Below are 130,834 nucleotides of genomic sequence, written 5' to 3' on the forward strand. Positions count from 1 at the left end.
TATATTGGCATCAGATCAGTGCTGCCTCTCTGTCATCCCATCTTGGCCTAGAAGCAATCTCTTCGAGATGTGACATGCACAGCCTCCCCCTAATGCAATTCCAGTGTGCTTTCCCAGTTCCTGACATTGCTTGACTCATACTGTGACATTCTGACTGTCTTTGACTCACCTATTGCCAATACTTACCAATCTTTTGACTTTGCTTACTGATTCTTTGCTTTTTGGCTTGCTAATCCTTACCAATGCTTACCAATGCTTTCCAAGATGATTACCCATTGCTTACATTCCTTACTCATCAGTTACCAATCACTTACCAAGTGTTTGCACCTTGTTTTCCATAGGCAACACCCCTTTACTGTATGTAAATCACTGTACTTAGATGGCAAAAAAGAGGACATCAGAGAGAGCCCCTCTTGCTCGCATTTTATCATCACTCAGTAATTCATTCAGCAGCTTCAATAGTTGAGACTTTATTAAGGGTCTAACTATCATCTACTTCACTTATCCTTGTCTATCATCAATATACTTTGCTCCAAGCCCTCCCTGAGCTCAGTGCAGCTTAGGACATTGAATTAAGTTGTCATCCATCCTTCTGTAGGCTGACAGCAGTCTACCCTATCACATTCTCTCACATTCCTGCTCCTTCTTCATCAGGAGCACCCCCAACCCTCAGCACTTGTCTTTGAGTGTTGTAGCTCACAAAAAACCCTCCCAAAGAACAGGTTCCACCATCTAGGCACTGGATAGGCACACCACCACTTGCTCTTTTTGTCTTTTGTGTTGGTTTTGGTTGGTTTTCACCACTGAACCACACTTTGACTCACACCAGGCAGATGACCAACCAGACCCATGAGATGGTTTATGTGATGGGGGCAGGGTAGAAGTGTACAAAGTTGGATAGGGCCCAGAAGAAAATGTGCATCTCTCCTTACCAGTCCTACTGATGCTCCCTGAAGACATGCCCAGCCCCTTCATTGGGAAGAGAGGGTATGCTGGGATGCTGGCTGATGGTGTGCCCACCCCCTGAGTCAGGACCACAATGGGTGCTGAGATGCTGGGCAATGCAGATGGAATTGGTGGATCAGGGTGTGAAGGGTTGGGAAAAAATGTGGGAAATCCAGCCATGAAGTCAATATACAAGGGATCAGGAGCTGGCTTCATGCCACCAATGTTACTGTTGGAAGGCTTGTCAAACATCAGTAGACCACTTTGTGAGCTGGTAGTCCTAGGGAATCTGTCCAGTGCTGGACAGCTCTGGACAGCTCTGGCCAGAAACAGTGATTTACTGATGAAGTTACCTGGCCATGTTTGTTGATCTTCATCCTTGAGCCAATTTGGGGGCCAGTTGGATGAGGGGGCCTCCAATGGTGCATATGCATTAGCACCTTGTGCCCCTCCTGATGGGGTGATCTGTGGCATCTTCACATGAAATGGCCATCCCACATTTTTATAGGGCAGGATATGTTGTCCACTCTGATGTATTCAGGTTAGATGAACTGATACACTCAATGATAGGGGACAACATACATTGGTTGCAATGTAGCTATTCCATACATTCTCTTCAGCTGGTGTGATGATATTGGCACCAAAATGTTCATCCCATGAGCCAGACCCAGAGCATTGAATGAAGCCTTTGATGGAATTATAGATCCCTTTCAACTAATAACAATATCAGTCAAGGCTATCAGTGTGAGGAGGATGTGCTTACCCATTGCCATTTATTTTGAATCTGCTGAGCAGTTCTTGTGGGGGGCAAGTTAGGTGGAGTGATCACAGCAGTGGCACTAGAAAATACACTGGATTTGAAGTTGCCTGTATCACCTTGTTCCAACCAGTGTTCAATGAGGTAGTTGAGGAGAGCATGAGTCTCTGAATCAGTCCACTTGTGACTACTCATCGTTTCTGGCTCCTGATCTGATTCTAAAAGAACAAGGAGTCCAGCAACATGTACAATGCAAAGTGTAGCAGAAGTGATACAAGCAATAATGGGTTTGAGGTCATCATATCAACAAGAGATCATTGTTGTATAGTTGGAAGGAAGGTTGAAACTCCACCTTGTAGTTCATGGAGCATCCCAGGCATGTTAACCAACACATGTGTCAGCAATGGGTTGTACACCAGTTTCTGAACTGGCTCTTATTGGATGGACTCTTGGAAGGAGTTTATCATAGAACTTCAAACCGCCTTTGAACCTCATGACCCAGTGGCTGATGCTGAAAGCCAGCTAGACCACCTTCAGATGAAAGACAATCACCAGGTCAACAAGTATGTGGTCAAGTTCAACCAGTTGGCTTCCCAGGTCTGGGGATACAGTGATGGCACCCTGCACCACTTCTTCTACACCAGTCTCCCCAACCATATCAAAGATGAGGTCTGCTGGGTTGGCAAACCAAGAACCCTGCATGAACTTCACCACTTGGCTCAGGAGATTGATGCATGCTACTGGGAACACTGTCACACACCAAAGGTGTTTGGTGAGGTGGACATGGATAGAGCTGATGAATGGAGATGGACATGTCATTTTCAAATGGCTGCTATTCAATCAATTCCCATCCAAATCACTTGATTCATGGACCAATAGAAAGCCAAGAGTAAGTACCTTATTTCATACACTCATGGTTTAGGGCTAGGGTTAGGGGTTATTGCATTTAGTCACAAAAAGCAAACTATACTACTCAAGTATAGTACCCACAACAGTAAGTAACAAAACGATAAAACAAATAAAATAGAAATTAATACCCAATCCCATAGTAAGGAGATCTCTCTCCTTACACTGGACATAGTCTTTGATGAATGTCCTGAGGCCAGGCCAGGTATACTCATGCCAGATGAGCTCTAGTGTGCAGTTCTGGCTGAAATGGCTGGACAGGGGATGGTCATGCTTGAGCTGCAAGACCCTAAGGCAGAGATCATTTGAGTCCAGCACATAGATCCTTCCATCGAGATGATGCCAGTGTCATCTACAGACCACCAGGGATCAGACATGCCAGACAGGCAGACTTATGAGACCAGGGTGTCCAGCAGTGCAGTTAGGATGTCATTGTGTAGTTTCTCTATGTCCATTAGCATGACTGCTTGTAAGACCAGGTACTCAAGATATGTTGCACAGAGGGAGACCACTAGTTGCTCCTCAGTGAAGACTGGTCTCAGGTTCTGCAGGTTCACTTGGGCATAGCTACTATCCCCCTCTTTGGGGTAGATGTCCCATCATCTAGTTATGGCATTGGGCTTAGCCCTGAGTTTACCAGGTCTGAACCTGATGATCATGTTAAACTGCAAGAGGAACTCTGACCAGTGAGCTTGGCAGAGGGTGAGTACTTTAGAAGTAGAGAAGTACTTGAGGTTCTTGTGATCAGTGACAATGTCAACCAGTGAGGCCAAGCCCTCAAGATAGTGGTGCCAGGTCTGGAATGCCTCAAAGATTGCAAGCAATTCCTTATCATGAGTGTCATAATTCAATTCCAGGGCAGTCAGAGTCTGGGAGTAGAAGGAAACCAGATGTATCTGGCTGTTGCTGCAAGTAATAGAAAGGAAGCCAGCAATGGCATAGTCTGATGCATTGGTGTCAATGGTAATGGGGACCCTGGGAATGAAATGGGTTAAGACAAGTGCAGCCATGAAGGTGGCCTTGAGGTTGTTGAATGACCAGCAGCATTCCTCAGAGAAGTTCCAAGGAGCACCCTTGTGGGTAAGCTGGGTCAGTGGTATGATGATGTCTGGGTAGTTGAAATAAACCAGTGGTAGAAATTAGTAAGCTGAGGCAAGATTGTATGTCCTTGACCTTGCAAGGATCAGGCAAATCACAGATGGTCTGGACCTTTTCCTTCAACATTATGAGGCTGGCAGGGGAAAGATTGAAGCTGAGATATTCAACTGAGTCTGAGTGGAACTCACATTTCTCTGGCTTTGCATAAAGGCTGTGAAGCCAAAGCTGGCAGAGCACTTCTCAGACATGCTGCTTGTGGGACTCCTTATCTCCAGAGTAGATTAGGATGTCATCTAGGTAGATGACCTTGCATACATCCAACATATCAGCAAAGATCACATTGATGAAGTGTTGGAAGGCAGCCAGGGTGTTGGTGAGGCCAAAGGGCATTACTAACCACTTGTAAGACCCATACCAAGTCCAAAATGTGGTCTTCCATTCATTGCCCAGGGCAATCCAGATGAGATGGTAGGCATGCCAGAGATCAATCTTTGTATAGATCTTGGCTTGGCTTGGTGAGTCCAAGAGGTCAGAGATGAGCAGTAGTGGGTAGCAGTCCTTCTTAGTTATTTTGTTCAAGCTGCAGAACTCTACACAAAGCCAGAGGGAGCCATCCTTCTTCATGAAGAGGACCAGTGCAGCATAGGGGGAGGAAGTCAGTCAAATGAATCTGGTGGTGAGGGTTTTGTTGATGAAAGTCCAGAGAGCTTGGAGCTCAACTGGGGACAGCAGATAGATGGTGCTGAGAGGTGGGGTTGTTCCTTCTTCAAGCTCTATTTTCAGGTCATACTCCTGGTGAGGTGGGAGTGCCTTGGCCTTGCTGAAGACATCAGCAAAGTCATGGTACTCCTCCAGGACATTGGGTAAGGCTGGGGGAGATGAAGCTGAGGCCAATTGGGCTTGGGCTGAGTCTGAGGGGTGGAGCTGAAGTTGGAATTGGATAGACCCTTCAAGTTTGCAGGTGCACATGAAGGTGGCTGTGTTGATTAGGGAGACAAGAGGCCCCTTCAGGGGGGTGTGAGCCAGGGAGTCAGTGACTGGTACAGATGGCACAAGGCTGGGCTGGTCACTGGGACCAAGGTTAGGAAGACCAGTGGAGACTGGGCTTACAGGGGGTGTTGACAGGGTTGGCATTCCTTGTGCAGGAGTCTGGAATGTTAGACTGCTCAGTACCCAATCAATCAATGGATTGTAGTGGGTGAGCTAGTCATGTTTGAGGACTATCTTACACTTGGAATCCAATGGGGCTAAAAACAAGGTTACTGGGATGACATTGCTGGACACAAAGCAGATATTGACATCTACTGCTTGGGTTATGGTAAAGGTGGACATTCCATTGAAGAGCTGGAGTTGGATTGGTGAGACTGAGTACAGGATAAAAGAGTGTTGATTAGAAAAATGATTATCTATGAACCAATAAGTGGAACCAGAGTCCACTAAAGTATGAAGCTGAGGTAAATCTGGATTTTCTATAGTGATATATGGAGTCAAGAGTTCAGACTGGAAAGAGTGGATGTGTTGAGACAAGCCTCCAAGTTTGCACAACTGGAGTCAGCACAGCTCCTGGTTTGTGTGGAGTCCTGGGAACTGCTACCTATTTTTTTGTCTCAGGGGTAGAACCTGAGCCTGAGGCCAGTGTGGCCTTGGTGATAGCTGTGGCATGAGCCTTGGCCTTTCCAGTCTTCTTGGAGCACTTCTCAGTGAAGTGACCAGGGCCTCTGCAGAACATGCAGAGGTTGCCCTCAATGTGACACTTGTGTTCTTCCAGGGTGAGCTTCCTGTCCTTGCTGAGGTTGCTAGGCTTGGGCTTAGATGAGTTGTTGTTACTATTGTTGCCCAGCTTTGATGAAGCTGGCTTGGAAGAGGAGCCAGAGTTATTGTTACTGCTACTGGGCTTGGACTTGTCCTGACCAGTCTTGGACTGGTTGCTGTTGCTGGAACTGGTGGTCTTGTTATTGGATGAGGAGGAGCCTTGGTGTTTGTTGGCTCATTGGACTTCTTCCTTGTGCTCCAAATATTGTGCATCTATCTCCTGCACTAGGTGTCAGAGCTCATGGAGAGTCTTGGGTTTTCCAACCTGACAGACCTCATCCTTGATCCAATCTGGGAGTCTGGCATAGAAATGACAGTGCAGTACACCATCTCCATAGCCCCAAACTTGTGAAGCAAGCCAGTTGAAATCAACTACATACTTATTGATGTACTGGTTGTCTTTCATGTGCAGGTGATCTAACTGATTCTTGGTGTCAGTGACCAGGTTGTGAAGGCTGAAGGTGGTTTGTAACTCTAGGATGAACTCCCTCCAGGAGTCCATCCAGAGAGACCAATCATTGGGGTCCTTGACCCCAAGCAAGTCCAGTTCAAACCATTCTAAGGCCATGCCTTTGAGGTAGGATTGGGAAAAGATGACTTTAGTGTGGTTGGTCCTGAAGGCCCAAGGCCAGTCTTGGAAGTTAAGCTTGCACTGAATTAGGAAAGTGTGAAGCTTCTTGGGGTCAGTACCATCAAAGGTGTTGGGCTTGTGCAGTTTGGTCCTACTTGAGGACTCAGGACTGGCACAGGCATTGTGAGCCAGTAGTTTTATGGCCTCTGCAAGGTTGTCCAGGACTGTAATCATGGACTCAGCATCCAGATATGGGAAGTCCAGTTTGTCTCCAGATCGTTCTCATCTGGATTGTCATTACCAGGCCCATCATCACTGGGCCATTGCCAGGGCCATCATCATCAGGATTGTTATTGTCACCATCATCCAGCCCATCATCCCTGGGATCATCATCAGGGATGGGGGTGGCAGGGTGACATTGAGTGGGAGTGTTGGAAGTCCAGGCTGAAAAGCCCCTGAAAGGACTGATGGGGTTGGGAGAGCACCTAGTGGTACCTAAGGAAACTAGTGCTGCCTCACAGCAAGTCCCACTGGCTAAAGCTGATTCAGGGTTGGTGGCAGTGCAGTGCAGGGAATAAGTACTCCCTACTAAGGGGATTTAATTATTTTATCTTTTCTACTGTATTTTTGCTTTGATTTACATTAGTGATACTTCACCTACCTGTGTGGCGCATTTTTGCGCACTAGTGTAGGTCTAGAGTACAAATACTAAAAAAAGAAGAACCAGACTACAAGACTGAAACTGCAAAATTGAAGACTGTGAATGAAAGACAGTGAGAAGCCCTCATTGAGGCACTCTCAGATGACCTCCAGACACCATTACTCACTCCCTTTACTGCTCCATTCATTCTTCCCAACCCAAATCCACTCTTTCACCTCTTTTCTCAATTCCAAGCACTGAGTTCCTCTGGGCTGAACTGACCCTTTTTATCTACCCCAGGAGTTCCCTGCAGTCTCCTACTTCATTCTTTACCTAACCTACAGCAGCCATGGGGAGGTTGGAAATGAGTTTTAGTAGCCATGATATAATATTAGACCCACACAAGTGGCAAGTCTGAAATACTGTCAAGTTCATGATGTCCAGGTTGAGACTAGACTAGAGACTGAAGTGGGTGCAAGGCTGAAGGGTCAGAAACAGGTAGAGAGCAGAGGTACAGAGGTGGATTGGTTGGACTTAGTGACTGAAGATGCAGCACTATTCCCTTGCATGGGTTTCAGTCTGAGTCTGAGGTCAAGGTGGGGTTATCAGGGTAAACTTGGTTGATTTCAGACTAAGGGAGTACAGGCCAAGTATCTAAGAGCTTATATGCTAGAAGTAACTATAGTATGGAGACTGGTAATGCCAGTCTCACAAAGGTTGCTAAGACAATTGGTAAGACCACTTTTGGACATACTATATTGGCATCAGATCAGCACCACCTCTCTGTCATCCCACCTTGGCCTAGAGGTGATCTTTTTGAGATGTGACATGCACAGCCTCCCCATAATGTGATTCCAGTGTGCTTTCCCAGTTTCTGACATTACTTGACTCATATTTTGAAATTCTGACTGTCCTTGACTCACCTATTGCCAATACTTACCAATCTTTGGATCTTGCTTACTGATTCTTTGCTTTTTGGGTTACTTATACTTACCAATGCTCACCAATGCTTTCTAAGATGATTACCCACTGCTTACATTCCTTACTTATCAGTTACTGATCACTTACCAAGTGTTTACACCTTGTTTTCCATAGGCAATGCCCCTGTACTGTATATAAGTCACTGTACTTAGATAGCAAAAGGAGAAGAGATCAGAGAGGGCCCCTCTTGCTCACATTTTATCATCTCTCAGTAAATTCATTCATCAGCTTTGTTAGTTGAGACTTTATTAAGGGTCTAACCATTGTCTACCTCACCTATTGACATCTATCATCAATTATCCATGCATCCAGACCTTCCTGGGCTCAGATTAGCTTGGGACATCAAATTAAGTCATCATCCATCCTTCTGTAGGCTTACAGCAGTCTACCCCATTGCATCCTCTCACATTCCTGCTCCCTCTTTGTCAGGAGCACCCCCAACCATCAGCACTTGTCTTTGAGTGTTGTAACTTGCAAAAACCCCACTCAAATGGAAGGTTCTACCATCTAGGTACCACATAGGCACACCACCACTCACTTTTGTTGTCTTTTGTGTTGGTTTTGGTTGGTTTTCACCACTGAACCACACTTTGACTCACACTGTCCTTCCTGAACCCTTGTGGCTTGAGAGGGGGGTGAGCTCCACAGTTCATTACCTCACTCTGCCTAATTTTTCCATTTCTGCTCAAAAATGTGAACTAAAAATACAAAAAATAACCAAAATCAATTGTCAGTCTGTAGCTCACCTGTCTGAGGAGTCTGTAAAAGGAGCTACATGGCCTGAATCAAATAAACCTCATCAGGAACCCTATGCTCACCCATCTGAGGAATCTACAAAAGGAGCTAGGGGTATCTATACAATCTCTGTGGACCTGTTTGATTGCATCAAGAATGATATATCAAATGATTCAACAGGCCCAGAGCCATCAGACAACATACAGGTGCAACCAGATGGAACCAAAACATTTGGAACAAGCCACTTGTATATTCCTCCATCACAATGCCAACACTGAATGTGATCCTATCATGACCACCCAAGTGCTGGTCACCCTGGCCAGAAGGCAATGTTCACCAAAGTGAAAAAAGAAGTATGGTGGGAAGGCATGGGAAGGGACATCAAGAACTACCTGGCAGGTTGTCTGGTGTAGGGAGTCATATACTCCCTGAGGATGGAACATGAATCGGTTACTAAATTCCACAAGCCTCTGCAACAGACCTGTTTTGGGATTTTTTCCTGCTTGTGACCTCATGTTTTCTCCCAACCCCAGTCACCTTCAGAGTGTGTCCCAACCTTCAGCATGTTGCCCAGTCATCAATAAAGCTGATCTGGAAATTCTGCATTCACCCAGAGTCATCTGGAGTTCAGTAGCCACACTGCCTAACCATGTCATCACTCATTTGTGCCAGAGGCCTCTAAAAAACTCCAGTTATCCCTATCACCCTAAATTCCACAAGCTGGACTTCATGCCAGTATGCTCTGCCCTCCTGCACTTCCCCCTCCCATCAGCTCCACCTCTCACTTGTACACATACCCTAGTTCTGTTGGAAGATACCCCTTACTGTTGACCTGTTTTTACTCTTATCTACTACCTGCTGGACTATTTCATGTGCATCTGCAATTCACTGATGTCTGTCATCCTTTCCTTTATTTTCCAGGTTTTTTTTGTTTTTCCACCCTGCCTTACTCCAACTCATACCTACTTCCCTTGTACTATATAATTCCACCATAATGTCAGAAATAAACCACCCACCTTTAGAGTTGCTATCTGTGTGTGTTCTGTGAGTTTGAGAAGTTCTCAGAGTCTAAGTGTGTATTTTGAGTTTACAGTGTCTACAGCATCCCCAGTGATCCTCATGTCTCTTGCACCTCCCAACCCTGCACACCTTTTTCCATATCCCTCTCACCTCAAATACACTCTTCTTGCCACATTTCAGCTTCTTGGAATTTCATATACCCATCTTGCTAACCTCACATGTACTCCCCACCCCTTCTATGGTAACCCTCGACTTCTCCTTCCACACAGCACCCCTTGAAACAATCCTAGGGAATTCTCCCTTCAGCCTTCCTCTAGTCACATGCTTCTCAGAAGACATGTCACACACTGGTGTGCTGGATGATGAAAGTGATCACTCACCTGCCCATTCCACCTGTCACCCCACATGACATCCCCAACTCCCCTTTCCCCTTCCAGCAGATCTCAATGGATCTCATCACAGATCTTCCCATGTTGGAGCCCAAGAAGTATGACTTAATACTGATGGTTGTCAATCAGGGCCTGACTAAGGGCACAATGTTTATCCCATGCCACAAGATGATAGACTCCATTGGGATCACTAAACTATTTCACTGTTCCATCTATTCTCATTATGTCATCCCTAATCAGTGGGTCTGAGGAGCTTCAGAGGGGGGTGATGTTACCACTTGAGCATGCCCCTTTCCATTTCTGGTCACACAACACCTATGTCATCACATACCTCATGTTCCAGGTCATCACATTAGTCTCAGTCATGGTCTGGGGGGCCATCTGGATCTCAGAGCATCCATATAGGGGAAGGTTGGCTGATGGACTGGAAGGGCTGCATGGTGCTGCACCCTGATTGTCATCTTGTACATTTCCTTTGTCCTGTTTCTTGTTTATCCTTATACAGTATATTTGCTGTGTTTCACCTGTCCATCATTCCACTGCCCCCTTGTTGCACTTTGATTGCATAGCCAGTTTGGGCCTCACTGACTCTTACTGAGTCATTTCTATTTCATTGCTTAGTGTCTGCAGTGGATTACTATCTACAGGTTTATTGTACACCCTCTTCTTATGCCCTCTTCTGGAGGGTATATAGGTAGACAGTATGGTACCCTGTACATTAGTTTTTTGCTACCTTGCAAATCCCCATAAGCTGTGTCCTCTTCCTGTCTCCTCAGTGTTGGAAGGATTTCCCTCCAGCAGGAAACTATCAAAGTCAACACTTCAGGTAACCATTTTTCATAAGCATTTAGGCTGAATAGTTTCTCCAAACCATCCAGCCTAATAGCCTCCCAGACCAAGGTCTGCCCAGGGACATCTGGTCATGTCCCAGGGCTCTGCAGATTTTTAGCCCTGGGACAGATGGGATTTCCCACATAGCCATCCATTCAACTGCAATTATTTGGGATGTCCCAAGACTGCCTTGGGTGACTGGGGTCCCTACTCCTGAAAGTGCAGTTTATACATCTGGGAAACAGCTACATGACACAGCTGTTAACAGCTCTTCTGCACTTGAGCAAGCTCTCTCATTGGCCAACAAGTGTCTTAGTGAGTCTTATGACAAGTCACTTCCAAACAGAGGCAGGTATAACCTGCTCACTCCCTCAGGTAGTTTTGCAGATGTATTAGCATTGAAATAGCTGCAGAAATCCTAGCCCCCTTGCTCCTCTGACAGATTTAATCCACAAAGTATCCTTTGACCTATACACCCCCTCCCATCCCACCATGCATAGTAGTATACAATAGTACTTTTCATGTACATCTTTGCAATATGATTCTGCTGTATTGGGACATCTTACTAGTTGCAAGGGAGATGACCCACCTGGGCCTCCACATTTGCCTTGAAAATTGCAATAATAAATTCAATCAATTTGTGTCTATACCTCATGCAATTTGTACTGTATGAAGGAAGAAGTGAATGGTTTTTGAACACTTGTGTGACAAGCCAATATCTCAAAGTCCCCCACATAGAACATGCAGTTGGTCACCTTTGCAACACCATCTGCAGAGGGCAGAATGTTCCAGATGAGCCTCTGAGGTCATCATGGGGCATTGTGCTGGTCTGCAAAGGTAACTTAGGAGGATGTGCCATCATAGCCCTCTGAGGCTGGGATGGGACATCCCACTGACTTTCATAAGGGGACTTGGGATGTCCCACAGCAGCCTCCAAGGCTGCCTTGGGACATCCCACCCTCCCCTTTGCCAACCAGTGGGATGTCCAACAACAGCCTCTAAGGCTACATTGGGACATCCCACTGTTCCCTCTGCCAAGCAGTGGGATGTCCCACAACAGCCTCTAAGGCTATTGTTGGGATGTCCCACCCTCCCCTTTGCCAAGCAGTGGGATGTCCCACAACAGCCTCCAAGCCTACATTGGGACATCCCACCCTCCCCACTGCCAACCAGTGGGATGTCCCCCAACAGCCTCCAAGCCTACATTGGGACATCCCACCCTCCCCACTGCCAACCAGTGGGATGTCCCCCAACAGCCTCTAAGCCTACATTGGGACATCCCACCCTCCCCTTTGCCAACCAGTGGGATGTCCCACAACAGCCTCTAAGGCTACATTGGGACATCCCACCCTCCCCTCTGGCAACCAGAGGGATGTCCCAACACAGCCTCTAAGGTGTTGAAGTAGTAATCTGCACTAATCCTACAAGCACCATAGAAAATCCAATGCAAGGTAGCTCCATGGTCAGAGCAGCTGCTTGACACTGAGAGGGTCCTGGCTCAATGCCAGCTCTGGTCACATTTTCATCAGGTTATGAGCTGCAGCTGGAACCCATGCATGCTCAGTACAATGGGTCATGCAGCATCCTTGGTAAGTCCAGATCATGTGAGTTACATGGACACAAGGTGGCTGATAGTAAGGCCTCCTGGAAACACAGTAGTAAATCCTGATCCATCACATGACACAAGGTCAAAAGGCAATCAGACCATTTGCATGACCCTAGGGGGTGTGCACTGTTTTTACACTCCAAAAGTGGCCAGATGAAGGGACCACATTGGAGATGGTGCATTCTGTGCATTAACTTCATGGAGATATGTTCCCACAGTGCTAGTATAAGCCCCCAAGCTACTGACACTAGTACCCAGACCATATGGCTCACTGGTTGCAGCACCTGGTAAACACCTAGGAGGTCACTGGTTCAATCTTAGGACTGGTCACATTTTCCTCATAAGGCTACTTTGGGACATCCCTCCCCCCCTCTGGCAACCAGTGGGATGTCCCACAACAGCCTCTAAAGCTACATTGGAACATCCCTCTCCCCCTCTGGCAAGTAGTGGGATGTCCCACAATTGGCTCTAAGGCTACATTGGGACATCCCTCCCCCCCTCTGGCAAGCAGTGGGATGTCCCATGACAGCCTCTAAAGCTACATTGGGACATCCCTCCCCCCCTCTGGCAACCAGTGGGATGTCCCACAACAGCCTCTAAGGCTACATTGGGACATCCCTCCCCCCCTCTGGAAACCAGTGGGATGTCCCACAACAGCCTCTGAGCAAGTGGGGAATGGTGCATTGCTCTTCACATAGTCTTGTTCCCATGTCACTGGTTTACCCCCATGCTACTGATATTAGTACCTGGACAATATATATTTGCTCAACTGTTAGAGCACTGGTTATCACCTAAGAGGTTGCTTCAATCCCAGCTCTGGTCACATTTCCATCATAAGGCTACATTGGGACATCCCACTTCCCCCTCTGGCAGCTGGGGGTAGTGTTGCTGTGGCTCAGGGAGCTGTCCTCAGCCAAGGGCCATACCACATCTATATTGTTGAGTATTAAAATAATTATTGTGGATTTGGCATGTGGCAACACAAGGCTACATGTGGTAATAGTTGTCATAGTGACTAAGCTGCTTGTTGTTGAGCAGGTCAGCCTTTGGAGCTGAGCCACAGCAACACTAGCCAAGGCTATGTCCCAGAACACCCTCTTTGGTTATATTGACATTCCACCCCACTCTCCAGCAGCCAGTGGGATATCCCACAACAGCCTCTTAGGCTAAGTTGGGACATCCCACTGTCCCCCTTCTGAGACTGGTGTGGGGCATCCCACCCTCCCCTTTGTCACCCAGTGGGATGTCCCACAATACCCTCTAAGGCTACATTGGGACATCCCACCCCCCTTCTGGAAAGCAGTGGGATGTCCCACCCTCCCCTTAGGCAAGCAGTGGGATGTCCCACAACAGCCTCTAAGGCTACATTGGGACATCCCTCCCCCCTTCTGGCAAGCAGTGGGATGTCCCACAACAGCCCCTAAGGCTACATTGGGACATCCCACCCCATCTCTGTCAAGCAGTGGGATGTCCCACAACAACCTCTAAGGCTACATTGGGACATCCCACCCCATCTCTGTCAAGCAGTGGGATGTCCCACAACAACCTCTAAGGCTACATTGGGACATCCCACCTACCCCTTTGCCAACCAGTGGGATATTCTACATTTTACCCATGCATATGTCTTGCAAACATGATGCTCAAAAAAAATTCTATTTAAACACACCAAATAGATTATAATATGCCTCTATCACCCTTATCTGTATTGAACTCTTTTACTTGGAGATGATGGTGGATCCATATCCAGTAGGTTATTCTCCCATTCTTCTCCCCAACCGAATTCTTCCAATGGCATATCACTTTGTTGGTGATATTCATCTGCCAGGGCAAATTCTTCAGCAACACATAGCAACTCATCATCCATCACTTCATCCTCATCCTCTTCACCCTCTGACTCCAATCCATCAAACCTCTCCTCATTATCACTATCAATATATATAACATGACTACCCTGCATTATGCTGTGCAGTTCTTCATCACTTGCACCCCAGTTCTCATTAGGTGTTCCAGGATAGCCTCTAAGTTGCCTCTTCCACAAGATGCACAGACCTGCTAGTCTCAATGCTCTGCAGTCAAGTTCATATGCAAGATCAACATCTGTGATGTGTGTTAGTCATGGTAATGCAATGACACATGTCTCTTACCAGCACTCTGTCTCGTTTTCTGCACACAACCCCACTCTTCAGAAAACCACTCTGTCAAAGCTCTTCTTTCCTGCAACAGGCACCTTTCCTCTTCTTCACAATGCCTCAGCTCAAGGAGTGATCTGATCCCTGAGTGCACTTTTTCATCAGCTAACCATGGGGGTAGTAACCCATCTGAATCATCCCCAAGGCCAATATCCTGCCAAATATCATCATCCACATCCAGTTTGAACAAAGAGTCCCTTGGGATCAGGAGTGGGGCTATTGACCCCTGAGGAGCTTTTCCCTTGTGTATGAGGCCTACAATTTGCAGACACAGATTATTGTAGCTACTGGCAAGCTTGGCTATTCCTGGTTCTCATCACTTCACAGATGCTTCTGTGTGGTTTTGAAGTCTTTGTTCTTCAAGGCAAGTCAAATACAAGGGTATTCATGAATGATGACCTCTTACCACTGAGAGTCTTCTGATATGAGCATTCCAGTCTTTCCAACTCAAACTTTTGTTGGCACAGACAATCTCTGATACATTTCTTGATTGCTAATGCATGCATGCAAAGCTATGGAACATGGTCTCAATTAGATGAAACCATGTAGAAAATACACTGCCACTAACTTGAAGATAAGCACTCTTTTGGATACTAGCAAGATTTGAATGCCCAACTATGCTTAGGGTTGCCCTCTGGTTCTGCAAAGCTTCTTTAAAACACTTAACCTTTTGATGACACTCTGCAATTTGGATATTCAAGCTTGTCATGTCAGCAACCCCATGGAGAAGATCTTTCTCCAGCACTTCTAGCTTGGCCTCATAATTTGCCAATGATTTCTGAGTTTCCATGATTTGCAATATCATATTCTCAGCAGCTGTAGAGCTGTGACCTAATTTAATGGTGAGCAGGAGTCATTATTTATATCAGCAGCTTATGAGGAGCTGGCTTTGTCTGTGCAGAGACTTGAGCAACCCATTCAGCTTGAAGAGTTGGGATATCAACTCCACATCTCCTTAGGCCTCTGTTTGCAGCAGCCTTCTTTTCTTGGCAATGATTCCAGCAATGCAAAAGCCACTGGTCCAAACCAGTGAGACTCTTCATGTCCAGGTGGCACACCTGGAAGTCAATAACAAGGAGGCATTGATGATACTGAATAATATGTTAGCTTGAAACAGATGTGGCATACTGCACACATACCCCAGAAACATGAAGAGATGGTATCAGCCCTTTGATTGAACTCCAAAAATGCTCACATCCCTCTCCATCAGATAGCCCAAATCCTTCACATTTTCAGGGGTGATAGATAAGCTGACATGCCCATTGATGACCAAAGGCATGAAATACTGAGATGGCAAAAGAAATATGTGGCAGAAATGACTTGAGAAAACCCCACTTCCTGCAGCTCTGTTCCAGTTGACACCCTATGTCATATAACAGCCCAATATGAAAATTATCTGGGAGATGGCCAAAAAGAGATTTGATGAGGGCAAGTGCATAATGTTGCCTCTCCCCAGCTGAAGTCATATTTGCAAGGTAAATGACACAGTCATGACAACAGAGTAAGGCCACGACACCAGTATCTGAAAAGATCTGGGTACTTGCCTACACTGCCATCAGACCAATGGAGTCAGAATAAATGATTAAGACTCACTTTCTGGCACCTCTCATCAGCTGCAGTAAAGGACTCATTACAACCCTTCAGCACTGACATTGTTATCCTCATTCCCTCTTCAAACTCATCCTCCCCATCACCAAGATAATTCTTTTTCAAAGCCTGTCCACTTCTCCTTTGGGTTGAAGACTTTGACTTTTGCAACTCATTAACCTCATGCTCCATAGCACAAATATCTTCTTGTGAAAGAAAGACTGTAGCTGTAGGGTTTACTGGACCATCCGGATGCCCATTTCTGCACTTCTGAGTAAAACAAGCATCAATGCAAACAATTGCATCAACATCAGAAAAGCTAGAACAAAGGAAATTTTAGCAGTTGACAAAACTATATCCACCAAGTGACATACCCATGTTCACTATTATTGCTCTGCAAGCTCTGGCCACCAAAGCATAGAGGACAATGCTGTCATAGGTATTCTGATGGCCTCATCTTTGAACTGAGGACATCATTGTCTGGGGAACTTGGTAATGGGATTGCAGAGGGGATGTTTGATGGTGGACTAGCAGATTCTTGCAGTTGTTGTTGGACATATTCATCAAGGGATGTTTCCAGAATACAATACCAGTGATATGCATTACTGAACCTCCAGTGTATACCCTCCTGCAAGTATCATCAGCAATGATCCATGACTGAGAAGAACAACCAAAGTATGCATTAATAATATAGCAACATCACCACAAACAATACCAACAAACATCCTACCCTATCAATATAACACTACAGCAGTCCCAAGAAACAGAACATGTCACACATGCATGCACTTATAACCATGAAATAGTCATGCATCAGATTAAGATATACTACCTACATAGCAGAGTCATCTGTACTACAGTCACTATGGCAGTAATGTGTGTTTTACAAAGTGGAAAAAATGGGGTAACGATACAAAACATGACAATTCCATACCTTTGTGTCCACCTCATAACCCATAACTGCAAGGTATGCCTCAAGAGACTCACACCATGCTGAAGTGTTTGGAGGTATGTGCATGAAGAGTTGTTGGACAAAGCTGAGAAGCTGCAGGCTAACAGCAAGTGTTGGCCCCAGTGGGGCACAGGGGAAGTAGCCCATCCAAAGGAGTTGGAGGGCTGCAGGTGCACAAGGACAGACAGCCAGATCAACTGATTGCAGAGCTGCCATGAATGCATCTAAGCAGAGGAAAATGATAAAGAACACAGAAATCTTGCCATTGAAATCAATGCAAATGACTCTCAGTTTTTGAGTCTGATGACAACCACATGTTGGCAGTTCATATTCAACTGGATTCTGGAAGTCATTGGATAGTCATTGATATGCAAGGTACAGCTGAAGGAGGGAAGGGATGACAGTGTGCAACCACCACTGCCACTGCTTCATTTTTTTTTTGGGCATTCCTAGACAGTGACAAGAGTGGGTCTTGGCTAATATATAGCCCATCAGTTAAGCAGTGAAAGCAGCATCATGGGAGAGGCCACATTCACTACCCACAGAAGACTCTAATGGGCAAGCAGCATCAGATGTGTGGGTCAGAGGAATCACTGGGGTGTTGTGTGAAAGTGCAATGGCCAGGTAAGGTGAGCAAGCACTCAACAAGAAGGTAAAGCCCCACAGTTCTGGGAACATGGCATGAAGGTTCAGCAGTCTGATGGTCAACAAGGACCATGAGATCATCCACATGGAGCAAGTCAGGAATCTGGTTTGTCAGGGCAGTAACTCGTACAGAGGGACCATGCCTAGTAAGCTGTTTCAGTCGACAAAAAGACACCTATGAAATTTGGTCAGATACATAAACTGTCTAGGTGAGTTAGTGGTAGATGATGATCCTGCAACACCAAGTTACAGGACTGTGACCAGGACACTGAATCCTGGTTGCTGGAAGGCAACCCCAAGATGCCACCAGCATGTCTCCAATAGTTAGCCTCCAGCATAGAAAAGTGAATTGACCTTCACACATGACTAGTGAGGGTGATGGGGAAAGAGATGGAGCAAGTGTGTGACAAACAAAATGAGATTGCAATTGTGGCATGCTACAAATATCATTCAGGAAATGTACAGAGTAAAAATGGTATTGGGGAATGATGAAGGAGGTTGCCAACTATTTGAACCAGGTGGTGCAGTTGGAATAAGGTGGGGAAGAAGGGGTGGATGACCAAAAGTATCAAAGAATGACTGTACATAAAATATAGCCAACTTCTTTTCCATTGCCCAGACATGCAATGATGATGCTAATGGCATCATTGGCTCTGCCAAGTCCAAGGGGCATCCTGGCCATACAGCAAGTAATGCTCAGAGCTTCTCTATGTACTCCCATTTTGATTGAAAGTCAGATGAGCCAAGGCCTTGATTTTGCTGAGGGAAAGGCTCAGCACACATGGTGAGTTCCGAATCACCAGGGAAAATCTGTGTAGAGTTCAGAAACAGCACATTCCTGGTGAGGTAAAATTGTACATACCTGCTGGACATGATTGAGCCACTCTGAATCCTGATTCAACCACAAGCTAGGCATCATCACAGCCAAGAGCAACCAACTTGAACTGGAAGTTGTGTTCATATAAATCCCATAAAGTCTTGCTTTTCATCATCTGATCAATGGTAGTGAGGTCTGCAAGGGAAATTGAAATATCCTGGAATTGTACATGGCTAGGTATGTCATGTTGGAGGCTGACAAGCTCAGGACTGAAGAGGGTGGCAGATTCACATAGTTGGCCACTGGAAAATGTGGATGAAATCTGCTTGGGAATTGTGTTCAGGAAATCCCACCAGGACTGAGGGATAACAGGAGATGCATCCAAGGCAGAAAGATGAGTGATCCAACCTGCTCAAGAGACTAGCCAATTCCTCAGGTACCTCTGCTGGCGATCAGAGGACTCACCCCTTGCAAACAGACTTGGGCTGGGAAAGAAGTAAGCTACCTTGGGCACATTGGGACTAACCCTTTTTGCATCCTTATTCATGTCCTTCAGGGCAGTGTGCCATGCAGAAATAGCAGGGGGAATAGCTGGATCACTGAGGTCTTCCCACAGTTTGGGATTCAGAATGACTGATGGCTTGGCTCCTCTCGAGCCTGCAGGGGGATCTGAGCAAAATGTTAAACACACTGAGACAAAATGAATAGGATATATACATGGCTGATTATGTTGTTGAGCCCTGCCCATCCTAGCAGCTCCCATACTTGAACTTGCACCACTGGAACTTGCAGCATTGGAAGCCATGGGACCCATGCTTGTGGGAGTCGAGGCCACACCACTGCTGGTGTGCATTGGTTCCAGCCAGGGAGCCACAAATTGCTCAAGCCCAATCACCAGGCCTTGTCAAGTGTGCCTGTGGCATGATTCACCAGGGTGGTACCAGGTGCTGTGCCATTTCAGCATCTGCCTGACCTCAAAAACCTCAGGATCCATGACTATGTCATGAGGGCACATAATCTTGATGGTCTTCAACATTTGCATGTCCAGGGGTACACAATCAGGTTTCCAGACCATCCAGACAGGCACACATATTTCAAAAAGGTGCTGGCAAATGTTGGGGTCTGTTGTGAATGCCCTGATCCAGCAGTCAAATGAATCAACAAAAGTGCCCATAGCAGGGTCAAGGTCTGTGTCGAGATATTCTAGCATGCCAAAGATGTCTAGGAGGAGGTGTTGACAAAAAGTGACCAATATGACTGTGTCTCGAAATGTAAATGGGAGTTGCTAGAGAAAATTTTAATTAACAAAATCTGAACCAGAAAAAAATCATACCTTCAGATGCAGGAGACATCGCTGACATGACCCCAGCCATGAATTGGGTGTCAGAGGACCTTCATAGTGGGGGTGCTTCTTTAGCCAATCTTGCAAATGTTTGTCTAGTTGATTATAAATGGTCTCCATTGAGTTCCACTTGTCAGCATGAATCCTGCCAACTTTGAAGGCAGACCCTCTTTCCAGCACAAAATCCTCCACTGACTGGGTAATGTTCCACCACAGCCACTTCCACATTGGGTCATCTCCATAGGCCACTTTCTGGGGGACACACAGACTCCATGTGTAGCATTCTGTGAACAACTGTGGCCATTGAAAACAGTCTATATGGCTGAACTGTCCATCATGCAGGGGTGTGATTGTTTCTCCATCAAAGATGAAGGGTTGGGGAACATAGACAGCATTTGGCAATGTGATCCAGTGGTCATCACACTTTGCTAGGATGTGTGCATTGAATGCACCCCATCTCCCTGAAAATAATGATAATCAATTTAAGCTGAGTTAGGGACAGCAAGAATGCACTGTTGCCAGGGTGGTTGCACAATGATAATTCATAAGGGTGAATGCTAGCTACATTCATCCTGGAGGCTCTGTGTATTCAGGTATATGGATGCCTTTCCAAACACCATCACTAGATCTCTGCCTTTGTCTTAACATCCACCCTGTATGCTAGTCAGTCAGTACTTACTTAAATTGACAGAGATGACAACAAGGGGAGAAAAAAATGAATCATGCAGCATTAAGGCCAGTGTAACTGAAATGAAACGAGAATGTTGCCCTCAATAGGCCCAAAGCCCATTGAGAACTTGTGAGGCACCAAACCCCAGAGCACTTGGCAGACAAACACTCCAAATGTTTGGCTCTGAGTACAGCATAAGTTGACCAGATGTTTGAAAGAAAAGTATGAATGAAAGAGAATAAAAACTTACTTTCAAAAAACATCTTCTTGACAAAGAGGTGACAATGATTGGTGTATTGACTCTGCACACATATAGACTATGTTAACACCTGAATTTTGATGAAGAAATGCCCCAGAAACTGTGAGGATAACTCTTGATAGGCCCCAAGCCTATCAAGAACTTGCAGGCACCAAACCCCCAAGACCTGACAGACAAACACTCCAAATGTTCATGGAAAGAGCGACCAGGCCATCTGGAAAAGTAAGATGGAAAAGACAGAGGGAAACTTACCTTGCACTGAATTGGTTTATATGGAGGGGTGTCAGCAACTTGAAGTAGTAGGTAGCACCTACTAGTAGTAGTGAGAAATATTATGGGTACTACTGTGCATGTGACCTGCACCACAAATGAATGCAATGCCTGACTTACAGCATGCTCAAGGAAGACACTGAGTCTAGGCTCTAAATTGTCAAATAATCAGGTGATTAGATATAAGTTTTGTGTTCCATATTTCATTCCTCAATGTTCCAGACTGCCTATTGTAATATTCACAGGAGACATGTTCATGCATTACAGTAATAACATGTTGATAAGCTACTTATAGCAAGTCCTAGTTACAAGTACTAGTGTGCCATTGCTACTTTGTTAATAGATTTGGCCACTTTTACTGATGTGACTAAAGTTTCAATGAATGACAGAATTTTAACATGTCATTTCACAATTGCACAATTGTCACATCATCACAGCCAAAACAAACATTCACACCACCCACAGCTAGTACTTAGTGACACTCTCATCTTCTGTACACTGTCCACATGGTATTGGGGGAATGCTCAGTGTGTTCCTCTACCATATGTCAGGGGCTTGGTGCCCTTGACAGCCTTGAAGGCTTGGAGCCTTCAAGGGCAGTCTTGGTGTCCAGTGGATCTGATGATCAATTGCACAACAACAGTCAAGACTGACCCTCATCTTTCAGTGATGTTAATGAAGGTTTTGCAGGTCAGTGCTTTTGACTTAAGTTATGTGTCATTATGCTTCGCAGTCTACTGACCCATTTACCAGCACATACTACATGTACTAGGTCCATTGTTCTCCCCACCTCTGGCTGCACTCCATCATTCTGCCTGGCCAGTATATGCCTTCTATAGTGATGCCCTTGTCTCCCCACTCATCTACCCTTGGTATGGATTCAGTGATCAATTGCATAGACAATAGTGCAGTTCTCCCCTTGCCTTTTAGTCCCAAAGATTCGAGTTAGCAACACATCCATTCATATCTATCCCTGCCAATCAAATACATGGCATGTTCCTCTATGGTATCAGAGACTTGGTGCAATGTTACCTTCAAGGGCAGTGATTCTGATTGTCGATCTCAAGTTCTCCTTTCTACTACAAATTTTCTCCAGGTTGCCTCATGATCAACCATGCAAAGTTCTAATGCAGGTATGTGGTTATCTTTTCAGTGTATCTTATCCATCAATTTCTGCTACTTCCTCCAGAGTATTATGAAGAGTTACATCACATCTAAGTGCACGATTCATCATGGTCAAACTTCTGGTTTTCCCACAATGGCTTCCAACAAATGGGGAAAGGGAACAAGATAGCCTTCTACTGGAGATCTGCCATCATACTTACAATTCTCTGTGCATTCACTCTCCAGCCTTTCCTTCCCATTCCCTGACACACCATGTCCAAAATACCTTTGCCCAGTACTGGATTGGATATAAGCTCTAGCAACCTTAGTATGTGTTTTTCTGACTAACTCCTGATGACTAACACATTTTGGCACAGGCACCCTAATTACTCTGATTGGAAACCTTGAATTGAATGCAGCAGATGCTGAAATGCTAGCAAGTGCTTTGTTACTAACATCTCATGCTGAATGTGAGTATGTTCTTGAGTGACATTTCTGGACTGATCATATTGCAGCCTTCATAGGGTCATCCAGCTTGCAACCCACATACCCCATGGTGGCATTATGCCCATTGAGTCTGGGGGTTTCAGGATTGTTGTCCCATGAAGAGTATACACCTGCCACCTTATCCCCCTCGACCCCCATTTATGCAGAATTTCCTGCACCACCAGTATTGATACATCTAATGCCACCTAACTCGACTGATCCCTCCACTATTCTTGTCTGTGGCCACCCAGATTGTGAAGCAAGGGTTCCATATCTAGTGGATGACTGCATGCATATTCCCACTGGAATTTTTTTTACCATATCCATGCAAAGACTAACAGCTATTGTATTATCTGTTGGCAAGTATTTCTTGTGGCAGTCTCCAATTAATTACTATGAAGTATAAATCCTGAGGCTGTGTATTGTGTATGGCAGCCTGACTGTGAGGCAAGTCACAACTCAGCACTTTCCATCCTTTGTAAATTTCTACCATTCAAGCTCTATGACTTAGCAGCAGAATGCTTGGAGCATCTCTCTGCTAAATGTCATGGGCTTGGTGCCCTTGACAGCCCCTGAAGGCTTGGAGCCTTCAAGGGTGGTCTTGGTGTCAATCTGGTGATCAATTGCATGGATGACAATGACCCTCATCACTCAGTACCAGAGATTTGCTTCAGCAACAACTTCACCCAAAGGTCATCATACCTCCAACATTCAGTCTACATTATATGCTCAATTTGGCTATCAATTACATGAAAGGGACTGTGTCTATTGGACTGTGTCGACCCTGCTCTTGTCAGTGACCACCCTTAGGGGCTTGAACAATTCATTTTCTGTCTAGTAAGCCCATTCCTTTCTCTATTGCTGGACACTGATGAACTTTTGTGGTTTTTCAGTCCTGAGGAAACCCACTTTCTGGGTTGCACAGACAGAATACTGCCATTCTGGCTTTTGATTGGAATTCCACCCATATGTTTCCATTTTAATAGGTGTGTCATCCTCACTATGCATTACAACCACTTCTTTCCTGCATGGTTTTCCTTTGTCCCCCTTACATCACATCCTCTTTTCATGGTTTCATATGTCCTTGCTGATGCTATATCCAGAACTTTGCATGCTGAGACAACATGTTCTAGACAGATTTTTTTTCCCATGTGGTTCATCTTGGCTTGACATGCTCTGACCTTAAATACTCACCTTGCCTCCCCCCATTTCTCAACACCCCCATACAACCATGCCCTGCTCTGCTGATATCCTGGAGCCTTCAAGGGACTCCGTTGCTGACTTGAACACTTGAATTCTTCACAACTGAAGGATACCATACTCACAAAATGCCCTGGTTTCCAAACAAGTAAAAAAATGTGGTGCTGTTGTCTCTAATGATGGAGTGCAACACTCAGAGGTATGTCTTGTAGTATATTTTTCATCCATTACTCTAACATCATTTTCTGCTCATGGCAATCTACTCCAAAGGATATGATTGGCAAACCAAAACTGCAGTGTGCAGTCCAGCCTCCTGAAGGCTGGGAAGAGCACATGTTTGGCCTGAGAGATAGAAGATGCTCCTTGACACCTTGTCCTTCCATCATGAACACCCCAATGCTCCCTTCCCCTTCCCTGTTCCTGGACGACCAAATCTGTGTTGAGGACTCTGCAATGGAGGAGGTGGAGGAGAATCCTGACAACAACAAAAATGAGGATGACCAGCCTTCCAGTAATGAGAACAAGGATGATCAGCTGTCCAGTAGTGAGAATGAGGATGACCTGCCATCCAGTAGTGAGAAAGAGGATGACCAGCTGCCTGGTAGCAATGACAATGACAAGGGTTCCAATTACAATGAGAATGAGAATGATGACAAGGAGATGGAGAGCTCGAGTGACTCTCATGGTAGGTTTTTCCATTTTGTATCCCTCATTCTCTCACATTTTTTTCAGATAATTCTCATTTCTTTTGATTTCAGGGTTTGGTGCCTCTCTGGTCATGCAATGGTGGGCTTATTACCCACTGGTGTTTCAAAGCTTGGTGCTTTGGATACTCATGACCATTTCCTGCTGCCCATCATTCCCTTGGTTGTTATATAGATAAAGAATTGTGATCCTGTTCTGTTACCATCTATATATGCATCTGCCTCATGTTGACATGTTGACTCCTAGATGATGATGATGCATGTGCTCACAATGCTCAGACCATTTCTTGTGCCCAGTCCCCACTTCCCCTGTCCTCACCACCTGCATATGAGTCTGATGACTCTGCCCATCCTGTAGGGGACATTGTCCATCCTTGCCAAGAAGGTGGCCTGATCTATACTAGACTTCAGAAGAAGGGCAAAGGTAGGGCTATAGATGCCAAGGACATTGATGCTGCAAACCACAGTGACCATGACACCCAACTCCCAAACCTCAAGAAGCCAGGGAATCTGTCCACAGCAGCATTAGATGAAATATGTGCTTTTGTGAAGGACATCAAGATGATGGTGGAAGAACTTGGCTGATGGCATGGGCAGTCTGCATGTGACATACTTGTTGCTGCAGGATTTAGTGTTAAGGCTTCTCATACCAAAATTAATGAGGCCAACCTCTTCCACTTGTGGTATTGGACCATGCAGCCCAAACCAGATGGTGGTATGGCTTTCCTCCCTCTCACATCTACTGTTCTAACATCCTGACCAGCCAATTGAAATTCAATCAACAATTTGATTATGAAGGAGTACAACACCCTCATGATAGGCATCCCCAAGGATGACTTTGCAGCAAGGAGGGAAAAGTTAAAATCTGTCTATGAGTGGAGTGAGAGCTCCTCCACCATACCAACTAAGCAATCTGTCAAATCTATTGCAGCTAGAGTGGACAATGCAAAGGCACAATTTTCTGGATTGGTATGTGGTTGCAACTGTTCAGCCATCAATTCTGATCATTCCACAGGTGGAGGTGTGGTCCAATCTCAAGGATATTGAGATAGTTGGAGTGGTAATGTATATTGGACAGGACCCTGCAGGACATCAAACTTCTGGCATATTTGGAGGCTCCAAGACAATAAGAAACTTGATCAATGAAAATGGCATTGATGTCTGGTCACTCATGGATAAGTATACCATGATTTTCAAGTAAGTTTATTTCTTGCATGTTTCATTCAACCTCATTGGATTGTTGTAGGTGTCTCAGGAATGGTGACAGTGCAGATGCCAGGGTGGCTGGCACCAGTTCCATTGGAGATGTGGGTTCTGTGCTGGAACTATGTTGCTGTACAAAGGAGACTCTGAGAGACTGCAACCACAGAGTATCCAGAAGCATGATGAAGGAGAAGATGTTGGCCACATTGAGAGATCTGCACAGTAAGTTATTCTTGTGCTGTACATGCATTTATCTTGATCCTTTGCTCAGTCACACATGGCATTGAAGTTGGTGATCCCCAGAAAGTTTCCTGGCACCAGCTTCTCAAGTTTTTGTGGAAGAGCCACCTCACTATTGTCAACTGGCCCCATGGTGTATCTCCACCAAGCCCTGGTTTTGAGTACAAGAAACTTAAGGCTGGCCCTCTTCATCAACTTGTAGTACCTTACCTTCAGAGAAAACTGGGTCTTTTGTATGATGGGCAAACCAATGATGAGGAAGAACAAGATAGTCTGGATGATGTGCTGGAAATTGAGATTGAGTGCTGGAATGAAGGTATTCCCTATTTTATTCATCCAGTTGGATGCTGACCCTTTGAAGGGTGAGATTGTGCTTGTCAAAGCTACCAATGGTACTGTTTTGCAGCAGATCTCAGATGATCCAGAGTGGCAGAAGTCCCTCAAGGAAACAGATCACCAGCAGCAAGGCACAGAAGTCCTTTGACAGCCACAACCCCAACTGCAGCAACAACTCCCTTTTCCCTCTCAGAAGTGACCCCACATGGAGGCATCAAATTGCAATACTATTGGTCCCCAGGTAAGTTCTGCTCTTTACTCAATATCCAGTATCTGCTGACATTTGCAAGGCTTTACAGTCTGACCATCAAACTGTGCCATGTGATCAACACCAGGATGTGCGCCCCATTGCACAAGATTCACGTCGTGATCCATCCACAATTCCAAGCAATGTGCACACTTGAGAGCCTGGCCCATCTGAGCCTCCTGCACTGGCTCCACAATATGGGGTAGGGTTTGGTTCCTATGGTCTGATAACAAGACTAATAAAGCATCATATAGGATCTACATTGGGATAATCTTCCAAGCCATCCTCACATGTGAGAGGCTGGCCTAGCCCAGCAGTCTTTTCCCAGACAACAAGTGAGTATCCAGGTCTCTGACCTTCAGTAACAAGACTAAGGAAAAATTATGTAGGATTCTTGGGGTGACCATATGAACTATCATGATCCTGGCCCATCTAATATCCCATATCATGTGAGTAATTCAATTTTGCAGAGGTTTCACTGTCAACTTGCATTCTCTCTAGGCATTACCTTCTGGCTACCACAATCAATTTCCTCCATCTTGCCAAGGATTCCATCACATTCCATCTCGAACCAACCATCCTTACTACAACAGTCCATATACCAATGACTACTACCCTCCAACCCAGCAGGTGAACCTCATTGGGTTAACAGGGGTAATGCTGCACAATATGAGGACAACTTCACTGAGGAGTATATAAATGAAGATTACTACTAGTGTAGTTTTTGCTTCCCCTACAACATATTTGTCATGTGCTGCTTGTATATTGATGTCGCTGGTGATGATGTTACCATCAGATTCAGGGGACAAGTCTGTGGCTCTCCACTCAGTCCTGTGCCTTTCCTATCACTTTTTGCACTACTCATTCCCCTTGCCAAGACCTCTCTGGGGGGGCCTCTTTTGTCTGATTCCATGGAGCTGCTATTGAGATATCACTGTTTTTGTGTTTAGAGGGCAGTGAGACAGTTTCATGTGTAGCTCAGCATCTGATGGTCCAGTCATGGTGGCTCCTTTTTTTCTGTGTTTATCTACGAGTACCCAACCACCTTCCTGAGGCCCATGTTGATCACCCCAGCCATTGTCCTGAGGTCATCACCTGCTTGTTTGCTTGCCCAGAGTTACCCCTATCATCTTGGGGCTGTATCTCAGTGGTTTCTCTGACATGTCTCTTGCTTTTTTGCAGACTCACACTACTAGATGATGACTCCCTGGAGATGTCTAGATCATTGTGGAAAACTTGCTGTGTGTGCATGAGCCCTATCTTAGGTACTTGAGGCACACAAATGTCATGTGACTATCATGTGACTACTGCAGCCACATCACATGATTGAAAGTGATGTGATCTGCTCTTGTGCATGTCCCTAGTCACATGATTCATGGTCATGTGACCTTGTACCAAGCAGAAATAGGGGGTGGGATAGGGGTGTCATGCATGGCATAATTAAGGCATCTTGCATGACTAGTTTACTGTAATTACAATACTACCATGAAAGAACATGACTGCATGGCCAGTAAACTACACTAGAAGAGTGCGACCTAGTGAAGAACACCATCACGCACTTATATTCAGACTTGAAAATAAAATTACATAAAAAATAAAAAAAGTGCAAGGGTTAGCAATTGGCCAGCAGCTCCAAAGGTGGGAACACACACTGGCTGAGGGCAAAAAGTAGTAACTCAAATATCAGCAACTGACTGGAAGTTCAAAATGCCAGAGCACACATGTCCCACAGGCATGCTATAACAGCAAAGAGTCAGCAACTAGCCAACACCCAAAATACATGGCCACCTACTGACTGAAGGCAAGGAACAGTGGCATGGTGGTCAGCAGATGGTGTGCAAATCAGGAATCACAACATACCAGCTGTAGTTGTCAAAATCACCAACATCAGCATGGTTGAAACACAGGAATATATATGTGTCCCACACACCACTTGCTTTGCCAAAAAATTGTGAATGAGACTATTTTCCTCCATCATTAGTTTATCATCACTGGGTTGTGATGTGTTCCCCTGCATTTTCTTTCCCTTTTCATCTGTGGTGCTTATAACCTGAAATTGTCACTGGCAGTGGTAGCTTCCAGTCCATCATAAGCCCCTGCCATGCTGTAGAAGGAAACTAGATACCATGTCATGGCCCAACCATTTTTAAATGCATTCAAGACTGTGGCCATGTCAACCTCCAACTTGTTCCCAGTTCCACAGCAGCATTGACACCTTGCAGAAAACATCCTGACAACTTCTTCCATAATAACCCTCATGACAATCTTAGTCCCTGGCTGAATAGCTGTCCAAGCATCACATTCCCTTATCAGTTTGGTTATATTCATGCCATTGTTGATCATGAAATCATATTGACCCCTGTTAATATACCACTGTTGGATCTGAGCTTCATCTGGCTGACATTGGTTGAGAATGCTGGGCAGGAAAGGCAACCAGTCACTATAATAAATACAGTAAGCTTCATGCATCAACACTCATGCAGCAATAACAAACATTGAAGGAGTTACACTGATCAAGTAACATGTTGTGTTCCCGTCCTGTTGCATCGACCACTATAGCACAACCAGAGGTCATAGCTAGTGGCAATGACTGTCCCCTCTCAAGTATCATCAAAATATGCTCTACTCCTTGAGTTTCTGTTAGATGGCTCTTTCCAGTGTAATGAGATGGTGCACACCAGCTTGAGTGTCCATTTGGGATGAGAACTGGACCAAAGAGAGAATAGGTCAAAAATGAATGGATGAAACTATTACTGCAAGTCAGCAACATTACCCAGTAAATATAAAGATAGCTGTGAATCTCATTCAAACATCCAGCTATCTCCACCACAAGCAAGGGGGATCTGACCATGATATGACTTCACATTCCTGACAGTTTGTTCACACTTTCTTCCAACTTCCTGATGTGATTGGATGTTAAAAGACCCTACATATATTTTTCTGAGCAACATACCACTTCAACATATGTCACCCTGCTGTTTCACTGGGAGTCCAAGCAGTTGGGGCATTGATCAAATGGCAGCTGAGATCATACAACAGACAAGTGAGAGCACTCAAGCCAGCTTTGTTCTGGGCATGTTGCTATAACACCATGAGTCAGAATCAAGTTTGATGATTGAAAGATGGAATAAATTCACATCTATATCTTTAAGAACAGCCAGAAATCCACTGATCGCAGCCTTCAGCCCAGCACCAGTGATTGGGATTAAGCCCATGACTTCCTGTACCACAGGTAAAGTTATCTGCATGGTGTCAGAGGCATTATGAATAGAAAAGGCATGAGAAGTCTTGGAGGAAATGGCAACCATTGAAAGTTGCTGATTTAGGACAGGGGAGATCTGGCACAAATTCAAGGCAAGTATTCATGCAGAGATATCAAACAAGCCTCCAGTGACAGAGTAATCATGTGGCACCCTGGTGGATTTGTTTCTCCTCCATGCAATCCACCTATGAACAGCAACAATCTTGCCTGTCTTCTTGCCAAACATTTCACAGAGACAAAGAGCACAGGAGAGACCAGATGTAACAGTGGGAGAGGTAGGAAAATGAGGACAAGCATGCTACAGTACTCTACACCCCACAGGGCCATGAGGCAGCAGACTGTATGTGCACAGCCAAAAACTGCATGATGATGCAGATGGACCATCAAACAAGGGGCATCTCATGTGCTTGAATGATGGGAAATTTGTGCAGGGAGTTGGTTGTAAAGTGCAATATCAATTGCAGTGCATAAAGTCACTTAGCTCCACAACTAAACAAAAGCACTCATGTAAGTGAGTTTTGCTTGGATCTGGTCTATGGATTTGAAGTTTGCTGTATCTTCAGAATCATCATCTGTTTATGTCAAGATATCACCTTGTTTACAAGGTCACTCCAACCCAAAAATGAGACACTTTTTTTGACATCTGCACATCTGCCTGTCAATTGACTCCACACAGCAAAACCCACTGGTTGTGACTGCAGCCCTGGCATGGTAAACAAGGTGCCTGCCAGCAGTGCCAGCCATGTTCTAGTTGATATTTCCCATGTGTAAGATGAAATTTCCTCTCTTGGCACAAGCAACACGTAGATCACGTGATATACCCCAACGCGTACACAACGCCAAACAACTCCGCGATGATGGAAGACGAGGGAGCACCCACATTCGCTTGAACGATGCGGTTAACCTCAACCAACATACCCCTACACGCACGCATACGCGCCAATCCACTCATATAGACGATGAAAGTCCACGTCAAACACTGGAGCGCAGTAGCGCAGTGGCGATGGAATACCGGGAACAACAACGATGCAGCAGCTGACGACGAGGGTGATGTATGTGGGATCTGTCGAATCCCGTATGAGGGATGTTGTCCGGCGTGTAAAATGCCTGGAGATGATTGTCCACTCAGTACGTGTCTTCTCTTCATCGGTGCAATAGATATCCCTGTGGTTATTGAAAGTTTAGAATGAACAGTATGGGGACAGTGTAGTCACGTCTTTCACATGCATTGTCTACTTAAATGGCTCGGAACGCCCGCATCGAAACAGCAATGTCCGATGGACCGTCGACCATGGGGTACGTCCCATATCGTTCTGTTACTTTCTCTCGAGTCATAATCCCCGCATCACTCGACAGTCACCGCGGAACGAAAAGTAAATAACAATGTCGGGAACGCAGCATGTTGACGCGCGCGCGCATCGCTGTATCATAGAGAGCTCTTCTTGTCGTTAGGGTAGACACCATCATTGATCTGTATTGATACATGGTCATTCGGCTGTTTCGTCGAGGAAGCAGAAGAAATCATTAAGAACGAAGTTTATGGCCGTTCGGTTATTCCCCAAGTAAAGTCCTAACAATTTTTCCATGGGTCCCTATGATGGGGCATGGATGCATCCATAGTCTGGATAATACACGTCTTCAATGGATTATGATCACGCCGCACAGCGCTAAGACTAATCTGATATCTGTACAGTAGTGATACAGGGCTGGATAACCAAGAACCTCCTAACCAGATCTGGTCATACCTACTCGGCGCCGGAAAGACACGAGAGGAGAGTATGTATGTAGACAAAATCGAACGATCTGAGAACGGTCTAAAGTACACTGTATAGGCGCCGACAAGCAGACAACGCGTAAACAGGGAGAAACAGAGACGGGAAATCTCTTGACAAACCACGCTGGAATAAATAGTAAGACTGCAAGTGGGGGGACACGTACACTTAGGACCTAGGGATCGTCTAGGTTGACCTAGATTGTAACAAACAAAGGAAGCCTGAAAGTCGGGAGAGAAAGAAAGATTGCATATCTACTTGTATATTGAGACACGACCGAATGGACAAGGACAGAATTGTCATGATATATCGTGGCATATTATCTTGATTTCACGGTTGTTGCTATTTTTCTTTTTCGGCCTTGGGAATGGGCTAGCCAATTACTGTTCGTAACCGCCGGGGCCCTGAAGAGAGGCCATCCAGATACGGGTTTTGTATAACCTTGGAAACGAGACAGTAAGCGAGCGTGCACCACAGCAACAACGGTAATGCGCGACGGCGGTAGCGCACCTGAACAGTTCCCGGACGAGCTCTCGGAAGTCGATGCGCTTTTCTGCGATGAAATAGAATGTCAATTTTCGCCGATCCCTGTGTTTCGTTTCCTCGTCAGCAAATTTGCCAGACGGTTTCAAGAACTCGTGCGCCACGAACCACTGATATTCTGCATCTATGACCTCCATTGGTAACTTCTTCTGTCTGACTTTGGTCTGACAAAGCTGCAGTGCCTTTAATTCGTCTTGCGCCTTATTAACCAATTGTCTACAAAAAAAGCCCACGGATCAGAAAACCTGAAGTCAATAACCGGGAGATAGAAGACCGCACTGTCTATCATGAGGCTGGGCCTTTCCATAGATCATCTTTGGGTTTATCTCCTTCTTTGAACCTTGCTGACCGCCAGGGCTCAGCGGACCACCATCCCCGAATGTGACCCGTTCCCTCTGCTCGCGTTCAAACGCCTCCACTTCCTTGAGAGTAATGGAATCGTTGACGACAGTACCCATATCCTTTCCTCGATCCGCCTCCACAATGACCAGATCACCCACCCGAATATCGAGACTGAGGTCGGTCAGGTAGAAAAGATCGGTACGACCGGCTTTGAATTCGACGATGTAGAGTGGCCACGAGGCTGGGACTGATGAGAGCGGAACGCCTTTGCCGAGATCATTCAGATTCGGGACAGGTGCGTCGGATGTGCGACGTTGCATTTGCTGCGGGTAAAATGGACCCTGTTGGGGCTGGATCGGACGACCCGTCGTGGGTGAGAGTGGGGACGGCATGGAACCCTGTGAGTTGGTGCGGTTATAAGACGGGGCATCGTTGTTCCCCTGAGGAAGATATTGGATGCCCTTTCCGGGGATAAAACGAGCTGTGAGGGATGACTGCTGTTGCTGCTGCTGGTGCTGATGAGAGCCATGACCGTTGCCACCAACGAGGTATTGGGCGTCTATCAGCTGTTGTTCCAACTGGCTGCGGGGGGGACTAGCACCGGCAGACAACCCGCTATCACTAGGAGATCCGAAGCGCTGACGGGATGCGAAAGAGGTACCAGTTGGGATATTCAGGTTGATGTGCTGATAGGGGGATATACGATCTGATGACAGAGGGCTTCTCGACAGGGGGGCGTAAATGGGAAGCGATGATGGCTGACTCGGGGGATGAGCGGAGGACGAAGGCCCAGGCCCGTCCTTGGAAAGACTAAGCGAGCCCAGGTCATCCGCGAGATCGTCGTCAGAGAACATCAAGCCGCCACGGCCGAAAGGGCCGTGGAACACATTTGAACGTGCTGCTGCGGCTGACTCGTCCTGGGTGTCGTGGCCGGGGGCGTTGAACCCGACAACGGTGGGCCGTCTCGGCTGGACGACGCTGACACTATGACGTCTGCTCGTCGTGCCACTACCGCCACCCCCGTGCTCGTCCTTGGGCGGGTTCATACCTGCCCATAGTTCGCGGAGGGCGGAGCCGTTGTCCAAAAGGATCTGGCTGACGTCTCTAACGAACGGACTCATGTTGGAAGGGTCGATGGTATTGTGTCTGTAGCCATTATTGCCGCTGTTGCCGTTCCCGGACGACGAGTCGAAATGGGTGGTTCCCAGGGGCGATCTGGCAATGGTCCCAAGCGACCCATACCGGCTAGACCCAGGTGGTTTTATGTCCGCATAGCGAGATGGAATGTTAAGTGGGTTACTGGGAGACTCTGAGGTTGGGGAAGAAGACCAGAAATGTTGCTGTGTGCTAGACTGAAATGGACTGGAAATCGGACGGGTTGTCGTAGCCAGCGACTGAGACCTGCTACGAGTCAGATCCGCAGACGAGGGAAACGGACGGCCGCGAGGCACTGGGGTCGATGACTGGGCGTACGGCCCTGGATTGTCGTAGGTGTCTTCTTCGAGGTCTTCGTCATCCTCGAAGGTGGAAGAGAACCTGGATGAGCCCCGCAGGGTTGAAGGGAACTGTGGGTTTGAGAAGGACGCTGAACGGATGGGCACGGACGAGGGCAGCCCCGGGGCAGCGCGACCACCGCCTGCTGGGCTGTTGCTGAAGGCGTGCATCCGATGGTATGAGCAGGGGAAAAAGAAAACTTGGGTTTGTGTTGGGTTGTTATGTGTTTGATTTGTTAGACCGACACTTGCCTGCTACTTCCGAGTCATCCGTACAAAGTCGGGACACAGGTGGTTATTTACGTGGTATCCTAATCGTAACAGTAGCAAGCTCATATCGGACAACAAAACGTTTTGCCAAGATCCGTCCTGGGGGGGAAGGGCGCTGCCGAGACGCTCGTCAATGTCAAATTCATTCCCCACTCCATTTTCAAAAACTGAAGAAAAACCTTGTCCAGTGTTCACCTTGCGTCATACGTCAAAAACTACCGCCATCGCGTTGAAGGCAGTGTTGCCAGGCCACACCCTAATTGGCACCTCGCATTCCACCGTCTCCACCTTCACCTCCTTCCACCCTCGCTCTTTATCTTCCTCCTTTGGTTCCGGCCACCCCCCTTCTTCTTCACCTTCGCCTTCCTCTTCTTCGTCTACTTCTTCCTCATCACCATCATGATATCGTCGCTCGCCACTGCCAAGCAAAGACGACACCAGATACTGTGTCCACGTTGCCGGCCCCGTTTCACTTTCCCCTTTTGTCCGCTCCATCGGGGCAATCGATTCCGAGGCCCTGTACGGAACGCCCCACTCCCCCGCTCGACCATCTCGGAACAAGGTGCTTGAATCGTGACCCGTTGCTCTCAACCTCCATACTTTCACTCGCCACCCCAACCAACAGACACAGCTTGACCCGCCACGAAAGTCCTCCCATACCCTGTTGCTCCTCCCCAATTTGGACCTGAAACGCCGGACTCGCATCTGAGGGTATATCCAGCGAAAAAGTTGTTCGCAGCGTCGATGCCACGAATGACGAATGGTGTTCCGCGTGTACCCGCCTCATGTGCCGCACGTTTCCAGCAGTCGATATGGGCCCGGGTAATCTTTCTTGGGCTTCTAGCAAAGCCGACAACTGGGGGCAAGCCAAACATCACTTAAACAAACGCCAACCCTGAGGGGAAAACAAGTTCCGCGCCATTTACTCACCGATAACACTCTCGCCCGACTCCGCAATTCATTCAATTCCACCACACCCATCACGGTCTCGCCAAGTCGATATGCCGATTTAGGAAAAGTCAGTACGGCAACTTTGACCCCGTCCTTGTTGACATCATAAGAAACTGGGGAGACGCATCAATTATGAAGGCACACCACCCCGGCGTAATGTGTGTATTATTGTCACTTACCCTTCCTTGGGTTCCGCGTTAAGATCTCCACAGCCTCCCTGCACCCTGTCAGAGAGCCATTCTCGGACTCAATCTCACGCTCGGGGTCACCTGCCTCGACGGATCTGGGAGTGGCGTCACTAGTACAGCCTGCATCGAGGGTCCCCAGCAGCCGGCGCCCGTACTCCCGTATTTCATCTAGAGGGCGCGAGCTAACTTTCGCTATAAATCATCATCACGCCACCTGAGTGAAATCTTATTTTGTGAATCAATGATGCGTACTTGGTAGCGGTGCTGAACCCTTGTTCGTCCCACTCACATCCTTGAGTGGGCCATCCACGACCTTCGGCGCGAACTCGGCGGTCGTGCGTTGTCTCGTGACTGGCCACAGCAAGTTATAAGGCCTCGGAGTCGCACTCACTTCACGAAACGTAATTAGTTAGTCGTTCAAGCTCAGTACACAGCAACCCGAAACTCGCACCAGCAACATGATTATAAACACGGATCGGAACTTTCATAACGCGACTGACACTGTTTGCTCCTGTGGGACCCAGACTGCTCGACGACTGCATCGCAGAAGTGCTCGCACGACATGTGCCAATGATGAGTTCGTAAGAGAACTTGAGCGACCTGCCTCGGAACGTCGGTGGCAGATTTGCAGGCAACATAAGCGAGTACGTGTCTCGGAATGGCAAGTCAGCACCACACGCGTTCTCTCTTTCTTTGGCGAAATTCGGTGCTCACAGGTTCGTGATTCTCCTGGAGCGAGGGATAGATCGACGGCGAGCATCGCAGGCTGGACTTCAAATGTTGGCAATGGCATCTCGGGATCGACATTTTCCTCTTCCGTGTCGTTGAAGCCGTTCGTCGAAGGACTGGAAGACACAGTACTAGGCGTCGCTGACGTGACTGAAGTCGTACGCGGTCTTCCTGATCTCCACGGTGAAGAAGATTGCAGAGGGGACGATGGGGCAGAAGACGAACTTGTTGGCGAAAGCAGCGAAAACAATCCGCTCGCAAGCGATAACGTCCGCCCTTGTCGTTTGTTGCGTTCCTGTATGCGGTGTCGGGACGTGATATCCATACTACCGCCGCCAACAACAGGACGTTTGAGCAGTCGCATGCGGAGCGCAGTCAGTGCTTTGGCATGCTCCGGCGACATCGTTACACCTGGGAGAGGTGTGACCGAAAGAGTGCCCAGAAGCTGTGCATATGAATAGAGGATAAGTTCAGTGTTGTAGTTTGGGAGGACGGCATTGCGAGGTGGAGGTGTGCCGTGACCTAGGGAGGATCGTCCCGGGGATTGTATAGGTGGTGGTCGAAGGTGTGGTTGTGGCTGAGATTCTCGTTTCGGTGCAGGAGACTTTCGGATGGGTTCGTTGATAGGGGGAGATTTGGGGGACGGCGTGCCGGGGTAAGGTGTCACTGGAGACTCTGCGATCGGGTCGAGGGCTAGTGAGAACGTCGAAGTCGACGTGGATGAACTCGCCAGGTCAGGTGGAGGGGGTGGAGGGGGTACTTCACAGAACCGGGTCTGCCCATCGGCAAGGGACTGTTTGCGTGCATGTGGATGGTGTGGGGGGAGCTGAAAGTCGGACGTGCGAGGCAAAGATGGGGTTGGCGTGGTACCTAGGGCAACTAGATCATCAAACGTGTACATGAAGAGATCTGAGAGACGCCCACCAACTGCCACGTCTGAGAACTCGTTGTACGCTCTGACATACTGGGACTCTCGGTTCTGGCCTACCAACAGATCGAGGGCCGGGGCAGGAATGTCCACCGACAACGAGCGCGATTTCTCAAGAAGACTTCGTCTCTTCTGTTCCAGCACATCCTGGCACCCTCCTCCTTTGATGTTATTACTACTTTTGTTACAAAGGTCTTGTTGTCCGATAAGTCTCTTCCGCGTGGGCAGGTCATGGCTATTGTTCGGCGTGCGGGCGATGGCGGTAGCAGTAGTCGGGGGAATACCCGTGGATGGTCTGGGGATACCAGGGGACGTAGGGGGTCTCGCCAGTGGGGCAGAGCTGATGGAATGGGAACCCCGTCTGTGCGTATTACTACTACTGCTACTTCTCGCCCTGGGCGACTCTGGCGTGCGCGTGTTCGTGAATGTAATCGTCACCGTGAACGGCTCGCCCGCGAAGTAGGACGCCTGAGATGGGGTTACTTGTACGCGGATTGCAGAGTCGAGAGTGTCGGTCGCTGTCGTCGTCATGGACACATCTTGCACTGCAGACATCGTCGACGAGGAACGTGGAGTATTAAACCAAACCCTGGGAGAAGTTATTGTATGTATACAACATAAAAAGAACCTGAGAAAGGCGGCGACGAGGAGGACGGGAAGAGTCCGCCGTTCTCACCGTCGAGCTGTGAGTTCACTCGTAGTCCACATCCAAAACAGTTTCATGGGATTCATTTTACCATTGGGGGGGCCATCAATGGCTTCCGACCCTTCCTCGACAGCAGCTTCTAAACCCGATCTCTAGAGTGCCTGCTGGAGTTGTGAACCAGCATACTTGCATGCATGGAATTGAGAATGAAATACTAATCAGTGTCAGTCGTCGACTTCAATTATGTATTGTATAGCATACGACGTTCACAAATTCACCCTTTTTCCCCGTCGACACAACGCTTGCAAACGAACTTAGGTACCAATGATATGTATTAGGTTGGGTGGATATACTTTGGGCAGTGAAATATCTCGGTTGTGCCAACACTCGTTTGTTGCAACATCCTTCCCATTGTATGCCAGCATACACCTTGAGGGAACCGCCACCATCATCGTTTGCATGTCGTGAGACAAGATCACTGCACTGGTATGTGAGACATGCTGCATTCCTTTCAGATAGGTTTTGTATTCCAAACTTCATAGGGGTATATATCCATGTGGCTGATGTGGTCTGCATGCATGCCTTACCTTGATGGCCTCATTTTTGTACTATGTACATAAGGCCTAAGGAGCCTACCAGACTGAAGACAATCTGTGCTCAGGTCATTCACAGCATGTCCCCAAGTGCCTATGATAACTGGCAGCAACCCTCCTCTTCATTGAACTAGTGCATCAGGAAATTCACACATTACTATTTTCATACCATTTATGTCTTATTTGTGCTATTTGCACTGAAATAGTCAAAAAAGACAGAATAGTCATTTTAGTAGGTTTATTTACTATCTGCACTATTATTTGTACTATCTTTTGACTATCTTTCAACTATCTATGATATTTCCCCCACTATTTCTACTATCCAACTTCTCATCAACTGCAGCTTTCTTAGTACTTATTTTCACTATTCTGGTTTTTTGTTCAGCTCACAGGTAGGGAATAGAAATCAATATATTCAGGATAAAGTGCAGCATGAAACAATTAAAGGAGAGTAGCCATACAATGATCCAAAACACTATTGACAAGTTGAGAATGGTGGCAATAGTGACAGTCATCCTGCTAGTCTGACAGTCACCAATAATAAGCTCACACTGACCATGACCAAGTGGTACCATAGCATCAATTGGCCTGAGACCAGTCACCATAGGTTGGGTTGACTGAGTGATGGGGAAGAATACCAAGTGCCTCCAGGGAAGCATGACAATGCTCAGTAGCCTAGATGGGGCCCTTGCTGTGGATGGGTTACCCAATGCATCTGTTATGCCAATGACTGCATAACAGTCATGAATCAACTGAGAGGGAGGCACATGACAGTGAAGTCAACAGGATAGACATGGAGACTCCTATAGTGACAGAACACTATACTTCTCCATCCAAAGTTGCACAGGGAAGCCCTCTGAGGTGTGACCAAAGAGCTAAGGGCAGATGCAGAGTAGATTCAAGATGGGGAGTCTGTACAATACATGCAGGACTTATGTATGGCAGACTGTGCACCAAACAGTATGAGCTGGTAAACAGTAAGTACTCATACTCTGAGAAGTAAATCCCTCAGTTGCAAGTCAGACTGAGTCACTGCACAGCAGTCATGACCATCAGAGAACAGCTTTGGGACAAGAAGTGGAAGGGACCAAAGGGGATGTATGTGTAAACAGGACACAGGAAACTGGCTGGCACCACCAGCAGGCCACAGGCCCCAATAGGCCACTCTGAAGGCTTGCCCAGCCTGACCTAAATGGGGCTTGGCCTCAGGGCCTGAGCCCAAGCTGAGCACAACACTACTCCTGATACAACTACAAGTTTGAATCCCTAGATACTAGGAAACTTCAACTTGCCACTAAGGAGCAAAAGATGGCAAAGCTAGCAAGCTGGTGAGGCCTCTGATTTTGGATGTCCCTGCCCTTCAAAATGTTCTCATTGAGTATCTTTCATGCTGAGATGGATTTTACTCCTGCAATGGCCAAGGATTGTGAGGCCAATGATACTGCTGCCAGACTTGCCAATGTCAAGAGGAAAGTAGCCAAGATGGAATATGTCTCAACCTCTGAGGTTGAGGGTGGTGGCATCAATGATAAATATGGCAATGTGGACAATGCCATCTGTGTTTTGGGGCACAAGAATGTCATGACCGAGTAGTACAGTGAGGGACAAAAGTGTTGCAATGTTGGTGAGGTGTGACTTGCTGCCAATGTAGGTTGGGCTATTCTGCACAGATAATCATGATACCTATACCATTAGAGGATAGGGCTGTTGGGGATGGCAGGCACCTTGTTTATGGACACATCATTGAATCCCATAATTTATGGCTAGCAATCAATATTTGTACCAGTCTAACATTTCCATTGCAGTGCCATTGGAGGTCACTGCCCCTTTCTCACCATGTTGGTGTCGCCACCCATGCTCTAAATGCACCCTGTCTGCCATCCTCGCCTTGACTCCATCCCCTGTTATATGCAAACAAATCTTCGACAACATGCTATTATTCCTCAGAGCTTTTGGTGGCCATCTTCTAAGTTTCCTCACTTTTGATGAAATGCTGATGGGAGAGAAGATCCCTTCAGATAATGAGTGCATGCACAGCAATGTCAGTATTGGGTACTCACATGTCATTGTTGAACATGAACTGAATAGCCATCCAGAAAGGCAGGATATGTGCTGCATACATACCCACCCAGTAACCACATGACATTGATGACCCCCAAGCACTTGAGGATGTCAGTGGGCTTCACAACATCATGACAGAGATCAGACATTTGAAGCCATAGACAGCTGCTGTTGGTCAAATTGTGGGGCATACACCTGCAACTGTAAGGCAAATGATGATACTCTTTGCAGCTGCCAAACTCGAAACCACATGTTCTGTATTTCTGCAGGGCTGCCATGGTTTTGAAGCCAATTGAGCCATAATAAATGGGGTTGATTAGCAGTGCTGTGGAATTGAAACAGCAGGGAGATAGGCAGTTGATGTCTTGGAGATAATGACATCAATGTAATGAGTGCCATTTGCATATGTGAGAGTACTGCAAATGGTGGACATGTCATAAGGACTGGCATTGACAACTCAACATCTGAGTGAATATCTGTGACAAGAGGACCAAAGGCTTGTGGCTCTCGATCATAAGACAATGTTAGACTGGGAAAGAGCCAAAGTGACATAGATTGCACTTGCACCAAACTAGAGTACAAAGATACATGCCTTCAATTCACTGCCACCATCAATTGGTCTCTGTCTGCATGTAAACCCTTTGGCTTGGAGTTTGAACAAATGAATGGGGACAGTCTAGGCATGCAACTGTACATGGGCACATGCCTTCAATTCAATGCCACCATTGATTGAGCTTTGTCTGTGAGTTAACCACCTTTTCATTTGAGCTTGTTACAATCATACATAAATGCAAGTACATAAATGTGCACCAACAAATCTTCACCTGCATGATTTGAATCAGACTTTGTAAAGAGGAATGTTCATGGATGTCGAAAAATGAGCAACAAATTTTGAGGTGCAGTGACTTGTAAACAAGGTGATTGGAAAGGGGTGACTCTAAGCTTTCCAGAGCACTAAGGTTCAGTCCAAACAAAGCAATACATGACAAGATACACCCTATTCTTTCCAAAAAGTGCATTGCAATGCTTTTGTCCTTCAATTTCCAATGTATAGTATTAGTCCACTCCTAGTACTTGGTATACCCTCCCTTAGTTTTAAACACTGCCTCAACCCTCCTAGGCATGCTTTCAATCAACTCCTGACACACCTCTGGCTTAATTGCCTCCCATTCCTCTTCCACTCTCTCCCAAAGCTCCAACATTCCCATGGGTGCTGTCTCATACTCTGCCAGCCTTCTCTTGAGGTGACTCCACAGATGTTCAATAGGATTGAGGTCAGGACACTGGGCTGGCCACTGCATGACCTTGATCCCATGGTCTGTAAACCACTTTTTGGCCCATTTGTTGGTGTGTTTGGGGTAATTATCCTGCTGGAAGATGATCTCATCAGCAGTTTACCCCACCACTCCAGGCTATTCCAGAATTCATCCTCCAAAATTTGAGTGTAGAGGTCAGTATCCATCCTCCCCTCAATCTTGGATGCATATCCAGTGCCATTCCAGCTCATACACCTCCACACCATCAAGTTTCCCCCCCAAACTTGACTGTACCCTGTACCATCCTCTCACTAAGCCCCTCCCCTGCCTTTTTCCAAGCCCACTTCTTCCCATATGACCCCAGGTGATTAATCTTAGTCTCATCTGACCATATAACCTGTTTCCAATCCTCCAGAGTCCAGTCTTTATGTGCAACAGTGAAGTCCATCCTTGCCTTCTTGTGCTGAGCCTTGAGGAAAGGTTGTTTCACCTTCACTACTGACTTGAACCCCATTTTCTTTAGCCCCCTAGACACAGCCTTAGCTGAGAGTGATGTCTTGAGAGTATCTGGAGGACTTTCTTGACTCCCACAGCAGTTTCTGCCTTTCCAGAGCTGATTAGGCAAACAGCATGGTGTAGATCAGTGGGGGTAAGCTTAGCTGGACATCCACCAACAGCCTTGACTGAGTCAGGACAGTGTTTAGAGTGGACCCTGGACACTGTGGAGTAGTGGACTCCAGTAGCAGAGGAGATTTGCCTGATGGAATGTCCATCCTCAAGCATATAGACAATAGAGCAGATTTGGTCCTGAGAGAGGGACTTCATGGTAATGGTTTATCCAGGAAATGTCAAATTTGTGCTCGATTGGGAAGAAATGAAAAATTTCAAACCCAGCATAAAAGTTTTCCTACATTCCTTGCATGGAAACACTATGAAAAGGCCACTTCATACTATTTCAGTTGTCAGGGACAAAAGTGTTGCAATGCACTTTTTGGAAAGAATAGGGTATATCTTGGCATGTGTTGCCTTGTTTGGACTGAACCTTAGTGCTCTGGAAAGGTTAGAGTCACCCCTTTCCAATGGTATATGTATCATGATTATCTGTACAGAATAGCCTGAGCTACATTGGCAGCAAGTCACACCTCACAAACATTGCAACACTTTTGTCCCTCACTGTATGTGCTAACCACCTTTCCCCATGTTTCTTCATCTTTTATCTTCTTTCAGTTGCATGTCACAGTTACAAAGGGCATTCCAAAGAAGATCAGGGTATGAGCTTGTGACTCTATGTCCAGCTTATCAGCCATGTCTACTAGCAAGAGATCTATTGTAGCAAGTGATTTGTCAAGTCTAGTGCAGACTGTCCCTGCATCAGTGTATTTCAACAATTCAGATCTCCCCTTGGATCTGCATAAGCATCAGAAGTGGAAGAGGGAACTTATTCCAATGCTAATCTTATGGGCTGGAAACCAAGAGGATGCATTCAACATTGCCAAGCAAGACATTTTCAGGGCTCTACAGGAGATTATGCTTGTCATATACCCCATACTCAAGAACACAGCAAGTAGCATTCTTCCCAGACCACCCATGGTTTCTGTCATAAGTCTATCTCATTCTGACTTCATCTGTAGCTGACTGTGTTTGCCATAGATGCCTCAACACTTGTGTGATTGGAGGCATGGCTTTGTCTCTGCAGCCATTGCACAACTCATAGCTTTCTTCCTCAATCCTCAAGCCCATTGCCCACCAACACTGCAAACTATTACTTGATCATTTCACATTCTTATATGAAGACCTCAACATGACTGTTCCTGAGAAGGTGTCGCAAATTTATTTGGTCCATTGTCATGTGCCCCCATTGTAAGCAGCATGTAATGGACCACTTGCCATTATAATGGTCAAGTTTGGCTAGATTATAGCAAATATGTGATATTTTATCTAAGATATAGTGCAAATGTGTAAAATATTATGTACAAATACCCATTTTTGGCAATCGTTCAATGACACATGGGTGGCATTGGCATGGCTTATAACGGAAGTGTGAACAGCCACCCTTAACATGTATTATAAGGTTCTTATCATGTGCCCAAGAAATTTGTGACAGGCCCTCCACTCCACTTTTGTGCAACAGCTGCTGCTGAGCAGCCATTTGGTTGCAACCAAAGGATATGGTCAACTCCCTGCTCTTGACACTTCATCTTTGGCAAAGTATGGTGTTGCTGGTGCTCTTGGACTTTGTGCTGCTGCAGTAATGTTTACCAAGTTATTGTCATAGCTGCATTATTGATTAGTTTTTTTAGCTCTCATGTGGCTTAAACCTCATTAGATCTGGAGATGTCAAGCTAAAGTCCCCCATCAATGTTGAAGATGGTATTGCCACAGTGGCAATGAGGTTTGTGTGGACCCCCATCAAATACAGCATGGCTTCAGGCAAGGATAGCAAGACTGCATGTGCATTTTCAGACCAGAATTGGGGAGCCCCAATGAGGAAGTTCACTGGGGTCACCAAAAGAAGATCTATTGCTCAGCTTCACTTGCAATTGGGCAGGAACTTGACCCCAAGCTGTTGAGTGATGCAGGATCTGACAATGAGTATGCACTTATCTGTATGTTTTCATTCCCTACTGGTTATATGATCAACTGACTCCACAACAGGATTTCTAATAGATCTCCCCAACTGCTATTCCTAGTCCATCTATGTTTTCAATCCCTTGATTTTACTGCCTGTGTAATTTACCTCACTGCTACTTAGCATGCACTTAGCAGATATTAATTGCAATTTGTTGCTACTTATCTGCTTGATGGAACAGAACCAACCTTAGGGCCCAAACAGTAGCAGAATTTCTACTTCCTTATGCAAAACATATACCACCCAAGCCTGTGTCGAGTTCAGCAGACTTCTGAGCTGATAATCATGGACTATCTGTGACTGTGGTGTTTACTGATCAGGTGATGACTCACAGTTACCCACATGTACAAAGTATAATATGCCACCTTGATGAACCAACCTTTATCACAGGCTAGACCATTCCACATCCCCAACCCACTGCTCACATCAGCTTCACAGCAAGATGGAAAGTAGGGTTATGAACATTTGCAAACTGCTGTAATGGGCTGTGAACAAAAGAGAGTTGGCTTGTTAGTGGTTAAATACTATTGTTGTTAAGTCCAATCTCCTACCACCCAATCATGCATGTATCAAGCCATGTAGCATTACTGAAAGTGCATGAAGTCTACTCTACTTTGACATACATGTCTGAGCCTCAATACTGATGGTCCACTCATTAAAACAATGGAAATGCAACCCTTCTTGCAGGAATTCATGCCATTGCAATGTAGATACATATTCACACATAGTGTACAATATGTCATGTCAAAATTAGCCTACTGTCTTCAAGCACTGATACCACTTATCCCCATGAACCATGTGGCTCATGTCCAACTCTGTACAACAACCATTGGGAATCACAACATTGTTACAACTTGAGTAAAATGGCATGCAAAATGTTGGAGGTAACCAAAGCAGCAATCTGCCCTCTGGACCTCTGAACCAGCCATCAGTGTGAAGCTTGACTGGTTCAAGCCAGCCATCAACCTCATCTGGCTGGAAGCCATGAAGAAGTTGTTCACTATCATGCAGTGCATGTGAAGGAACTGATGAAAAGAAAATGGGGAGTGTGTTAAAGGCTTTCAATTTTGTGAGTAAGTACAATGAAAACACATAATGGCTGTGAAATACTCACCATCTGCAATGCAGGATGGAACAGACATACCCTTTGGATGACATGCAGACAATGTCATGATGTGATGTCTGGCAATCATATCTTCATATACTTGAATGTCCCATGTCCTCATTGTATTGTCAAATGAGCCTGAGCTAATCCTCTTTCCATCAGGGGAGAATGCAACTGTGATAACTGAACCAGTATGCCCCTGAGGAAGGCAGTATATCTGTACACCTCTCTCAGCATCCCACACCCTTACAGTCTTGTCAGATGACCCAGAGACAATCCTCCTGCCATCAGGTGAGAATGCAACTGACCAGACCCAATCACTATGGCCTAGAAGAGGATTGTAGATCTGCATGCCCCTTTCAGCATCCCACACCCTTACAGTTTCATCTTTTGACCCTGACACAATCTTCCTGTTATCAGGGGAGAATGCCACTGAACAGACCCAACCTGTATGCCCCTGAAGAGCATGGCCAATTTGTATCCCTCTCCCAGCATCCCACATCCTCACAGTCTTGTCCTCTGATGCTGAGACAATCCTCTTGCAGTCAGGGGAGAATGCAACTGACCGAACCCAGTCAGTGTGCCCCTGAAAAGGGCTGCCAATCTGTACACCTTCTTCAACATCCCAAACCCTCACAGTCTTATCAAGTGATCCTGACACAATCATCTTGCCATCAGGAGAGAATGCCACTGACCAGACCCAATCATCATGCCCATCAAGAGGATGGCCAATCTGCACATTTCTCTCAGCATCCCAAACCCTCACAGTCTTGTCAAGTGACCCTGAGACAACCCTCCTTCCATCTGGAGAGAATGCTACTGACTGCACCCAATTGGTATGCCCTTGCAGAGGGCTGCCAATCTGTACACCTCTTTCAGTATCCCAAACCCTCACAGTCCTGTCGAGTGACCCTGAGACAATCCTCCTGCAATCAAGGGAGAATGCAACTGATCGAACCTAGTCAATATGCCCTTGAGAAGGGTTGCTACTCTGCAAAACTCTCCCAGCATCCCAGACCCTCACAGTCTTGTCAGGTGACCCTGAGACAATCCTCTTGCCATCAGGGGAGAATGCTACTGACTGAACCCAATCAGCATGACCATGAAGAGGGCGACCAATCTGCAGACATCTTTCAACATCCCACACCCTCACAACCTTGTCAAATGATCCTGAGACAATCCTCCTTCCATCTGGAGAGAATGCAACTGATTGGACTGAATTAGTATGCCCCTGAAGAGCACTGCCAACCTGTACACCTCTCTCAGTATCCCATACCCTCACAGTCTTGTCAAGTGACCCTGAGGCAATCCTTTTTCCATCAGGAGAGAATGCAACTGACTGCACCCAGTCAGTGTGCCCCTGAAGAGGGTTGCCAATCTGCACACCTCTCTCAGTATGCCACACCCTAACAGTCCCATCTTTTGACCCTGAGACAATCCTCTTACCATCAGGAGAGAATGCTACTGACCAGACCCAATCAGTGTGCCCCTGAAGAGGGCTGTCAATTTGCACACCTCTCTCAGCTGCCCAGACCCTAATTGTTTCATCTTCTGACCCTGAGACAATCCTCTTCCCATCACAAGAGAATGCCACTGACCAGACTATGCCAGCATGCCCCTCAAGTGGGTTGCCAATCTGTACACCTCTCTCAGCATCCCACACTCTCACAGTCTTGTCATGTGACCCTGATACAATCCTCTTGCCATCAGGTGAGAATGCAACTGACTGCACCCAATCTGTATGTCCCTCAAGAGGAATCCCAATCTGCACACCTCTTTCAAAATCCCAAACCCTCAGACTTGTCAGATGACCCTGACACAATCCTCTTTCCATCAGGGGAGAATGCAACTGAAGTGACTGCCCTGGCATGCCCCTCTAAGACTAACTGAGAAGCTGCCCACTCCCTGTGTCCTCCTACAGGCACTCCTATAAGGTGATGGAATTTTGGTATGAGCATTTTTGAGAGTCTTGTGTTTGAAGGAGTGAATGGCAATGCAGATATGTAAAGATGTGGGGCACTGTGTGAGATTGCACTGCCAAAGTTGTGAACAAACTTGATTCCATCTTGCACCATTTCTAATGCATCCTCAAACCCTGCTTGGTCCTTCTGACATCATGTTAGGGTATGTTAAATCCAAGTGTAGAGTACTCACCAGGAGCCATGTAGCAGTGTGGACAAGGAGATCCACAGCTTTTCCTAATACACCAATGATACTCAAAATCTCCAGCCAGAAAAGAATCTTTTCACTCCCCACAACAGTGCTCACCAACTCCGCAAGAACTGAGTGAAAGGCAGTCTTCCGCAGGTGTTGACCCCAAAATTGGCACGAATAGGATAGATGGAGTGGAATGCACCTGGTTATTCTATCTTGTAAATCAGGGACTTCGGAGTTGCTCAAGTAGGAGCTTTCTAATCTGCAAATGTTGAATTACAGCTCCTTACACAGAATCTGCAGCGAGGCGAAGGCTAGGTCATATGCCCCAGAGATGTTGATGAAGTAGTCCCCACTCCGTGACTGATCCGTCAGGAAGTCGTAAAAAGATGCGTGGAGAGGGCGAACAGGAGAGGAATCCGCAATCCCACCCAACACTGGTGCCATGAATTCCAGGATGACAGCAAGATCATAATGGTCCTTCTTATTGGGAAAGTGTTTGCGCATGAGCTGCAATGTCGACATAGGCAGGGGTGTTAACGTTGTCAGTATCTGTTGCATCACTGAATGGTACCGATCCAGGGACATGCGGTCTGTCGGTGGTATGGCACTCTCCAGTATTGTGGTATAGGTTTTGTCCAAAAGGGTCCCTCCCTCTCCAGTTCCCAGAGCAATTACATCGTCGAAGCGTTCCCTTAGAGTTCGACCAGCCCTTTTCCGTTTGATGAACTCACAAGCCAACCGTGCCCATTCAAACAGGCCGTTTGACCTCTGAGTGATCTGATCTATCTCCTTGGGTCCAATGACGCCGCCGAGGTGGCGGTGGCGGAGTTCATTAGAAACGAATAGATGAATGTCGTGCTCAGCAGATTCTAGGGGAACGTCATCCAGGGACGTTACTGTCACATGTTGGCAACTACTTAAGGCCTCTTCGATATCCGGTAATAGTCTGGAGGTCAAAAGAATGCGGAAATTAGTGGCCAGATGGGCCGCTTCCCATGATGTGAGAAGGGAGAGGATACGACTCCTTGATGCGTCCGGCCCGCTTTCGTCCAACGCATCAATTACCACAACTACTTTCCCAACAATTTGCCCATTAACCTTGGACAATGGTTCCAGGATGAGTCGCTGCCACTGCTGCATTACATCTCGCGTGGTTTTGAGAGAGTGATCCTTTGAAACGACATCAGCCAGCGCCCGCCGAAAGCGCCGGATCGCGGTCTGCCAGATCACGAGCAATGGTCGTCAGAATCTTCTCTTCGCGGTGTTCAGCCAGCCTGTCACGGGCGAAGCAAAAGCAGGAACCGAGTCCGCCCGCGTCCTTGATCCAGGCGGCAATCGTATGTGCGATGGCCGATTTCCCTCTTCCAGCCTGGCCCTGAAGCCACATGATACGAGGGGTGTCGACACGAGAGTCGGTGATCCAGTCAATGATGTGCCGTAAAATCTCTGTCCTCGTGCCTTCGAGGCATGTCTTGGTTGTGTCAAGGCCCGCACCACCAGCGTAGGCCATGCCTTCGAGGTTCAGGTCCTCCAATACGCGGTACACATTGATCTGAATGTCTCTGGACGCACGGTCGCGGTAATGTTGCATTAAATCATTTAGGGTGGTAGTGTAGTCGTCGACGATGGTCTGCGTTTTGGAACGGATGTTCTTTCCTGTCCTTTTCCCTGAGAATGAATGGCATTAATACTACGTTGAGCTAAGAATGGTTCCAACAGACTCACAGAAGCTCTTTGTTTCTGAATAGTCTTTAATGAAATGCGCAGAGTCGCTTATCACCATTGCAATCTTCGCAAGAGTCTCCTTCATATTATCGATATTGTTGATGGTATCTTCTTCGATAAGAAATTCGTAGACACTTTGGATCGTATTCAGGAGACCGGATACCGCCTTGTCCAGATTCACTTGTTTCATGAGCAACTACAAACCACCGCATGAGATGACAAATGGATATAAGGCTGGGGGCGCACCTGAGAAGCAGCCGTCAAGATTCCCAGCGCGATCTGGGCATAAGGGTGGACCTAGGGCATGGACTCCATCATACTGGATTGAACGAACTGAAGAATGGAAATAAATACCGTGGAAAGAGTCGCGACGACTTCACTGAAAACTTGGAAAGGTTTGAGATATGAATTGGTGAAGTTTTGAATATCGGTGAATGCAGTACTGGCATCGGTGACAACGTTGACAGCACGATTGCCGGGACATGATAAGGGGTCCATATTGTTAAGTACTCGCCCAGCGTCAAGGAAGCCCGAGGTAGGTCCTAGTTCTGCCTCGCCGGACCCTATTTTATTCTGTCCACCAGGACTTGATTAGACACTTTCGCCAGAGAAAGCAGATCACATACATCTTTAGATGGAAGTGCCTGGGGTTGACCCTGGTGCTCCGGTGGTCTACCACCTGCACTTTTGCCAGCTATCTCAGGTGCGACGGAATCTGGCTGACTGTGATTCGACTGATCTCGGAGGAAGCGCCTCCTCCCGCTAAGCGTCATCCGAGAAGCGGATGTTTCAGCTGTGGATGAAGTATCTGCAGCGGACGCCTGCAATGGTTCCTGGAGCCGATTTCTCGCTGTCAATAAATACCGCCTGTCAGAAAGAATGAATTGGCGTACTGAGGAAAGCTTAGATGTGGGACGTGACTTCTCAAATTCGGAGAGATGACGTTTCTTAGGATGCTGGCGAGCCATTCAGAAACGAGGATTCCGTCGAAGTGGACGATATGGTGCGGTTCGACGATAAAGAGGAGCTATCATGAGCGCCTGCCAGGGACATGCTATCGCCTAGTTGGTTGTCACTCAGTTTGGTTAGGCCTTGCGTACACATTACGAGAACGAGGCCCATGCATTAGCGATATGTAAGTACGTACATCGTAGTTGACGGTGTTGCCTTATTTGTCTCAACACCGAGTCAGCCTCCTCCATACATACGACATCGACAATATGGAGTTGGGTGCCAACTTCGCAGCAAGGCTGGAGCCATTCTTGCTTATGTCCAAATCGGCCAAAGGTGCTGCAGCTGCAAAGCTCATCCAAGACGCCACCGCTGCCCCCGGCGTATTCGTCTTCGCCGAACTCTTAGACATGCCAAACATCCAGGAGGTAAGTCTTTATTCTTTCCATCTTGCAAACCACACGTGGGTCCTTAACGTGGCGTCATTAGCTGTCCATGAGCGAACAATACGCGCCGTACATTTCACTGCTGCAACTCTTCTCTTATCGCACGTATAGGTATTACTTGGGTAAGATGATAGACATTCTTTGTCAATATGCCCATCAGACTGCTGAGATTCTACTACAGACAACAAAAACTCCTTCCCACCACTAAACGCTGCACAAATCACCAAATTGAAATACCTCTCGATAGTGTCCCTAGCGACCGAACGCCGGGTTCGTGCATTCACATCACTTTTTTTCTTTGGAGCGCACATGTATTAATGGTTGCAGATACTCCCGTACTCGTTGCTTCTCGAAGAATTGCAAATGCCTACGATCCGCGAGCTCGAAGATCTGATCATCGACGCAATCTACTTGGACATCCTCCGTGGCAAGTTCGATCAAAAGGAACAACAACTCGAGATCGAGTATACGATGGGCCGAGACCTAGAACCTGGACAACTTGAAAAGGTCCTCACAGCCCTTCAGAATTGGTATGTTTCTGCACTATTTGTCTCTTTTCAAGTCCCGTGCCCCTTCCAATGGTTGGTGACAACGGTTTGATGGAATGCGCTCAATAGGGCGAGTACGACAGCATGTGTACTCGAAGCTTTGGATAAGAAGCTTGTCGAAATCGCAGAGCATGATAAATCCGTACGGAGCGAAATCGAGCTACACGAAGAACTTTGCGTGGCTAATCTGAAAGAAGTCCAAGAACGCCTAAAGGAATCCAAACAATCGAATCGTAAAGCCGGATCGTATCCCACTGGTGGAAGTGGCGCGGGAGATAGCATGGACATCGACGATCCACCAGCGGAAGGTAACGTGAAGATAAGGAATAGAGGGTGAGTGTGGAAGTTAAGTGACTTCTTTCACGTTCACTCTTGCTGACACAGACTATTTGTAAGCCGTGGACCATCGGAGGCTGCGGCGGCGGCTAAACAACAGAGAAAGCGAAACAGGTTCTGACGTGAGGTTGCACGTTGGGACCGTATGGAGTAACGTGTATTCCAATGCGACGCCTCAGATTGTATCACTAGCACCGCGCATCGGCTGTAGATTGTGACAACGGAAGAACGACGCGCGTCGTAATCATCTTCCTGTCTGCATGGCATCTACTGCAGCCGGTGAGCAAAATTGTCTGACCATCGTCCAATTACAGGGATCCAGAGCAAAGCGATAAGTACAAAATTCAAGCAAGTGGTAAGGTATATGTAGAGGCAGAGAGACACTGCAAGTCCCGCCGCGAGACCAATGATAAAGGTGCACAAGCGATGCAGCACACCAAAACATATGGGAGGTAAAGGCATAGGGGTTGGCATCTACATACGGAGGGATATTATATACGTGTGTGGTACCAAGATTTTAACATAAGTTATATGGTGCAATAGTGGTGCGCAGTGGATATGATAATAGCGGTTCAGATGAGGCGCAAAAAATCCGTGTTGAGGGGGGAATGGCGAGAGTAGCTTGAAAGAATACCAAAAATGAGCATGCAGGGGACATAAAAAAGCATTACTGTGCTACGAACCAACTTGACCGTGCACTGTAGTAGATTGTAGTCTCGGTCGTTGTGGTTGCGACCGTCGCTGTACTGTCCGTGCTCAGATGTCGCGGGGTAGATTGTTGTGGCTCGCAGTGGTAATTGTTCCTTCGTCTCCTCGTCATGGAGTCGAAATTGTTTGGAGATAATCCGACTTCGTCCTCCATCTCTTCTACGGATTCAGGGATTGCATCTCCGAACCATCCCAACGCGTTCCACCCCGAACCACGCTTGCCTCTCCCGCTGTCGATGTCCAGTCCACCATCGCTGTCGTGCATTGTCCTTGCACGGATTCCGTGTTCCAGTTCTGTCCCTTGACCATGGACACGCACGTAGGGACCCGGGAGAAGCAGAGGTGACGACGGAGTTGGCGACGGGCTCGGTGTAGGTAACTGTTCCCGTATATCAATGCACTTGTCCGATAGATATGCGCCTTCTTCACGCTCGATGCAGGGCTCAAGCCCATGTGAGGCTTCGTTCGGGTGTTCGTCATCAGGCTTTTGTTCGAGACCCGGGTCACTTTTGGAGTCAACCTCGGAATCAACTAGGTTGACTCCGTCCTCTGCGTCGTCCCCTAGAACGCCGCTAACTCCACGACCACTCCTAATACCAGGCAGCGCTATAGCCACCTCGATTCGCGCCCTCAAAGGCATACAAAGCGTCCAATCCTCCTTCTCCTCTTCTTCCACCTCACTCTCCTCGCTTCCTTGGGCTTCTGCAGCATTGACAGCACCTTTGGCAAACGGTGAGATCCTGTTTCCTGGAACATCGGTCGATAATGGGAGCGAAAGCGTCCAGTCCATGCTTGGCTCCCTCTGAGTATTCGTATTCTCCTGCGCGGCATCCCCATTCATTGCGAGTCTCGACCGCGTTCGCGAACGCATGCGAGAGAGAATGGGAGCCGAGTGTCGACGCTCGCGTAGAACGAGAATTTGTGGAGCCGCTGGATCGGATGGCGCACTCATTGACGCCGATGTCGATGTTGTGGAAGGTGGAACTAGCGTCGGCGTTGGGTCGGAAGTACGTTTCGCTCGTCCCGCTAGTTTAAATAACCTTAGCGTTCCGTGCGTGATGTGGAAACCACAACTATACCTTCTTTGTTCTTGTCCCTGTCTCGCTCCTTATCCTTGTCCCTTCCGATTCCAAGAGAAATATTCTTCAATCCCAGAGCAGACCTTCTTCTACCCTTCTTTACTGCATTCGCATCCTTTTCCTTCACCTCCTTCTCTCCACCAATCACTGCACCTATTCCAACGCCCACACAACCATAGCCATGCCTCCCGTCCGTCTCCGCTTCATCTTGGCCATTCCCCACTCTCAGCGCGTATTTGCACCCTCTTCTGCATCCCGACACCTGTCGTAGTATTGCGACTGGTGCAAGAACTGCCTGAGCCAAACGGAAATGCAAACTTGCTCCTCGATCCCAACAGTAGGATACTTTTCGTTCTTCTCACATTTCCCTGTGCAGAATCGCCATCTACAGTAGTATTTCCAACAGCAGCAGCAACAGACGCTGCCTCGAGAATTCCAACGCCAAGACTAGTTGGTCGTCTCAGCGAGCGAGGAGGCGCCAACCCAGGGGTATCCGTCGTCGACTGCGACGGCATGCAGGGACCCATCTTGGATGACGATCCAGGTGCACTGGCCCGTTTAATAGCCCTAGTTGGGGTTGCAGGTGGGCTCGGAAGTAATCCAGGCCCTGAGTTTGATGGTGCAAAACCGTCTGGGTCATACACTGCCCCTCCACACATCCTTGAAGGAAGACGAAGTGCACCGGGAGGCGACTGGGTCTGGAACTGTGTTTGCTTCGAGGGCGACCTAGGGGGTGATTGCGCCCGTCCCTGTGTTTGTTGCACCTGTATTTTTGAACACGTATCAGTGAACGTCCGAGTCGAAATGGAAAGACGAAAGTATACCTGTCCTTGGGGTTGAAGTTTGTTAGTAACAGCAGTACTACTCGAGCCCGAGTTTGGTAAAGGGAGTTGCATGGCCAATATCGATTGTTTCGATTTAAGCGCTGGCGGGAGCGGCGGGACAGGAGGGAATAAGGAAAGCTGGGAAGACATAGGTGAGGATGCCGAAACTGGGACCGAGACTTCAGGACTCGATAGGAATACTTGCGGTACTGGCGACTTTAAGGGCTCTACAGCTGGTACGGCAGGTAGTGGCCCACTTGGCGGCGGGCCGGGAAGCAATGGGGGTGGTGACCTTGTGCCTCTTGATGTTGACCTCGCGCGACCTCCGCCAGAATAAGCGGAATTCAGTGAACCTTGGGAGGAGGGCGGCCTCGATAATGATGGCGACATCCTAGTTGTAACTCCACAAAATACAACTGGAGTGGTATCAGAAGGTGGAGTCGTCAATACGATTGGGACAGGATTTTGCATCGGAGTCATTGGTATGGGTTGTGCAATCGGTGTGTAAGACGATACGCTCGTTGTGTCGGTCTCTTGATCAGGTATCTCGTTTAACTGCACACCGTGAGGAGGCAATATCAACGACAGTGCCTGAAGGCGCCTGCGCTGTGTCAGAGTGAGGGAATCACCAACGTTTGGGGAAGCGGGAGCGATAACACCACTGCTGAACGTGGAAGCACGGGGAGTAGGGTCGTCCTCGGATTCACTTTCGCTCTGAGTAGAAGGTGAAGGCACGTCGGTGCCGTTGCGGACATAGTCTTCACTTGATATCGCGATGCCAATTTCCACTACTTCGGTACCTGATGAACTGATACTGGCGGAAGATGATTTATTACCATAGAGTGATTGTAAAGCTGGTGCGGTGACATAATCCGTAGTACGCGCTGGCGAGTTTGGTCTAGCGAAGGTGATGGGAGATGAAGTGGATTCTCTAAGTGAGCGGTGGCTGTCGTCAAAAGAGTGGTCTCGAGGTGTGGGCGAAAAACGCAGTTCATTAGCAGGGATGAGAGACCCCAAACTAGATGTTGAGCCTGCCACGAGGGAACTCGAAGAAGCTGCGAAATGGGATTCCCTGTAGACCTCCAATGTATCTACAGGGTCCGGAGGTTTTTGTTCGTTAGACATGTCCTGGAGGGGAAAACGTATGAGAGCCAAACAGAAGAATCACGGATATCTTCTTACAGGGCCGTTCGGTTCGTAATGAAAAGAGCGCTTGCTAGGAGAGCCACGAGAGAAGGGCCAGGGAAAACCTATTCTGCGCGGAGTGGCTGGCGTGTCTTCTGTGTTCTTCTCGGGGGAAGAACGGTCTCCCGCGGAGGTAGAGACAGGTGATGGACGCAAAAAGACACGCTGGAAGGGTGAAGACTTTCGTTTTTCCGAGCTCCCATTTCCAAGTTTTTCTAAGTTATACGGAGACGAGTAATGCGACATGTCGAGAGACTCGCTGATGAGATGGCTGAACTCCTTGATAGAGAGAGTAGATCTGCGAGGAGGTGTGCAAGCAGTGGTGCTAGTCATGACTACAAAAAACGATCAGTGTAAACGAGAGACGATAAAAAAAATAAAGGAGTGAAGGACTGAAAGTTTTGTGAGGGCTCGTCACCTCTCAGAGGAAAAAAGAGACACTGACCCCACCCTGGCAGGCTCTCCGCGAAATCAAAACTTTGCGAGAAAAGGCGCCATTCCATTTACAGAATACAACTACCAAATTTGGTTAAGAATGCTGCATCACCCTGATAGGCTGTTTCCGGCATTTACCGTAAGAACTTACGTGACATGCCCAGAGCGTCGATATGTCCGAGTCTCGACGGGACTCTAAGTCTCCACCCGACACTGGACAACCTCTTGGACATTCCCTACCAAGAGTCACCTGCGACTTTCCTGTCGGTCGTTGTGATTTCAGTAAACTACCGTTCAATGCTTGGTTCAATGTGGATTACGCTTCATTATAGACAAGCTGGTATCCAGACTAGGTTCAAGTACGTACATATTTTTGGACATACATATGTACATATACGTTCGCAGCGGCGATACCACCAGAGTGCAAACTTGCAGACTTTGCCTAAACAACCTAATGACGCCCCCGACCAATCCTTAATTTACCTCGGTGCACAACTTCACCGCGGTTGAGATCGCTAAGTATTGCAGCCCAATCCAGCAGCGAGTATGGCGCCAACAGGAATTTGCGGGACTGCAACGGAAGTGGTCGGCTGGTTCGCCAAAGGTGGGACCACTAGCCAATGGCTGGAGGTGGATCTGGTGTTGAACGTCTGCACCTTGCATAGACGAAATTTTCGTGGATCGAGTGCTGTGGCACCCTTTTGACGAAATAGAGGAAGTGAAGGATTCGCTTTACGATGGGCATTCCAGTGTTTGTGGAGTAAGTCTGTGCTCGCCATATTGCTCTGGGTAGCGTAGTCGCATTGGTTGCAAGCATAGCCGTCACGAGGTTCCAAAATGTGGAGGATAGGTCCAAATTGGTCCTTTCGAATACAGACATCTTGTAGCTCAGCTTCAGTTGCTACAACATTTGGATATTTTGAAAGTATTTGGTGAAGGAAAGCCTTCTGATGAAGCTGATATTTTCCATTCAGCTTCTTGCAGAATGGGAGGTGGTGCAAAGCGTCTGATGTGCTGTAGCTGTGAGTGAAAATCTTGGAAAGGATGATAGCTTCGTTGCAAAGTTCTCCATCCTGCTGGTTTCTACAAATAATAACATCATAGTCACTCAAGTACATGTACCCGATTGTTGCCAGGTTGGCATCAAGTATGAGGTTATTGGATGCAGGGACTGCATTGGCATCCTGTTCCACTGCAGGTCTCTGAGTTGAAAGGCATGATCTACTGGCAACATGACTCAGTTAGCATACTAGTACAAGAGTTTTCAGAACCATCACTCACTTTCCACTACATCCAGTGAAGCTCCTGGTTCTCCCAGGGACTCACATGAGATCTACTCCAAAGGCAAGTTTCAAGTAGTCCATACTTTCTTGGGAACCAGCAAGCATTGATGGGAGATTCTGCATTTCTGCCTTGCTTAGAATGAAATGATACCTCTGAGGTGATGTGGCTGGGATGGATACAACATCTAAGGCCTGTGCCTGACTGTGACATAGGTAGGATGGGCGTAGTGGTGGCATGAGAACAAATACTTTTCTTCTCCTTATCTTCTTTCAAGGTTGATGGAGAAGTCACTTCATTTCAATCTCTGAATCAGAGATTGATTCTTCACTCTCAAGGGGAGTAAAATTTGCAGTCATTTACAATGATGAAAACATTGTGGCAGGTCAAGGTCCTCATTGCCTTCAATGGGCAATTGAGCTAAAAGAAACCTCATAAGGAAATTGTAACAAAATCTTGGAGGCACTCACCATCAGCTGGAATACTTTGGTCAGGAGTTCAAATGCTTCTTTCACTCTTGTCTTCAATCTGGAGCTCTTCCATGAAATATAAGTTTCCACTGCATTGTCAACTTCAATTTAGACCTTAGACCTACCCTGTTGTAGTATTTGAACATCTGGATCAACTTCTGCTCCACCCTCAATCTCTTCTTCCAACTTATCCTCATCTATGACATCTTCATTGTCAAGTTCAAGCTTGGAGTTTCTGCTTGCCACCTCCAAGTTTCCACAAACATCACTTGCCATACATCAGCAAAACTACAAGTTGCTTGATCTGACTTGATTACTTGGAATTTTGTTACCAAGTCAAAATAAGGTGTCAAGTCACTTAAGTGAATTAAGTAATTATGACTTGGACTGCTTGGGAGCTTGTGCAGATTGAACATTTGAATAAGTACTTAAGCAGATTCCAGTCACCAAGGATTTAAACATGCAAAGTATTGTCAATTTATTAAAATGGTTTGGGGTACCACACCAGTAGCATATGTAGTAAAGGGGGGGGGAGGGAATAGGACAGCTAAGAATGATATTATGGAGGCATAGGAAAAATGGTCAAAAATCAGCAAGTCAAGATAAAAAGGATTGATAGCATGAAGCTGGCCAATAAGATCCTGGTGCTTCATAGTGTTATGCTTCTGTCAGGGGTCTTTCCTTTTTTGACTTCTTGTGGTCACATGCATTGTATGCCTTGTCACATGCCTATTAATCATCGCCATCCTAGGGGCTTGAATGCTCCAGGGAACACTTGGATCTCCTGCTGTCAAGGTATTTCCAATACTGGACGAGACTGTGTTGCCACTGTGATCCGGTATCCCACCGCCCTCTCTGATGGATGACTTGTTTACTTCTTGTTCCAACTGACTTGTTTATGTTGCTCATATGTTGTACTATAGTTCTGGTGTCAGGCTCTGCCTGCACATTGATTGCACCAGCCAGTATAGCCTTTGTTGCCTCCCTACTCCATCTGATGACACCATATGACTCTTATTTATTTCACTGATTGTTTTGTTGATTACTGCAGATACACGTCGCAACTGGTATGGTACTCATACTTAGGGGTATATAGTCCCTCATACTCCATCCTGTATCTGCAGTTTTTCAATAGCTTGCAACTCAGCTAACTTCCTTCTCACTCATCCTTGTTTTCTCTCTGTGCAAACAACCTTAGGGACTCACCAGTAGGCAAAACCTCTGTCAGACTTTTGGGATAACTGAGCCATAGGGGTTATGATATGTTTGGCCTGTAGTCTCCCCCTTGCACACTTTGTGCCTATTCCATTTGAAGAAGTCACTGTGCTTGGGCATAACAAAATTGAAAAACTCTATGCAGCTTTCAGGACTCATCGACCTCTTCACGAAAAGTCTACTCATCCCTGGTTACTGAACTTCAACAAACCAAGTCCTACCCCAAACAAGGCTTGTTGGTTTCCCTACATGTAAAAACTGACTCACCCTTGTTCCGCTCCTCAATGCATCATTAAGCTGCTAACAAAATTGAGAAGCACCCCTCCACCCTTAACCAAATCCACCGCTCTACAGGCAGCCACTAAGGCTTTAATAGATCACCTCCCTAGAGTCCTGCACTTGTGTCTCCCTACATGTAAAGCCACTTGTGCACCAATCAAGCTCTCCACGCTGACAGGTTTCTTTTGAGAAATAAATCCTCCCTCAGCCTTTGTTATCACTTCTCGTTAAAGTGTCTAATCCTCAGAAATTGAGACCGCCAGTCCCTCCTCAACCTAAACCCCTTGGGCTCAGAAGGAATCCTCCTTTACTGCCCATCCCGCTAGGAAGATTAGGCCCCTTGGTTACCACCACAAATCCCCAGTTATCTTATCTATCCTGGTTTAGGGATTCAGAAGTCATGCTTAGTTCAGAAGAAGAAGACAATCAGAAGTCTGATACTTCTTTCGGATCAGTCCTCAAAGAAGAACAGGAAGCACGCAACCTGCCTGAAATGTCCATGACTCTTGGTCATGGAGAATCCACTCCTGAAATGCCTACAAGGACCATTTCCGAAGAGGAGCTGAGACAAAGGTTGGAAGAACAAAGGCTTGCAATGGCAGAAGAGCTCCAAAGAGCAATGCATGCCCAGAATAGCAACCCATTTCCAACAGGAATGCCTACAGACTTGGCATTACGAGAATGGTATGCCAGGAATTTCAGAAAGGTAACTCCCCCAGAGGTCCCCATCAGAGGGTCCAGTAAGGGTAAGGCCCCAGCCAATCCTGACGACTCGTACAATTGCTGCCCACCCAATGGAGGAAGGGAGTTTAATGTTGGGCGTCCCAGAGAATATGATGGAAGCCACAATGGGCTTCAGACCTGGGTTACACAGGTTGAAGGGTATTTGAACCTGAATAAGCATGTATACAACACAGAATTGCTCAAGATCTCATTCACACTCATGTACATGACCAAAGGCACAGCAGTTTCCTTTGCTGAAAATTACCAGAATGAAAACAAGCTTCTCGACGGAACAATCTACTACATGGACACCTTTCAGAGGTTCATGGAATGTCTCAAAGCTACCTTTGAATCTGGAGACCAAACTGCCCTTGCAATACTTCGCCTTTTGGACATCTCACAAGGCAAACAAGAATTGGAAGCCTACATTGCTGAGTTTACAGGGCTTGTTAACAAGGCTCAACTTAAAGAAGAATTGCGTGAAGCAGGGATCTTCTTTGGGAAAGGCTTAAACAAGGAATATTGCGATTGGGTTCTCAACTCTGGACACACACCTTCCACAGTTATCAAGTGGATACAGTGTACAGGAGAAGCCCAGACTGTGATTGCTATGAAGCACATCCTAGAAGGGAAGGAGTCTTGGTATGAACAGAAGTTCATTCATTACCATGGAGGTTCCCGAGATCCCGATGCAATGGACATTGACAAACATAAATGGAACGTTAGATGCTCCGGTTTGGAAATTAAATGCTTCAATTGTGGAGCTGAAGGTCACTACAAGCATGACTGCAGATCCAAGGTCAAACAACTCTCAGGGATCTGCATAGTCCTCTCAGAGGATGGTACAAAGACTGCCTACGTTGGAGATTGTGAAGCAACTGCAGAAGAAAGAAAGGCCTTTGGGTTGGATTTTTAAAGGGGACTGACAAATCTCCTGCTACAGTCAGTCCCATTGCTATTTTGTCTGCTAAATGTACTTCTATAGATGATGAATTGACAATGTGAATCTGTTCACCACTGGGAAGGGTCATTTTACCAGACTTCAACACAGGAATCATGGCCTGTATTGATTCGGGAGCTGAGGTCTCCCTTGTATCGGAACGAATGGTCCAGAAGCTCCGGATACCCATGTATTGAGTCAAAAATAAATTCAAGACCACGTCATTCACTGGAAAAGATGTTGAATGGGTCATGAGAAAAGCAACCTTGAAAATGATTATCAAAAACAGGGTTGTTTGGGTCAAATGTTACATCAGACTGCTGGTAGGAAAAGAACACGTCCTCCTTGGAATGCCCTTCCTAAAAGAGTTCAAACCACGAATGAACTGGGAAACAGGAAAAATCATGTGTTGGGATGACAGGTATGTTCCTACTAGAGAATCTGACCAGTACATCAAACAGGGTGCCTTCTTATGAAGGTAGTGCAACAGAAAACTCCAGATCACCTCTGGAGGTGGTAAACTCAGAAATGGGCATAAACCCCATGGTTATTAATAAAACTACTCTTTCCACAGAGCTCAAAGCTGCCTTAGTGGCAGGCAAGGAGGAGGTCAAACTTCCTGATATGTACAAGGAATTCGCCAAGGTGTTTGCAGAAGACAACATTCCGTTACTGGCCCATCGACCTGGATTGGACCATGAAATCAGACTTTGTGAAGGTTTCAAGCCTAAAAAGGCAATGGTATACCCCATGTCTCCTGATGAACTAAAAGTCCTAGATGAATTCCTAGAAGAAAACCTGAAATGTAAAAAGATTCGACTGTCAATGTCACCACAAGTGGCACCAGAGTTTTTCATGGCTAAGAAAGATGGGAAAAAGTGGCTAATCCAAGACTACCACTATCTCAATTCATTTACAGTCCTGGATGCATGCCCGCTGCCTAACATGCAAGCCTTGTTTGACAAACTTGTCAAATCCAAATATTATGCCAAGTTTGACATTCGCTGGGGTTTTACCAACCTCTGTGTCAAGGAAGGAGACGAGTGGAAAGGGGCCTTCATTACCCCTAGAGGGCTGTTTGAACTGATGGTAATGTTCTTCAGCCAGTGCAACTCACCTCCTTCCTTTCAGAGATACATGGATAAAACCTTTGAATCACAAAGAGGAAAGCAGGTAGGGTACATGGATGATGTGGCAATCCATGGAAAAACCAAAGCAGAACTTTGGAGCCATGTTTGCAAGTTCCTGAAGATCTGTGAAAAGGAGGAACTGCACCTCAAGATTAGCAAATGTGTCTTCAAGGCTGAAGAAGCTGAATTCCTCAGAATGGTAATAGGAAAGGGGTGTATGGAGACTTCGCTGACGAAGACCAACACCATCAGTACTTGGGAAGCCCCTGACAACCTTACTGGGCTTTGCAGATTCCTTGGATTTTGTAATTTCTACCACAAGTTTATCCCTTCCTTTTCAAGCATCACCCATCCCCTGCATGATTTGATGAAGAAAGGAGTGTCCTATCAATGGACAGCAGAATGTGATGCTGCGTTCGAAAAGTTAAAATCCTTGTTATGCTCCTCTCTGGTCCTCACTATCCTGGACTTCTCGAAGCCCTTTGCCCTGTTTATGGATGCTTTGAAGCTCAGTACTGGTGCAGTACTTGCACAGAAAGGAGCAGATGACAAGTGGCACCCCTGTTCCTACCTTTCCCAGTCATTGGTCAGAGCTGAACAGCGCTATCAAGTTTATGACCTCGAAATGCTCGCTGTCATCCATGTGCTCAAGGCTTTCCACCCATATCTCCTCTCCCCAGTCACCCCCACTGTGGTCTTTACTGACCACAAGAACCTGGAGTATTATTGCGAGCCTCAACAGCTCACTCCACAACAGGTCTGGTGGGCTGCTACTGTTCAATCTTACCCCATCTGTTTTTCCTGGCAGGCTGGTCGCCTCCAGGTCCCCACTGACACTCTTTCTTGCAAGAGCGAGACCATGGAGCCCACCCCTGTGGCCACAGTCCTTCCTCTGGACCTTTGGCTTTTGGAGGGGGTGGATTCCCAAATTTGCCTTGTTTCACCCTCTTTTTCCCTAACAAAATTACAAAAACAACTAAAAATTAACTGTCTTTGCTGGGTGGGCCATGTCCCTGCATGGATAGCACGGTCATGCAAAAACTCAAAGCCTTATTCTTGCCCACTTGAGGAGACACCGAAGGAGAAAAGGCTGCTTGATGCTCGCCCTCTGAGGAATCCTGTAAAAGGAGTGTGGGGGGTTTATGCAATATCCTCAGACCTGTATGAATGCATCAAGAACAAAATGCCAAAGGATTCTACCGGTCTGGAACCCAGGGATAACGTCACCATTGCAAAAGATGGAACTAAACAATTCAGAATGACATGACTGTATATTCCCCCAGAAAACCATCAACACTGTATGCACAGTTACCATGACCATGAGTCCACCAGTCATCCTGGACAGAAAGCAATGGCTGCAAAAATGTGTAAAGAAGTATGGTGGGAAGGAATGGTAAAAGATGTAAAAGCTTACATGGCTGGATGCCCAGTTTGCCAAACAACCAAGGTCGTCACTCACCCACCAACACCCCCGGTGATCCCCCATGAAGCCCCTAAAATGTCATTTCCCTTCCAACAGATCTCTATGGATCTCATCACAGATCTTCCCATCTCCGGAGAACAAAAATACAACTCCATTCTCACAATTGTTGATCAGGGCCTTACTAAGGCCACACTCTTTATTCCCTGTCATAAGACCATTGACTCTGTCAGGATCGCCCGACTCTTCCATCAGTTCATATACTCCTGGTTTGGGATCCCAGAGTCAGTAATCTCCGATCGCAGACCCCAGTTTGCATCCTTGTTCACTAAGGAACTTTACAAGGCTATAGGGGTCAAAACCAAACTTTCTATGGGTTACCATCCCCAGACTAATGGAGAAAGTGAGTGTGTAAATCAAGAGGTGGAAGGATATCTGTGCCTGTACTGTACAGAGGCACTGAATTCCTGGGCTGCCAAGCTCCCATCAGCCGAGTTTGCCCACAATTCCCACGTCCACTCAGTCCATCAAATGACTCCATTTTTGCTTCTTCTGGGATACAACCCGTCCCCTTACCCTGAGGTCCAGCTAACTGCAGTACCCTCAGTTGATGAAAGGCTGGAGAGACTGGCCTTGAACCGGGATATCGCAATCCTCGCTCATAAAAATGCCCAAGACCTGATGCGTTCATGCTCAAAAGGGTCTTATGTTGCACTGAAGATAGGAGATCGGGTACTCCTGGATACCAGGCATCTTTGCATCAAAAACCAGTGTGATAAAATTGCACTGTGACATCTTGGACCATTCAAGGTGACTCAGGTTGTTTCTCCAGTTGCCTTCTGATTGGAGCTTCCCATGACATGGAAGGTCCATCCGGTGTTCCATGCCTCTTGGATCTTCCCATTCACTGAAAATGACACCTATGGTGCTGCCCCCACAGCACCGTTGCCTGAATTGGTTGACAACGAGATCGAGTGGGAGGTCAAGTCAATAATTAATCACAAGATAGATGGATGAAGAGGAAGATGATGCTATTTGGTTAAATGGAAAGGGTTCCCACATTCATCCAATACCTGGGAACCTGAGGAACATATAAAAGACCACATGTCGGAAGCCCTTGACCAGTACAATGCTCGCTCGTCATCTCAAAAATTAAATGGACTCTCCTCACTCTGTCAACACTGAGCACGACTATGCCAACCTCCCCCTTGCCACCGAATCCTTTCATGACACCTATGACGACAGGGTCATTCCCCCAGTCACTGTCTATGCCCCAACCAGTCCTTCAACTGTCCCCCACCAGTTTTTATGTCTCTGGATACTCATCACCAATGTCTCAGCCCTGCTCACTATCCCCACCTTCCAGAAGGGCTCACAGACCATGCCCACTCACGAGCTTCTTGGTCAGACACATCCCAGCACCAAAGGCCAGAGTCTCCCTCAGTGGAGACTGGTAACCAGCAGGGAAAGGGTGAAGCACATGCTGACCATGACTCCTGTGGAATGACAGCCAGAGAGGGTTCCTCCCATGCTCCCCAACCTACCAACCTTTGCTCTGCCTTCACCACCTACTCCAACAGTGCTCAACACACAGCCCTCAACCTCCTCACAATGGCCACCACTGCCCAGGCTTGACCAGCAGCAACTACCAGTCTCAGCAAGTGACTACTTGGACATTGTTAGGGCACTTGACATCTTCCACAATGGGGACAACATTGATGGGTGCTCACCAGAACAGGCTGAGTATTTTGGGATGTTGTCTCAAATCTACTGAGCGTCAGATGTGATCAATGGACTGGTCTCGAAGGTTCGTACTCGGAAGTTGAGTGGAACTGTGCACCACTGTTGAAAGTTATAATGATTGACATGCTGGAGAAGGCTTCCTTGGATCTCACCAAAGCAGTAACTGGAGGAGCTTATCATCATTTACTGTAACCAACAGATGGGAGAGTTCCTGGCCCCTCTGGCTTCTCAGATCTTGGAGTGCATCAAACCAAAACAAGAGGAACCATCAGTTTCAGGAAAATTAAAAGAAGACATCTTGGATCAGGAGAAGGAGAAGGAGTGGCATGCCATTGAGCTAGGGTATGTTGACTTGGGAGAGTTGCTTAAAGAGGTTGGTGCTTGTCTAGGAACAGGCACTCACAACTCTGCTTGGGAGGTTCTGCTCCAGGATGCATCGTGGGCTGGAATGCACAAACAGTACCACAATGCCATCCACTCCACCAACCCTCTCCCTCTGACTTCCTTCATCCCCATCCCTGCAGAGCAACTGCGGTTTTACCTCGGAGGACAGTCCCCAGTACCTGAGGGACATCCCTTGTGAGTTCATGCCTGTTTCCAATGTCATTACCTGGGACATTGGTTGTGCTGCAATGGATGTGGCTCCTGCTATACTCCGGCCCTCAAGGAGCCATTGTCTCCATCACCATTGTCACCTGTCGCATCTCCCACGTGCTCCTGCGTGTATACTACTCACCAACCCCTTTCTGCCTGCCCTGCCAATGCGACTTCTGGCCTGTCCTCAAGGGTCTGAGGACCTTAGAGGGGGGGTGATGTTACACTTCTGTCAGGGGTCTTTCCTTTTTCAACTTCTTGTGGTCACATGCATCATATGCCTCATCACATGCCTATTAATTGTTGCCATCCTAGGGGCTCAAATGCTCCAGGGAACACTTGGATCTCCTGCTGTCAAGGTATTTCCAATACCAGACGAGACCATGTTGCCACTGTGATCCAGTATCCCACTGCCCTCTCTGATGGATGACTTGTTTACTTCTTGTTCCAACTGACTTGTTTATGTTGCTCATATGTTGTACTATAGTTCTGGTGTCAGGCTCCACGCTGTGCATTGATTGTGCCAGCTGGTATAGCCTTCATTGCCTCCCTACTCCATCTGATGACACTGTATGACTCTTATTTATTTCACTGATTGTTTTGTTGATTACTGCGGATACATGTCGTGACACGTCTGTCGTGACTGGTATGGTACTCATACTTAGGGGTATATAGTCCCTCATACTCTGTCCTGTATCTGCAGTTTTTTGATAGCTTGCAACTCAGCTAACTTCCTTCTCACTTGTCCTTGTTTTCTCTCTGCATGAACAACCTTAGGGACTCGCCAGTAGACAAAACCTCTGTCAGACTTTCAGGATAACTGAGCCATAGGGGTTATGATACATTTGGCCCATAGTCTCCCCCTTGCACGCTTCAGTGCCTATTCCATTTGAAGAAGTCACCACGCTCGGGCATAACACATAGAGTTGATGCACAAACAATGAAGCCAATAGCAGAGATGCTGTATGGGGACTGAGGGTATTGGAGGTAGGGTTTGAGGTTGAGGGAGTCATAGGCAAATGGGAGACAATGAACCATGTGTGTTGGGGGCAGTGAGCAAAGAGGGGGGGAGAGCATGTATAATAAAACAGTGAATCTGGGGAGGGAGCAATGGATATGATTGCTGACATACCAATTACTGAAACTTGAACAGATTCTGGAAATTGTCATCATCATCTTCATTGAACCCACTACTTCTGGTGGATCTCTCTTTCCCCTTTGCACTGACCTTGACATAGCACTGAGTTTCTTCAACAATTGTGGAAAAGTTCACATTCGAGAGTACCATGATCGGCTGCAAAAGCTTCCTCATCATCTCACCCCACATCTGGAAATTGAATCCATATGGTTTGCCATCAGGGATAATGACCTCCCAGGTCACACCAGAATCACCTTTCAACAGGACAGCACACTTCTGTGGCTTTGATCCAGACATGAGTTTTTTGAGTTGTAGGTTACCATGTGCAGCTAGAGTCAATGCCCAGCAAACCTGGAAGATGAAATCAGCTGACTAGTGACAATGAGATATGATAAAACCTATGGCTGTGGCAGCAAGGGAAAGTGCAGCTCAAGCAGTGATCTTTTCACTGTCTAACTTGGGAATCTGGGCACAGCCAGCAACAAGGTTGAAGTGTGATGTGAACATCTGTAATACAAATGGAGACTGCCAAATACCAGTCCACATCTGCCAAAAAAATCATTTAGATACCAAGATGATGATGATATCTAGTACAACTCACCTCAGTGGTTGATATCTTCATTTCCACTGAATAGATAACAGTTACAGTGGAACATGGCTGCTGAAAAATCCTCTTGCTGTTCAGGATCATGAAAGTCAATGTCTTGAATAAAGAATGTTGCAATGACCATCAGTGCTGTTGCTGTGAAGCTGCTTCACCATTTGTTCAAGCACTGCTTTCCCTAGGATTGCAACATAGGGTTAGCAGCACAACTATGAAACTCAAGTTTAGAATGGTCTTACCACATGGAAGACTGGCCCCCTAGGAGCAATATAATGTTCCACTTTGCCACAGTAAACTTCATCCCAGATTATCTGCATTGCATCCTGAAGATCACCTGCCTCAATAGTCCATGAATCAACATGGCCCCCACACCAGTGGGCAAACAAAGGGATGTAGATACCATGCCAGACATTTCAATCTTGACACCCAGGTGGAAGGTCTCAGTTAGTGAACTTGCTGCTTGCATTGTTCCTTGGATGGTTGGGAAGTTTGATAACTCCATCTTCTGCCTTTGTTTTAGTGTGTTTCAACAGGGGAGCAGCTGATTGATGACCTTCCATATCAGCCTATAATGGTGTGAACCTACTTGCTGGGCACTCAATTTAGTATGTGCCACATACCTGTGAGACCAGAGGCTGGTTTCAAAGATCCTCTTGGAGGAGTTGACACCTGATCTACTTCAATCACCTCATCATCTGAGCTCAACCTGTCATAGTACATTGATAGCTCACTCTTCACAGGCTTTGCTGACACTGCAGTTTTGGCAATGATGCATGGTTGGGATGGGGGTGGTGGGCTGATGGATGGGGAATGTATGTTGTCAATCACTTCAATGGATACCTATTCCACTGAGTCAATGCACAGGATATGCTGATGATTATGAATGCAACCTACCCTAGTACTGGCATTGCTTCCCTTACTGATGCTTTCCTGTGTGTAGTTCCCAATCTCTGCCAATTCACTGTCTTCACCTGGGTATGAAACAGGCACAACTCTACTGCTGACACTTGCAGGTGTGGGTGGTGGTTGAGTGGCACTTGAATGAGTAGACCTTGTACTCCCTTTGACCCCAAAGGATGTCACATTTGAAAGTGAAGAAGCACAGGAATGTGATGTACTGGAAGCACTAACTCTTGGAGAGCAGATGGCCTTGCTGCTTGAAAGTTTCTCTGCCCAGTCCTTTACCTTTCCAAATCCTGCAATATTGCCCTTTGCAGAGTGAGATTGTACATCAAGGAAGTCCCAGTAGAAGAGGATGGTTTTGGTGAGTAAAAGCATGTGGAGTATAGTGATGGGAAAGGACTAACTCTGGTGTGCTGTTCCCAGGATGTTGATCCTGGGCTGTTGATGGGATGTCAGTAAATTCCTTTCTGCCTCAGTTCCTTTGTTGATGATTTCAGTGACCTGTTTTATGGCACAGGCTTTTGCAACTTGTTCTTCATGCTTCTCTTGCTCCATGTGAGTGTCATCTTGACATTTTTGCTCCAAGGTATGCTTCTTTTGTGTCATGTCCAGGATAATTTGGCCTGGGTGCTGATTGGCATTCTTGGCATGGGTGACCAGATGCAACATCTGATCAGGACATGCTTGTGTGCCTTGAGTAGGAATGGGGGGATGAGGGAATGTTTAGACTTCATGTGCCTTCAAGTTCTATTGACCCACAACTGAGTCTTTCCCACCCACTGTCAGCATCCTTAGCCAATAGTTCCTCTAACTTGTGCTGAAATGTTAAGTAACATTTTTATACTCAGTGCCATTGGTGACTGGAATGTGTTCTGCATGGCAAGCATATACTGCTCATTGGATTCCCTGCAAGTTTGCAAGCTGCTGCCACTGGTTCATGTTGCCCACCAGTCTCAGGACACACCTACATGTGGCCCATAACTTCAACATTGATGCACCCAATACTCATGAAGATGCTCAACCATGCCCTCCCCCCAATGTTGTGCAGGAATACCATGACAAACTGACAGATGCTCTGCCTCCCCTCCACACTCCCCAAAGTCCAGATGACTCAATGTTGGAAATAGTTCTGACATCTAGATTGATCCAGACTTACACGTGTATCAACATGTTGTTCATCACATGACATTTCTTATCAATCAGCTCCACAATGATGTCATATCATACATCATATTCCATGACCTTCCATGCTATTCTTTACTATACTGAGTAGTAGTTTCCTTTTACACTACTGGTCCATGCATACCTACTCATGTATATAAACTCAGGACTTTCTCCCTAGGTCCCTATCGAATTCTACATTTGTTCTTCACCTGTCTACTCGACAACTGAGCCCCTCAACTAACAAGTTGCTAATATCTAAATCTACTACCATTCTAACAAGGCAAGTGTTCTTGTCTGTTGCTCTTTGTATTCTCCTGTTCCTCTGCACAATAGGTTATGAGCCCCGCCCTCTAGGCAGTTAGCTATTTACCCATCTGCATTGAGCGATCACTGCCGATGGGCAAATCACAATGGATAGGGTAGGCCTAGATGCGCTAGGGATGGTGTGAGTCAAAGTGAGGTTCAGTGGTGAAAACCAACCAAAACCAACACAAAAGACAATGAAAGCGAGTGGTGGTGTGCCTATGCAGTACCTAGATGGTAGAACCTGTTCTTTGGGAGGTTTTTTGCGAGCTACAACACTTGAAGATGAGTGCTGAGGGTTGGGGGTGCTCCTGATGAAGAGGGAGCAAGAATGCGATAGAAAGTGATAGGGTAGACTGCTGTCAGCCTACAGAAGGATGGATGGTGACTTAATTTGATGTCCTAAGCTGTACTGAGCTCAGGGAGGGCTTGGAGCGAAGTATATGGATGAAAGATGATGATAAGCGAAGTAGATGATAGCTAGACCCTTAATAAAGTCTCAACTATTGAAGCTGATGAATGATTTACTGAGAGATGATAAATTGCGAGCAAGAGGGGCTCTCTGATGTCTTTTTTTTTTTGCTACCTAAGTACAGTGACTTATATACAGTACAGGGGCATTGCCTATGGAAAACAAGGTGTAAACACTTGGTAAGCGATTGGTAACTGATGAGTAAGGAATGTAAGCGATGGGTAATCATCTTGGAAAGCATTGGTAAGCATTGGTAAGGATAAGTAAGCCAAAAAGTGAAGAATCAGTAAGCAAAGTCAAAAGATTGGTAAGTATTGGCAATAGGTGAGTCAAAGACAGTCAGAATGTCAAAGTATGAGTCAAGCAATGTCAGGAACTGGGAAAGTGCACTGGAATCGCATTAGGGGGAGGCTGTGCATGTCACATCTTGAAGAGATCACTTCTAGGCCAAAGTGGGATGACAGAGAGGCAGCACTGATCTGATGCTGATATAGTACATCCAAAAGCAGACAGGGTGAGTCAGATGTCAACAGGTGTCAAGCTTTGGGGGTCTGTGGGGTGACAGGAGCATAGGGGATCGCAACTTTCCCCCCCAAACTATCCTCTCAGTGAAGCAAATAAAAACTTCATGAACAAGGCTCTGTTGGAAGAGAGGATGAAGGGGGAGCGTCTTCTGCTGTATCTTGCAACAAGGAGGCAAGATGTGCATCATACTCGTCATGGATGCGATCAGGGAGAGTGGAGAACAGTAGATTATACTGTAGCTGTCGCAATTTTGGAAGAATGATGGACGAGACTGGTATGAAGATGTTGCAGGGGGCAGGGAGGAAGGATCCATATGCTTCTTGGACCGGAGAAACTGAAATGACCACATAAGACCTTTCCAAGCAAATGACAGACCTGAGGCAACCAAAGAACATCCTCCTGGAGGTCATACTGACAAAAAGAACATGCTGTCCAAGCTGGATGGGCTGAGAGGGGGCAGATGAGGGTGGGATGTACCAGGATGCTTCAGGACGGAAGCTGGTAGGAACTCCTGGTAGATATATGTAGCCATGGTCCCTAGCAAAGGGGACAAGCGAAATGACTGATGTGGAGGCAGCCATATCAGAAGAATTAGCGAAATGAGCGTCTTTTGGAGGGAGTGCTGTAGAAACATGTGGAGTGTGCAAATCCTTTCCAATCTTGGAAGGTAGGATCACATGGCTGAGCACTACAAGCAAGTGTGGGAATGGTTTTGGTGTCTGCAGAATTGGTGGAGATATGTTGAAAACCAGAATGCCGTACATGGGCGCTTAAGAATTTTACTGGTGCTTAACCTGCCTCCTTTTTCTTTGGCATTGACAACCTGTTCTTGTGCGAGGGATGACTGCCGACATTGCTGGCTGTCCTTCTTCACATGAGGGCTATGGTCTTCACCTCCATTCATCAGCTACATCCATGTCCACCTCACCAAACACCTTTGGTGTGTGACACCGGATCAAGTTGAGTCAGTCAAGATTCATGTTCAACTTCCTGGTTCTAATTGCACATGTTCTATTTGTCACCAAGCAGCCAACTCTTGCAACCTGCTGGAGGTTTCCCTTCAGGAACTGAAGCAATGGAAGTACTCGGACTCTCATCCGAGGAAGATTTCCCTTCCCCCTGCTAAGCAGGATGGGACACATCAGAGTGGTTCCTTCAAACCCTCAATATGAGTGGGAAATTCCATTTTGGCTGGCAAGAACATGGTGGAGAACAGGAATGTTGAGGATAATGGTGATTCGGCTCCACCAAACAAATGGACCTTTAATCTCTCTTCCCCTCGATTTCGAGGACAGAATCATAGAGATGGAGAATCTCTCCGAAAATCCGTATTAACTAAAAAGAAAAATCGCCCTATGTCCTTATCTCAATTTCACAAATCTGTGCCAGAAAGATCTGTATGTAAACCTTTTCATAAAATGCATAATCCAGACATTGAGTATGATCCAAACGAATCTGCCTCTGGGTATTTACCTATGCAGTTCAATGGTCATGCCTTCGATTCTTATGACTGTTACCCATTGGGTGTACCACTGTCATATGCGAATCTTAAAAAGAACCTACCAAAGGGTGAGTCTTTATGGATGTTGGATTCTGGAGCATCACATCATGTGACTCCATTTAAAACTGATTTCTTGACTTATCAAGAATTTAAAAATCCACCTTTGGCCTCTACTGCTGGTTCAAAAAAGGTTCAACTTCTCGGTCAAGGAACAGTGGTTATTCACCTGGAAAATGGCAGTAACCTACCACTGCATAATGTTGTTTACAGTCCTTTGTTTTCAAAGAGACTATGTTCAAGAAATGCACTCCTCAATAATGGGTATAGGAGCACAGCAACACTTACTGGCGAGACTATCAGAGCACCAGATGGCCAGATTGTCCTTGAAGCGAAAGTAGCTTCTCTGACTTCACCTCTTCATTGGTTTGTGGGCATACCGCTTCCACCTACTACTGCCTATGGGGTCCTTTGCCCATCAAGGGTCAAGGAATCACAAGAATCTATTTGGCATAATCGCATGTGTCACCCTGCTCAAGCAGTTCTCAGACATATTCACCAATTAGGTCTTCATACAGACATACAAATACAGGGAACAATACCTTCCTGTAAAGGTTGCACACAAGGCAAATTATCTTCTGAAGCCTTTAAACCTTCCTGGAAATGTGCAACTAAACCTCTCAAGTTGGTCCATGCTGACCTTCTTGAATTACCTGTCGAATCTTACTTTCGGTCCAAATACATTCTTACCCTCTTGGATGATTATTCATCTTATGGGTTCTGTCTCTACCTTCGCAACAAATCCAACACCTATACTGCCTTTGCCAATTGGATGGTCTCTATGCAAAATACTACTGGACACCATCTTATTGCACTCTGTTCGGATCAAGGGGGAGAATTTATGGGTACTACTTTCAAAGCGCTCCTTTCTTCATGCGGAGTTACCCATCAATTGTCAATTGCTGATCAACCACAACAAAATGGTCAAGCAGAATGATTTAATCGGACCATACAAGAAAAAGCTGGTACTATTTGACATCATGCATGTGTTCCAAAACGCTTCTGGAACTTTGCCTTTGATTGTGCACTTCATGTGTACAATAGAACTCCTCTCAAGAGGATTCTTTTCAAGACTCCGGTCGAATTGTTCTTAGGAAAAATCCCAGATATCACCTATTTTCGCACCTTTGGATGCAAAGCCTTTGTATGGGTTCCCAAAGAACAATGTAAAGACAAACTGGAACCTCATGCAGTCAAAATGATCTTCTTAGGCTATGAGCCTAATACTAAAGGATATTGGTTCCTATATGGACAAAAGATTATTCTTTCTCACACTGCAAAGTTTATAGAAGATTCTTTTCCTTTCTGCTCTGATTCTACAAAATCTGAAACCTTTGACCCCGATACTGAAGACAACCATGAATCATCTACTTCCGACTCTGAAAGCCTTCATTCACTTCCAGATCCTGATCAGATCCAACCAGCACCTCATCAATGCCAACCACCTTGTCCATTAACTCCTCCACAACCACAAAACCCACAACAGAGAGCTGCAGACCAGCCAAGAGCTCAACAACAAAGAAGAGCACCTGTTGCTGCACCACCAGTTGACCCTCGTCATCTTAGACATCCTCATCAACCAGAATTTATTCAAGGAGACTCATGTAATGTTCACAGAGCTCAACCTCCTGCTGATGACAGAGAACCTCATCCTAAATGTCAATTTATACCAGTATCTCAACCTGGAAACATATATGGAGATAGACCTCCAGTCCAGATTGAAAGAGATATACAACAAAATCAGGATCAAGCACAACAGTGGATTCGTAATGCCGAGCAACATGCTCACAATTCCAGAGAAGATATTCAGAGATATGCAGAAGAGAACAGACCTCCTTCTCCGAGGTTACCTCCTGCAATGATTCCTCCTGAAGTTCCTTGTCAGTGGACTGAACATCCACAAGGAACTACTCCTCCATCTCCTGGATCTCCACTTACCCCAATTCCGGACACTCCTGATTCTCCAAAAGGCATGCCAGATCAACAGTTAGAAATGCATCCTTTTGAGTTTGCATTGGCTGCCTGGATTAAAGAATCACCGGAACATTATAAAGATGTGCTTAAATTATCTCCCAATTTACAAAAGAAGTGGTTCAATGCGATGAAAGACAAATTAAAATCAATTGAAGAAAGACAAGTATGGACCTTGGTGGATCCTCCTAGAGATTGGAAACCCGTAAAGTGTCGATGGGTTTTTGCTATCAAAAGCAATGGTCATTATAAAGCTTGTCTTGTGGCAAAAGGCTTTACACAAGGATTTGGTACCGACTTTGAAGATACCTTCTCTCCAGTGGCTCGATTCGAAACTGTTTGAATCTTACTTGCATTCACTGCCCAGAGAAATTGGGATACAGAAGCCCTGGATGTCAAAACTGCCTTCTTATATGGCAATCTTGATGAAGAAATCTATATGGAGCAACCAGAAGGTTTCAAAGTGTTGGGTCAAGAACACAAGGTTTATTGGTTGCTTAGAGCCCTTTATGGCTTAAAGCAAGCTGCATTGGCATGGAATAAAGCCCTCCATCAATCCTTACTTCAAATGGGCTATATCCAATCAAAAGTGGATGCTGGGATATATATCCATATATCCAAAGCTGGAATTGTCATTTTCCTCGTCTATGTAGATGATGGATTATTTCTAGGTTCGGACAAACATCTTCTGAAAGCCAAGAAAGAACAATTTATGAAGAAATGGGAATCCTGAGATCTTGGTGAAGTCAAGGAATACCTTGGCATTCAAATTCACCGAGATAGGTTGAAAAAGGAAATTTATCTTGACCAGATACCTTATGTCAAAAAAGTTATCAAAAGGTTCAATATGGAGACTGCTCGAAATGTTCGCACTCCATTACCTTTGGGATATCAACTGGAAAAAGCACCATCAGATTATCAAGCCACATCTTCTCTTCGGTCACAGTACCAATCAATTATAGGGTCATTACTCTATATGGCTCTTGGTACTCGTCCCGATATTGCCTTTGCAGTTATTTGCATGTCTCAATATATGGCAAATCCTACCAAAGACCATAAAAATAAAGCCTTGCATATAGTTCGCTATATTGCATCAACTCCAAAATTGGCTTTATACTATTTGGGACTGGAATCTCGAATCTATGGCTTTGCAGATTCTGATTGGGCTGCAAATAAAGACACATGTCATTCTACCACTGGTTATGCCATGTTTCTTGGCAATTCCCTAATCTCTTGGCATTCAAGGAAACAGAAGACTATCGCACTTTCCTCCACTGAAGCCGAGTATATGGCTTTATGCGATGCTGCACATCAAATCAAATGGCTGTCTATGCTATTTGATGAACTCAAAATAAAGACTGAGAAGACTATTCTCTACTGTGATAATATGGGAGCTCGCTTTATAGCTGAGAATCCTGTATCAGACAGATGGTCTAAACATATCAACGTCCAATGGCACTTCATTTGTGAATGTGTTCAAGATGGTTTATTCAGTATTGAATATGTTCAAACTGATAAACAAAAAGCAGACGGCCTTACAAAATCTTTAACATGGTAGAAGTTCGAAACTAATTGCTCGTCAATGGGTCTTGTGACCTTACCATTTTAGAGCGAGGGGGAGTGTTGGAAATAGTTCTGACATCTAGATTGATCCAGACTTACACGTGTATCAACACGTTGTTCATCACATGACATTTCTTATCAATCAGCTCCACAATGATGTCATATCATATGTCATATTCCATGACCTTCCATGCTATTCTTTACTATACTGAGTAGTAGTTTCCTTTTATGCTACTGGTCCGTGCATACCTACTCATGTATATAAACTCGGGACTTTCTCCCTAGGTCCCTATCGAATTCTACATTCGTTCTTCACCTGTCTACTTGACAACTGAGCCCCTCAACTAACAAGTTGCTAATATCTAAATCTACTACCGTTCTAACGAGGCAAGTGTTCTTGTCTATTGCTCTTCATATTCTCCCGTTCCTCTGCGCAATACTCAACACCATATCAGAACCACCTGGAGTTTGAGACTGCTCAACTCCTCTTTTCTCAAGCACAATTGTCAGCAGGTAAAATTGACCAGTTACTTCACTTATGGGGATTGTCTCTTGCACCTCATCAAGATACCCCACCATTTGCTGACCACACTGATCTCTATGAAACCATTGATGTGACCCCAACAGGTGATGCACCTTGGGAGAGCTTCAGGCTCAAGTACAGTGGCAACAAACCATCAGAAGGTGTTCCTTCCTGGATGAATAAGTCATATGATGTCTGGTTCCAGGACCCCCAAGTTGTCATCAAGAATATTCTTTCCAATACTGACTTTAATGCAGAAATTGACTATGCTCTGTATCATGAATTTTCAGCAGACAGTCACTCACAAAGGTATAAGGATTTCATGTCCAGCAAGTGGGCTTGGGAACACACAGTGTGTACCTCAGCAACACTACTGGTGGCTTTCATTACTAACTGTTCTTCCAGGATGAAATTGCAAAAGAGCCTCAAGCAGATGGTGCAACATTCATCCTGATTATCCTGGGCAGTGACAAAACAACCATATCAGTTGCTATGGGCCAGAATGACTACTGGCCCATCTACCTTTCCATTGGCAATGTTCATAACCATGTTCAGCATGTGCATCACAATTCCATCATCCTAGTAGCTCTCTTACCTATTCCAAAAGGTTGTTACACTATTTACTTCTCTCCCTCATACACTGATCCAAGACTTGAATGCAGCCAGCAAAAAACACTCAGATGATGTCCTCTTCCACAAGTTCAAGAAACAAACTTTTCATATGGCACTTGCATGAATTCTTCAACCACTCAAGACTGGTATGATGACCCCAGAGGTTCTCCACTGCCCAGATGGCCATGTTCATCGCATCATTTATGGCCTTGGGCCTTATATTGCTGACTATCCAGAACAGGTTTTACTTGCTTGCATTGTGCAGAATTGGTGTGGCCAGTGAGTAGACACAATTCAAGGTATTTTGGATGGGGCTGATGATCCATTCTAGATGTATGGCAACCCCAGATAACTTGGATGGAGGTGGTGTGCCTTGTTCCTGCTCACTTGCTGACATGCTGAAGCATGTGTTCTCACTTGTTGAATTGTGGGATGAATGGGGGATGGATGTAGAGATTGAGGTACAAAGTTTGGATTTTAGATGTGATTTGGACTCATTGCAGTTGCAGCTGTTTACTGATGAGTTCCCTCAAGCCAGCATCTACTTGTTATTAGCACCTGACATCCTACATCAACTGATCAAAGGGATGTTTAAGGATCATTTGGTTGAGTGGGTGACAAAGTACCTTGAGCAAACTCATGGAAAGGCTGGAGCAAAGGAAATTCTAGCTGATATTAATTAACAGTAAGACATTTTACTCCAAGTTGATGCACTTACTAATCCAATATGTGAATAATAGCATTGCAGTTGTTCCATCCTTTTCAGGTCTGTGACATTTTCCTGAGGGATGGGGATTTTCACAATGGACAGGCAATGACTCAAAAGCACTAATGAAGGTTTGTTTCTTGTCCAACACACTGGATTCCTTTCATTGCATTGACATTCATGAAGGTTTACCTCCCTGCCATTGAAGGCTATGTCCTGGACAAAATTGTTCATACCTTTTGGGCATTTTTGGAATTCTGCTACCTTGTTTGGAGGGATGCAATCACTGATGAAACATTGGTGGAGATTCAAGATGCCCTCACTTGATTCCACTGTTATCATGAAATCTTTTGCTCTACTGGTGTCCACCCAGATGGATTCTCTCTTCCCTATCAACACTCACTTGTCCACTATGTGGCACTCATCAGATCATTTGGTGCACCAAATGGCCTCTGTATGTTGATCATGGAATTGAAACATATCAAGGCAGTGAAAGAGCCATGGAGACATTCCAACAAGTATAAGGCACTTGGTCAAATGCTGCTAACAAATCAGCATTTAGACAAACTCACAGCAGCAGCTGTTGACTTTGAAAAGCACAGAATGCTGAAGGGTTCAATTGCATTAAGCCACTCCCACTATCTATGTACATTTGTTTCTCACTGCTTCACAGCCATTGGACTAATTCAAAGCTAGGTGATCTTCACATTGATTCTGTTCCCATACTCAGAGAAATGGATCCAGAACATGACCAGTTTGACAATGTCAATGATCCTGGCATCACAGATGAAAGGTTGGAAACCATTCACTCCATTGTCAAACTAGCATGAGTGCCAGGTATCACATCAATCTTTGGCATCTTATTACACATCTTAATCTCACTAATGGTAACAGCTGGAAACTGTGCCACCAAAGTCCTCTTGCTTGCAGACAAGCTTGGAGTTCCAGCATTTCCCAACCTCCTTCAGGAGTTTTTGTCTCACCAACTCAACACATTGGACACTGAGCTTCAGTGCTTGGCAACTCCCACAGGTTGTATCAAGGTTTTCCACTCTGCCAGTGTGATGTTTGTCTCACCAAGTGATCCTTGCAGGATTGGGAGCACATTCCATGAACAGATTCAAGCAACACCATCCTGGTATGGTGGTCCTGAACATTATGACACTGTGTTTGTGAACACAGATGACACACATGATGGGATGGAGGGCACAAATGTAGCCCAGGTTCTTTGCTTTTTTTTGTTACCATGCACCAATGGCTTATCATACCCATGTGCTCTCATTCATTGGTTTGATTACATAGCAGACATACCTGATGAACTGACTGGGATGTGGATGATAAAACCATCCTTCCTGGACAACAGAACTCACCACCTTGCTGTTGTTCACATCAACACCATCATATGAGCAGCACATTTAATTCCTATTTTTGGTCAGGAGCATGTTCCACTGTCCATTAGCTTCAATAATTCATTGGATGTTTACCACAGATTCTACATTAATCATTTTGTGGACCACCATGCATTCAAGCTGTCATTTTCATGCCATTACTTAGTTTAATTAGACTGACTTAATATCACTTGGATGACTTGGGTAGGCATGATAATGCTTGAACTGTCTTATTGGACTTAAATACTTGGTGTGATTTTGGATGAAATTGCCTAAGCAAGTCTTTTTAACTTGATGTTACTCAGTGGCTTGGCATAAATGGCCAAGTAATTAAGTTGTAATAAGTTGTAATTAAGTAAAATTAAGATGGCTGTAGTTCTGCTGATGCTATCTGGCATGTCCATTGAGGGTTTTCTAGCCTGACTTCCATGGAATTGCATGCAAAGAAATTGGTATAGTTGTTCAACAACAGGATCCTGGAGACCAGTATGTTCACCAGGGATACTGTTATTGACCATTTAAGTAATTATTGCTTTTGATAAAAAGACATCCACTTACACATGCAAATCTGACTTCATGCCATTGGGCTTCTGTATGAGTGTACAAATTTTGTGGTCACTGTCCTCCAGAAGGCCTTGATGAGCACCCTGTAAGCATACCAGTGCCCAAGTGTTCATAGTAAATAGAATAAGTAGCAGAACAAGAAAATGTGTGCAAATCCAATTTCAATGCTGTCTTACAGCCTCTAGACCATTACATACAATCTCGGCACTTATGTAGAGCCAGATGCGAGAGAGCAGTGTGATCACAAAAGTCATAATTAGCATGACATGGTCTGAGGGGAGAACAACCCTCTTAGAGAATAAGATAACATGTCCATATGGTCACATTGATAGTCTGTTGTCATAGGAAGTAATCTTACAATTGCTCAGGAAGAACCAGCCAAAGGTCTCTCTGTAAGAGATAGACTGGGTGCAATACACGAATATCTACATCCTTATATATGTTCGAGAGTGTGGCGGGAGACAAGCAACAACTAAAACAAGACATAAAGAGAAGCAGGAAAAAGAAAAGGACTAAGTAACATTGCAAGGCATTATTGGTTAACCATTACATTCGCCCTCCTGGCCATCGTCGAGAAGTCAAGCTGCCAATCGACAAATCATGAGTTTACTTGACAAGTGCTTGAACTACTTAACATTACCTGTCAAGTTAGCATGTAGGTAACACGAGCATGTCAGGCACATGCATTGGGCCAAGTAAGCGGATGCAATGGCTCTCGAATCTCTGTCACACGTCGACAAAGATGAATCCATTCCTGGTTAAAGGCCGCCAGGGATACGACCGTGGCCAACCCAAACAGCGTTCACGTCCTCCGATTGTGTAATGGTAAAATCGCATAAACATCTTTTCCGTGGATGAAACTCTGACTGAACTCGAAATGTGCCGTCTTGCAAACACAAGTAGACACATCATTCCCGAGTTCAAGTGCCAGTGATAGTTTCGTCCCGATCTAATTTCTGTGCTCGAGATGAGTCGTTGCTTAGTATCACCACTCGCATTTAATACTCTAATGAGTTGTAGGCTTTGCATGCCAGGTAATCAGCTAGTCCCAGAGACTGTCGAACCACAAACTTCCCTGCATAATCATGACACATCACAATCTTGCTCAGATCCGACAACGACGGAACCCTTGTGTATGGAGTCCCCTCAGGACTCCTCCAGAGACATATTCAGTCACACATTCCGAGGATTTTGCACGGTACAGACGTTAGCTTTAAGTTTGATAAGCGAGTCAAATAACTTATTAAACTCTTCATGTGTCAAAAGCTGCCAGCCAGTCATGGTGTGCCACGCACAACATGCAAATCAATCATGGCATGACCCCAACTAACACACCTTTCCTTCTCGCTTCCTTGCCAGACGAGACGTAGTATGTCCAATGGCTGTCGTTATGTCCGCAGGGAGCTGCTGTTGAAAATATACCTTTGTGATGACAGACCTTCACGGTTCTGGCTTGAATTTCTAACCGCCTCCGATGTGAGAAATAAGTCCTCCATCAGACGGGAGCAAACTTCTGTGGAGGACTGTTTCAACGGGTCCTCCATTGTCCCCACCCTCCAAAACTTGTCAAAATGGCACTGCGGTTCTGCGATTTGGTAAGCCATGGATGATGCTCTACCGTGCGTAACGAATTGCAGAGTATTATCACCAACCTTGGAGTAGATTGTTAGTCGGTGCGTTGAACAGCTCACTCGTCCACTTCCAACCTACAAGTGTGCTGCAGTGGCAGCTGCACGCTTCGAAAGGCTTACTCTTTCAGTCTTCCCGCGTGGCTTGTAGCGCTAGCATAGCACTGTCAAACTCATTCCCCTCGCCAGGCCAAAGGTTCCGGTCGCCCTTGATCCTCGTCCCCGGAGAATTAGCGAGATCTACGTTCGCAGCGCATACCACCAGCTTGATATTTGGTTAGCGGATGTTTTTATCGCACAGAGGTTTCTCGCGCAGTTACTGTGGCTAATCCACAAACAAAAATTGATCGTGTTAGGGAGGATCGGCCAGCTTGAAGTAGATTGTATTTATGGGGACTTTAAATCGGGAGATTCTGGGACAGCTCCGGTATCTGACGCCGCGCGGTTCAAATTGGAGACCCTAGAATACAAAGGCAGCCGACACCGCTGCATATCCGTTGAAGAAAGGAATGGCGATCCGTACTGTCTGTGCATCAGCCTGTGAGTACGTTGCGAGTGCATGACAAGACCATCAAGGGGCGGCCTCGTGAGTTGCTTCCTGTTACATATAGTAGGCATCAGTACTTCTTCAGCGTTGTCCAATGGCTGTCCATACGCTGACACTCAGCCAGCCCCGAAAGTACACCGTCGTGAAAACAAACTCCTAACTTCTACCCGGTAGAAAGGCGAAACAATGCCACAGCTAAGCCGAAGAACCGCAACAAGTTATCCTCAGCACGGAGTCCGGGAGTCGTCACGGAGAAGTCTTTTGCTGATCGGTGGGACACCGTGCCTACAAGCACATGCCAAAGAGACACAGAAAGGTGCAATGCAGAAGTACTGTAGAAAACTGCACCAACAACTTGAGCTTCATTGGATGTTCCAGGAGGATTGTGTTTGGGACAACTGGCCTTTGAAGGAGTAGCCAGTAGTTGATCGATTGATCTGTCTCACACTACTTGACGTCAAGAGGTAGTATGATATTCGCACACACACGTACAGGACTTGTCAGCAAGTTAGAACCTGGAATAACTGCAAATAAATAGCGAATGGCGCTTCGCAGATCATCTTTCTGTGTCCGGCTCGCTAATCCCTTTGAATCATGCCCGCCCTCCAATCTCCAGGCAAGGTACTCGTCACCGGCACAAATGGGTACATTGCAATGTGGGTCGTTCGCGAGTTCCTCCAGCAAGGATACTCCGTTCGGGGAACGGTGCGCTCCGCGAAAAAGGCGGAACATGTCCAGAAACAGTTCGCAGAGTACGGCGATAAGCTTGAAATTGCCGTCGTTGACGACATTGCCAAGGTCTGCTTCTTTTAAGCCTCAACTTGCGGTAAAGCGAACTTCGACCTAACGTTGAGTGCGATCGGGACCCCGCAGGAAGGAGCATTCGATGAACTCGTTGAAGATGTAGACGCAATTGCTCACATGGCTTCTCCTTTCCATTTCAATGCACAACGTCCTGAGGGTGAGTGTCCAACCAACGTGACCTCATGTGCGGTACGCCATAGCAACTCCACAGAATTGATCGAACCAGCTGTGAATGGTACAGTTGGAATCTTGGAAAGCGCGTTTAAGCATGGGTTAGTGGCAGTAGTCATTTGTAACGGAGTCCCGTCATTGATATGTTTGCAGTCTTTTTGTTAAACGTGTTGTCATTACTTCGTCTGTCGGAGCAATCGTACGCGACGAGCCTACTCCGATCACGTTCACTGAGAAGGATTGGAACCAACAATCTCTCGATTTGGTGAACGAGCTAGGGGAAAAGGCTCCGAACATGGTGAAATACAGGGCATCAAAGACAGCTGCGGAGAAGGGTGGGTTACTTGATCTATTTTATGTTTCAACCTTTCACTAATTTCACCCACAACCAAAAGCTGCCTGGAAGTTCGTGGAAGACCATAAACAAGAGATCAAGTGGGACGTGACTTGCCTCAATCCTCCATTCGTAGGCTCCCTCTTTGGTGTTTGTATACCCCGCCAGTCACTGAGCAATGCTTTATAAGGTCTTTGGGGTACTCGCTATCTCACTTGACGAACATACTAGGAGCCTTATTGTTCATTTGACAGCCTGCTATACATGAACTGACAGATCCTGCTTCACTCAACACATCTACGAAGCTGTTCTACGATTACGTTGCAGATGCTTCAAAAGCCGAAGCAGCTGGCAACGACTTCCTCGCTAAAAATGGTACTTGTTGGGTCGACGTTCGTGATGTAGCAGAAGCCCACCGACTTGCACTTGAAAAGCAGGAGGCGGGGGGTGAACGGATAATTATCAGTGGCGGTACGTACCCCCACTTGGACAGTTGTTTCCCAGGTGCCAAGCTATTGACTCTTCTGAGGCCTTTTCAAGTGGCAAGATTTCAGTAAGTAATCCAAGGAAATTCTACACTTCGTGATACCGATTCTCCATTAGTTGATATGGCCAATGCCCTGAACCCTCCTCCTAAGCTATCGAAGCCCATCCCCAAAGGCCATCCTGGCTCTGGTACCGGACATCCCCATACCGTACATCTGGTTATTTATGATGCGTCGAAGTCTGATCGCATCCTTGGGTTGAAATATCGCTCAATGGCAACAACAACCAAGGATACATTTGCCGATTATCAGGTTCGTGGGTGGTGAAGAAACGTGACTGAGGGGAAGAGGCACGCGGCTTATGAGTTAGCTACAGGTAGGAAACAATGGCTGTATGACGTAGAATCGCCTTCAACGGAGAACGAGTTATCATTTTTGCGCGGAAGTCCTCTCCGACAATCCGATTCAAACAAACCTCCCTAACAACTAAGCCAAAACCCTCCCTTTCAATTTGCTGATGGGTTGTACAGTATGCTTCATCATTTTCGAGTGGCTTCATCTTAAAATAAAGCGAGTAGGTGAGCCATGAAACTACCAGTAGGTCTGGACATTGGAAGAGAAACGCTGTCCATAATACTACCCTGCGTTCAACCCGTCGGACTTGATCTTTCCGAGCAGAAGCTGTCTATACTCGGAAGACAGTTGCCAATCTGCGAGCACGACGACACGTAGTCATAATTGACCGGCGTGACCCAGATTGCACCCAAAATCCTAAAAAGCGAGGCAAACATTTCATCGCACGCTGCTCGCTCGTGACAGTAGTTGTCCCAGTTGGGAGTCAGGGGCGAAGGCGGGCTGAACACTATTGTCTCCGCGTTCACCGCGAATGGGGGTGGCCTTAAGGTCAGAGACTGCACACTCGTGACCTCATTCAAAGTTCGCAGTCCTGGGTGCAGTAGACCAGTGTCCTCCTATTCTAGCTTTCAGCCCTCATCGTTCAGTGACAGGCTTCATTTCGGACCTGACACCACATGCTCAAGTGAACACAGCATGACCACGAACGTGACCCATCCTTGACGTAGCCGAACGCACCTCGGCCATCGTTGGCCGTCCGTTCCTGTGATCTCAATGTAAGGCTGTATTCCGCCATCGCGGATCCAGAAGGCGCTGCGGTGGAAATTGAAAACCTGCATGGAATGTCATGCGACTTCTGCAGGGACCCGTTCGCGGTCGGAGGTTGCTGGCGCCTCCGTGATTGATTGCCAGCGTCATGGACATACAATCGACGAGTCACTCGTAATGTACTCGCACTGCATACTTGACCTGACCATGATATTAAAGAGTGCAATGCCCCACTTTCACCAAACAAAAACGCCCCTCCTCACCTCCTGTTTTTAGCACACTCATTCCTTGCTCATACCCATACGCTGATCTTGGCGCGGACTCCAAGATGTATTTCGCGAAGACTCTGCTTTACCTTGCTACGCTCCTCGGGTTTGCCTTGGCCCAGTCGATGGAGATCTTGGCACCACCTGCTGGCACTACTCTGACCCCTGGCAATAACTTCACTGTCCAACTACAAATGTCGGTACGTACTATGTGCGCTCAGTCATGACCGTTGCCGATTGGCTCACCTAACAACAGAACTTCCCCGAGAACATTGATGTCGTCGCCGTTGTGATCGGTCTACAACACTGCTTGGGGACGCAGTGCGATCCACCCACCGAAGTCATGGGCAGCATCCTCTATCAGGGTCCGTTCACCCCTCCAGTCGGACAGTTGACCGCCAATTATTCCGTCGCCGTGCCGAGTTCGTTCTCCAGCGGGACTGCCCAGCTCGGTGTGATTAACTTCTTCATGGTCGGGGTAGGTCTTTCTGCCGCAATTTCTCTCCTGAGCGAGTTTAACATGTGCCGGTGCTCTTTTACAGGCGGGTTACATGCCAGTGGTTCAATATCTGAATGAGACTGTGACTGTTTGTTAGGGGCCTGAGGAACTCGCTTACTTGATACTCGCATTCGCATGGACTATATTGTGTTGCTTCTCATGTAATTGTTCTGATCGTTCGGACATCGTGACTGAATTTACCGAGCGTCCCCAAGGGGACCGTACAGATTAGTCGCCAACAAACTGTTTCGGACGATGCGGGCCACCTGAAATTGAGTCCGAAAAAAACTTTCATTACGAGGCAATGCAGTAGGTACTACTAGTAGCGTACTTCGAAAGTAAAATGGCATGTGACAAAACGCATATTACAACAACCAGACAACGTGTCCGCAGACAGGTATAAATCGCACAAAGGCACTCACGACCATACAAAACATTCATGCACAAGTAGCCCCAGACATTCAAAAGGAACACCAAGGTATTCATGCGACGATACTAAAACTGAACATGGGTCCGGATCAGTGGTAGGGCTGATAAAATGTCGGATGCATGCTTACGCTTCGCTCTTCCAGCCCTCGCCAGTCGTAGCTTTCTCCTCGCGCTCGTTCACTCGGTGAATCCAGCCAGCAGGAGTCTCCGCACCAATGATGGACTCGCGCTTAGTGTGGACGACCTTGAATTGCGATTTGCTCTCCGTCGTCTTGATGCTTTCTTCCTTCCTGCGTCTGAAAAGCTGAAGAACGTGTAGTCAGCGCTTTCTGGACGTAGTAGGACATCATGCGGTATCACGCTCACATCTTGGAGAGCCTGCGTCCTACTGATATCGCTGCTTGTCTTCGCCTCTTTCATCCGGTCTCTGACTGCAACCAACTGGCCGTCCAGGTACTCGAGTCCCGTATGGATGCCATCTGCAATCGCTTTCTGAATTTGTCTCTTGACGAGGCCGGTGGCCAGCGGCATCAGGGTCTTGTACAACAAATCATGCTTCGAGTCGCGAATGCTGAACTTGAGGGTGTCGACCTTGACTTGCACGCTCTTAACCTTGAAGACCGAGCTCTTATCTTTATCAGCAGATACCAGATGGACCGTAGCCGTCAAACCATTCCCGCCGATGAGAACATCGGCGATACCCGAGTCCACAACCTTGGGGAAACCAGTCTTCTTGCGGTAGTAGATCGCGACGTCCCGCATGTCCGCCTGCATCTGGGCGAACTTGAACACAAATTCGTGATGGTGCTCATCGGATATCGTGTTGTAGGGACTGAACTTCAAGAAGTTGTGTGCATCAAGCGTAACGATATTCGGGAACAAATTGCGGCCTTGAAGAGTCAGGTTCTCGACGACAAGGTCGATCGTGTCATCGGTATACTCGACACGTGGGATAGGAATATACCCAATCTAAGAGATGGTCAGCCGACGTGCGCGGACACGTCACGGCATTGCATACCTTGTCAACAAGTGCTGGAACGATGACTTTACGAATATCTGACCACAATTCCGGTTTGAACTTCAAACTACCTTCGCTGTCGAACAGAAGGTCCTTCGTCAGACGAGCCCAGTCTTCCCCGAAGCGCTTGTTCAGTGGGTCATCTGCCATGGCCGAGAACCACTTTCCGACGGCATTGAAGAGGTTGTCGAAGTGGGTGCGATACTTGCCATCCCAAAACTTGCGACCCGACTCGCGGATTTCGTTACCCTCGCTGTTGCATCCCTCATCGAGGACGTAACCGGCTTCTAGCAAAATCTGCAACTTGGTGAGCGGCACACAACACTGCGCGTGACAAATCACTGACCCTATGGATGTAATTGTTCAAACGCTTAAACCAGTTCCGGAACTCCTCGTCCCGCCTGGCATCGTCGATTAGAGCATCTGTGGCATCGAAGATTATATTCATGCTCTTCCCGTTAGCGAAGCGCTCCATCAACTCGCGCAATTCCGACATTGCGTGACGCAGAGTGGGGTCCTTAAAAGCAGGTCAGCTTCGATCACAAGCTACGTATGTGTTACCGACCGATATAAATGCTTCTCCGCTTTCCTTCCCTCGTCCTGCGACGGCTAGCCCGCGATTGGCATAATCTTCGGCCACCGACAGGAGCCATCTAAACGCGTCCTGGTAATCCTCGTGTTTCTGACACTCGATGATGACCTTCTTGCCACGATAGATGAATTGGTCTCGACGCTCCTCCGGGAAATATTCCTCCGCCAAGAATTTTCGTCCGCGCTCGTATTGTTCTTGAGCTTTATCCTTATGCTGTTGTGGTATGCGTTCAGCGACATTCTCCTGAAACACGGGCGTCAGCCTAGTTTACTAGGATTACGGTCAAAGCTCACGTACCCGAACACCCTTTACGCGCTCCATGAATCCTTGTTTTTTCTTCTCCGCTTCTTGGGAAGTCTCGGCACGAGTGCCACCCACATCTCTGCTATGTGGTCAACTAGTCAGTCGGTAACAAAATGTCGAACTACTCACCCCTCTTCGCCAACCTTTCTAGCCTTCTGCTGCGCATTTTGATATGTTTGCTCTTTCACTTCACCGGCCTGACCGACAGCATCGCCGTACTGCCGCTGCGCTTGTTCCACACCTTCTTTTACGGCTTGACTGCCTGGTTTCTCCTCGCCTTCTCCAGTAACAACTTTGGGTTCGTCCGCGTGTGGATGTTGCTCGACGGTGACATCGGTACCGGGGATCTTGGCGCCCAACACAGGGACCTCCCCAGGCCCTACTTTCTGTCCTCCACGGCTAACGAATTGGTCGGGGGGCGCTGGCTCGTTAACTCTGGCGAGCTCTTCCTGCGTTGGACGTAAAGCCTCCACCGCCTTTGCGGCGCCCTTTGCAAGAAGGTCGCGTCCGATGACCGAGAAGTCAGAGAGTAGTTTCCGAACTTCCGAGTTCGTAAGTATGAGGGTCAAAATGGTACGGAGGTGGCGGACAGCTACAAAGAACCGTAAGTGCCGTGTACCCCTGGAAGACCATTCAAGAATCACCTTGTTTGCGATCTTCCGTCAACTTTTCTTGGTTAACCTGCGACGCTTCGCTCGGATCCGTTTTCACAGCTTCAATAGAAACATCGCGTGTGTGCCAGACAAACTTCTGGAACAGCTCATCTGCGTTCTTCTGCTTGACAATGAGTCGTGCAGTTTCGATTATGTCGCGGGAATCCTGAACGAGCTTCTTGCCATCTGGCGAGAGCTGGTCAACATCGACCGGCGAGTGCTCGTTAACATATTTCAGAGTCTCGTCGATCTGACGATTGTCGGGCATGCGCCCCTGTCTAAAGGCTTGGATAACACCGTAAAAACGGAGCTGAATGCAAGTCGGTTTTTCTTCTTTTTCTCGGGTTTAACAGCAACGAGCTTACTTTTCTGTCGACGTCCGCTTCTTTGGCACGTCTGTCCACTGGTGAAGTTACAGCACCAGTTTCTGGATGCTCAGAGATATCTTTAGGTGCAGGTGGGAGAGACATAACTGAAAGTAAGTGGAAAGAATGAGGCGAAAAATACAGAAGGCTCTGGGAACCGGGTGAGGTTTAAGTAGGTCTCCTAAATGCGAGGTATGACCGCATTGCGACGTCATTACTGTAACGTCCCATGGGACCGGTGGTTGGGCCAACCCTGCTGGTGATGTCACTGCGACAAGACTAATTTCCTTATTTGGCGCAAGAGAGCAGACTAGCACATCGCATTACCGACTTACTCCACGATCTGAGCCCCGCTGGTGCTGGAAGGCTCCGGATTCGCGTGTCATGGCTGTAGCCTATGATGCGAGTACTGCGCTCTGAGCAAGATAGTGCAAACCGAATTGCTCAGTCTGCCTTCAATTCGATAGTGGTCGATATGATCGGTGATCACGTCCATTGAATAATGTCAGTCCAAAACTTCCAGCCACCCGAAGGTTCGGGAATCCGCGCGCGGAGCTCGTAGAATTATCATGAAGCTTCGTGTGTGGACAGCACACGTGCTTGTACCGCGTTGCCATAGGTTGCCATCTCTCATCCTTGCAATGTGGGTCAGCAATATTGACGGTGAGCAGTACACGACCCCTTGTCAGGGCACCTTTGGTACCTGATATTAGTCCTGACTAGTATATATAACTAACAGACAGTCCGAGGCAGCTAACGCACGTTCCTACTAAACTCAGCCCGCGTTCGTGCGCTACAGCGGGCTACAGCTCCTGAAAGCTTGAAAGCTTGAAAGCTGGTGCATGGTGTGTCAATGACGACACAAACAATATCACGGGGTCGGGGCCCCCGGAATGGCATTCAAATTCGGAGGCCACAGAGGGTCTCACAGTCCCGTGATATCGTTGTGGCGCAAAGAATCTTAACCTCCTCGCAGGTTGATCGATGATCGTGTGAACAGTTCACGGCATCTCTTAGATTGATTGACTGAGATTTGAACCTCTTTACTAACGCCCCAAGGTACCATCATATGCGCAGCTGTGAGGCCATTTCTATGGACTCAGGGATCACTCTCCTTGTAGAAGCTCAGCCCTCACAGCTCTCACTTTTCCATAGGCCTTTCCTTTCGGCCAACAAACAATAAACAAGCATAGCCTTCGGTACTCGCGATGCATCGGATCAGGTGGAACCTCGGGAGATGTCGAATCCTGCAAATTTAACCTCACGATTCTTGATTATGTAATATATGCACGGATATTATGTAGTGAAATGGCGTCGTCGCTCGACGTTCATAAACTCTGTGATAATGCCATGATATATATAATATCCACTGGAGAGTATGAGTGTGAAATGCTGGTACACCGGAGGCCCAAGGTCAATGGGAAGTTAACTTTCCAAGAAGTTTTGCAGTCATTTGATTACACAATATACGTGGGTGGTCACACGCTCAGGGAGAACCCCACAAACCTCTAAGCTTGAAATGGTAACCTGATCGTTCTCGGCCGCGTCAGACAGCCATCCACGGGGGTCACTCAAGTCAAATACAGAAGAGAGTACGTCTTGTTATTCCGGATCATTGGAGGTCAACACAAACACACAGACCTTGAGCCAGATGGACAGCCATTTAGGTAATTACCCCTGCATGAACGAACGTGTTAACGAAAGAGAGTGAGACTCTTTCCAGTGTCATGCGGAAATAGTAAGCAGGATATCAGCACGGGCAGATCTTTCAGCGCCAAGTCTACAGACATACAGCCTCATATGCCGTGTGGGTATTTTTTTCTGTCAGTAGCGTTTAAATTCTTGATAACGCCAGTTGCCTCCAGCCTGTCCTAATCCATAAACTACACGTGCGTGGCCCTCAACCGACGTGATTGGCCGGGACACCCACTGATTCCATCGGACAGTGGCAATTTACGTAATGGAAGATTCCCAATCCATTTAGGGGAGAGGTGCCCCCTACTCCCTGACACTACATAAAACGCTAACAGGCCGACTGCGCTAAGAGCCTGACACGATCCCCATTCCCATTCCCATCCCCAGCCCTCGTCGATATGGTTGCCACCCTCAGCTTTACCGGCGACACCCACTTCGAGGTATGTCGTCGTTCTCTGCAATAGAAGCCCCGGAATTCTGACGTCGGAATATACATAGGTCATCACCGTTTTGGCAAATTGCGGTACTGATACCGTTCGGGCGCGACAGGCTCTAGTAACATGGATTCAACGCAAGCAGCACAAAGGCAGGTCAACGGACCACATTCTCACCAAATTGCGCCAGCTTGAACAGAAGGTCCGTCTCCTTGTTTAGTGCGGCTAACTGCCGCCACTTACTCGTTTCGACGCGCAGTTCATCAAAGACTGTTCACTGCATGACGCTTTCCGCGAAGCCAGGGCAGTAACATTCCTGCCCAGGTCCCCCGATCTCCCTCTTCCGGACTTCGTCAATAAACGCCACTCGTATTCCTCGACGCGATCGTCAGAGAGCCCAGTTATCGACGTCACTCGCGGCGAGAACTCACGTTATAGCCCGGTTTCTTCTCCTCAAACTCCCAGCTTCCTAACTACCTCTTATAATCGCTTCTCTCCTTCATACTCTGAACGCAGACTTGATCCATATGCCGAGGAGCCTGAATCACCATCTACTTCAGATAATCCCCCTTCCCCCGGAGGCAGCCAGAGTCCGTTTCATTCCAGCCCATATGCCAATCATTCACCGACGGTTTGCACGCCATATCCTTTGGATGCAGTTCGCAGTACAAGGAAGCCGCCGACCCTATCCCCTCCTTCCCCCACGATCGTTCCCCAACGCCATCGTTCTGCTTCCAACCCTGTTCCCCCTGCTCCAATCATGACCCGCCGCTCAATACCCCCCCTAAACCGTCTTTCTGAGCCATCTATTGCTTTACCCCCCACTCCTCGCCCTGCTCCAACACAGCCTGTTCCTCAGTCTGCATGCTCATCAGCTGCTAGTTCTACGGTTTCCTTGGCATCCCCAGTATCCCCAAATCCTCAACCATATAATGACAGTGGTTTATGCATGCCGTCACCACTGCCTTCTTCCCCTTACTCCTCTAAAGAATCTTTCACGACAGTTACCGACATCGAACGATACATCCCTTCCGATATTGACCTCACAGGGGGAGACTGCTTCCCGAACTTCAGGGTTGTTACGCGGTCGGACAGCCCCCTCCACGGCGAAGCAAGCCGCAGCCGCAATAGTACTGTCGGTACTTCCCCTCCTTCGTATGCGGATGCAGTGGCTCATCTGCTGTCGGAACACGGATGGGAGATAGGGCCCCGGCTTGAAAAGGCTCTCAAAATATGTAGTGCCTCCTTGGCCGTGAAGGAACAGGTACTCAAATGCCTTCGCTCCGAGCCCGGATGCGATCCTCCGCATTGGCAGAGTCGACTGAGGGAATGCGATCTCAATCCCGAGGCCGTCGATTTCATCGTGGATGAGATGTGTAGGGAGCTGGAGGACGTACCCGGGAGAGCGCTGTGATGATTCTCTTTCTCGCCCAAACAGGACCGGAAAAAAAAAAGCGAAAAAAAAAAAGTTGCCACTATGTATAGAATGTCGAGGCTGACTTCTGGTTTAAGTCTTTTCGGTTGTGTATACTGTACCCTAAGTGTGTTGTGCGTCTTGTAATTTGTCTGTACTCCCACTTGCTGTTCTAGTTAGGTGTCTTGTTGGCTCGTTTCGGGTATATCTGTGCTTATTTGCTTGTTTATTGCCTAGATTATTGAAATGCATTTCTGGCTTCGATGCGCTGCACATTGCCTCACGGCTCGGAAGGAACATGCTACGAAGAACAACTGAGGAGAAATGTACGAACCCGACTGTCACGGAAAATTCAGGACTACCGTCGTTATGCACATGCTGTATGTATACCCAATAGCTGCAATATCGCTCCAAGGGGATGGCGCAGCTCACAGCTCATTCTGAATTCATGACGCCACGCCAGCCTATGCCCAACCACTTCTCCTCCTTGCACGTTCGTCGCACTCCCGGCACCAAGTCATTAGGTGATAACAGGCTGTCCTCCATCCTGTAGTGCATAATAACTTGTACCGGAATTTCTGTCAGTCAGTCAGTCAGCAAATGTACTTACCTAACCGGCGCTAATCCGGTTCCTGCGGCAGCCCTGTCCTTGTACATTCGCCGAGAGCTAGGCTCGGCGAGCCTGATGAGACTTATCAGACTTATCAGGGTAACTTCGAAGAGGAGCTCTCGCCCGATCCACTAACACACTGATCGTGACTTTGTGACTGCTAACTGTACAGTCATATAGCCTATTTCCGTCCCACGGACGCAGTTCGACCGACAGCTTAGAGCCCTGAATTTTCGAAGTGTCTTCGCGGACCCGTCGCGAGTTCACTTACGACGTCCGTCATTTTTCTGCTTGCTTTCCCATGTCAACAACTTATTCGGTAAGTGCTATTCAGCAGTCTATAACAGTGCGTATCTCAGCCACTGGCATCAATCTGAAAGTCACCTTTAGGATCATGGGGCTTGGCCTGGCTTAGCCAGTACGGACGACAGGGTCTGTCTCCATGTGTATGTATGTATCTGCCTTTCACACGTACCCTGATCGTGTACCCGGTACAGGGCGATCGGGCGAAGAAAAGTCCTATAGAACAAACTGTGAAAGCGTGTGTATAGCGAAATCGAGTGCGTTTTTTCCTTTCTCTCGCCCGCTTCTCTACTACGCGTTATCTCGACACCAAAGGATACAATCTGAAAGACCCTACAAACACGGCAAGGGTGTTTCCGTTTCAGTACTATAATTTGACTCTCATTCACGTGTTCCATGACTAGGACGCAAGGTTTGTGCTGTAGCTAAGACGCACAATACCCACTTACGAATGATGATCGCGTCCACTATTTGGTACTGGTGACAGAACTCACATCCTTTGTTATCTTGCGGTCGGCGAATAAATAGCCTTCCACCCGGTCCCGTCGTAACGGCTTCGCCTTGAACCAAGTCCCCTGAGTATCCCTCATAGTGGATCCCTTCTCTGAAAGAAATTGTCCTCGGAATATCAACTATCATTGTGATACCAGTCCGGACCGGTCAGAGTAGATTTCGTGTCCGAACATATGACGGAAGATGATCGAATACTACATTAGTCCAAAGACATATATGACAGCGGCATCGACTTGACCACTAATGGAAAAGTCAGTCGACGCGCAACGCAAGGCTTTGAAACCGTACTAACTCCTTGCATACTTAGTGCCATCTACAGTACTCTCTGATCGTCACTGCTAAGATAACTGCTATTAACATCCATTGGCCCCGAGCTTCCAACACAAACGACCCTTCTCTGGGGGGACCCGAGGCAAATTCGGATAAGGTTACGCTATATTTGCGAGATTCTGCCACAAGCTTGGGTCTTGGAGTATCTGGGTTCCATAGGGATATTCAACGGGGACCCCTTTAGCCCCACTCCTGTCGCCGAGAAGACCGTCCGATGTCGGCCTTATGCGGACCTGATGACCCTGCAAGGTCTCCCACACAAAGGTTAAACCAATCTTGGCAAATCAAGCTAGGTACATTAAGAGAAAAAGAGTTTGACCGTGGTTATCTATGCCGTCTAGTGTTTGGGTAGGGTGTCATAGACATCTTCAAGGTAGCCGAGATAATTCTTCACCACAGCTTTTGCTGCCGGTGAACCGAAATGCTTCGAGGCGAACTGAGCGCAACGGTCACACCCAACATCGTGAAGTGTCTCTAAACATCTGGCTGATAATGAATAATCATTCAAACGTCTTGAAAAACTTATCTGCGCGTCGTTAATATCCAATCTGAAAGCCCGGCTTCACGCCCGGAAAGACCGTCGATCGCATCGTATTCCGTGCGGAAGTTGGATGAGATATAGCTTAGACAACGACGACGATAAGAAGTTTTGTGATACGTGTGTATCTCACTCGTACATGAGGTCTTCAGGCGTGGGGCTACACGTTACCTGTAACTCTACATGCTTCGACTCTTCAGATGAAGGCAAAGAGCCCTTGAACCGACTTCAGCTCAGTCGTTTGAAGACTCACCTCCATAAGCAAAGAGCCGGGCGTTCAAGTGAGTCCTTGAGCCTAGATAACCCATCAGCGCGATCAGTCTAAAATGGAGGACATAGTATAGGATGCGTTCAGACTGCCACCAATTGTGAGAGATGAATGTAATTGTGGCATCGAAGTGTAGCAAAACAAGCTCGGGAGCATTTGTAAGGTGGAAATTTTGGGGACGGCCAGGTGGGACGCCCCGTGAGGCCGACATGCACTATTGTTAATCATCTTTGACAGTACAGCGTCCCGTTTGAAAAAAAAAAAAGTTGGTGAAGTCCCTCCAAATAGCTGCTAACCATCAGCACATCGACCGCCAATGATCAAGTAACTCACGGATATGTTATCTTACTATGAATACCAACTAAACATGGACTCTATACGTCAGTATAATATGCTTGCTTACGAGGGCATATGGACTTGGAGATTATCTCCTCCCCCATTAATTTGTCGGAGACAGAAATGGCATAGCCACAACCAAATGTGTTTCCATGATCACTTGATGAACACCTTCAACAGGCACTGCAAGTACTGGCAGGGACCCTGCTGATCGCTCGCTAGGTGACCATGGATGATTCGATGATGATGGTAGCATCCCGCGCATTCCTAGCAGTGCATCGTACGTAGCACGATATGACTGGGTCACATTTAACACCCGTTCGTTGCATTCTGACAGGTCCTATGACATTTCGTCGGTAGTTCTTCACTCGACATCATACTGTACGTTTTCCCGTTGATGTGCGTTCATTTCTTGTTTTTATGTCTTCTCCAAGCAGGCTACTCTCAGTTAGTCCCTAGAACACCTCGGACCTCGCCCTCCGTTGGAGTGAGTAGTCGCAAGCTCTATTGAAAAATAGGTGAAAGTCATTTCTTGTAACTTCCTACCTGAGCGTCGCGTTCCGGTGTCCGTAACAACGGACGTGCTGTCATATTAACAGATCAGTCAAATCGAAGCGCCCTCGTGGTAAGAACGACACAGGTCGTTGATCTTCCGAGGACTTTTACTTATCTTCACCCCGACAATCGATCGCATAAGTAGCGACTGTTCACAATGCAGGAGCCCTGTCCCTCAAGGCCATCCCACACATTCCTTCCAGGGTGCAGGTCATCCTCGTATCACGGCATCCAAAGACATGTTCTTCCGCATCTTTCGGTTCAGGCGTAAACAACGTTCAGCTCCCCCGTCTACACCCCGTTCCGCAAAGGCGTCAACGTGCCCGGAGCCTTTGACTCCTCCGGAACATCCTGCATCCACTCCAGCACAGGAGCTGACGCCCGTCCCCCTCAGTCCTATCATTTTCGTTAGTCGGGATCCCAAACAAGCTGATACGTATGCTGGTCGTGTGCGCATTTCCGCAAACACCGGGTGCGGAATATTTTCTCCGCGTCCTGCGATATCTCGGAAGAAGAGACATGTGTCCTTCCTCGTCATGGGAGACGACGCTAAGGCGGGGCCCTCGTCGTCTCCACCGACTCCATATCCATTTCTTTCTTCGTTTCCCCCATCTTCATCCCGGTCAACTCGTGAATCATTTTCCTCGGTGTCGACGCTTGTCGACACCGAACGAGCCTCACCCAAACCCTCAGCGGCTGACGCCCTTGTCTGGGAGGATATACCCGATGAGAGGGTCCCAGGCACTGCCGAGGCGAATACGAATGCTGGTGCACAGGCCGAACTACCATCTTCACCCAGAAGAGAGAAACCAAGGGACAAGAGCCGTCACCTTTCGATGCTTCCGTCCCTCTCCAAGCGCTCCAAATCAATCCGGTTCTCTGTGCCGGTTCCTCCCCGTGGAGGATCGGCACCTCGGACTCCTTCCTATTCCATCCGGAACTTCCACTAATGTGCCGCTTCTTTCGCGTCGTACGAGTAGAAGGATCTCGGTGATCTCCACTACAAGTCTCTCGGGTTCAGCCAAGGCTAGCAAGTCGAAGAGAGCATCGAGATGGAGCCAACACGTGAATAGCCCAGAGACTCAGGAGGTGTTGAAGGCACTAAGTTACATGTCCTAAGGAACGGTGGCACCAAATGATCGACATTCTGGTATGTGGTATATGGGGAAAAAGTCGACATTTTCAATTTGTGGGGAGATGCCGAAAAACGAGATGGTATTTGCTGCTGAGCGAGAGGTTGGCGGGATACGTGGGAGACATACCAGTGCTTTTCGGTCGATGGTACGACGACGGAGCCAGAGTTGCTCGAAGATTTGGTGTTCCAGCCGTACAAGTATTCTATCCACACGTTCTTTTCTTCGTCTTTTTTTATCTTACAGTAGTCGCCTGTCTCGAAATTACTTGGAACTGATACTGTAAATTTCGGGCAGCAGTGCTCTGAGATCTTTAGTGCACAATACGGCGTAAAGCCTCATGGAATACGAAGAGCTGGATCCTACTTCGTACATAACAACTAGGAATCACTGGATATCGCCCATGGTGGATTTTCCTACCCGCAATCGTACTGCTGAGCGGCAGAGCATACAGAGAAGCATTAATGGCACACCTCTGAGTATGACGTGCGTGATGTGTGTATTTATCATGGTAATATCATCATTCTCTTCTTCGGTCAGCCCTACGAAATACTAGTAAAGTATGACCCACCTCCGCAATTGCACGCACTCCGGATATGTATTGGTAGCCACAAAAGGATCCAAGCACTCACTCACCAGATCAAACGGGATGCCGACTCGTCGACAAACACGAGCTAGTTGGGTTCTTCGCTGAATGCATCGCGTGTCGCACAGCCCTATATTCTTATTTCTGTCAATAATGAACATTGATATTGAATTTTGAATAGTGAACCTCCAAAAATACAGACCTAGGCGGCTACAACAACAAGGACGCAGGAAACAAGACGGAATAGAATAATGCTACACTCCCAACGCACAAGTACAGTAGAGATGTCGTCAAGCGAGTGACAACAATAATTGTGTTGCTGTGCCCAGCAACACCGTACTAGCCAATAGACGCGCCGCGAATGACGATGGGAGAGCACCGTCAACAAGTGGAACTGCCAATCCGATCGTCTGATTCAAGCAAACTGTTAAATTCGTATCGATGTTCGGCGGAAGGGGTGAATCCGTCATATTGGTATTGTTACTGAGCGTTACTGAATTGTTGTACCCATCCAGCGTTAGTACGACGCTACTTGCACGATAGTATTGAATGGCTTAGTCGGGATGTGGGGCAGTCGCAGAGCTCGCGTTAAAGGCTACTGGAGAGGAAGAGCTGGATGAAGAGAGGTAGTGCGAGCAGTTGGCGTCGATGGAATGAATAAGGGACACAATGGTGCTGTTGTCAGATAAGACATGAAATACGGTATTTGGGCTGGAAGTGTTGGATATAAACGTGGCTTCCACGAGGGGACCGCCGAAACGACTTGTATTATAGGCGTCCCCGTACTGCATGGAAAATAGTACCATCAACAAGAAAGACATGCAATCATACGCGTCGAAAGGAAATACCTCTGAACCATTGAGATAAGGTTGACTCTCTGCTGCAGTGTCAATCCACACGACTGGCCAGTACCAGAACGGGAAACCACGACCTGAAACACCGCGTCCTGTGATGCCCGGATATCCGCTTCCATAGGTTCTATTGGTCCACAGTTCGGGTCATAGACGACAGTCAGCGTTCAGGAAGATTGGTTACCTGCTGCCGAATATCTGGTCCCTCGTTCCCCCACCAGCACTCCGCCTGGCGAACAACTCATCGGGGGGGATCACGATGGACTCTCCACCGCCATATCCATAAGCAGTCGCACTACTCTTCCCGAGACTTCCGGACGAACTCGACGAAGACGAAAGAGGAACCGAACTTAGTTTGCCAGTCGAAGTACCTGAGGACAGAGAAACTATCCTTAGGGAAACGTTAATCGGTGGAACTTCCGCTCGGACTCTTACCACCACTGCCAGAACTTTCGCTTTCTCCCGGGCCCTTCAAACCGCCCGCACCCGCACCCTCACCAGCACCAGCACCAGCACCGATACCACCTTCGCCACCGACTGCAACTGCTCCACGCCGGGCCCTACGTGAAATGAAGGGAACGTGCATGGAAATAAAGAAAATGAGGGGAGTGAATTGCTTCGGAGGGGGTTCTGGGTAAAAGGAGTCCATTATAAATGTCAGTGCGCACTCGTGCTGTATGACCATACTTCAGGAGATCACGAGTGGCAGTGGCTGATGCCAAAGCCCTCCAGGCGCCCCTCCGGCAGTACCATCTCCGACTCCCGCGCCAGTGGAGGGCTCAGGGAGGACAGAACAAAAAAATTTCAGACCTAGACCCGGAAGCATCCAGGAATATGCCGATCGATTAGAACCCCCCGAAGCTTACCTACCTCAGCACAGTGGCATGCTGATAAGAAACGGCAGACGAGCCTGCAGCATCCGTTCACAGTATGTATAATTCCGAGTTGCGCCAGAATACTTGAGGTATCGCTCGTACTGGCATTATATTTTTCCAGGCCCCACAGCACACCACAGGCTGCGGGAGCGCCCTTCACACCGCACGTGTGGTGACGGTCAACGAAGGTATGCCTACTGCATCCGTGTCCCGGTAAGCTGCGACATTGAATGGCGAGTGGATAGAGCGCTTTGATAATCTGCTTTATGGCTAGTAGTGCATCACACTCATCACCGTGTGTTGTACTATCCTGTCAGTTCGGAAGTCCATGGTCTTCACTATCTGCGTCGTGACAGTACTAATCCCAATCCTTCCAAGTTACCTCGGATTGTAGAACTTGAAGACAATGGCAGTTGGTCTGAAATGATTGCTCAAGACATACTGGTACAAGTTCAATAGGTATGCTATGCGTATCTCTTACTGTTCTTCCTTGGACTCCGATCCCTCTTCAGACTTGTGCTTTCGACGTATGATAACATAGTTATCAGCGTCTTCGCCGGCAGGGATAGCTTCGATGTCACCCTTCACTACACCAGAACGCTCGGGTGTGAAGTAATTTCTGTAGTGCGTAAGAGGAGAGTCAGTAATTCAAGCAGAGCGATCACAGGTATGCAAGTGAGGAAATTGCTAACCTTTCAGCTCGGATCATGTACAGATCGTGTGAGAGAAGTCCGTGCCCAGCTACAGGACCATAATACGATGTGCCTGCTAGTGAGCCGATGATGCACGTCCCCACGAGAAGGGAAAGGTAGAAACGGTACTGCGAGTACCATACCGGCGCTATGAATCGCAGGACACGACAAATAAGAAAAAGCAAGTTGTCAGCCATCCCCATCATCCCTAAGCGATTATACCGTATTGAAAACTCACTCCATCCCCAAGCGGTGGCCCTGTTATCGGAGTACCACAAACCCACGAATCCAAGCCACTGGCAAAGCAGGGCTGTCGTAGGCTGTAGCGTGATTGTAGACCATGCAACGATGGCCGGGGCCACTCCGAGGCAAAGGCGTCTAGTAGCCTTTGTACCCCCCATACTCAGCTATCTCCATACCCCAGTGCAGTGCGCCTGAAGGTAGAGATGTCCAATAAGCAACGCTTGGATAAAATTAATATTATCACACGAGGAAAGTCGCACCTAGGAAAGATAGCAGCACGGCGCCGTAATGGACTTGGAAGTTAAGAGCTTGATCAAGAACGGTGAGCGCGACACCTGGATCGAGATTCGTAGCTAGTCCCAACGTAGCCAGTCCCGCCTGGTGGGCAAGGTACACGGTCGTCCCTGCAGATGCGATGTACGGCAAACCACCAGCAAGACCCATAACAAACACCGGAGTGGGCACCTTGACCGCAACAGCACCCGTAATTCCAAACTGTTAAAGTGACACGATATGAGCCGTTTCATCGTAACAAACCGAACCATGCGTCCATGCTTAAGGTGTACTTACGAAAGAGTCAACTTTAGGTTTCACAGTGTCGACAGTGAACACGCCGCCCGCAATCTCGCGCTGCCCAATCAGTAAGCGAGTTCCCTAATTCCTCCTTCACAGTTCTGCGTAGCATGCTCGACGGATTGACTACCGGGTCCTTCCTGAGACAGAGCTGGCAGCGAAGCGCGCGTGCACTCGAGAAAGGGCCACCACCAGTCGCTACAAGACCGATTGTCCCGGGGACGCGCCCTGGACGTTCGAGCGAGATTGGAGAATTGCGCAACGCAAATGGACGTGCAAGACAGACAAGTCGCTTGTACATCGTTTGCAATGAAGCTAGCTAGCCTGGCGCGAGGCTGTCTTATGTGCGTTGGGCGCAACCACCTCAGGTATGACGTCATAGCCACCCTATGTGGTCAGAGCTCCAAGTGGGGGATGAGTGCCTTGTGACGTCCCGGATACTGAAGCAGTGAAGAATTATTCAGAGCGTTCGCTAGCGGACTCCAAATCAGTCCTGGATGCTCCATCTTGGAGGAAAGGGTTTGGCGGCGTGGCGCACTGCAACGTCATACACTAACCGACAGACTCGAGACAAAGTTGAAATGCTCGTCAATGTGTTCTGAACCTTGGCCATGCATGCTGACCTCCCTTGACGCTCTTGAACCCGGAAAATATCGGTCGGAAAAGTCGTGATAGGAGCACGGGCATTTCTTTCGATCACAATCGTTCCACGTGGCTGAGGTCGGCGGTCCTGGTTAATCACAAGGGCAGCCGACAATATGTAAGTCCGCACATTTGTCCACTTTTTTTTTCGGGGTTGCGTGAGGGTTCACAAGGCAGTGGTCCGAGCACGACGTGGCGCGGTGCGCACAGAGGTTACGCACGGCCGTATGCGGCTTACCTGGAAAGATATGATGAAAGGGACTGCACTGTGTTGAAAAAAACAACGTTCTAAGCAGTTGGGAAATCATGAAATATTTTACTATTACTATTCAGAACGGCGGGCAGCAATTGAAGTACGATCGCCGAGCGCGGGATCGACAAATCTGAGTGATAAAGGTCATGGTTCTCGAATGGGCTTTCGGTATTCGGCGGCGGTATGTATGTGGGCCACTGACCCAGGAAGAGCTCAGGGTACTGGAATCTGCCACACGGCACACCCACTCACACCATTTCCCGCGCTCGATTGAAAAAAAAAATATATATATATACAAAACGACAAGGTCCTCACCCTTTAAACGGCATAGTCATATAGGCACGCATGGTCACCGTATCTGCTTCACGAGCCTAGTTATCGGATCCCCCTAGGAGTGTGAACGAGTGTGCTGCTTGTTATCGGTAATCAGAACACATTGACAGGTACCTCCTTTTTCCAGCGGGCACACTGCGCACATCGCAATCACCTGCTTTGGTAGCCATGGGAAGTGGAAGGGTTTTGTCTTCGCGGCTGCTCTAGAACGGAGGCCTGAAGTCGAGCACCGCTTCACGCAGTACCAGAGCGAATTATTAAGATTCGAACGGAGTCACATCACAAGGCACGAAAGACACTGTGCGCTCCCACCAGGACCCTGCTTACAGCACCAGCAGCTCAGTGGTGCAGAATAGTAAGACCAACGTGCGTTCCACCATTTTGGGATCTGTGCACAAGGTTAGCGCCACCAGAAAACCAAGAAAAATGTGTCCATCGCTTACCAAAACTAATCTACTTATGGGGCGGGATCTCCCATTCGTGACGTATCCCCCCCATTGACGTTGCGAGTCTCATTGCTCCCGACTTCCGTTTCCACCGACTTCCGCCCATCCAGGTCAGCAGCGTCGACGGCGTTCTGCTTATCTCCCAGGTACCAGTTTGGCATCCCCAGTGCAAGCAGCATGGGTAGTACGCTGACGACGACGGCAGCAATCACCATTACTTTCATCGTGTCGTCGTACGCTATCATCATTTTTTCCATGTGCAACGGTGATTATATGCTAGAAAACAAGGGTTGTCATGCGTACCTTGTATGGCGCCTTCACGGACGGGGTTCCCGCGCGGCAACGACGTGACCGAGGTAATACTGCCGTACAAGTCGGCACGCTGCACGTCCGTCAACCATGGCAAATATTTCTCCAGATTACGAGGCATTGTGTTGGACCATATGGCCCCGGCTTATCATATGACGCGTCATCTCTCTCCAAAATCTTATAGCCAGGCACAAGGTACCTACCGCATGCATTCCCGGCGGCGCCACCAATCTCCGTCAACAATAAGACGAGTGCAGTGATAATTGCGACGTCCGCGTGCGTTACGGATGCTTGGGCACCGACCTGGGAAGAGACCGCCGCGAGGCCACCACCCAGCCCTTGCAAGATCTGGGTAGCGACGAGTTCAGCGTCAGAGCTATTCGCACCTCGAGAGTAGATCATCATCGTGACACCGCTGCAGACCGAGGTAAGAACGGCAGACACGGCCCATCATATAGTTTAAGAGCAGCTCACGCGAAGCGCACGATCAACCCGGTGATAAGTACATACTGCAAAATGTGAGACTACCGCACGGCGAATTGGCGGCGAGGAATCGGACCTTGTAGCGATGGAAATAACGCATACATATACCGGCAATGATACCGGAGAACGTTAGCGCGACAGACTGGGCCTGCATGAAGTATGTCGCGTTGACTAATGACCTAAGACAGGAATCAGTACATCGGTGACTCGCGTAACATTAATTGGAACGGAACACGTACCACGGCTTTACAACCAGTACAAACGAGTACAAGTAGGTATAAGTGAGATAGAACGACATCTGGCGTGGACATTTGACCTAAGCCATAGACCAGAAGTGAGTGCAACGATGACACTCACGAAGTCAAAAAATCCGATGAGTGCTGCAATAATGACGCTTGTATTCCTCATGAAACGAGGCGCGAAAACAGGGATCTTCGCGACACGGATGTCCCAATACGCGAAGATCCCAAGTAGAACCACTCCAACAATCAACATAGCGATGATCGGCCCTAACCCTCGCCAGTCATTTACATTTCGATGGAAACAGCGGGCTTAGTCGTACCACTTCTCAGCGATCCACTGACAGACATGGTAAGCGGGAGCAGGATCAAGGAGATCGCCGCTCCAAGTAGGATGAGTCCCACGAGATCAAGTTGCTCTGCTATCCGCTGGAACCGTTGCTTCAGGATATCATAGCTAAACTGGCGGGTGTCCTTTGAACTTCGCGTTGTCTGGGAATAGCGGGACAGAGACCTGGCTCGAGATCGTGTTCTGCTCAAGAGCGAGTCCACCAGCGCCAATTTCTTGGCCTTACGTTCGCCCCACAACAGGGTAGTGATGAGCGGAGCGAGCACAAGGGGCATCAGGATAGCAAACATGCCGTCTGTGTATCATATTCATGAGAGCTTGATAAACACAGGGTACGCTCGGCAACTCACATCCCCACCTCCATCCTAGATGCTCGATTACGGCTGAAGAAATATTAGGTCCTACAAATGCATTTATAATGAACGGCGTAGAGGCGAGCGATACAACGAGTCCTCTCCAGGTCAATGTGGTAATATCAGCAATTACAATCTGTGTGAGTAGTTGCAGTCCACTAAACATCCGGCAGTCAGGAACTGCAGCAGCGTAGGGACAATGCTAACGCACGTATTTCCGCTGTGATGACCAACGGGACACCATCGTCCGTGTATGTCATGTTAGCAGCGCGAGATGAAGGAATCAATTAACGATGACGGACATGGCGTAAAGAATAATGCCGCCTGCTATCACACCTACGCTCGGTGCTGAGGCAATAACGGAATAACCTGTGAGAAACGATTTAGCGCCCATAAGAAGGCGGCCTGGACCATCCCCACCTAGAGCGTAGAAGCATACTGGGGTTCCATAATGAGACACCCGAGCGTTGAGACAAACCAGTATGCGCACTCACGAACAGTTACATATGCCGTTCCACGGGAGGAGACATCTGCTATCTTTGCAATGACAGGTTTTCCGACGGCGACTGTACGAAAGCAACAATATGTCAGCAATGCCGCAAGGTTCGCTTTACAAAGTTTTGCAAATCGCTCGCGTCGGCCGAACCATCGCTACGCGGCGACAGCAGAGCAGTGTGGACACGTTTTCGCACCTATGAGTGACTGTACAACGGTAATGGCACCTATAAGGCTATGTTCTCCGAAGCTCGAGGTGGCGAAGGTGAGATAGGCGGGTGTCGTGGAAGAATCGAGTGCATAAACGAACGACGCGAGTGCAAGACTGGCACAAGCCAAGACACGAGCGTATTGAACAGAGTGGGTCGCAGTCATCGTGTTAGGATCACACGACGTTCCGGGAACATGGCTGGTGAGACGAGAGAGAAGCAGAGCGGATAAACGGTACACGCCTTGCGAACAGAACCCATCGTGAATACCGTCCGTACACCTGCAAAGCAGCCTCAACCTTTTTTACGCCAACGTGTGCTTCTTCCTCTAGCTCTACAATGGATATAGTATCGTCGCCCACTTCTGACGAGTGTGATAGCATATCCTCGTCTCCACCTGCGTGTTCGTTGTTACAATTCAGCGTCACCAGAGTCGTCCATGAGTGCTGTAAGCTACGCTCACTGTCAGAAGGTTCAATCGGGAGGCGCCTGTAGCCTCCGAGCATCATGAAGACGAGTCTGAGGGAAGGAAGCGCTGACTACCGAAAGCGGTGACTTTTATCAGATAAGGATCTTCTGACAAGCGGTGCCAGTAATGTACGAGACTAATACGTATACACACGGGGAAGTGAAAATCTGACCATTACCTTGGAGCACTGTTCTCTTCGTCGCTCCAGATCAAATCTTCATCGTCTTCTACATTTCCAGCACTCCACAGCGCAGGCAGACCGCGCGACGAACTAGATATAACATGGTGTCTGCGATTCATGTGTATGTAGTCAGAGACACGCCAGACAACCAGATCCTTAGGAACCTACCGTGCAAGCAGATCGTCCACGCCCGCCTTTCCAGCCTCCCAATCAACCCGTACCCAGTTATGCACGAGTTGACCGTCCCGATAGACAAGTAGAGTAGGTAGCATGTCCGTGTCCACTTCTACTTCCTCGTTCTCCTCTTCATCATCATAGTAAGGTGTCTTTTCATCTGTATCCTCATCGTTACCAAAAACTTCGTCTTCATCGTTATCAACATATCGACCGGGCATCGCCTGTTGCCTCGAATATGACTTATGAGACCTCGGCGCCAGTCCTTTAGATGCAAACCCGAGAGCAGCAGCGCGGGCACGTAAGAACTTGGTCTGAGGATACATCCGTGCCAGCCTCGCCAACGTATCGTCGAGGTCATAACACCTGTCCAGTGACTAGAAACGTGTCAATCCTACATGCATCCGCACGAAAAGAGAGGTCCTGCTTACAGGGTCATACAAATGCACGACGACCCAAACACCACTGTCCTCTCTTTCAACGGCCCCAACGAACCCCGCCTTGCCCACCTCCCTCAAATGTCCAAACCGCCCATCCTTGGCACGCCCTAACACATCCCGCCTCACCTTCTTCTCTTCCTCCTCCAGCCCTTCCAACTCACGACGCTCCCGCTCCTCCTCCAAATAAGTCATCCCACCCAAGTTAGCCTTTTCCATCCGTCTTCGCAGAGCATCTATCTCCCGCTGGCGTTGCGCAGCTTTGATCTGCTGTGCCTCCCGTTCGTCCCTGATTACACCCTTCACACCCGTCCTCCCAGGAGCCATCCCGATCGATTCGCGTGGCACACCGTCCATCTGTCCACTACGACGCTTCCCGACCCAAGCATTCCCTCCTTGATTATCACCATCAAAGCCGAAGTTCTCAGTATCAGAGTCGTCCGACGAGTTGGATGCAAACGAGATAGTGGGCGATGTGGATCGTTCTGGCGAGGACGAGCGCGACAATCCTTCGAAAAGTTTCCCCGAGTGGACGAGGTACTCGATAGTCGGCGTCCTATAGACGCAGGGTGCACATGCATATTTTCGTACATGTCGTGAGCGTGAGCGGGCGTAGTGCATTCAACATACGTGTATACATAGGGATCACCCTATAAGCGAGCATACACCTGAGCATGGAGAAACGTACCATTTTTCTTGTGTTGAACGTGCGCTGGTAGTAGCGAATGCAAATTTGCAGGAGCTTTGTCCAACAAACGGTCGTCGTCGTCGTCCGACCTTGATCGGATCAGGATGGTCCCGGATGTGCTATTAGTCTACTTATTTTACGTTCGTCGATCTAGGCGGTTGAAACTTGACGTACTCGAGATCAGCAGACTCAATATCAGGTTCAATAATCAACCACTTGGCTCAATGGTACCCATCAGAAGTATATACAACCAATAGCAGCTAAGACAAACTACGAACAAAATGCAAGGGGGAAAAAAGACACAATAAAACTGTCGAGGACCCGAAATTCCTTATCCCCTAACAGTCCATTTTATACCCACTAAAAATGGACAATGGGACATAGGTGAGCATAGGTCCTGACAAAAGCGCATGGGTGAAAAAGTCATGAAGACAAACGCGAGAGACGAAAGGAAAAGGAAAAGGAGCGGACAGCTTTAGATTAAAGCCCAACGGTATAGTGAGGTAAGATGTGAAATAGTAGTGATGGCGAGAGATGCATATGTCGATGGATACAGTGATGAACGACTAGGGGATGAAATATACAGTTAGGCAAGGGACGAGAGCGAGCGAAGAAAATATGAGAACGAAATGCGAGAAGGATGGCCAGAAACGGTGTTAGGGAGAACGAAGCTTGAAATGAAAATGCAAGTGAGGTGATTCTGAAAGGAAATGTGACACGACTATAGTATTGCATTACGCTGCTACAAGTCCCGCACGCTTGAGATCGCGAACGGTGATATTGACACCGCGATAATCCTCAAGCCAGACTTGACGTTGTCCGCAGCGAGCAAGTACATTGGCCCAGAATTTCAGAACCCTAATTTCAGGGCGGCGACCAGAACGCATAGTATGCGAGGTACGACTGAGGTCCCGGATATAGCGCAAAGAGGGAAAGGCATCGTTGAAAAGTAGAGAAGAGATCTGTTCCAGAAGTGGGAAGAATGGCGCGTCGTCTTCGGGGTCCGCGGGGAATGCAGCAGCATCGTCGATAAGACGCTTGTCAATGTCACGGATTCCGATAAATCGCAAGTGGCGATGGGCAGGAAGCAAAATATGTGGTGCGATCCAGTCTGGATTCCTCCAGTTCCACTCTGCATCAGCAGAACAAATAAACTCTTTCAAATTCGGGCACCAGTCACCAAGTGGTATCTGTTGTATGGGACGCGGAGTGAGAGAGAGATTGTGCTCCACGATAAGCGACGAGGAATGTCCAAGCTCCAAGCTGTTCAATCTTCGAGCCATGAGCCTCGAAGAAGTTGGCAAAGCCTTGGCCAGCGTAGCCAAAATCGGAAGAAACGACGGAAACATTGCGCAAATTGGGCATCTTCCAAGATGCGAGGACGGCGAAGGTGGTGTTATCCAAAGTCAACTTCAACGACTGCAAAACGGGAAGGGAAACGACGGGCGTCGTACGGGTAGGAGTGCGACTCGAAACAGGAACGCTGGTTGAAGATAGCTCCAGGTATTCAAGGTTTCTTGCAGTCTGCTTGAGCATCGGGGACATGTGATATGGAAAGGGGAGGTCGCTGTAGTTGGTTAGCGACAGTCGACGGAGTTTGCTGTTCGGGACTGCAAGGGCAGAGACGAGGTGTTCGGGCGAGCACCGGACGTCGCTGAACTCCTGGTAACGCGTACACCGCACCGCATGATGATCCGAATAGATGACTAGGTGAGGTGCATAGTCAAGGATGGTTCGAATATCATCCGTTGCACAGCGCTTCAATGCTGGAGTCTCCATATGAAGCCTACGAATCCACCGACCACTGGACAGCTTTCCATTGACGAACTGAGTCAGCAAAGTGAGAGCGAGCGCCTTGGCCTGACTCGCACGGCTAATCCAAACGAACTCATAGAGAAATTCCTGCATGTGTTTGTTCCACGCTTTGCTAACGAGGGCGAGGTCCCTTTTGACGCGCATCGCGGCAAAGTATTCCTCGACATCACAGGGTGTCTCCAGGAACGAGAGGCCGACGGAGATGTCAAGAGGATCTGGGGACATGGCGGTGGCTTCGCGGAGTATGAGCAGCCATAATTCAGTAGGAAGATATGGCAGATCGTGCGCTGGAGAATGTGAATACCGACGTATCGCAGTACCGAGAGTGCGGCAAGACCTAGATGATGGGAAACTTTGTCACACAACGGCTCTTCAGGTAAAATGTGCGTAGGGACAAGCGTGTCTAAGAAAACGATCACTCACCGTTTCGGACGTATTTTTGCAGAGATCGACTGTACGGCGTGTTGGATGCGGGTGAGAAGGTGGGTGTCCTCGACGGGTTGCATCTTGAAGCTTAAAAAAACGGAACTTGCATTCAAAAACAAGAGGGAAAAAACGAAAAAGAAAGACACGACAGACGATCGACGTCGACAGAACAAAGAAAATAAGGCGAGTCGGTGGACTGGGGCTGCGTGGAAGATGCGATGCTTGCTGGTCGCTGCCCAGGTGAAGTAAAATAACAGCTCGCCCGTCGAAGTCGTTCTCACGGTGACAGTCGCTCACAATACCCAAGCACAGTTACCATTACGCTATTAATATAAGCACGCGGTCGTACAAGAATGTACATAATTGATTCTGTCTTCCGCGCTGACGGCCTTCGATCCGTCAGCGGGGCGGACAAAGCGCCGAGCCATCTTCCCAGTCAATCGCGGAGATGGACTCGTTCAAATTCGTCTCCATCGTTGGAGGGTATTTCTATGCGCTATACCCGACCAACGAATATATTTGTGGGTTAACCACTGGGTTGGTTCGCCATCTCTCCCAGTGTGATGCTGACCTTCCCACCATTGAATTCGGTCGACCCCGATACCGGGATCGTGTTGGCATTCTTGAAACTTCCAGATTTGCTAAGGGAATGGGCGATGTCGTCTTCATTAGTTTTGGACCCCGTGATCGGGAAGTAATATTGATATATAAAGAACGAATCAATTCCACGCGAGTTAGAGCGGCGTGTGGAGCTGTCCTTGTAGTACTTGTTCTATCTGGCTCTAGTGGGTATCAGCAACGAGTCCATCTCTAGCGTGATGTACAGCTGTAATTAGTAGGATGTATCCTGTGAAAGTGATTTGTTACAGTATGACAGGCTTCCATGTCTTGTTAGGATTGTCTACGCAAAACTGGCAGTCAACCCCAAAGATATAAATGGAACAGCTATCAGCGACCACAAGGTCGAATAGTCAACTTGCCGGGTCACACGGTTTGAACGGACCTGTGGACAAAGTTCTGGAGACCCCTTGACTACCGATACGGGCATCAGGACCTACATATGTACGTAGAAGCATCAGTCAGCAGGAGCTCCACACAATTGTCTTGCGAAATGGAAGCGATATGCACCTTTGGCATCCCATTGGTAGAAACGATGTCCACGCCCCCATTCTCCGCGGACAAGTGCTCCCGACAAGTCAACACATCCACTAAATGCTCTCGGCTTCTAAACACCGACTGCGTGACATTCCAGTGCACGAATGACGAGATTTTTTGACCAACGTTGGTAAATAGGGAGAGCATAGGTGGTTTGGACACAGAAAGTGTGTGTCCATCTGCACCGCGGAAGAACTTCACCTGTTGACGTATGGTTAACATGGGAGACGCCGTGTAACTGAAGCGCCGAAGCAATTACTGGTGTTGTCAGGAAATAATCCCCTGAACTAGTCGCAGCTTTGCGAGCCAAATTGAGTGACGTGATCATCTTATAATAAGGATGTGAAGTATTGTAACCTGCACGCCAAAGCCTACCAGACATGAGCAGCAGCGCAGAGTATGAGTGCAGACCTACGGCTCACGGTTGTTTGGAACCTCTCCTCCAGAGAGCCCCTGTTCTTGTCCTACATACTTCACGATAAGCGCATGCAGTAGACTCCACGGCTCAATATAGCATTACCGTAATAGAGAATGGGAATACCGTCATAGATAAACGGCCAGACTATCGCATTAGCCCTAAGCTACTCCATCATGTCAGACCGGAGTGCCACAGACAGGGAATACTGATACGTACCGCAGAATCGTTTGTAATTGCACCGAAACGAGGTTGGTCGTGGTTCTCGAGGAAGGCACCAGTCATAAATGCTCCACTCTCATACGACTTCTGCGAGTCCGTGACAGTGTCCACCAAGCTCGATAGGTTCCCTTGAGGGGAAGAAAATGCTGCTACCAACTTAAACCACGCAGGGTAGTCCAACACCGCATCCATCACCTCTGTTTCGGAGCTGATTTGTGTCGTTCAAGCCACACTACCAATGTAGAAGCTTACCTGTGTAAGGACTCGTATGGTTGGTACTGTTAGAGATTACCTACCGGAAGCTAGGTCATCCCAGCATCTCAGACCCGAAAGAATCCTGCCTACCTCACCCATCGTGAACACCCCCGCCTGATTCGTGAAGGTCCGCCAGAAACTCTGAGAGACATACTTCACGGTACTCAAGCGTAACCCGTCGACTCCGATATCCGAGATGACTTTGCTGATCCACTGGCTCAGCACTCCAGCGACACCAGCGTCCTCCGTGTTCACGTCCGCCCATGGCATGGTTTCGTTCCCGAGCCAGCACTGTTCCACTTCTGTTTGGTTCGAGTAATCACCAACCCAGCACGGTTTGTGGAAGTATGAGACGTCAGTGAAGGGCGCCACCCCACTGGAGAAATTCTTTGGGTTAGCACCGGCCTGTTCTAAGCTGAACGCTGTCGTATTAATCGGAGTTGCAGGAACCATATGGTTAACGACGATGTCCAGCATAAGGTACATGCCCCTCGAATGAAGAGATGCACTGAGGTTTTTGAGATCATCGACCATTCCAAAATGTGCATTATAGGAAGTCAGATTCTGAGGCCAGTACCTGTGTGAGGGGATGACAGTCTCAGTGCACCTCTTGTGTATCACGCAAGAATGTGTACTTACCCGTGATAGGCCTCGCCAAACGGCGTGAATCCTTCGACATTAGTAAAGGGTGGTGAGATCCAAACGGCATCGAATCCCATCCCTTGGATATAATCTAGATGTTCGGTAATGCCTTGCCAAGTTCCACCACAGTACCGCAAAGCAGTTGGATCGCAAGACGTATTGTATCTCGTGCCGCTAAGCGCAAACCTGTCAGTTACGATCTGTAGTAGGAGACGGTCAGTGTCTCCTTGTTGATGTGGTTACCCGGTTGTAAGATAGACCTGGTAAATAGAGCGCGACCTCCATTTCTGCGCATTTGCTGCAAGGGTTTCGAAACAGCAGAAAGAAAAGAGTATCCAAATCAAAAGAAGGATTCGGTCCATCGTGCAAAAAGAAAAAATGATGACCGTCATGCAGCCGCAGCAGCAAAACTTTGGAGCATTGGTGCTGGATAGATAGAACAAATGGGGAGCTCTTAAATCGCCTCTGTAGAATTATGTTATTTGCCACCAGCGGATCCTGTTCTAGTCAGCTCGGCAAGCACAGATAGCGTGACAAGTGCTCCATCGTGGTGGCGTATCGCGATCACGTGTACAAGAAATCAACTCGAACCTTCTGCCAGTACCAATTGTTTTACTGTGCGAGGAGATCCATCCATTGTCACTCGTACTCCATGGACTCCGAATCTGCAACATGGAAAGAAATATTGGCATTATTGGCGCTTTAGAGATCATTACTCACCTCTCCTCCAACAGCCTAGGACAGCAATCCAGAGAAGATATGTATCTTGTGGATGGCTGTCCTAGGCAATTTGGAGAGTTTCTTTGAGGTTCTGAAGGCAGTTGACGCCGGAGGCGGTCTTGGATACCTAGCAGAATACCTGCAGTAGACTTGACGTGCAAACTGTTATCAATCAATTTGGTAGATGTATGCTTTTTGGTCGAGCCGATAAGGCTATCGTTGGGCGACCAGATCAGTTTTTGCGATTGGCCGCAGCCCCACGCCGTTTAACTCGTCGGCTTTTCGTTCAGTCCACATGTCAATGTCTCAACATACACGCATGCAGGTTGTCAAAACATTGTTCAAAAGTCGCTAAACTCTGGTGCTACCTACGCCATGAAATCTTCGCGCTCTGGAGTCTGGACCATGCTGCTATGAGTGTGGCAGAGCTCCTTCAACACTCAATCCGAAGTCCCATGTTTTCCATAACATGACCAGTTCCGCTTGGTAGGTTACAATAGTCCAAATAACTCTTCGGCCGGTGTAATCACTGTAACGCTCGGCTTGGTCACCTTGATTAGTAGGGTGCGGCGAAGCTCGCTGACATATACAGCGGGGAGTGGTCGGTGCTTAAGTGCTTGTTGGTTCTACTTTAAGCTTATGCAGGTGACATGGTGACAGCTGTACCTGTCGGCCGCATTGGGTCCAGCACTCCAACCAAACCTTACCAATTGGTCGGTCAAACATGTGAAGCAACTGCGCCACATAAGACAGCGCTATCAGCGCTGCGTCGGAGGCGATACTACTATAGCTTTTGATTTTTGACGAAAGTGCGAATCGAGAAACGCAACATCGTCTGATAGAAGTGGCGGTCTTTGCAGGGGATGATGGTAGTCGATCATGGACTTCAGTTTCCATGGGGCGGTGGTCGTGTTTCAATCCAAATCGACTGACAAAGTGCTCGCAGCACATATCGGCCGCGAGATCGCTGTTGACCATACACTTGTGTATTGCTATAAATGAGGTCTTTTCCTGCAGTAAAGGACTGCGTTCGGCTGCGAACCGGGCAAGATATCTCGGTACCTTCATTTCGTGCTAGGCTCCAAATCGCTATGGTATGTATGGCCGCCATCGCGTTCTGAACCGCAACCGATTTTCGTCCTTGCCAATCGACTTTGCAACTGCAAGGCACCACCCTTGCCAGAGATGCGCCAGTATTGAGCGAGCGCAGTAGTTATCCACCTTGGCCCCTTCTATACACTTAAAAGACGCATGAACACCGTTGGTATCAGCAAGCTGTGTTGCTGCCCAGCGCTCACAGCCTTCTGTCGGCAATTAGCAGTAGCTGCACGTCAAATCCGGCTAACAACTATTTGTTCAACGTAAAATTTAGGAAGCTATCCAGCCGCTTTGTCACCGGTCTTGATATAACGTCGGGAATTAGCCTGGCCGACCTGTTCATCCTCCCCTCTCGCCTCCACCGTGTACTGTCTGTGTATCTGTACAGTCACCTAGAAAATGTTAGAGGCGTTGTTGCGAGAATACGGCCTCCAGGCAAAGGCAGTTGGTGCCCTCATTGCCCTTGCCATCCTCGGCAAGGCCGTACGGTCCCAGCTTAGGGCCCGAAGGCGTCTGCCTTTACCTCCTGGTCCTCCCGGTCATTGGTTGTTTGGAAATGCCCTTCCCAGGGAAAAGTGCGTTCTTCTCTCACAGCTTATTTTACATTGCAGCAGCAGCATTAACGCACTCCAGCCAATCTCAACAGTTCGCCGAATGGATCAACGAGTATGGCCCTATTATTTCGCTTCGGGTTGGCCCAAGGACTATGGTCATCATAGGGCGTTATCAGGTGCGGCTTACAGCCGGTTCTCTTAGTGGACTAGCTGAAACCGAGCGAACACCAGGAATCTGTGGATATTATGGAGAAGGAAGGCGGTTTGCTGGCAGATCGTCCCCGTGCAGTTGCGGCGGGTGAAATCTTGTCCCGTGGACTTCGGATGATCCTTGCCCCCGCTGGCGAGCAGTTCCGTAGATTACGCAGGTGAGCAAGAGACTTGGGAGTTACTATGCAGCAAACAGCTTCCCTGACCGTGTTGTAAACAGAGCTGCACACACACACCTCCAGGCAAAAGCCGCAGAGTCATATGGCCCCATCCAAATGCAAGCCGCGCGCGATGTGATTATTGACATTCTTGATAACCCCAAGAACCATCAAGCGCACGCCAACCGCTACGCGGCATCCGTCATTCTACGTGTCACGTATGGCAAGTCGACAGCCACAGAGACGAATGCGCCTGAGATCGTCCTCATTCACAAGATGTTGAAGCGCTTCCAGACACTAATGCGTCCTGGAGCGCTTCTCGTCGAGAAGTACCCAATCTTGAAGTATGTGCCTGGATATGCAGGCTACCTTCACGAGTGGCGCAGAGAGGAACGCCAACTATTCCATGATCAGCTCAACCGTGTTGCCAAGGAATTAGTAAGTTCTTGCTAGGTTGGCTAGACATATGATCCTGACGGATACCTCAGAAAACAGGAAATCCTGGTCCTTCGTTTGCGAAATACCTCCTTGAGAACCAGGAGACACACAAGTTGTCTGATGAGGAGATGGCGTATCTCGCCGGTTCGCTCTTTGGTGCTGGCTCTGACACTGTAGGTCGTTACCTCTTTGGCCTCGCCCTACGGTTGACGTGTATGGAATTTCTAGACTGCCGTCGCTATCATGGTACTGGTCATGGCTGCCGCTCGCTTCCCTGAGGCACAGGACGTTGTGCAGGAGGAACTCGACAACGTCGTCGGTCGCGACCGTGGTATGTTTCCCAGGCTTGTGAAACTCGCCAAGCTTGTTGATGTATGCAAATAGCACCTACCTTCGATGATTACAACGCGTTGCCTCAAATTCAGGCGTTCATGCTTGAATGTCTCCGCTGGCGTCCGGTCACTACACTCGGTACGGCTATCGTCTCTATGTGCGCCATTGACCCTGACCTTATCATCCGCAGGCTTCGCCCACCGTGCTCAGACGGACATCGTTTACGTAAGTTAATTTGTAGAATTTATTACGCCATAGCTGATCGTCACTACAGAAAGACATGTGTATTCCTGAGGGAGCGATCGTTTTCGGAAACCACTGGTGAGCCAAATCTTCCAAGGTATACCTCCGTCGAATAACCGTCCCTCACAGGGCTATTTCTCGGGACCCCGATGTATACCCGAACCCCGACAAGTTCGACCCTCAGAGATGGTTAGGCAGTGACGGGCGTATCCGCGAAGACGTTCGGTTCCCCAGTTTCGGGTTCGGAAGACGGTGAGGCTGTTTGCGTACCACATTCCATCTAAGCCAGGTGCTGACAACCGTGTCTTTGCACTTAAGTATTTGCCCTGGCCAACACATTGCCAACCGGTCCATCTTCATCAATGCTTCACTCCTTCTTTGGTCTTTCCGTATTACCCAGGATCCTAACGCCCCAATCAACGATAAGGGTTTCGTCGACGGTGTGATTGCCCACCCTAAACCTTTTGCTGCGTGCTTTACGCCTCGCATCGGGGACGAGAAACACCTGAGAAAAGTTATGGAGAAGTATGCACAGGATCTCTAAGGTACTCGGTAACCCTTGCGTGACTTGGATTTTCGGTTTTATTTCGCTTTGAATGGTTATACCATGTGTTCTTTCGAAAGTCTCCCTCATAAGTGTGTCAGTGAAGAATCATGTGAAGCTGAATGAAGGAGTAAGGAAAATAATTGGGAGTGTTCATGTTTCTGACGGAGAGAAGGACTGCAGTGACTTGAAGTTCTGAATAGGGGAGTATCATGTCACGTGGATGGACGTGCTAGTATCTGATTGGCTCGATGTGATGTCATCCCCTCTGTTACTATCAACAAGCTTGGCAAGCCGTTAGCCAACTTGGTAGTGCGGCTCCTCCGGGTTGGAATACCGACATCTCTGTCCTTCGACTGCCTGCTATTCGGGCAGCGCAAATGCTGCAGGATCTCTCGCATATGGACCGTATAACGCAGCTGCAAGATGAGATACAAAGGGTAAAAGCTCTATTATTACGGTCGAAGAATGCTAATTCTCGATGGAACGATAGTTCCTTGTAATTATGTCGAGTACCATTGCCTACCTCACCACTCGATCCACGTTCCTTCAAGTCAGCGAGGAGATACCGATCACGAAACAGCGAAATCCGGACAAGTTTGATCCACCGGAAGTGTTTGAGGGTTCGCAGGGTTTCCACTTCTCATCGAGCTTGCGTTGACTTAGATGACGCTCCCGCTCACTTTTCTCCAGCGAATAAGAAGGAACTGGTGGATGACCTGATCATGAAAGCGAAGCAAATAGAGGTGTTGATCCAGTCTTTGCCTGTCCCAGAACCCGAGGAACAACAAGTCTGTCGTATATCAACTTCTGGGTGTTGTACTTTACTACTGACCGGTTTTCTGTGACTAGGCAAAGCGTCTCCAGGATTTGGAAAACGAGATGACGGTCGCAAACCAAGAATATATCCAAGCTGTCGAGCGTGCTAGTATGTCCTTCGTTTGCATGCCGATAGACATCCTTTGCCTCCCGTTTATGATATCCCCTCCAGAAAGTTTACATGGCCAGTTTTCGGAACTCTTACGCACGATGCTCGACAAGGCGGACATCGAGGCTAGTTTGCTTTCGGGACAGAAATCCAACTGAGGTTCTGCTTTTCTCAAGCCTTCGTATCCTCCTCTTCCTCCGCCACCACTCACCGGGGGTTGCGTCGTCCGGCGTGACAAGCGTACCTATCTGCTCTAGGCCCGCGAAGGGATGCATCGCGATCACATTGTCATTTACAAACGCATGTTACCACCAATGTAATCCAGCTTCTCTGTGGCTTATTTTGTTTGAGTACTTATGTATGGGAATTCAGAAAACCGGTCATCCAGTAGTGGTCTGGAAACTTCAAACCAGTCAACATTCAAACAACCTGGCGCGCATCGTGCTTTCTATTAGGCTCTGGAACCTTGCGCCCGGACTTGCTTAATAGCTACCCAATAAAAGGAACCGTTCCGATGTGGAACGTGTTGACAGCTTTGCTCAGCTTTCTTTATTGCCTTTAGGCGTGCTCAATTGCAGTTGTCGTCCAAAAAGTCGTCGAGTTTGTCAAACTTATATTGAGGTTTCTGTCACTCGAAGCGAGACAGGCAGGACTATGCGAGTGCAGGTGAGGTCATGCTGGGTCCAGCCGCTCTGAGTCCCATTTAGGCAAGAACACTGATGTGGCAATGCTTATCGACGAAGACTCGAGCGCTGAAGCGCTGAAGGCCTATCTCAACATTCAATGCTCACCACCTGCCGTGCGCGGGGTGACTACGACAACAGGACGCCAGTGACCTGCTTGCGTTGTATTCTGCACATGCATGCATGCTGGCAGAGTCAAGGCGAGAACGAGCTCAAATTCAGCAAGATCTCGAAGGCAGACAAGATGGCAAGTCGTAAGAAAATGATCTACGAGTCTCACCTCTTTTTGAGGCTGAACGTGCTTGTTGGCTGCCTGTTTTCAGCTGATGTTATAGCATCACAAGAATAGAGTTGCTGGAAGCTGTGTGCTGGAGTGAGACTAAGAGCTGGAGTATCACATTCTAAGTAGAAGTTGTAGTCCATCTGTTGTTCCTAGTACGAATTTCACTACAGAGCCGGAGTCCAGTAGCTTGTCACAGAGGCATCGGAGACTAGCTCCCCACTTGCCTAATTGGTCATTCCCATGCCGGAGCAGCCAGAGACAGCATTACCTCACATGCACTCACATAGCCCTGCCTGTCTCGCTTCAAGTGACAGAAACCTCAATATAAGTTTGACAGACCCGACGACATTTTGGACGACAACTGCAATTGAGCACGCCTTTTGATCCTATCTGTTCCGTAGATATGTGCTGGCATACTTGTGCCTATTCCCTACAGTACAAAAGGGCCTATGTAGTACAATGTATGGGGTCTTTTTCCCTACCTCGAACTAACAGACTGCATTGTCTGGGAACTCCAAGTAGCCTTTAGATCAGAGAAGAATTCTATCGTCCTATCTTCGCGTCACTGTTACCCAAGCCGTCTAGTGCCAAGACTACCTGCCCGCGTGGTAACCGCGGTACTGGTCACCAGTGAGGAATTGAGTATGTAGCCACGATGGTGACTCGAGCGTCTATACCCTCTGCATCACCGCCGACGATCTACGATGGCAACGATATCTGGCCCATCTGCAGCTGCTTTGCACTCCTTGTCGCCTTCTGACGTCGATTTTCTGCAATCGTTACCCAAGGCTGAGCTCCACGCCCATCTCAACGGATGCATCCCTTTACAGACACTCACAGACCTCGCTGAGCATTTGACACTGTCCGCAGACACCACCGATGAAATAGCAGCGACAGTCGCAAGATTGAAGTCTGGGTTGACGCTAAATGACGTATCAGAGTTCTTTCCGTTGTTTTCTGCGATCTATGCTATCACTTCGACCCCATCAGCACTGGGCCGGGTCACTCGGGATGTTCTCGATTCATTCCTCAAGGCCGAGAGCAATCCTCCACCAGGTTTTGCATATACACCTGCCCCCGAATGCAGCTACCTCGAACTGCGCACGACTCCCCGCGCAACTGCACAGATGTCCCGGTACACGTACCTGACCACTGTGCTAGATGAGATCGAGAAATTCTCAGCTGATCAGGCAGCGTTGATCGTTTCCATTGATCGACGGATGTCTGAGGCAGACGCGAAAGAGTGCGTCGATCTTGCTATCGCGCTTCGAGCTGCGGGTAGGCGTGTAGTGGGGCTGGACCTGTGTGGTGATCCGGGAAAGGGTGACATTGCCACGTTCGAGAAACATTTCAAGAGAGGAAAAGACGCCGGATTGGGACTTACTCTTCACATTGCCGAGGTGTGTGTCATACTATATTCCGTTCTACACCCTGCCTGGAAGTTATAGTGCAGACCAAGGGAAATACCACCGCAGAATCACTCGCCCTACTTGACTGGCGTCCGGATAGGCTTGGGCATGCAACCTTCCTTTCTGACGAGCACAAGGCATTGTTTTTCGCCGATCTCCTGCAACCAGATTCTGTCTCCTCGCCGACAACTGAGTCCAACTCGGTTCAACCATGGGATCCTGAACATCCGCTCCATACAGCATACCTGACTGCATATAAGGCACATCTGAAGCGCATTCACGAGGAAAGCACTGAATCTGAGGAAACTCGCCGAATGCTGAGTTACCACATTGACGCTGACAAAGGGGCACGTCGTGCTGCGTTGAAAGACATCGAAGTTTTGTCGAAGCGGCGGAACGGTGCATACAAACCATGTATCGAGATCTGCCTTAGCTCCAATTTACTGTGAGTTCGGGAGGACCATTGTTTTATTTCTCGATTTTGCGTTACGTCTCACACCACGTGCAGTTCCAGGACTGTACAGTCTCTCGAATCCCACCATATACAATATTACCTCGCTAAATGACCATCCTATCTCAATATGCGTATGCGCTGAATTTTGCTTTATGCTGTTTCGTTGTACTGAATTTTGCACCACTGGCATCGCTTATTGTAGACTGACGATACCCTCCCATTCCGGACTACTCTGCTAGCCGAATACGCCCAGCTCCTCGCAAAGCCTCCTTTGGGTCTTGGACTTGGCCGCGAGCAGGTGAAGAGGATCGCAGGCGATGGGCATGGAAGCGCGTTTTGTTCAAGGCAGAGTTGAAGCAAAGTAGTCATAGTACATGTATGAATAGATGTCTGTGTTTCCCGGATTCGCAATGTTTAGCTAGTCAAAAATCCAAGTGTATTATCAGATACCGGTACATCCAAGAGTGTTATGAGTATTTTGAGGTGAGAGAAAATAAGTTGCAAAAAGTGGGCTCGACCGGGAATTGAACCCGGGTCACGTACATCTGACCACCCGGGGCGGCGGGTTATTCCCGAAGCACGTATCTTACTACTGGACCATCGAGCCGCAATAATCCTTGGAAAGACCTCGACCTACAAGGTGCTAAATTCCAGACAGGACACACTTGGGGTCACACTCCAGCTTGGACTTTGCAACCACCCTTTAATGTCCGCATATGATCTTCGACTTCGATTTGGGAAGTGTTCTGGGTCTGCCTATGGATGGCCTCTGGGCGTCAATTTCGCCCTCTCCCAACGTACATCTTCACAAGTCATCCTACCGAGCCCTCTTGATCTAGTCAGCGCCACCGTCTGACTCTCTTGAGAGGACTTCGTCAGTATGGCCATATTTCAGTGGGAAAACATCGAACAGTTCATCGGTCTTGTTAACTTGTTATCTCTGCGCAATGGTGGTCAAGTTGGACCAAAGACGGGGAAAGAGGAAGAAGAAGTTCAATGTAGCACTAACACCGAGGTCAGCGGGGACGATTCAGATGTCAGGGAGAGTAAGGAGGACGAACTAAAGCGGCGCTTTCTCGACAAGTTTGCGGAGGCTATTTCGAACGACAAAGGTGACAGGCATGTCGCTGTTTGCTCTGTAGCACTCCGCGAGTCGGGGGGTCGATGCCCTGACGGGAACGTTAAGGTTTCCTTGCTGGTCTCCCGTAATCAGGATTTCGAGCCGGAGGATAAGAATTTTTTTAGCTCCCTTGAAAGGTTGCTCGCTGCTATCGGTGCCACTGTGTCCGAACAGATAAGCATTGGTATGTGCATTGTTGTACTCTGGTAGACTTCTAGCCGTTGACATGCATATATGTACGTTTTAGGTTTGCCTGCAGTTGAGAAAGAGCTTTGGGAGGAATTAGTATGCTATAATGAGCTCCGCCTGGATTATCACGCAAATAGCCTGCGCGACAATTTGCAAATGTTCAAGGCCGCGGGATGCATGGACATCATTCCTCCGTATAACGACTCTTGTTCCCCGCGGGGCGGCGATTCCGAACACAGAACTTTCTGTGACGACTGCAACATCGGCCTCTATTCAGATGGTTCTCATGATGCCTACATGAAATTTGCCCAGGAGCATATCCGTGATCTGGGTAACATCCTTTCTTCCCGGGATGACAGAGGGACTCGGCGACGCCTTCTTGCTGAGCATGCCTATTCTCTCCGTCATATGAAGTCTCTCAGGATACTTCTCGATTCCGGTCTGGGGGCTTCAGTTGGGCGTAAGCTCATCTCGGACATACACTGGCTGGGCCGTTTGAGGTCCTGCTATTATACGCTCGTAGAAGCAGCCCTCAATATTCCTGGATTTTCTGCGCTATCTATTGTTCCTGTGCAGAGCCTCCCGCCTCGCGCATGTCCATTTACCTTACCCACCCTGGCAGACGTGATGAATTGCCTGGGTCAGACCTTGGATTCTACCTCTGTCAAAAGCTTTATCAACGAACGTTTAGGTGTCACTAGTGCAGAGCACGATTTCAAGCAGTGTCAGAATAAACTCTCTAGGCAACATCTCTCAACTCATGCGGAGCTTCGGCTTGTCCTTCATATCATAAGGACGATGGATACCAAAACCATGGACAGGGAGATATATCCATACTTGGGATGCAGCAAGTTGTCTTGCTTCCTTTGTACCATTTTCCTTGAGTTCTTCGGTCAGTCTGGCATTGCATTCAGGACTCGTGGGAGTCATGGGAAAGTCTACCCGTCGTGGTCTATCCCGGATGTAGATGGACTCCATGACGATATGGTCTCAGTTCTCGGCTTAGTGCTGAGGAAAATGCAAAGCTTGCTGCATTGCGAGGCAACGAATTCCATCACGCTAGCTGCTCGTGTTGCCGAATCCTCTGCTGGGGTTACAGTTTATAATCCCCGATCCTCTTTTATTCGTCAATATCACAGAGTGTTGGCTGCCCGACGCGAATTCGACTTTCTACGCGCACATACGCGCAAGAGCTTCGTCAGGTGCGTACTTGCGGTGTGTGTGAGATTGTGCGCGCTGACCTTGCTACTTCTTAGGACTATTGACCCAGTCGAAGGAGGAAAGACACACAACATGCCTGGCGCTTTTACGCCCACTGAACCTCCAGAGTGCTCCGGAGAGTGCGAAAATTGCGAGTATAAGACTTCAGAAGATTGCAGCGAATATCATAGCATGTGCTCGTACTCCGCGTCGGTTGAAGAAACAGAAAATTACGACATTTCCACGGCTTTGGAACACTCGGAAAGCCCGGGGCTCTCCGGAGAATACGGAGATTGTGATCGCCACGGCATGCCTGGCGCTTTTAAATCTGTGAAAACACAAGAGCCCTCTGGAGAATGCGAACACTGCGCATGCGAAACCTCAAGGAGGTGCTCCAAATGTCTTGGCCCTTGGCTGTGCAGTGATCGCTGTGAGAATGAGTGGGACTACTTCGAACATACCTTCCGGTGTGCCGTGGGTCGACCTCTGGACACTGCCGACTACCTTGTCCGGGCCTGCCGGACAGGCTCGTTGGACGACGTTGATGGGGACACTGCGGAGGACTTTGGATTCGCGAAATTTGCATCGGACCGCGACTTGCAGAGGCTCTTTGGTTTGTATGTCGGCCTCACGCGTATGGGTGTCCGAAGTCGAGAACTGCACAAGTGGAAAACGGAAGGCACTCTGACAGAAAATATCATAGCCAAATATGAAGTGATACCCGAACGCATTCGTGGCGTGTATTACCCGTGGTTCCGTAAGAACCTGGACATCTTCGATTCGCGAGATGTACAGCCGGATTTCCTAGCGATTGCCCGGCCTTACCTCGACCCAGAAGATAGAAACAAGGAGCCCCACGAATTGGTACCGGAGGCAAAACGCAAGTCTTTCTTGCTGTATTCCATGCTGCTAAATGGGTACCATCCGAACCCTTCGCTGTCTGGCACAATCTGTAAAGACCTTTATTTCGAGTTCGGTTTCGTAACCGGGATTGGGTCCGAGGGCGAGGATGTATTACCTTGGGTTTACGGATGTCTCATTAGCAGATGCTCGTTCACAATGTTTTGGAATGCATTTCAGACCAACAGTCTCACGGCATTGATGGATGCAAAGGGGCTTGAATCGGTGCGCAAGCGAGTCAAGCATCTGGACGCCTTCCTGAAGATCAAGCCTAACAATTGCCGCCCCACTGTATGGTACCTCAGACTCTTCGTCCACTCGCCAGATGTGGACCCTCCGCCACATGTGGCCGTGGACTATGGATTTTTTAACTGCAAGTCAGTTGAAGAAATATTCGCTCTCAAAGGGGTATACAAGGAGGTTCTCGAGTCTTCAATGGTCGACCCCATGGAATTGCACGCGGCCTGTATCCAGGGGAAGCTGTATGACTTCGTGTGCCAACATAAACCAAACCTCGAGCAAAGGTTCAAGGGGTTAATGGCCAACATGTACCCGCTCCCTGGCAACGTTAAATGGGCCGGTATGCGCACGGAGAATGTCTTGATACTAGATTCCACTCCAGAAGTGGCTCACAACATGTTGCCTGCCTTTAGACGACAAGCTACTCGCATATTTTATGTAGAGAAATGACGCCGGCTTGGTGCAATATGTAAGATGACTTGTTTCATTTCTACCTCGTCCTCACCCCATTCATCGCATTTTCCGCTCTCCTGCCTAGTGTTGTACAATGGACAGCCTCTTGATAGAACCCTGTAGCTGTTTTCTGTGGCTTGTCCCGCCTGTGTATGCTAGGTTCCTTCTATGTTTCTTCGCATTATCCGCACCACGAACGAGTGCGTATACGATGCCAGATTTTCTGGGAAAGGCATTCTTCCAGAACCAATCCAAAGGAGGCCAGGCCATTCCGTGCCGCACACAACCGCCGTCAAATTCAGGGGAGCAGATAGGCGCAGGGATATTCACCACTGGCACGCTACGTTCCCTGAGGAGATTCGAAAGCCCACGGCATCTCGAATGGCCGTGTTAGCAAACTACGGCACAGGATGCTGCGAGGATACCGCAATGTGACCATCTGAAGGCAAGCCCTTGATACCAATAAGCAGGATGCCTGGCACCCACCAGGGGTACTCCTCTTTTTCAGCAAACTAAGCAACTTCGGGTAACGGAAAGTGTTAGATTGCCTTCAAGACTCTGGAACGATTGAATTCAACCTAGGTTACAATGTCTAAAACGCGAGAGGCCACCGTCAATTCTGCGTAGAGGTCGCACTGCACTAGCCACAAAATTATCAATAATTATGGCTGTTGAATGGGAACTAATTACCATTTACAGATAGTTGAGTATTGAGGCACATGAGCCAAGTTCATCCCCGGTGAGTGGTCACGTGACTATAGCTTTATTCATTTCCTGATGCAGGCTATCATTGCATAAAATGAACATCCCGAAAGGCGCAATCCGCTCATCCGGACTCCAGTTACTATTGGATCATGACGTCCCTCTTAAACCTCCACCGTCCATCACTGATTCTCTCACCAGCATCCCTGATTCAGCGAGGAAATTTTTCGCCTCTGTATCGAGTCCCACTGAGATTCTGTCCTCGAAACTCGTCTCTAGAGTAGAAGGAATCGATGTTATCGAGGGGGGTTACAACTTTGTACATATCCTTAACCTCGACATTGGTGAATCTGGCCGCCCCTTTCCCTTTGTTTTGCGCTTTCCAATTGATCCGGATACCATCTCCCGATGGCAGACTTGTACAGCTGTGGGCTGTATGATGTACTGTCAGCAACACCCCGATCTCAACATACCCACTCCAGCCATCTACGCTTATAACTGCACTTATGGATCGGAATTCATTGCCATGGAATATATCGATGGAGATACCCTGAACAACGTGTGGCTGGACCTTCCAGAGGAGGAAAAGCAGAATATGGTCAACCAAGTCGTAGAGATAATGCGTACGATGAGGACAAAGACGAGCTTCAAGTTGATCGGAGGAATCACCCCAGATGGTTCCTCCTGTCCTCTAGTCGATGACAGGGATGCCGCGAGTGGGAAGGTATGTTTACCTTGACCGTATAGCTCCGCAGATGCTGAGCCTCGTACAGGGAGTAGTTGACGGTTTCGGTCTATACAGTATTGGGCCGTTAGTGCTTCGATGACCATTTTCGCTCACATCTGCGTTGTGTACTCAACTTTAAACAGGTACGAATCCGTGCGTGAATACGTTCAGTCCGTCTTCGACCGTCAATTCCATCATATGGATCAAATGCTGCGCAAAGGTACACTATCGGCTTACGAAGCAGAGTACAGGAAGGATATGAGCGAGTGCCTTCGCAGTTTGACGCTGGAGGAGGCATTCGAACTTGTAAAGAGCAAGAGGGATGATTTTATGGCACAGCCATACGACTGCAATTACCCCTTCGTGTTGCGGCATGGCGATTTACATGGGCGGAATGTCATGGTGAGGTATGTTCTACTTTCTCTTGGAAGTCTTTCAGAGCGAAGTTAATGCAACGCCTAGCCATTCTTCCCCCCGCCGTATACTGGCGATTCTCGACTGGGACTTTGGTGGTTCTCATGCGCTCCCGCTCGCTGACGAAGCCTTCGAGGTGTCCTCCCCAGACACCAACGAAAATACCGATGTGCGCGTAAAGCAAGGGGATGAGTTATTTAATACACTACTCCAGATCGATAAGCTCGTCGGATTTCTCCCGAGAGACGATCATCTGACCGGATTAGTGGCATCCATGAAACTGTTCGTCCTTGACTGTGAAGCCAAGACAGCACGAGGCAAGGATGTCATTGCGAGCGTTGGTGCTGATCCCAGTATTGATGCTACGTCCGATATCCCCATTGATGCTGAGGAGTAAACTGGTGTTTGGAGTATGTAAACGAAAGCTGTGCGTGGAAGTGGATATCTAGTATGTAGTTACCCTGTTGAGGTACTCTACATTCATAATTTGTGCTCTGCTGACTCGAGGTTACGCTACAGAGGCTTCTATGAATGATCGTACAGCATGAACCACGGCAGGCCCCAAACATGGATGAGTCCATCAATAACAGGAGATAGCTGGGATTTGACATACATGCCGAGTGAGCGGTAGGGTTCAGATGGGAATTGAAGGGATACGTCGTCGTAGTCGTCGTCCCTGACTTAGTGCTCTCGATGATTCCGCCCGTGTCAGCATTAATGACTGCTCCCAGCGATACACAGCATCTTGACTTTTTGCATTGAAGACTGGGAGAAATGGAAGGTGCGGCCTCTGGGTTGAATGTAACGTCTTGGTGGGCACGCGCGATTTCCACTGCTTCCTCGGCCCTTGCTCGAGCAGCCACAGAAGTGATGAGTACACGGTGATCGTAACGGGTCCTATTTTTCCGGTCGTAATTCTGATGGTGTGAATTACTGTTGGGTGGCAAGCGGGTCAGTGACAGAATCGCCTGTACAAGGGAATGGCAAGATAGCATTCTTAGAATTGGCTGGTTATGACTCTGATAGTGTGAAATTGCTCTTAGGTGGCAGGCTGACAGCTCCTCGTCCGTTTTCGAATTTCAACCGGGGAGCAAGTTATTTCAAGTACACAGCACAGTGAATGGAACTCCCTTACGTGTGTGGTTCGGTTCTGGTTCTTGGAGTCGCTTCATGGGATCTATGGAAACTTCTACGGGCATCAATGGAAACTTCTACGGGCATCAATCTATTGGATATTCGAATACCCGTGGCAGTGACCACGAACGAATGCATACAGGGATGCCGGATTTGTGAGAAAGACATTCTTCCGGCAACAATTCGAAGGAACCCAGGCTGTTGCATGCAAGGCGACACCTGCCATTAAATTCAGGGAGACGGATGGGCACAAGAACATTCACCACCAGCGTGCTATATTCCCTGAGGGAATTCGAATACCTACGGCATCTCGAATGGCCAGGAACGATCGCCGGTCCGACGCTACAGGCCAATGTCAAAATGGCCAACACTGAGATCCAATGCTGTCGTGTTGCACTCATTAATACCTCTTGCAGCTGTAGTCACCCACGCTCGAATGATCGCCCGTTCGCCGTAGATGCGGGCGGGATGCGCCGATTGATACTAAATAGTGTAGATTTTGGTGACCCACGAAAACCCCCGCTGGTGTCAATCCGCTGAGTCTTCTAACACGATCTTATCGAGTCCCTAGCCAGCCCCCCGATTGACTCTGTCGAGGGGGCTCTGTCAGTATGACCAGGTTTCAGTGGGAAAACCTTGAGCAATTTATCAGTTTGGTCAACTTGCTATCCCTACGCAACGATGGCCAACTCCAACCGGGAAAGAAGAGGATCACGAAGACATCGACGTCTGTGGGGACGACCAAGCTGCTTGGGATGGCAAGGAAGACGAACTCGAGCAACATTTTCTGGACAGGTTCGCGGAGATCATGTCGAGAGACAACGGATACGTTTGTTGTGCAACACCCCAGTAGTCAGCCAGTCGATACCCTGGCGAGGGTGTCAAGACATCCTTGCTGGTTGCTCGCAATCACGGTTTCCAGAAGCTGGATGTGATATTTTGTGGCAAGCTTGAAAGGCTGCTCGCTGATATCGGCGCGTCCGTGCAGGAAGAAACAGACAGTATGCCCCGTTATCATGCCCCACAGATCTTCGACTCATGTTGTAGGTAGTATCCGTGAGGTCAAGCGCACGGAACTTTGGAAGGAGTTGGTGTGCTACAACCAACCTCGCCTCGATAAGGACGCGAATAGGCTATGCACACATTTGCGAGTGTTCAAGACTAGTGGATCTCTGGACAGCATCCTTTCTTATAATGACTCCGAGTGCAGAACCTTCTGCGACGACCATCGCATCGGACCTTACTCAGAGGCAACTCACGAGGCCTACATGAAGGTTGTCCAGGAGCGTATTCTTGAACCAGATAACATTCTTTGCTCAGGCGATAGTACAGCTAAACGACGCCGCCTGACTGAATGTACCCACTCCATTCGGCGAATGCGATCTCTTTGGATATTCCTCCTTTCCTTCCCGAAGGTTTCTGCCGGGCATAGGCTCTTGGATATCCGTTCCTCGGACCGTCTAAGGTCGTGCTATTATATGCTCGTGAATGCTGCTCTCAAGATTCCAGAATTCGCCCAACTGACCATTGTTCTTGTGAAGAACCTCCGGCCTCGCGTCTGTCCGTCCACTCTTCCCCCATTGACTGATGCAATGAAATTCTTTGGCGGGATTTGAACCCACTCTCAGTGAGGAATGTCATCAGCAGAAATTCAAGCGTCGTTAGCACACAGAGGCGTTCGCAGAAATAGCAGACCTCGAGGTTATGCCCGTATATCGGTTGCAGTAAGTTGTCCTGCTTTCTCTGTGCCGCTTTCTTCAATTCCTTTCGTCACCACGGCAGTATGTTCAGGACTCGTGGAGGTCACGGGAAGATCTACACGCTGTAGTCCATCCCAGACATGGATGGACTTCGTGACGATACGGTCACTGCTCTCGATTCCGCAGTGAAAAAAATGCGGGAATCTCTTCTCCATGAGATGTTCAAACCTCTCACATCAGCTACTTATACCCCCAAATTATCTGCTGGATTTACAGTTCATGACAACCAGTCGTCTTTCACTCATCAACACCATAAATATCCGCCTGCCCAGCGCGAAGTTGGTTCCTCAAGCACTGATGCATTCGAGAACCCTGCCAGGTGGGTGCCCGCGTTAAGTGCCGGTCATGGATACTGACTGTTGTACTTACTAGTTCTGATCTGGTTAGAGGATTGGGGATTTGCAATGCAGACGGGGCTTCTGAACCTGCCAGGATTTCAAAGGTTTCCGAAGAATGTGAAGAAGCCACGTCTGAAATTTCGACGCAAAGCTCCAAATGCCATGGCCTGTGGTTGCGCAGTGAACTCTGACGAGCCGGACTACTATAGACATGCTTCCAATTCCGTGATAGGTCGACCTCTCGACACTGCTCACGGGTTTGTTCAGGCCTCTCCGGGAGGGTTATTGCGTGACCCCAGTGGAGACGCTAGGGGTTTGGGGGTTGGAAGTCGGAGGTTGTATGAATTAGAAGTGGAAAACGGGCTGAGAGGAATTATCGTGGCCAAGCACGAAGTGATGCCCAGACACGTTCGTGACGAGTGCCCCGTATGGTTCCGTGGTAACTGGGGCGTCTCTAATCCGCAACACGAATTTCCCGACTTCCTGAAGGTTGCCAGATCATACCTCGACCCCGAAGATAGGAAGAAGGAGCTCCGTCACCTAGTGCCAGAGGCGAAGCGCAAGTCATTTGTGCTGTACGCTATGCTGTTGAACGGAAACGACCCCAAAGCTTGTCAGTTTGACACGGCCTGCAAGGACCTGTATTTCCAGTTCGGTTTCGTAACTGGTCGCAGCTCCGAGGGCGAGCAGGTGCTACCGAAGGTGTACAGAAGTTTCATCTCCAAATGCTCTTTCACGGAGTTTTGGACTGCATTCGAATCCAAGAACCTCATCACGCTGATGGACGCGAAGGGGCTTAAAGGAGCGCGCAGCAAAGTTCAGCATCTGGAGGTGTTCTTGAAGATCAAGCGCGGCGATTGGTGTCCCACTGTGTGGCACCTCCGACTCCTCGTTAGATCTCCAGATATAGATACTCCACTACAAGTCACTGCGGACTATGGGTTTTTCAACTGCAAGACAGTCAAAGAAACAAATTCTCTTAAAGAGATATATGGAAAGCTGCTCGAGTCTCCAACGGTCGACCCCATGGATTTGCATGCGGCTTGCATCAAGGGAAAGCTGTATGACTTTGCTCGTCAACGTGAACCTTTGCTTGAGCAGAAGTTCAAGGGGCTAATGACCAACATTTACACGATACCTAGCGATATCAAGGGGGTAGGTGCCGGTGCACCGGATGAAGTCGAACCCCCAAGTTTTCTTTTGTTTTTGGCTCTCTTCTTCTTTTCTTTTCTTGCGTTTCTATTTATATGGCTTCCGCGTTGATTGTACGTGTGCTCCATGTGCAAAATGGATGTCAATGAAGTTGCAATACACGGTGTATGTTATGAGACTCTTTTTGCGGCAGTTTGTAGTTTGTGTTCGCGATGTAGACGATGACGACGACGATTGGTGTCTCCTGTGACTATGTTTCACTCAAACTTGGATACCGAGGTCGCCGCAAGTGAAGTCGAGGAAGACGTACGAAGTTGCTACGAGTATCCACGATCTCATCGAGAGGGTAGGAAGGATGTGCCATTTGCCACAGTACAACATCCACACCAAACCAGTCGTCAAGAAAACGAAAGCATGATCACTCACGTCCGATCAAATCCTCGTTTCTTCAGTGGAAACGGACATCCACCGTGGGAGGCCGAGGCTTCAGAGTCCCCGTTCGAGTGCGAGCATTACAGTTCAAATTGGAAAGGTTGTCCGACAGCCTGTACTGCAGGTTCATATGCACCTCTCGCCTCCTTTCTTTCGCAAAACAATTGTCGTCTGTCGAGTCTTTGGGGTCTGCCTATAACGGGAGACTAGGTGACGACGTCGGGAATGTTGAAGAGATGCTATCTGAGGTACGACTTTCAAATTCTCCGGTTCTGCAGTAGCTGTTCACAACTGAGGACGATCTGCAGTTTTCGGATTTTAACAAGGAGGGAAGTCATTTCAAGATGTCCGACAAGTCCATATACACAGC

The 130,834-nt window shown here is 47.8% G+C and overlaps 36 protein-coding genes and 1 non-coding gene across 37 annotated transcripts in view; 18 read left to right on the forward strand and 19 right to left on the reverse strand.

Annotated features, from left to right (window-relative positions):
• Nucleotides 1-13,987: 13,987 nt before the first annotated feature.
• Nucleotides 13,988-14,793, reverse strand: F5J12DRAFT_726322 (uncharacterized protein; the record flags this gene model as incomplete). Its single annotated transcript, XM_051741712.1, has 2 exons — nt 13,988-14,388; nt 14,442-14,793. Coding segments are annotated over 2 exons (753 nt in total), but the record flags the coding sequence as incomplete, so codon positions are not given.
• A 919-nt stretch (nt 14,794-15,712) lies between these two features.
• On the reverse strand, nt 15,713-16,133 carry F5J12DRAFT_907238 (uncharacterized protein; the record flags this gene model as incomplete). Its single annotated transcript, XM_051748899.1, has 2 exons — nt 15,713-16,024; nt 16,074-16,133. 2 exons carry the CDS (start codon nt 16,131-16,133, stop codon nt 15,713-15,715), a joined length of 372 nt encoding a protein of 123 aa, XP_051596123.1.
• A 367-nt stretch (nt 16,134-16,500) lies between these two features.
• On the reverse strand, nt 16,501-17,235 carry F5J12DRAFT_726294 (uncharacterized protein; the record flags this gene model as incomplete). Its single annotated transcript, XM_051741711.1, has 2 exons — nt 16,501-16,695; nt 17,002-17,235. 2 exons carry the CDS (start codon nt 17,233-17,235, stop codon nt 16,501-16,503), a joined length of 429 nt encoding a protein of 142 aa, XP_051596124.1.
• Nucleotides 17,236-18,360: 1,125 nt separating this feature from the next.
• F5J12DRAFT_785753 (uncharacterized protein) lies at nt 18,361-20,756 on the reverse strand (the record flags this gene model as incomplete). The annotated part of the gene is made up of 9 exons (XM_051743284.1): nt 18,361-18,474; nt 18,527-18,572; nt 18,604-18,839; nt 19,008-19,150; nt 19,199-19,381; nt 19,412-19,766; nt 19,815-20,284; nt 20,503-20,568; nt 20,744-20,756. 9 exons carry the CDS (start codon nt 20,754-20,756, stop codon nt 18,361-18,363), a joined length of 1,626 nt encoding a protein of 541 aa, XP_051596125.1.
• A 3,440-nt stretch (nt 20,757-24,196) lies between these two features.
• Nucleotides 24,197-26,443, forward strand: F5J12DRAFT_896670 (uncharacterized protein; the record flags this gene model as incomplete). The annotated part of the gene is made up of 9 exons (XM_051747965.1): nt 24,197-24,497; nt 24,764-24,870; nt 24,928-25,062; nt 25,114-25,260; nt 25,315-25,485; nt 25,532-25,713; nt 25,763-25,941; nt 25,991-26,241; nt 26,300-26,443. The coding sequence occupies 9 exons, from the start codon at nt 24,197-24,199 to the stop codon at nt 26,441-26,443; spliced, it is 1,617 nt and encodes a 538-aa protein (XP_051596126.1).
• Nucleotides 26,444-28,585: 2,142 nt separating this feature from the next.
• Nucleotides 28,586-29,790, reverse strand: F5J12DRAFT_785755 (uncharacterized protein; the record flags this gene model as incomplete). The annotated part of the gene is made up of 5 exons (XM_051743285.1): nt 28,586-28,982; nt 29,037-29,095; nt 29,221-29,248; nt 29,514-29,623; nt 29,680-29,790. The coding sequence occupies 5 exons, from the start codon at nt 29,788-29,790 to the stop codon at nt 28,586-28,588; spliced, it is 705 nt and encodes a 234-aa protein (XP_051596127.1).
• Nucleotides 29,791-30,577: 787 nt separating this feature from the next.
• F5J12DRAFT_856842 (anaphase-promoting complex subunit 11) lies at nt 30,578-31,339 on the forward strand. Its single transcript, XM_051746719.1, has 3 exons — nt 30,578-30,932; nt 30,999-31,100; nt 31,161-31,339. The coding sequence occupies exons 1-3, from the start codon at nt 30,764-30,766 to the stop codon at nt 31,208-31,210; spliced, it is 321 nt and encodes a 106-aa protein (XP_051596128.1). The 5' UTR covers nt 30,578-30,763; the 3' UTR covers nt 31,211-31,339.
• A 617-nt stretch (nt 31,340-31,956) lies between these two features.
• Nucleotides 31,957-34,125, reverse strand: F5J12DRAFT_726349 (PSP1 C-terminal conserved region-domain-containing protein; the record flags this gene model as incomplete). Its single annotated transcript, XM_051741714.1, has 4 exons — nt 31,957-32,017; nt 32,087-32,164; nt 32,228-32,335; nt 32,399-34,125. 4 exons carry the CDS (start codon nt 34,123-34,125, stop codon nt 31,957-31,959), a joined length of 1,974 nt encoding a protein of 657 aa, XP_051596129.1.
• A 300-nt stretch (nt 34,126-34,425) lies between these two features.
• Nucleotides 34,426-37,551, reverse strand: F5J12DRAFT_907241 (Rgp1-domain-containing protein; the record flags this gene model as incomplete). The annotated part of the gene is made up of 8 exons (XM_051748900.1): nt 34,426-34,541; nt 34,581-34,741; nt 34,773-35,080; nt 35,155-35,288; nt 35,355-35,531; nt 35,616-35,753; nt 35,815-36,015; nt 36,078-37,551. 8 exons carry the CDS (start codon nt 37,549-37,551, stop codon nt 34,426-34,428), a joined length of 2,709 nt encoding a protein of 902 aa, XP_051596130.1.
• A 1,753-nt stretch (nt 37,552-39,304) lies between these two features.
• F5J12DRAFT_785757 (uncharacterized protein) lies at nt 39,305-39,852 on the forward strand (the record flags this gene model as incomplete). The annotated part of the gene is made up of 3 exons (XM_051743286.1): nt 39,305-39,357; nt 39,537-39,587; nt 39,639-39,852. The coding sequence occupies 3 exons, from the start codon at nt 39,305-39,307 to the stop codon at nt 39,850-39,852; spliced, it is 318 nt and encodes a 105-aa protein (XP_051596131.1).
• Nucleotides 39,853-43,635: 3,783 nt separating this feature from the next.
• Nucleotides 43,636-44,266, forward strand: F5J12DRAFT_785758 (uncharacterized protein; the record flags this gene model as incomplete). Its single annotated transcript, XM_051743287.1, has 5 exons — nt 43,636-43,647; nt 43,681-43,824; nt 43,877-43,968; nt 44,040-44,182; nt 44,244-44,266. The coding sequence occupies 5 exons, from the start codon at nt 43,636-43,638 to the stop codon at nt 44,264-44,266; spliced, it is 414 nt and encodes a 137-aa protein (XP_051596132.1).
• A 6,146-nt stretch (nt 44,267-50,412) lies between these two features.
• On the forward strand, nt 50,413-51,594 carry F5J12DRAFT_896675 (uncharacterized protein; the record flags this gene model as incomplete). The annotated part of the gene is made up of 6 exons (XM_051747966.1): nt 50,413-50,571; nt 50,633-50,711; nt 50,771-50,859; nt 50,917-51,119; nt 51,207-51,470; nt 51,522-51,594. The coding sequence occupies 6 exons, from the start codon at nt 50,413-50,415 to the stop codon at nt 51,592-51,594; spliced, it is 867 nt and encodes a 288-aa protein (XP_051596133.1).
• A 450-nt stretch (nt 51,595-52,044) lies between these two features.
• On the reverse strand, nt 52,045-53,247 carry F5J12DRAFT_413066 (uncharacterized protein). Its single transcript, XM_051739296.1, has one exon. It carries the CDS (start codon nt 53,131-53,133, stop codon nt 52,141-52,143), a length of 993 nt encoding a protein of 330 aa, XP_051596134.1. The 5' UTR covers nt 53,134-53,247; the 3' UTR covers nt 52,045-52,140.
• A 77-nt stretch (nt 53,248-53,324) lies between these two features.
• On the reverse strand, nt 53,325-55,725 carry F5J12DRAFT_413087 (uncharacterized protein). The gene is made up of 3 exons (XM_051739297.1): nt 55,267-55,725; nt 54,085-55,212; nt 53,325-54,024 (listed from the first exon to the last, which is right to left on the reverse strand). Exons 1-3 carry the CDS (start codon nt 55,600-55,602, stop codon nt 53,464-53,466), a joined length of 2,025 nt encoding a protein of 674 aa, XP_051596135.1. The 5' UTR covers nt 55,603-55,725; the 3' UTR covers nt 53,325-53,463.
• Nucleotides 55,726-56,160: 435 nt separating this feature from the next.
• On the reverse strand, nt 56,161-57,731 carry F5J12DRAFT_929418 (uncharacterized protein; the record flags this gene model as incomplete). Its single annotated transcript, XM_051749494.1, has 5 exons — nt 56,161-56,787; nt 56,827-56,925; nt 57,031-57,185; nt 57,456-57,544; nt 57,581-57,731. The coding sequence occupies 5 exons, from the start codon at nt 57,729-57,731 to the stop codon at nt 56,220-56,222; spliced, it is 1,062 nt and encodes a 353-aa protein (XP_051596136.1). The 3' UTR covers nt 56,161-56,219.
• An 8,903-nt stretch (nt 57,732-66,634) lies between these two features.
• Nucleotides 66,635-68,519, reverse strand: F5J12DRAFT_785762 (uncharacterized protein; the record flags this gene model as incomplete). The annotated part of the gene is given in 6 exon segments (XM_051743288.1): nt 66,635-66,988; nt 67,239-67,264; nt 67,284-67,314; nt 67,481-67,575; nt 67,862-68,081; nt 68,136-68,519. The coding sequence occupies 6 exon segments, from the start codon at nt 68,517-68,519 to the stop codon at nt 66,635-66,637; spliced, it is 1,110 nt and encodes a 369-aa protein (XP_051596137.1).
• A 7,005-nt stretch (nt 68,520-75,524) lies between these two features.
• F5J12DRAFT_907243 (uncharacterized protein) lies at nt 75,525-78,947 on the forward strand (the record flags this gene model as incomplete). The annotated part of the gene is made up of 12 exons (XM_051748901.1): nt 75,525-75,584; nt 76,156-76,575; nt 76,629-76,830; nt 76,886-76,908; nt 76,978-77,114; nt 77,167-77,296; nt 77,345-77,449; nt 77,622-77,672; nt 77,728-77,841; nt 78,061-78,187; nt 78,436-78,607; nt 78,635-78,947. The coding sequence occupies 12 exons, from the start codon at nt 75,525-75,527 to the stop codon at nt 78,945-78,947; spliced, it is 1,854 nt and encodes a 617-aa protein (XP_051596138.1).
• A 3,315-nt stretch (nt 78,948-82,262) lies between these two features.
• F5J12DRAFT_726366 (uncharacterized protein) lies at nt 82,263-83,789 on the forward strand (the record flags this gene model as incomplete). The annotated part of the gene is made up of 8 exons (XM_051741716.1): nt 82,263-82,466; nt 82,542-82,629; nt 82,684-82,744; nt 82,797-82,978; nt 83,039-83,127; nt 83,232-83,448; nt 83,507-83,530; nt 83,581-83,789. 8 exons carry the CDS (start codon nt 82,263-82,265, stop codon nt 83,787-83,789), a joined length of 1,074 nt encoding a protein of 357 aa, XP_051596139.1.
• Nucleotides 83,790-84,912: 1,123 nt separating this feature from the next.
• On the forward strand, nt 84,913-85,427 carry F5J12DRAFT_726375 (uncharacterized protein; the record flags this gene model as incomplete). The annotated part of the gene is made up of 2 exons (XM_051741717.1): nt 84,913-85,050; nt 85,107-85,427. The coding sequence occupies 2 exons, from the start codon at nt 84,913-84,915 to the stop codon at nt 85,425-85,427; spliced, it is 459 nt and encodes a 152-aa protein (XP_051596140.1).
• Nucleotides 85,428-85,627: 200 nt separating this feature from the next.
• On the reverse strand, nt 85,628-88,838 carry F5J12DRAFT_856889 (uncharacterized protein). The gene is made up of 8 exons (XM_051746720.1): nt 88,405-88,838; nt 87,821-88,295; nt 87,686-87,770; nt 87,362-87,631; nt 87,143-87,313; nt 86,797-87,093; nt 86,145-86,747; nt 85,628-86,082 (listed from the first exon to the last, which is right to left on the reverse strand). The coding sequence occupies exons 1-8, from the start codon at nt 88,610-88,612 to the stop codon at nt 85,903-85,905; spliced, it is 2,289 nt and encodes a 762-aa protein (XP_051596141.1). The 5' UTR covers nt 88,613-88,838; the 3' UTR covers nt 85,628-85,902.
• A 1,845-nt stretch (nt 88,839-90,683) lies between these two features.
• Nucleotides 90,684-92,314, forward strand: F5J12DRAFT_413340 (uncharacterized protein). Its single transcript, XM_051739298.1, has 3 exons — nt 90,684-90,844; nt 90,903-91,040; nt 91,098-92,314. The coding sequence occupies exons 1-3, from the start codon at nt 90,803-90,805 to the stop codon at nt 92,250-92,252; spliced, it is 1,335 nt and encodes a 444-aa protein (XP_051596142.1). The 5' UTR covers nt 90,684-90,802; the 3' UTR covers nt 92,253-92,314.
• Nucleotides 92,315-95,587: 3,273 nt separating this feature from the next.
• F5J12DRAFT_856921 (uncharacterized protein) lies at nt 95,588-97,296 on the forward strand. Its single transcript, XM_051746721.1, has 2 exons — nt 95,588-96,579; nt 96,683-97,296. The coding sequence occupies exons 1-2, from the start codon at nt 95,945-95,947 to the stop codon at nt 96,822-96,824; spliced, it is 777 nt and encodes a 258-aa protein (XP_051596143.1). The 5' UTR covers nt 95,588-95,944; the 3' UTR covers nt 96,825-97,296.
• A 251-nt stretch (nt 97,297-97,547) lies between these two features.
• F5J12DRAFT_856930 (uncharacterized protein) lies at nt 97,548-99,256 on the reverse strand. Its single transcript, XM_051746722.1, has 6 exons — nt 98,963-99,256; nt 98,711-98,905; nt 98,460-98,646; nt 98,273-98,402; nt 98,091-98,209; nt 97,548-97,955 (listed from the first exon to the last, which is right to left on the reverse strand). Exons 2-6 carry the CDS (start codon nt 98,859-98,861, stop codon nt 97,715-97,717), a joined length of 828 nt encoding a protein of 275 aa, XP_051596144.1. The 5' UTR covers nt 98,862-98,905; nt 98,963-99,256; the 3' UTR covers nt 97,548-97,714.
• A 285-nt stretch (nt 99,257-99,541) lies between these two features.
• On the reverse strand, nt 99,542-101,429 carry F5J12DRAFT_856936 (uncharacterized protein). Its single transcript, XM_051746723.1, has 9 exons — nt 101,216-101,429; nt 100,848-101,130; nt 100,778-100,794; nt 100,656-100,739; nt 100,346-100,580; nt 100,246-100,276; nt 100,081-100,220; nt 99,843-99,990; nt 99,542-99,769 (listed from the first exon to the last, which is right to left on the reverse strand). The coding sequence occupies exons 2-9, from the start codon at nt 100,957-100,959 to the stop codon at nt 99,628-99,630; spliced, it is 909 nt and encodes a 302-aa protein (XP_051596145.1). The 5' UTR covers nt 100,960-101,130; nt 101,216-101,429; the 3' UTR covers nt 99,542-99,627.
• Nucleotides 101,430-102,116: 687 nt separating this feature from the next.
• F5J12DRAFT_413728 (major facilitator superfamily domain-containing protein) lies at nt 102,117-105,461 on the reverse strand. Its single transcript, XM_051739300.1, has 17 exons — nt 105,233-105,461; nt 105,013-105,166; nt 104,758-104,885; nt 104,560-104,631; nt 104,486-104,503; nt 104,368-104,434; nt 104,277-104,285; nt 104,063-104,223; nt 103,687-104,007; nt 103,482-103,633; nt 103,364-103,422; nt 103,201-103,303; nt 103,116-103,150; nt 102,845-103,056; nt 102,636-102,785; nt 102,330-102,570; nt 102,117-102,274 (listed from the first exon to the last, which is right to left on the reverse strand). Exons 1-16 carry the CDS (start codon nt 105,276-105,278, stop codon nt 102,344-102,346), a joined length of 1,914 nt encoding a protein of 637 aa, XP_051596146.1. The 5' UTR covers nt 105,279-105,461; the 3' UTR covers nt 102,117-102,274; nt 102,330-102,343.
• On the reverse strand, nt 105,340-106,900 carry F5J12DRAFT_413686 (thioredoxin-like protein). Its single transcript, XM_051739299.1, has 2 exons — nt 106,025-106,900; nt 105,340-105,970 (listed from the first exon to the last, which is right to left on the reverse strand). The coding sequence occupies exons 1-2, from the start codon at nt 106,649-106,651 to the stop codon at nt 105,584-105,586; spliced, it is 1,014 nt and encodes a 337-aa protein (XP_051596147.1). The 5' UTR covers nt 106,652-106,900; the 3' UTR covers nt 105,340-105,583.
• A 552-nt stretch (nt 106,901-107,452) lies between these two features.
• Nucleotides 107,453-108,677, reverse strand: F5J12DRAFT_907249 (uncharacterized protein; the record flags this gene model as incomplete). Its single annotated transcript, XM_051748902.1, has 2 exons — nt 107,453-107,974; nt 108,057-108,677. The coding sequence occupies 2 exons, from the start codon at nt 108,675-108,677 to the stop codon at nt 107,453-107,455; spliced, it is 1,143 nt and encodes a 380-aa protein (XP_051596148.1).
• Nucleotides 108,678-109,860: 1,183 nt separating this feature from the next.
• F5J12DRAFT_726359 (glycoside hydrolase family 13 protein) lies at nt 109,861-112,010 on the reverse strand (the record flags this gene model as incomplete). The annotated part of the gene is made up of 11 exons (XM_051741715.1): nt 109,861-110,013; nt 110,088-110,315; nt 110,374-110,485; nt 110,530-110,578; nt 110,635-110,695; nt 110,749-110,948; nt 111,004-111,043; nt 111,097-111,382; nt 111,428-111,583; nt 111,646-111,848; nt 111,909-112,010. 11 exons carry the CDS (start codon nt 112,008-112,010, stop codon nt 109,861-109,863), a joined length of 1,590 nt encoding a protein of 529 aa, XP_051596149.1.
• Nucleotides 112,011-113,713: 1,703 nt separating this feature from the next.
• F5J12DRAFT_413858 (cytochrome P450) lies at nt 113,714-116,179 on the forward strand. The gene is made up of 11 exons (XM_051739302.1): nt 113,714-114,041; nt 114,100-114,196; nt 114,252-114,388; nt 114,451-114,826; nt 114,877-114,999; nt 115,055-115,157; nt 115,211-115,297; nt 115,350-115,384; nt 115,434-115,480; nt 115,532-115,654; nt 115,721-116,179. Exons 1-11 carry the CDS (start codon nt 113,866-113,868, stop codon nt 115,944-115,946), a joined length of 1,530 nt encoding a protein of 509 aa, XP_051596150.1. The 5' UTR covers nt 113,714-113,865; the 3' UTR covers nt 115,947-116,179.
• A 1-nt stretch (nt 116,180) lies between these two features.
• On the forward strand, nt 116,181-117,334 carry F5J12DRAFT_413816 (uncharacterized protein). Its single transcript, XM_051739301.1, has 6 exons — nt 116,181-116,386; nt 116,440-116,569; nt 116,640-116,737; nt 116,799-116,874; nt 116,938-117,190; nt 117,247-117,334. Exons 1-5 carry the CDS (start codon nt 116,327-116,329, stop codon nt 117,030-117,032), a joined length of 459 nt encoding a protein of 152 aa, XP_051596151.1. The 5' UTR covers nt 116,181-116,326; the 3' UTR covers nt 117,033-117,190; nt 117,247-117,334.
• Nucleotides 117,335-118,128: 794 nt separating this feature from the next.
• F5J12DRAFT_856995 (Metallo-dependent hydrolase) lies at nt 118,129-120,156 on the forward strand. The gene is made up of 4 exons (XM_051746724.1): nt 118,129-119,242; nt 119,572-119,694; nt 119,758-119,767; nt 119,906-120,156. Exons 1-4 carry the CDS (start codon nt 118,545-118,547, stop codon nt 120,056-120,058), a joined length of 984 nt encoding a protein of 327 aa, XP_051596152.1. The 5' UTR covers nt 118,129-118,544; the 3' UTR covers nt 120,059-120,156.
• A 56-nt stretch (nt 120,157-120,212) lies between these two features.
• F5J12DRAFT_t183 lies at nt 120,213-120,310 on the reverse strand. Its single transcript has one exon. It is a non-coding gene; the product is annotated as a tRNA-Pro (tRNA).
• On the forward strand, nt 120,309-123,334 carry F5J12DRAFT_746940 (uncharacterized protein; the record flags this gene model as incomplete). Its single annotated transcript, XM_051742086.1, has 3 exons — nt 120,309-121,007; nt 121,071-122,210; nt 122,265-123,334. Coding segments are annotated over exons 1-3 (2,634 nt in total), but the record flags the coding sequence as incomplete, so codon positions are not given.
• Nucleotides 123,335-124,559: 1,225 nt separating this feature from the next.
• F5J12DRAFT_915226 (uncharacterized protein) lies at nt 124,560-126,045 on the forward strand (the record flags this gene model as incomplete). Its single annotated transcript, XM_051749144.1, has 4 exons — nt 124,560-125,231; nt 125,281-125,318; nt 125,378-125,636; nt 125,674-126,045. Exons 1-4 carry the CDS (start codon nt 124,605-124,607, stop codon nt 126,043-126,045), a joined length of 1,296 nt encoding a protein of 431 aa, XP_051596154.1. The 5' UTR covers nt 124,560-124,604.
• Nucleotides 126,046-126,976: 931 nt separating this feature from the next.
• Nucleotides 126,977-128,398, forward strand: F5J12DRAFT_962446 (uncharacterized protein; the record flags this gene model as incomplete). Its single annotated transcript, XM_051749952.1, has 3 exons — nt 126,977-127,577; nt 127,640-127,783; nt 127,830-128,398. The coding sequence occupies exons 1-3, from the start codon at nt 127,394-127,396 to the stop codon at nt 128,396-128,398; spliced, it is 897 nt and encodes a 298-aa protein (XP_051596155.1). The 5' UTR covers nt 126,977-127,393.
• A 178-nt stretch (nt 128,399-128,576) lies between these two features.
• On the forward strand, nt 128,577-130,554 carry F5J12DRAFT_414024 (uncharacterized protein). Its single transcript, XM_051739303.1, has 2 exons — nt 128,577-128,861; nt 128,915-130,554. Exons 1-2 carry the CDS (start codon nt 128,696-128,698, stop codon nt 130,141-130,143), a joined length of 1,395 nt encoding a protein of 464 aa, XP_051596156.1. The 5' UTR covers nt 128,577-128,695; the 3' UTR covers nt 130,144-130,554.
• Nucleotides 130,555-130,834, forward strand: part of F5J12DRAFT_414025 (uncharacterized protein) — a 3,483-nt gene continuing 3,203 nt past the window's right edge. The window contains exons 1-2 of the mRNA XM_051739304.1: nt 130,555-130,712; nt 130,773-130,834. The exon at nt 130,773-130,834 is cut by the window's right edge and continues 600 nt beyond it. The gene's annotated coding sequence lies outside the window, so the exon portion shown is untranslated. The remainder of the gene's footprint in view (nt 130,713-130,772) is intronic.

The sequence above is a fragment of the Pisolithus orientalis genome (assembly GCF_024613125.1).
Source record: "Pisolithus orientalis strain OTSU chromosome Unknown F5J12scaffold_42, whole genome shotgun sequence".
NCBI classification, from domain to species: domain Eukaryota; kingdom Fungi; phylum Basidiomycota; class Agaricomycetes; order Boletales; family Pisolithaceae; genus Pisolithus; species Pisolithus orientalis.

What these genes read in the sequence shown, in the direction of transcription:
- F5J12DRAFT_856842 (XM_051746719.1), top strand. Translation starts at nt 30,764, where the DNA reads ATGAAAGTCCACGTCAAACACTGGAGCGCAGTAGCGCAGTGGCGATGG. An exon ending in TGGAGATGATTGTCCACTCA is followed by an intron (nt 30,933 to 30,998) that starts GTACGTGTCTTC and finishes TAGAATGAACAG; the next exon opens with TATGGGGACAGTGTAGTCAC. An exon ending in GATGGACCGTCGACCATGGG is followed by an intron (nt 31,101 to 31,160) that starts GTACGTCCCATA and finishes ATCACTCGACAG; the next exon opens with TCACCGCGGAACGAAAAGTA.
- F5J12DRAFT_413066 (XM_051739296.1), bottom strand. Translation starts at nt 53,133, where the DNA reads ATGAGTGCGCCATCCGATCCAGCGGCTCCACAAATTCTCGTTCTACGC.
- F5J12DRAFT_413087 (XM_051739297.1), bottom strand. Translation starts at nt 55,602, where the DNA reads ATGACTAGCACCACTGCTTGCACACCTCCTCGCAGATCTACTCTCTCT. An exon ending in ATTACGAACCGAACGGCCCT is followed by an intron (nt 55,213 to 55,266) that starts GTAAGAAGATAT and finishes TTTCCCCTCCAG; the next exon opens with GACATGTCTAACGAACAAAA. An exon ending in AACTTCAACCCCAAGGACAG is followed by an intron (nt 54,025 to 54,084) that starts GTATACTTTCGT and finishes TCAAAAATACAG; the next exon opens with GTGCAACAAACACAGGGACG.
- F5J12DRAFT_856889 (XM_051746720.1), bottom strand. Translation starts at nt 88,612, where the DNA reads ATGCCCGACAATCGTCAGATCGACGAGACTCTGAAATATGTTAACGAG. An exon ending in TGAACAATTACATCCATAGG is followed by an intron (nt 87,094 to 87,142) that starts GTCAGTGATTTG and finishes ACCAAGTTGCAG; the next exon opens with ATTTTGCTAGAAGCCGGTTA. An exon ending in TTCCAGCACTTGTTGACAAG is followed by an intron (nt 86,748 to 86,796) that starts GTATGCAATGCC and finishes ACCATCTCTTAG; the next exon opens with ATTGGGTATATTCCTATCCC.
- F5J12DRAFT_413340 (XM_051739298.1), top strand. Translation starts at nt 90,803, where the DNA reads ATGGTTGCCACCCTCAGCTTTACCGGCGACACCCACTTCGAG. An exon ending in CCGGCGACACCCACTTCGAG is followed by an intron (nt 90,845 to 90,902) that starts GTATGTCGTCGT and finishes GAATATACATAG; the next exon opens with GTCATCACCGTTTTGGCAAA. An exon ending in TGCGCCAGCTTGAACAGAAG is followed by an intron (nt 91,041 to 91,097) that starts GTCCGTCTCCTT and finishes TTCGACGCGCAG; the next exon opens with TTCATCAAAGACTGTTCACT.
- F5J12DRAFT_856921 (XM_051746721.1), top strand. Translation starts at nt 95,945, where the DNA reads ATGTTCTTCCGCATCTTTCGGTTCAGGCGTAAACAACGTTCAGCTCCC. An exon ending in AAGCGCTCCAAATCAATCCG is followed by an intron (nt 96,580 to 96,682) that starts GTTCTCTGTGCC and finishes GCGTCGTACGAG; the next exon opens with TAGAAGGATCTCGGTGATCT.
- F5J12DRAFT_856930 (XM_051746722.1), bottom strand. Translation starts at nt 98,861, where the DNA reads ATGCACGTTCCCTTCATTTCACGTAGGGCCCGGCGTGGAGCAGTTGCA. An exon ending in CGAAAGTTCTGGCAGTGGTG is followed by an intron (nt 98,647 to 98,710) that starts GTAAGAGTCCGA and finishes CTCTGTCCTCAG; the next exon opens with GTACTTCGACTGGCAAACTA. An exon ending in CTTATCTCAATGGTTCAGAG is followed by an intron (nt 98,210 to 98,272) that starts GTATTTCCTTTC and finishes TTTTCCATGCAG; the next exon opens with TACGGGGACGCCTATAATAC.
- F5J12DRAFT_856936 (XM_051746723.1), bottom strand. Translation starts at nt 100,959, where the DNA reads ATGTACAAGCGACTTGTCTGTCTTGCACGTCCATTTGCGTTGCGCAAT. An exon ending in AACCTAAAGTTGACTCTTTC is followed by an intron (nt 100,581 to 100,655) that starts GTAAGTACACCT and finishes TCACTTTAACAG; the next exon opens with TTTGGAATTACGGGTGCTGT. An exon ending in TACATGATCCGAGCTGAAAG is followed by an intron (nt 99,770 to 99,842) that starts GTTAGCAATTTC and finishes TACGCACTACAG; the next exon opens with AAATTACTTCACACCCGAGC.
- F5J12DRAFT_413728 (XM_051739300.1), bottom strand. Translation starts at nt 105,278, where the DNA reads ATGATGCTCGGAGGCTACAGGCGCCTCCCGATTGAACCTTCTGACA. An exon ending in CAGTGGATCGCTGAGAAGTG is followed by an intron (nt 103,634 to 103,686) that starts GTACGACTAAGC and finishes GGCGAGGGTTAG; the next exon opens with GGCCGATCATCGCTATGTTG. An exon ending in CGCCGCCGGGAATGCATGCG is followed by an intron (nt 102,786 to 102,844) that starts GTAGGTACCTTG and finishes TCATATGATAAG; the next exon opens with CCGGGGCCATATGGTCCAAC.
- F5J12DRAFT_413686 (XM_051739299.1), bottom strand. Translation starts at nt 106,651, where the DNA reads ATGCACTACGCCCGCTCACGCTCACGACATGTACGAAAATATGCATGT. An exon ending in TCGTGCATTTGTATGACCCT is followed by an intron (nt 105,971 to 106,024) that starts GTAAGCAGGACC and finishes ACACGTTTCTAG; the next exon opens with TCACTGGACAGGTGTTATGA.
- F5J12DRAFT_413858 (XM_051739302.1), top strand. Translation starts at nt 113,866, where the DNA reads ATGTTAGAGGCGTTGTTGCGAGAATACGGCCTCCAGGCAAAGGCAGTT. An exon ending in ACCGTGTTGCCAAGGAATTA is followed by an intron (nt 114,827 to 114,876) that starts GTAAGTTCTTGC and finishes CGGATACCTCAG; the next exon opens with AAAACAGGAAATCCTGGTCC. An exon ending in TTGGTGCTGGCTCTGACACT is followed by an intron (nt 115,000 to 115,054) that starts GTAGGTCGTTAC and finishes TGGAATTTCTAG; the next exon opens with ACTGCCGTCGCTATCATGGT.
- F5J12DRAFT_413816 (XM_051739301.1), top strand. Translation starts at nt 116,327, where the DNA reads ATGCTGCAGGATCTCTCGCATATGGACCGTATAACGCAGCTGCAAGAT. An exon ending in CAGAACCCGAGGAACAACAA is followed by an intron (nt 116,738 to 116,798) that starts GTCTGTCGTATA and finishes TTCTGTGACTAG; the next exon opens with GCAAAGCGTCTCCAGGATTT. An exon ending in CCAAGCTGTCGAGCGTGCTA is followed by an intron (nt 116,875 to 116,937) that starts GTATGTCCTTCG and finishes TATCCCCTCCAG; the next exon opens with AAAGTTTACATGGCCAGTTT.
- F5J12DRAFT_856995 (XM_051746724.1), top strand. Translation starts at nt 118,545, where the DNA reads ATGGCAACGATATCTGGCCCATCTGCAGCTGCTTTGCACTCCTTGTCG. An exon ending in ACTCTTCACATTGCCGAGGT is followed by an intron (nt 119,243 to 119,571) that starts GTGTGTCATACT and finishes CCGAATGCTGAG; the next exon opens with TTACCACATTGACGCTGACA.
- F5J12DRAFT_414024 (XM_051739303.1), top strand. Translation starts at nt 128,696, where the DNA reads ATGAGATGTTCAAACCTCTCACATCAGCTACTTATACCCCCAAATTAT. An exon ending in GCATTCGAGAACCCTGCCAG is followed by an intron (nt 128,862 to 128,914) that starts GTGGGTGCCCGC and finishes TGTACTTACTAG; the next exon opens with TTCTGATCTGGTTAGAGGAT.